Source organism: Coloeus monedula, assembly GCF_965178545.1.
Source record: "Coloeus monedula genome assembly, chromosome: 17".
NCBI classification, from domain to species: Eukaryota; Metazoa; Chordata; class Aves; order Passeriformes; family Corvidae; genus Coloeus; species Coloeus monedula.
In genome coordinates this window covers 15,974,922-16,119,100 of record NC_138797.1, presented here as the reverse complement: position 1 = coordinate 16,119,100, position 144,179 = coordinate 15,974,922, and the positions used below count along the sequence as shown (strand labels likewise).

The 144,179-nt window shown below is 47.5% G+C and overlaps 2 protein-coding genes across 2 annotated transcripts in view; one reads left to right on the top strand and one right to left on the bottom strand.

Moving 5' to 3' along the window:
* The window catches only part of LOC309579379 (somatomedin-B and thrombospondin type-1 domain-containing protein-like), a 5,434-nt gene extending 3,469 nt beyond the window's left edge, over positions 1-1,965 (top strand). Inside the window, exon 5 of the mRNA XM_082292659.1 lies at positions 1,154-1,965. Within this exon, the coding sequence (XP_082148785.1) occupies positions 1,154-1,271 (118 nt within the window). The 3' untranslated portion in view covers positions 1,272-1,965. The remainder of the gene's footprint in view (positions 1-1,153) is intronic.
* A 22,662-nt stretch (positions 1,966-24,627) lies between these two features.
* On the bottom strand, positions 24,628-129,714 carry KCNB1 (potassium voltage-gated channel subfamily B member 1; the record flags this gene model as incomplete). The annotated part of the gene is made up of 2 exons (XM_082292719.1): positions 24,628-26,649; positions 129,148-129,714. 2 exons carry the CDS (start codon positions 129,712-129,714, stop codon positions 24,628-24,630), a joined length of 2,589 nt encoding a protein of 862 aa, XP_082148845.1.
* Between the last annotated feature and the right edge of the window lie 14,465 nt (positions 129,715-144,179).

Here is a 144,179-nt window from a genome sequence, read left to right as displayed (position 1 = left end):
ACCTGCATTCAACATGTAAGTTATTATAAAAGCTTACGGTAATGTTATTTTAATAAAACTCTGGAGCCATCCAGGAGCATCAGATGAAGTGAAATAAAAGATATATTCAGGAATTCATTTCCTCATTGGGCTGCAAAAAGAGGGGATAATGTCATCCACCTGATCTGCTGAAGAGCAATGTATGTGGAATGGAAGCTCCAAAAAAAAGAGCACTGTATCCTGTGGGAATGATCCTCAGATGTTGGCAGGCTGAAGACTGGAGAGAGGCAGCAATAATGGAGTTGGGGTGAGTGGTTCCCTGAAATCAGGACTCAGCCCACATCTCAGCAGATATCTTAAGTCCATCCCAACTGAGCAGAGCCTAGAAATTGTTCCCAGAGTCCTGCTGTAAGATGAGCTGGTGGGTCCATGTTGTTACAGATCTGTGAGAGCCAGCAGGGAAGCCAGCTACTTGAGAGCTCACATGTTTAAGGAGTAAAGGTAAGGCTGCCGCCCAGAGTTTTGGAGGGTGTGGAATTGCTCTGTGCACAGCCAGCTTTGTCTGAATCCTCCCTGTGCAGATTCTGGTATTTTGAAATGACCCCAAGCCAAGAGGAGAATACAGCAAGCCTTTTCCAACCATGTGTGATGCATGAATCCCAGCTCTCAAGCATGACACCTCATTAAGCCAAGGGCAGGCATATCTGGAGCAGAGCAATAATTCCAGTTTCTGCAGAACTATAAACCAAGCAGAAGTTAGGGGTCTTTGGGCTATCTGTGGGCAGCTCTCTGCATAGGACAAGAGTTGATCCAGTTGTGGTAGCTGTGCTTCTCCGACGGTCAGGGCTGGGAGATACCGATGTGAGGAATTCCCTTAAACCACTAAATGGTAAAATCTGGGAAGGGGCACAGTGCTACAGAAAAATGTCTGTTCCTGTCACTGTTAGGTTTTACTTCACATTGGTACAACCTGTGGGCCTCACTGTGGCTGCTGCTGCTGCTGCTTTACAGTGGTAGAGAGGCAGAACCGGGCCCATGGAGTGAAAATGGATGTTCTCAGACTAAATGGGATTTACTGGGTGATTTAAGCCCTATTGTACCTCGTGGTGACTGCCCTGCAGTGGAGGTGCAGCTCATTTTCTCTCACCTTCTCCCTGTAATGACTGTGTTTCAGGAATCAGCTGTTGCACTGGCAGGCAGTGGGGAACCATCGATGCAAGGGAACCTGGAGGAGAATTCGCCAGCTGGACACTTGTTCCTGCCCTTCTGTTCACAGCTTCTTGTTCATCTGACTTCTCCTGGCAGTCCCAGCAAGCCCCAGTGTGCGGCAGCAGCAGGAGCCAAAGCAATGACTTCTCCATGTTGGAGGCTTTGCTTTCACTGCCTTTTCAGAGGTTGCTGGCTGTACAGGGACACCTGGAATCCTCTCTCTCTGTGTGTGCTCCTCAATTTCCAAAGAAATCAGGCTGGCTGGGAAGTGCTGATCTCTTTTTTCCCTGAATCTTGTCTGACCTTGATGACTTCTTGCAAATTCCCTCTTTTTTGAAAGGAGTGAGGATTTACCAAATAACAAATCAGACAAAAAAGGCCATAAGAACTCAGGTTTAATTATTCTTTTTCTACAGTCTCAATGAGGAATCAACAATGCAGAGTAAATTAAGTGCCTTCTTTTTGTGGCAACAGCATTTTGTGGATACTTCCTGCTCATGCTTGTGTATCTGTTCCTTCTATTTTCACCCTCCCTGGTCTCATAATTTCATTTGACCCCCAGTCTTACAGAGGGTTGATCTTGTGCTGCTGAGGTAATGACAGAACTTCGAAATGTGTTTGTCAAATCTGAGGATAGGAGGTACCAGGGACAAACTGGCCCTTGGAATTCAGGTTCAAGGAACATCCCTGAGTTGGTCCAAAATGCAATACAGTCCTTGGGCTCCAAATAGGAAGTCAGCTCAGCTGTGCCAGGAGGGCTGACTATAGCCTTGTGTTTTTGACTGGGAAATACTTGAAATATTTTCCTTATATTCTGCTGATTAGTATTCATACATTTCTATAAATGAAAATAAAGGAGACTGGAGACCTTCTCCCAATGTCTGTCTGTTTGATTAATCTGTGTGGTGCCATCTCTTTAGCTTCTTAACCTGTCTAATTTGTTCCAGACAGGAACTTGCTGCAGGGTGAGGTCAAGGTCATTGCATTTGTCATGCCCAGGTGAGTGGCCAGGGCTGGCTCCAGCAGTGAGTGTTAATGCTCAGCTCCACCTCTAGTCTGGAATCGGATCACAAACCCCTCTAATAACCATGCTGAAGGTCTTGCATGGAGACATCAAGGAGCACTGTGGGTTTGTGCTGCAGATGCTGAGGTGTGTGGTGGGCCATGAGAGCTCTGGAAGCGCCTCATACCTTTGGCCAGTGCAGTAGGGATTTGAGAGCAAGGGTCTGCTTCTCATGGTGTGTTACAAGCTGTCTGTGAATTAAAGACTCACAGGGGTTGATAGCATCCCAGAGTAGGAAAATTTTAAGGAAAAAACCAAAAGGTCTTCACTGTTATGTTACTTCATTGTGTAACATAACCTGTCACTAACTTGTGGCCTGCTCAAGAACACTTGCAGGTGTGTGAGTGAAGGGGTGTGATCCCCAGAGATGGGTTGGGAATAAATCATTGGAGGATGTAATTTTGGTTTTTGCAATGAGGATCTCTGTCAAGCTGAAAGCCAGTTTCGTTTCTTGGTGGTCTTTAATCAGAGTAGCATTTTGTCACTGGAAGGTTTTCTTTGTCCTGCAGAAGACCTTTACTGAGCCACTGGATCCTAAAGAGGCAGGTGGTCATTTCAGGAGCAGAATGGAGGCAGATACTGGAAGAGTTTTTCATTTTCAAAATCTACCCAAACTGTTGATCATGGGAAACCCTGATTTTACCACATTCTTTCAGAATTGAGCACTGAAGCTATAAAGGGTGCAGTTTTTTTGTAGTAGTTTTTAAAAAACTAAAGTCTTCCACAAGGGTTTTTTCTTGCTGCTGCCTCATCCCTGAGAGCTGATAACATTAGGTCTTAACAAGAGCTACTGGTGGTGGCATGGTAGGACTGCCAGGCCTTTCCTTCTGTCTCTGTAACCTGGAGATGCAGCAGTATAAAAGATTTAGCCCCCGAGGGACCCTCATAGCAGCTGTGTTTCTGCACAGGCTGTCACTTGATGACACAAGACATTGCAAATGTCTCTGCATCAGCACATGCTAAAAAGGGTTGTACAGTGTGCTGGCTTCACCTCCACACCATGTGAGACTGTACAAACAAATCCTGTTGGTAAATTCTTGGGGGAAGCATGTGTGTGAGAGGGAGCAAGAGTGAGCCTTTTGAGTAGAAGGTAATGAAGTTGTCAGATCACTTTCCCTACAAGTCAAAATTAGCTCATGGTTTTGACACATACTGGGTCCTGCCTGTTTCCCTTTAGGAGTTGTATCACCATTCATCATTATGATCTCTGTAATTTCTGCTACCTGGGTTTTGGGAAAAGTGAAACTATTGGAAATCCAAGGCAAAATACTCCTGAAAAATTGCTTTGTAGTGTAAACAAGCAAGGCAGCCTTGCATGGAGGAGAGGCTGTTCTCCGAAGATGACAGCCGTTCCCATGACAATGCTAAAAACCTTTCACCACTGGTTATCAACAGGAGAACATCTCCCACAGCAAATAGGCAAAGCCAGGAGCTCACTCCTCATCTTCCATAGATCATCCCGTTGGGCTCTGATAATGCGGCGCTGCCAGTTGTGCACAGGCAGCTCCACCTTGCACACACCTGACTGGCTCCACATGAAAGGAAGAGCAAATAAAGCCAAAGCACCAGTGAGTTGGATTTATGTAAGAGCAAAATTAAGCTCAAGTGATGTTCCTACACTTCCTCCTGCACTCCAGCTGAGGATCTCAATTTTTAATGATGAAAAGTCAAGCAAAAAATCCAGGTTCATTTACAACCTGCTGAAGAGCCCCTGTGATTTTCTTTTGTAGAGAAATCTTTCATTGACATGGGATGGGGAAAAAGAGAGGCCCCTGTAATGTCCAGCCTGGGATTAAGCAGTTTTCTTCTGCATTTGAAACAGAAGGTGTTAAAAGATCATTTTTTACATGGTCTCTTCATAGGCCTATGAGCTCCCTGAGTGTCCTGGTATGTGGGATTGCATTCATCTGAATATATGAGAATCTACTTCCTTCCATAAGGAAAGAGCCCTTGTGCATTTAGAAACAAGAGGTAAAATATGCCCAGAAATGGAGCCAAAGATAAAGAAAAAGAACAACAAAAATGTAATTTTTTTAAATAGCGGTGTTGCTCTAAGAACAAACCATTCCTTTTGCGAGTTGAGCATGTTCTCCTGCAATGGTAGGAGTTAGCAATACTTCTCCATAACTGAGACGATTCTATAATCTCTAGCTTTCTAAACACTTTTTTCCTTTATTCTTAATTTTGAGTTTTTAAATACTAAGATCACTAACTCTCTTTTTTTCTGCCTTTTTTTTTTTTTGGTGAAGTTTACAAGTTCTTTTAAATTATAACATTAGTTCCTTGATGATGGTTCTGATACTGCAAGAGGAGTACAGGTGAGAAAGGATCCTCTCCTCACCTGCTGCCCATGCTGGGGGGATGCACCCAGAAGGGTTTCTGGGCTGCCAGAAGGGCATGTTGAGCTTCTTGTCCACCAGCCCTTCCAAGTCCTTCTCCTTAGGGCTGCTCTCAATCCATTGTGCAAATGTATTTGTAAATATGTTTGTTTTATGGTAAAGCATTTCAGTAAAAATGGCTTAGTGACTGTACTGAAGTGTAGTTTATTGGGAAATGTGGAAGCCATGTAATTAAGCAAATGCATTTTCCAGGATTGTGGTCATCCAGTTTATTATTGATCCCGTGTGCCTGCAATTGATTTGTTCAGTCCTGTGCACCTTTACTAAGAAGTAAGTAGATGTAGCATAAATATGCAGTTTTATTTCCAGCTCATGGACGTGCAAAAGCAGTTTTATCTATCTTCAGTCTGGAAAGTAACCTCACTTTCATGGAATAGTGTGTGGCAGGTTGAGGTTTCTTTAAAATCAATCAAATCCTTTAACCCTCTCCACAAATGCACAGTCTTGGGCTGAACTGCAAGACAATGCATGGCAAGGGCTCCCTCCTTCATCTGTATCTTGGGTTATCTTCTCAATTGCTGTATGCAGGGCTTGATTAAAAACCCTACCACTTCAGTAGAGTCTTGCAGAGCCTGTGATGATCAGGAGAAGCAACCCTGTACTTGAAATTGGGGGAAAATCTTATGTAGAATTGGTGTGACAAGTGGATGTTCAAAGTTCTTATTAGTTGCAATTTTGTAGAGTGGAGAATTTCTTCTTTAATATTAATCTGTATTGTGCTTCATGTTCCACCTTACACTCAACCCCACCATTCTCAGGAGAATCTCAATTGCTTGGACCAGAGCCTTTCCACAAAACAGGGTGGGAGTGAACTTTTCAGAGGTTCTGAGGCAAGTTGGGTGAAGCTGAAGGTTTGAGTGCTGTCCATGCTTTGAGCAACCAGCATTGTGCAGGCAGGAACCCAGTGGAAGGCAGTGATTTCCAGAGGGCCCAGATGGCTACGGGGTGGGGCCAGCAGTGTCCATCCTGGACTCACAAGTGTCTGGAAGGGTGTAAAATGGCCAGATCAACAAAAGTCTCCCAGGATAAAGAGAAACTTCAACTATGGAAGGTTTTTGTCAGCATGACTCCATCACCTGTTGATCAAAGGTGAGAGGGAAGGGGCACCAGAAATTATTTAGGATCCCAAACTACAATCAGACCTGCTTGCTCTCTGTCTTGGAGCACATACAGAGGGAAATCAAAACCAGTTTTCCAATTAGCTCAGGTTTAATGTGCTCTTTGGCTTCTGTCATAGCAGGGAGATGGTAAATCTGAATGTAGAAATTTGTTTTACCCAAGATCCTAGCCCTGCAGATTACTGTGTTATAATTGACTGTTAATTTGTGTGCCTAGTTTGCTCATTTTCTTAATTTTTGCATCTATTAATTATTGCAGAGCAGTTCTTGCTGATAACTCCCTGACAGTTTACGCTGCTGTTCTGAAATTATAAAATGATGTAGTTGGCAGAATGGGTGCAGACATGTGCAGTTAATTGGCTTTTTGCAGAAGGAAATTGCATAGTATAATAATATGCCCAGGGTGCCATGGGAAGTGCAAGTTCTGACTGTTTCAGTAAATAGGATTGGAGAATATGAGCTCTGGATTGTATATTGTCTTGGAATTTATTCCAAAGTTGGGGAGGATTTCAAACCCCTGTCCCTGAGCTCTGGAGTCACAAACTCGTTGCTGGGAGGGCTCCTGTTGGTTTTCCTCAGCTCATTCATGTAGGTAACAGGTTTAACTGGAGAGAACTGGGGTCACTGCTCTGGTTGGGGGCTGTGCCTGGAGTCACAGGAATCGTGTGATGGGAAAACAAGTGGTGGGTTGTAGGGGCTGCTGAGAGGAGAGCTGGGAAACCCAGAGCTTTGCTGGGGGAAACAGAGCACTTCTTTTCTCACCTCTTTCTTTAGGAAGTAGGATTGAAGTAATGGAGGAGATTTTTCTAAGTGAGGAAGGTTGGTGAGAATGAATGTCTTTTGTTTCCTGCTAAATGCAAGTCTCAAAACCAAAGCTTTTTTGTTCTGTTGTTTTTTTTTTTTTTTTTTTTCCTGAATGTGAATGCACAGTCTTGGGTTGACTTGGAAGATGTTACACAAACTGGGCAGTTTTGGTGTCTGCAAAGACCTTCTTGGATAAAAATGTGAACAACTTGAAGGAAATTTGAAGGATAAACATGTTGAAAGTTTATTTCTAGTAAGAAGCCATTTCTTTTGAAAAGAACAGCTCATTCCCCAAAAGGTTTGAGTATCAAATGTTCATTATTGCTACCTGGCCTTATCTGAAAATGTCAATAATTTGATATCAGGCTCAACACTTTGATGTCTCACAAGTGGTGCCAGCTGCAGTGGGGTGGCAAGGCTGGGACCCTGCTGCTGTGTTCAGCTCCTGGCCTCTTACAAACCCCCAAGACTGCAGCTCTTCTCTTTCATCTTCTTATCTGTCAAAGGGGGAGTGTAAACTTCTCCATTTCTGTGAAGGGCTCAGGGTCCCTCAGCAAGATGCTCTGGATGCTCATCCTGTCCTGCATGTATGTACAGCAAGAAGCTCCTCCAGCCTCTCCACTGTTCTCATTAAAGCTCTGGTTTTAACAGTTGGGGATTTGTAATTTTTTTGTTGTTGTTGCTGCTACTGCTGGTTTTCTGCATCACCACTCATTCTTATAATTAAAGTGACAGCTCTTGAACTAGTGTGTCAAAACAGCATGATTTAGTCGGAAAAGTACTGGGAAGATGATCTCTAATCAGACAACAGTGATTCATGTTTAACTTGGTAAAGGTAAACCCTAGATCCTGCTGGCTCCTGGGGAAGCTTCCCCAAGGACAGGGTGTTGGTAGGAGCTCACATGACTGGGCCCCACTGCTTGGGGTTTATGATGTAAACTGTTTAACACATGTTTTGTGTCTGTGTCAGGGCTGCAGCTGGACCACTTTGAACCTTAGCAAAACTTTTCAGACTGATTTTCTAGAAGCTGTAAGGAAAAAAAAAAAAAGAGAAACAAAGGAAATTATTTTGAAAATTTTTGAAAATTAGTTGATATTTCCAGCTTGGCTGGAAATTCATTGTTTCCAGGAGTCCCAACTCTTTGTTCCCTGACATCACAAAGCAGGTATGCCCATCCTGAAGGAATCTCAGTGGAGAAATCCCAAGTGTGGGTGATGATTGCAGCTACAGGAATGTGCATCTCCCCTGTGGTGTGTGGGGCAAGAGGGGCACAGGGCTGGGCAAGCATCCTGAGAGCTTCTGACTCACTTCTTGCTCCCACTCCCAAGCTTAATCTTGGTCAAGTTCTCACCCTTCCTCCTGCTTTTTCTGCTCCATGCTCAGCTGGCGTCAGTCCATGGGGCTGTAGATACCACGGTATAGGTATATGTATCTATGTGTCATTACTGTTTGTGTAAGATGCCTTGTGACTCCACCAAGAGACATAATGACTGCCTGCACATGGGGAGGCCTTTAAATCTGTCCTGCTTACAATGGCTGCTCTCCAGCATCCTGGTCTGTAGTGTACAAGAATCTTGGATTAATGGCAATATTTTTGTATTGCCTTAAATAAACTTCCATTCTTGACTAGAGCATTTTACTTCATTACACAGGAATGTTAAATGCAGCATTTATCCACAGAGCTATGCAATCTTACAATAACAACATTTGATGCTGCTTAAGAATAAAGGGCTCCGGTTTCAATAGCAGAAAGGATTTCTAGCTGGAAGGAACCAGCCCTTCAGTGCTCAGGTACCACATAGTAGGAACCTAAGCTTCCAGTTCATTTTCCAGGAAAGTTTCTAATGTTGAAGTCACTGACCTTTGTGAGAAGATCACTGGAGTGATGGACTGGCACTGGTCCAGCGGGCACCTCCTGTGCTCCTCTTGCTTCTGAGACAATATCCTCTCTACACTATGAATAATATCTTTGATTTCAGCACTTGTGACGTGAGCTGAAAAAGAGGAGTGAGTGGGGGTGTGCAGCTGTTCTTTACACACATGCTGCCCTATGATGGTCACTGAACTGGGAGTTTGGTCCTCAGGTGCAACAGCTGGGATAGTGCAGTGGCTCCAGGAGTGGCTTTGGGCAGTCTAACTGCTGCTAGGATGGAGATGAATATACATGACACACTTATGAATTGCTCAAAGAAATTAGTGGGTGGGAGAGGAAAGAGAAAGGGGAGGTAAGGATGCCTTTTTCTCCTATGCTCTCATACAGTGGAAAGCTGGTGACTGGGAGCTATTGAAATGCTTGTAATTGTCTCATTAGAGACAGAAAATGTAATTAAAAGGGATAGCAATCTCTCTCCAAATTCAAAACATTGCAGTCTATCTTTGAAAGAAATTTTGGCTATTAGCACAGGTGGTAAAGTCCCAACAATTGAACCCAATCTAATTGCTGTGTCAAACCACTAAAGAGGAAAAATGAATTCCTTTCCAGATGCTTCCAGGCGCATCCATGTGTGGAGGGAATGGGAGCGTGGGTTGGGGGGCACAGGCAGCCCAAGCGTGGGAGCCCCTGAGGGTCGGCACCCACCAAGGAGGAGCAGAGGCCACTGTCTCTGCCAGAGGTTCTCCCCTGGCCCTGCGGGGCTGGTGGAACACAGAGCCCCCAAGAGCAGCACCCGGCAGTGCCATCTGCAGATGGCATCGAGAGCATTGACTTTGCTGTGGATGAGCAGTTCAGCCGAGTGCTCTCCAGGACAACAAGCAAATCACTCACATATTTTTCATGTTTTGCTTACATGTTGAGGTTTTAATTCCATGTCCAGGGAAAAAGAGTGTACCTTAAATTTGTCAGCAAAGTTGAGATGTGTATGAGTGAGAGAGCTGGGTGGAAGCTCCCACTCTTGCACCGTCAGCGTGACTCTTACCTCTCTCCCTCTCTCCAAGCCACAGGTGTGGCTTGGACAGCTGGGCCCCTTCTGTGCAGAACAAGGGAGGTTCGTCCAGGGTTGCAGTGAGCAGCCAGAGTATGTGCAGTTAGTTCAGAGCTTTTGGTGCTCTTCAAGACTTTCAGAAAGGCCTTCAATTCTTCAGAACTTTACAGAAATTACAAGAAATTTAGTTTTGCATTTCTCAGACATTGTGAGGTTGACCAAAATATTTGGCACATGAAGTTGACTTCAACCCCTGGTGTATTTTCTTTAAAAGAAAATCTACAAAACTCTCTTCTCTTGCTCTCTCATTCAGTTGCATGTGTTGCTTTTCTTCTGGGACCAAAACCAAAAGCACTGAAGTGCAGGGAAAAAAAGTCTTCCTGGGTCTTCCTCACCCCCTGAAGAATGGAGCTGTTAGAGTTACTGGGGGTAAAAGCAGTCCCTCTCCCTTGGTCCCCCCTGGCTTAGTGCTAGCTGTGTCTCCCCTGGGAGAGACTGGCTGATCCAACCAGTCCTTTTGTATCTCACCATGGAGCTCTGGTGATCACTCTCTGGCAGCCAGAGGTCACCACTGACATGTCCTACTGCTCCTCTGTGAGGTGAGGTCAGGCAGGTCAAGAAACCCTTCCCAGAAAACCATGAGTAAAGTATTAGAGCTGGTGAAATACACCATCTTATGGTACCTGGCCAAGAGTTCACTTGTGTCTCCATGGTCTCTAAGACCTCACATCTCCACTCTGCAGCTTGGTGAGTGCTGAAGGAGATGGAAAGGAAGGAATTAATAAGGAAAGTAAAACAGCTAATTTTTTGTTTCATTTCCTGAGAAATAAGAGAAGATTTTTGCAGCTAATGAATTATTTCTGAAAACACTAGTAATAGCTGCAGGCAACATTAGCTTCAACTTTCCCAAGGAGCAAGAATCACTTATGTATCGTTTTAAAATTCTAATGTATTTTCATTTGCTGTAGCTCAACTCTAACATGACTGGGGGTCTGGAAAGAGGCCAGAAGAAGTAGCCATGTTTCCAACAGATTACTGTCTCCTCAGATGAAGCAGTGGAAAGCAGTTCCTGGATCCTATTGAAGCCTGGGGCTACCAATTATCTCAGCAGAGAGGCTCCGGAGTCCTTCATTAGCGCTGGGGATGGGTAACTTCAACTAAGCAGAAAAATTGGTTTTGTCAGAGGTTAAATAGCTCTGCTGCTGCTTAAAAACAACTTTGCTCTGGACTTCAGAGGCACTGGGGTTTCTGCCTCCTTTTGAAAGAAGCCCTATAGCATATCAGGAGGCAAAACCCAGCCAGGAATGTGGACTGGAATGTAGTGATCCACCAGCACATAATCCCCCTCCCTGTCCCAGGTGGGCAGGTGGTGGTTTGAAGTCCCACCTTCCACCCAGAGCTGAGGCTGGGGCACAGGGAAAAGGGAAGGTGCTGCTCTGGCAGAGTCTCCAGGGTTGGGTTGGCTTGCCATGGCACTGCTCAGTGACTGAAGGATGTGTCATCTGAGAGAAAAAGAGGAACAGATGGTAGAGGGAGTTACAGTGGGAGGAAAACCCAATTAGAAGTCCCAGCATGGTTTGTGTTGGGGATATGGATCTTATACCTTAAGTAACAGCCAGGAAAAGAGAGATACCAGGCTTTGTCACCCATGGTGGAGAAAATTCTTGCTTCAGGCAAAGAATGGTATGAAAAAAACTTCGGTAAAGCTTCTGGGAGACTCTTCTCTGAAGGGAGAGTGAATGAGGGAGATATACAATAGCAGAGACGGACTTCGTATGTCCAGTGTGTGGGCTCAGTATTCCAATAGAAGTTTTTTAGCTTCCCCCTCCTGGAAGAATGTTTAATAGTTAAAACAGCAGCCTGAGAGTTGGAAGTCTGTAATCCCACCCCTGGGAATATCCCCAGCCCCTCCTGGCAGAAGCACCTTTGCATCATTCTTGGGGGGGATCACTCGCACCCATTTTGGCCATTCAGAAGTTAATTTTCAGAAGCAGAGAGCATTACATGAGCTGGACTCAGGCAGTGGCACCTCTCAGCCTCAGCTGCTGTAAAATCCCTTATCTCCAAGACAGAGTTTGCAGCATTTTGCATGCACAGGGATGGGACTGCCTGGGAAACACTCCTCCCTGGGAGGGGTCCAAGCACTGGCTCTTGGAGTCCAGGGACTGTGAAAAGGCCAAAGACAGCACATTTCATGCTCTCAGCAAGAGCTTAGGGGATGCTGGACTCAAATTCAGCTGGGACAGTGGCTGTGGGAGGGGAACTGTTCTGAACAGGGTTCATGGGCAGCTCTCTGTGTCAGAAGGGGGAGAAAACAATGCCCCACCCCTGCTCACCTGGGCAGCTGGGTGTCGTTTCGCTTGCAAATACAAGCCTGAAGTCCAGAAAGCCCCGATGTGTGTTTTGCGGTGCTGTTGTTGCACTGCCCCCGCTGTACTCACGTGTGGTGCCGCAGCCCTGCCCAGCCCTGGCACAGTGGGAGGAGGTTTCACCTTCCCCGGCTGCTGCCAGAGGCATCTCCCCTCCGGCAGCTCTGCCGCAGGTGCAGGTGATGCTTTGCAGGTGAACTGCTCAGGGGTGCTGAGACGAACTGTTTGTAGGAGAGCAAGGAACAGGGTACACGTTCTGGGAGCAGGATGAGGGACTGAGAGATTTCTGGTTTTATTCTCTAACAAAATGGGCTATGGAATGAAATTAAAAAAAAAAAAATCCTGAACAAAATGAGATATGGGAAAATTAATGTCTTTTTGCTCATTCTTTCTCACTCAGCATTTTTGTTCCATTAAATTATATTCCTACCTGGTGCTACACTCTTAATTACCTTGCTGAATACATCATATAGGTCTCAGATCACTGGGTAACATTGATAAATCATTCTTATGAAACAGATTCGTGTTTTCTGAGGGGTGCTCATGAATAAAGGGTCAGAGCTAAATACAGGACCAGCTCAGGCATTCCCAGGCCTCACGGTTGTGTTATGACCATCAAGTCAGTCTAGAAATTCACGGTGGAAAGGACTGCCCATCCTTAAAGCTTTTTGTTCTCTATAAAAAAGTCCAAGAAATGCTCTTTGCTGAGTTTATTCTGGAACTTATGAGAGTATCACTTTCACAAACTTTTCCTGATGTAGGTATATATTAATAACAACACAGTATGGGGTGCTTGGTGTCCTGGAAATTCTAAGTACCTCAGTGTCTATAAAATCTTCCTGCAGCTCAGGGTATGGGCCAGCATATCCCATCTCAGCTTCCACCCATCCACCCTGACACCAGAATAGCAAAAGCATTTAGTTGGGAAACAGGCACTTACTTCGCTCCTTCCTTCACTTTCTCTTCAATTCTGTTACATAAATTCTGTATTTCCTGGAATAGAGGCTCTGAACTGCTGAACTCAGTCTGAACGCAACCCAGATAACGAGCTCATTTACATTAATAAGAAATCAACTGTTCCTTTTTGCTGGATTCCCAGGGGAGCAGCTGGTGGTCTGCTTTTTCCATGGAGCCATTCTCCTCCATACTGAAATGCCTCAGAAATATTTGTTTGCCTGAAAATGTTACTGGAAACCAAAATTGCAGATGTGAAAAACAAATAGAGAAAACTATGGATTGTTCTGGTCAATTAGACCTTCGAAAAGTGGTCAAATATTTTGTATATTATTTGATAGCTGTATTCAAGCCCCATGGCTCTTAATTTACACTTTCTCATGCCTGGATCAGTCTTCATCTCAGTGTCCCCAAGCGTTTGCCTCTTCACGGTTCAGGACAGTGCTAAAAGCTGCATCACTGTGTGGTTCATTTTAAGACTAATTATCATTAAGGCATGAAAACAGCACTTTACATTATGTAATTTTTGTGTTTGCATATAGACCAATTCATTTTAGCTTCAATTATTACTAACCATGTCTGCTGACATTAGAAAAATGCTACTGGGTATAGCAAAGTGTAAACTATTATGGTTTCTTAAAAATCTAAATCTATTTTCTATAGATTTAGATGTATACCTTTTATATATCTATGGCTATATATCTATAAAACAAATAGATAAAAAAGATAAAAATCTTAAAAATTAGATTAACAATGTGGGTTAATTCTTTAATTATATAAGGATTAAACTCAATGATGAAATGTTGCACATATATGCTTTTATTTTTCAAAACTCAGGTTAATGCTCAGTACTTGTGTTTCCAACCAGAAACCACAAATTTTCATTGCTGTGACACATTAGTCTCAGCTTCTGCCTGGATGGTTGAAAATGATACTCGGGCAAAGTTACCTCTAAATGCTCTTACTTGCTGAATAATAATGACGTTGCATCTCTTAGTAGCCCAATTTCCTTACAGAAAGTAGGAAGGAAGGTAAGTAAGTAGAAAGAGGCAGTATGGAAGAATCTAATCCATATTTTATAAATCTCTTGTAAATTATTTATATTATTACTGTCTCTTCTGAAATGATCAAAATATATTGAAAAGCTGACCCTTTCCTCACGTTTATCTGTGCTGAAATGCCTAAACATTCTCTTTGGGTTTGGTGACACAATATGATGTTAGATGGGAGTAGAAATGTCCCTGGAGAGGGCAGTGACATCCCTCTGAGTGAGGGCTGTGCTGCACTTTCAGCCCAACTTCAAGCACTGAATGCCAAGTTAAACTCCGAAAAGCTCCACTGGCTTTATTAAAGAAAGAATTAAAAGTAGCACAGTTCAGTGCCCATGGCTGCTTTTCTGGGATCCCTCTGCCCTGTGGGGTGATGGGATGAGCCCCAGCAGTGCTTGGGGGAGTTGCTGGGATTCCGTACCCTGACTTGGGTGTGCACTCCCTCGCCAGATGGTTTTGTTTGATTAACCCTTGGGATTGTTGGCTGTCTCCTGGCTTGGTGTGAGGCAGACATCACCTTGCTCTGAGTGCTCAAAACCCAGATATTTTGGGTTTGTAGGTGGTTTAGAGGATGGTGTGCAACAAAGAAAAAAAAGCTTCCTATTTCAACCTAAATAAGAACAATCAAAGGAAAATCCATTCAGGTGGGAAAGAGCTGGTGAGCTTATTTCTAACAGAGCCAGAGAGAAGAGATACCTGAGGATGTGGGCTGCAAAAGGAGGAGAGGAGTGAAAAAGCTCCTGCATTTCACTGATCTGTACAAAGCCTGGAAATGCTCTGGTGTCAGTAGAAAATGAAATACAAAGGTGATGGCCCCAGTAACTTCTGGCAGCTGGTGCTGAGCAGGCAGAGACCATGCTGCAGAGATGAGCTGCAACTGGAGACTGGGCTGGGGGCCCCTGCTTTCCACAGGGGATCACTTTAACCTGCTCCAGTCAGTGCCTAGGCTTGGCATAAAGCACACACGAGTTATGAGGCTGAGGGCATGTGGGATAAGGGGCCCAGGCAAGGCAAGGCAAATTTCTGTAGCATATGCTAACATATGGGCAAAAATATTTCCTGTCTATAGATTTGGGACACAGTAATGAACCATGATGCCTCAGGAGATAGGCATTATTTTAATTGACTTGATAAAGTAAATCAGCTCATAGAGAAAACCTCCTTGGACAGTATAATTACAGATACTGGATTATAACTCATGAGCTTGCATGCTCAGGCTGGCAGGTGAATAACAAGAGAAGTCATTAGCAGAAAGTGAAAGAGGAAGACATAGGAATTTCTCCACTTTCTTCATTTGTAAACTTCCCTTCAAGTTCAGTGCCTTAGTCTTCTTAGATGTCACTGTCTGCTTGTGATGAAACAACTGATCATTTAGATTTTTCTTATGAAGACCTAAACTGAAAATGAACACAAGCAAATGCAGAACCCATGCCATTAAATACATGGACTTCTGTGATATTTGTCCACTTGTGCATTTAACTTTATGGTTTTCTTTTGCAACTGTATAAAGTGAGATGTAGAACTGCACTGTGCACTTAGTCTTTTTCCTTGGATTTTTATGTGCAGGAACCTGTAAGGGTACATGGAGTGCAGAACTGCACAAACAGGTGGATGGTCTGGATAGAACATGTGCTTACTTGGATTTTGTTCTTCTCATTTTTTAATGGCCATAAATCAAAGTCTCCATAAATCAGGGCATTCACATTAGAGCTTTGATGACTCTTATAGAAATAGCATTCCAATATAAAACAACATTTGATGTAATAAACTTATAAAATATTCTTGAGCAGTTTGAATTACCCTTGCTCTGATGACTTGTATAATTTAACCAACCCAGTCTAATGGAGCAGAAAACCACAATGACTCTCCAAGAAAGGCCATTTCTGTCTCAAGTAGCAGCCAAAGCAGCCTGTTCATCTAATTTTCACACACAGAGCTCCTTGTCTCCAAACATCAGCTGTTCTCCCATCTGCATCTGGTTTTGCATCTGCACAATTGTGTGATTGAGATGCTGATCTCCTGGTATGGCATGAGTGCCAGGGAACACGTGTGTGCAGGGACCATGGTGTGTGTGCAGGGATTGTGTGTGTGCAGGGACCATGGTGTGTGCCAGGGATCATGGTGTGTGCCAGGGATCATGGTGTGTGTGCCAGGGATTATGGTGTGTGTGCAGGGACCATGGTGTGTGTGCAGGGACCATGGTGTGTGTGCCAGGGGCCCCAAGGGTGCTGCCCCTCCCTGGGCTGTGCACAGAGGAGCTGGGGATGCTCCGGCCCCTGGGCCCAGCTGTGGTGCCCCGAGATGTGGATGGATTTTGTCCATGTAGGGTGAGGACTGAAGGTTTATGCACTGAATCTGTCAGACTTAAAACAGAAGGTGTCAGGCTCGGCACTGCTTTCCTGAATCATAGCCATGAACAAATAACGTATGTCTAAACCTGCTGTCAACTGCAATGAGCTGAAGCAGAAACTCAGTGCCAGCCAATGGGAGTTGTATTTTTGGCCAGTATATGTGACCATGAAACAGAGCAATAAAGGCTTTAGGTTTTTCCATTCCTTTTTATTTATTTCTGTAGGCTGTAGTAAGGGACCATTGCTTTAAAACCCTTAGACATTTGGACATATTTTACAAGACAGTACAGTTTCAGAATGTCACACATTGATCACAGTTTCATACTACTACATGCATATAAAGACGGATTTTTTTTAATAATTTGTTTTACAGAAACAACTGGAGAGGTCAATAAACTTCAACAAAGAATGACTAAATCAAAGTTACAAAAAATGTAAGACTCTAAGTACATTAGTATATGGCTAATGTTGCTGTAATCACCCCAAAGTGCCAGGGCATTGAAACATTTCTTAAAAGGGAAGAAAACTTCTGCTGGTGCACTGGACAGTGAATTCCAATATAACCGAATGAAGAGATTGTGCAAGACATGCAGGATCTGCTGGGCTATCGGGCACAAGCACTGCCCTTCCTTACAGACATGCTGAACTGGGTTCTCCATTGATTCCCCATTGCGCAGGTTAAAAAATAACCCAGTGCAAGGCAATGGAGAAACCGGTCCTAGTCTGCCCTTTCTGGGACATAATCAGTTTCAACTTCCAGCTATAAAAGCAATTTGATCTACATGTACCAGCAGAGCCACAGGAAACACATTTTCCAGTTTTTATTTGTTAAGTATCACTTTCTTTTTTAAAAGGACCCCCACAGCTTTCCTATCCTTCAGTGACTATGGATGCTTATGGCTGCCCTTTGCAGATGTCACTGGGAAGCCTTTGCCTGGGCTCAGGGGCCCTGCACGTCCTGGGCTTCTGGAGGAGGGCCGGGGCTGGCCCCCGCCTGTGAAACGCGGGGCAGCCGCGGTGGCAGCGCAGCCCCGGGGGCATCACTGAGCAGCACTCACAGCACGGCCTCGCTAAGGTTTTCTCCCTTTTCCGAAACTGATTCACTGGCCTGATGAGAGAGCAGGAGTCTGCTGCAGGAAGTGGGGGTGTATTTTTTTAATGCTAATCTAGTTGGAAAGCGAGTTTGGTTGGTAGCTGTGGCTGGCCTTTCTGAGTACAGTACCATGGCTTCAAAATTCAAAGTAAAATGGAGGTGCTGCTCCCCCACCCTCCCTCCAAACACACCAGTGGGGAATGGTTGAATGCAAAAGTAATTTTCTGCATTGACCACCAAAAAGCCAGAGAATGGGGGGAAAAATGTTCATCACAAGCCAACAAAACTGACATAAATAAAACAAATCCCAGGGGTTGCAGGAGCCAACGTGTGGCTAATGGTATGTGGAGGCAGTAAAGCATAACAGGAAGAAGAGTCACAAATGGCAGAGTTCCTAAATGAAAAACACAGAGTAGAGAAGAACAGATGAATGGTCTTAAATGTAGACTACCAACAGGACCAGAGGTTGTGCCACAATTCAAAGTGACCAGTAGCCCATCTGCCGGTAGTGTCCTCCCAGCTTCAGTAAGTCCCAGGACCGAGGGCTGAGAGCACTGAACTGTGGGGCTGAGGTTGGGACCCTGCTATAGGGACAGTCACCTGTGAGTTTGGGATGCTGTTTGTGGCATCAAGTCCACTAAGAGTGAGCTGACATGAAGGGATGCTCAGTCATGTCTGGAATGACTGTCACCCTCTTGCCTGAAGGTTTGCCCCTTTCCCAGGCTTTCACTGACCTGCCTCTGTTTCCCATTCCCTCACCCCACCGGTTTCCAAGTACGTGCTGTGGGCAGACACCTCCAGCCCTGAGGCCATACAATGCTATTAGTTTTCCATTAGCTTTCAGAGATATGGGTCCAAATTCTTTACTGGTCTAAATGGGGCACAGTTCCATTGGCCTCAATGGGCTTTAACTTACAGCAGCAAAGAATTTGGCATTTCATATAAATTCACTCCCTGGCTTTCATGAGGCTCTACTTTTGAGGGGTCTTTGTATAGAGTTCAGCCTTATTATTAATTTTTGAAGGTAGTGTCACTGCAGTCTTGGAAAGACCCCTTTAAAAATAAAGGTTAATCCTTGTTCAGTCCTACACAGCATCAACAGTATTATTTCTAGTTAAAAGAAAAAAGGAAGGTTTTGCTTTTTCTTCTAAGCCCCTAAGACTGAAAACTTCTTGTGCGATGAAGCCAGAATCAAGCAAAGCAAAATTCGGAGTAGTATTTACAGATATGAACACTTGTGGCACCCAACCATTGGTGTCAAAGGACACTTATTGTGGCTTAGGTAACACCAGCAACAAATGGGATACACATTCTGGATGAAGACTTTCAGTTTTCCTAAGGTTTCCTTTGCCTGGCCGAGACAAAGTTTCAGTGCAAGAGCCTAAGTGTGATCAGCATGGGGTGTGAGCTGCATGCTGGAAAATAAACCTCTCTTCTTCAAAGGGCTGGGTGGTATTTGGGCTGTTCCTGTCCTGGTGTGGGAGGGCAAAGTTAAGAGTGGTCTGACTAGAAGCTTTCTATGGTTTTGTTGACTATGGTCTAATAAACCTGCTGACATGGAAGGTGCCTTTTGAAGGGGTTTATGTGATCACTGATGACAGATATGGCAGCCTATTGCATTAATTGCTTCCTAGAAAAGAAAAATCCCACCCAACTTTAATACCTTCATTTGTGAACTGGTCTTGCTGATAATCACATGCAAAACTAGGTCTACTGGTTATTCCTTTCATTTGAGGGATACCTGGACCTTATGAAACGCACACCTTTCCAAACTAAACCTCTTTCAGCTTTATTGGCTATTATGGTGGACATGTAAGAAAATCTCACAAATGAAAGCAAGTGGAACCAAAACTCCATCTTTGGCAAAAGCATGGTCACTTACCAAACTGCTAGGCAGAATCGAAAGGAAATGTCTGTGCAGAGCTAGAGTGGGTCTGAGGCTCTTCATCGTGCTAAACTTCAAGAGGCCATGAGATAGCTTCAGGATGAACATTTATCTCACGGACTTATTATTAAATTTCTGTGAATATAGCTGTGGTACAGCTATAAAGGAGCAAGGAAGATCATTAAGTAAGCAGGTACATGGACAGATTTTACCATAACTAAATCAAAATCTGGCCTCTTTCTGAATGTTTGTTTCTCACTCCTCCATAATTTTTCCTCATTTCCTGATTTTCTCTGGAACCAAAAATAAAAATTCCAAAACCCAGTGGGAAATGAAAGTCTGGACACTTCTGTTTTAATCAAGGAAAAACTTCTCTGAAGGTGCCTGAGCATTGTCAGGTCATTGCCTTGAATAAGAGCCTAAATTTTGATGCTTATCCCAACTCCATCATGTCACCATTAGGACAATTAGATTCAAAACCTGTCTCTTCTTTCTGTTCTCAGCTTAATCGATGTAAATCTGGAGAAACTGCAGCCAGTGGTGTTGGGTGACCTTTCCCCTGCCATCACCGAAGGCAGGGTCTGGCCTGCTCCATGTTTCTCAGCAGGAACATCTCAGTTTCCACAGCCAGTCCCTGGTTAAGTACCACAAACAGGGAAATACGAAAACATGACAACATCAGACAAACCCCATGACCTTTCACAGATGCCCTTCCAGGAGGAATGTTGCAGGTGTTTATCAGAAAAAAAGGAAATAACAACAACAAAAAGGTTGGGGGATCAGCTGTGTAAATGAACACTGAGAGAGCATCTAATATATTATTCTGTAATACAAAAAGAAGAAATCTGACTTGATTGCCCTATTATAAATTTGCTAAAAATACAGATATATATTTATATTTATATATATATATAATTTTTTTTTAAATCTGAACAGAAAAATAGACTACTCTGGAATGCATGAAAGTCACACGACTTTTCCATACATCAGATACTTATAAAGCCAACACAATGGCAAGCAGGAGGTACAGAGGTAACTAGAACATCTGTACTTTATTCAGGAGCTATTTAAAGCCATATTCTCCCCAAATGAACCCAAGGTAGCACTTGTTCTGTCTGATTACCATAAGCAGAAGTGACTGACCAAACATGGAGGAGTTGGGGCTAATTTAGAGCCCCAGGGAAGCCCATCTTGCTCCGGCTGTGCAGGAGGGCACCGGCGCCACATGGCCTCCTTCACTCGACTACTTCACTCAGGAACTGTAGGATTTGCTTTAGAATGAGGTGTTCTGTGGAGCTTACCAACAGAGAGAACGTGGCTTTAGAAACCTTGTCTTTGCAATGAATTTTACATAACCTTGTTATTTACTATAAACTGTTCTGGTCATAATTCTGTCAAGACATAAATATACAATAGGTACAAATATTAACAATACATTACAATTTTACAGAAGAAGAATACTGTTTTCCTTAGAAATGTGTATCTTATTAGCTGCAAGGGAAGAAAAGGCTACAGTTTATCACAGCCACAGTTGCCAAACAACCTGACCGCCTCAGATGTGTTTCTCATGACTCGCACAGGCAGATACTCCCCAGCATTTGACACACGGCATGTTCAGGAAGGGAATGTGCGTTCCATGGATTTATTTTCCTCTCTCTTGGTTTTTTTTTTTCCTTTCTTCTACCTTTTTTTGACGCTCAAACATCTCCGAAAAATGTGGATTTCACAGGAGACTCTTGTTTTGGGTTGGGTTTTTTTTCCATAAGTGTGCTTAGGTGATGTTTTTTAAGAAAAGGCACTGAGAAATCTACTGCAAAGTCACTGCTTTGTTCCTCTGTTCAAGGCCAAAACTCAAAGAATCTTTGCCTCCTGGTTAAGAAAACTGCACCCTCTCCTTTCACATATATATATATATATGTTCTATATATATATTTATAGGTATGTATTAAAAATGATGTTGATGGCATAAGATACAAGCAAGTGCAGACATCACATGTCCAGAGAGAGTTCTTTCAGGTATGATGCCTTCTGCAGCAGCACGTGAGGCTCTGTCAGCTTGCTTGATACTTGGTGCTCAGTACATTTGCAGACCTGAATGCCCAGTATCAGTGATTAAACCACGCTTTAGCTCGATGCAAGAGATATTCCCTGTTTTCCCCAACTGCTATGAACTTTGGGAAACATGTATTAAACAAACAAAAATTAAATTGTCCTTCTCGGATCTATAGGATTTGGTGAGCATTATGTTTTCAAAGCACTGCTTTTCCTTTGCAGTGAGTACAGACTTAGTCTACCATAGCTTTAGGTTAGAGTAGATTTCCCAGTGCTTACATTATATATATGTGTATTATGCACACACACACATATATAGATACATACTTTGTATTCAGACTTTATTTCATTAAAATAAATTCAACATACTTCCTTTTTAATTGGGCACAAAATGAGAGCTACATCTTCGTACACAAATAAGAAAGAAATGCTCTTCAAGCATATTATATGCTTAATTTTAAATTATTTGCTTTCTATAAGAAATCTATAGGACTTTGGCTATTCAGGCTTAAAAGGTAGATTTTTTAATGATACTTTTGAATTTGGCTTTCAAAAGTGACTCAGTAAAATGCTACTTTAAAGGTAGGACTAAATAGATGACATAAGGTGTGTGTCATGAGCGATCACGCAAGGCAGACAGAGGGCCTTTGGTTACAAGGAGAGTTGCACCAGTTGACTATCAGATAAAAAATGATAGAACTGTTGATTTATACATTTTTGTCAGTGCCATCTATAAACCAAATACATCAATTTGGATGAGAGTGTGGTAAATACTACACTATATGGCTATATTTAAATACGTTCACTTTCGTGACATGTAAAATATGACTTTTTTTTCCACATGAAAGCATCAGCTCTAAAAATATTTAACTTGGAAATCACTATTACTTTATTTTAAAAAATTCCCTGATTTTTCTTCTTTTTACATTTGTGCTGATGGCAGACATGACTGATCACTGAAACATAGAGATTATATTAAAACTGTTCTCTTTAAGATTTCTTGTTGCTGCTCTGTGGCCTCAGAAAGCCACAGAATAAATCAGTTTTTAAAGCTTATCTGCTGGAAAGTTACTTTACTTTTTCGTGACGACTCAATCTTAACTAATATCTCAGCAATACGTCGGTTCCTCTAAGTACACTTGTATTTACTATGGCCAAATCCTAAAGTCCTTCACCAGGCAAAGAGCCCACTCGGAGGAGCGGCGGTTTCGGCTGAGGGAAGGCGGAGTAAAAGCGAACAAACCTCAGGAACTGGCCCTGCGTAAATACCCTGGGGAGTTTCGCCTGCGCACGCGGTGCTCTGGGCACCTTCCGCGTCTCTCTTTGCTTGGCACCAGGGCTCTCGCTGCCCTTCGGCTCCTTCCTGAGCTGCTGGCTCAGGTCCCCCCCCGGCCTCGCCCTGCTGGGCCACCGGGGCTGAGCAGAGCAGAGTCACTGCACCGTGGGCACAGCTCTGTGCCAAGGAGACACCTGGCAAAGCCATCCTCACAACCCATGTCAGCTCCTAAAACAGGTATGTGCTTATTGCTTTTGTCCGTACATGCTGCATTCACTATTACGGGTTACAGACAGTGCTGCACGGCCGGGACGGACACACGGCTACATTCAGGACTAACCAACACTTGTTGTTTACAATAGGAAGGAACAAAATGCAGTGGACTCGAGTGGCTTCGGGGGGGTCTTCCTCCCACGTGTGCCCCTCTGCTCCCACGTCCCGTGTCTCAGCTTATCCCCGGACCCGCTGCCTGCAGATTGCTACACACCCCGGCAGGAACTCAGGGACAGGTCAGGAAACGCTCATTGACAGAGTTATTTACAACTGAGTTTTACAGTAGAAACAGAGAACAACATAAAAGGTTACCATCACAGTTATCACAGGACAAGTTGTGACTTGCTACAGGCGTGTAACAAATCACAGTCACAACAAGAGGCACAAATTAAAGTAGTGCTTGGTTAAAGTGCTTGATTGTTACACTCTGCTATCCTACTCCAGCATTGCAACAACGACAACAGAAAGTCAACGTAAAGTGCTTTCCCCCCCCGAGATTAAAAACCAAAGACAAATTATTTCCTACACAATTTGACATAACTTTATTGAAACAATAATATTTTAAAAACCTAGGCTGGTGGCTGCTAGTTCTGTTCACTTAAAATGGTCAGATTTTTTTTTTTCTCCTCTTTTTTTTGTTTCATTTAAAAATGACTGGATGCTATTAAAATGTCAGGCCTGATTCTCCTGCCTCTCGCAGCTGCTTCGTGCCACGGCCCTGCAGGAGCCTCTCCTGCCCGACCTCCTGGCGAGAGGGAGCACAGCCAGGCCTGGGACGGGTCACTAACGAATCCCTCTTTTTGCATATTTATGTAACACTTGCATATCTTTCACTGCGCTGCTTGGGCGCAAAAAGCTTCGCACCAGCCTGCTCCTCTCGTGCGCCACGGGCGAGCCTGGGCTGCGCCTGGAACCGGGCGGGAGGGGAGCCCAGGGCAGCGCCGGAGCCCCGGCACGGGCAGGGCGAGAGCCGCGCTCTCCTTCCAGCCCTGTGCGCCCCGGCACCGGGAGGGGCTCTGGCTGCGATGCCTCGGAGAGTCCTGCTTCTGCACGGCTCCTCCACACCTTCCCAGCGTGGGCCGTGGGCCACCAAGGGCCACGCGCTGGCCCTGGGGCAGGTACCGGCTTTTAGCAGAGGGTAAGTGCAAGTCTCACTATGTCTTAGGGCATGTTTGGAATTAGATACAAGTGGTGCAACTCACCCTGCTGATATTTCAAAAGAAAACGTCAGGTCCTACAGGATATCAGATTGTTAAACACACAAAGAGCATTTTAAAAATTGGTTTCTCTAGACCATTATTTGTTTCAAATGCTTTTCACTTGGATTTTCCAATAATGCAAGTGTTCCCTGTTACCTTTAGACATAATATCCATCAGAAAAAGCTGTAGATGGGGAACAGCTGCCCTGAAGCAGTGAGCATTGTGTTTTTGAAAGCTTTATACCAACCCCAGCAATTTATTCCAGAGTTCAAATCTGGCTGCCTTGGCATCCTTTATGGAACTAATGCAAATCAGATGTTAATATTTCCAAAAGGAGCTCTAGCGTTCAAGGGGAATGGATGGGTATTTGGTCACATTGGCTTCACTGGACAACATGAAAGGAGATCAATGTGTGATCATGATTTGCAATCATTTTTTTGACTGATGTGGGCAATGTCTTTAGAGTTGTTTCAGAGAAGGACATTTTCACAAACCCACACTGGACCTCCCCCAGACTTTTAGAAACAGGTGGCTTGTTTCAGCCAAGTTCATGCCATGCAGAAGCTCTTTTGTTTGTGTTGACTGTGAAGATATTCCTTTAAACTCTCAGTAAATTCTTTCAGACCCCACCTCAGATGCTTTGATCATGTGTGTTAGCATGTCCTCCACTGCCTGGTAATACATGGACTTCTGGGGAAATGTGATTTTCTAGTCTGACAGTCTCCTGATTGCCCTGGGTTCTTCCAGTGATACCTTCCATAGAGTAAATGCAGTTCTGCCCTATCAGCTTAGGGGAGGTGGGTAAAGCAGCAGCTTCTAGATGGTTCTTCTCTGTTCTATAAACATGGTCCTTTTGCTTTAGATAGCCACTGTTTGCAACATTGTACTTGGGACTCACATTTCCAGGCGGACTTGAATCATACATCAGCTGACCTTCATCATCAGTGTCAGCATCTATATATTTGTGTATACCAGCATCATGGAAGTTGAAAGCTATGGCTGCCTGTGGCTCCGGTGACTTTGGGGGGGTTCTTGCACTCGCAGTTGTGTAGATCGAGGTTTCTGGGCTCATGAGAGACCTGTCAGAGAATAAGGAAGTATCTGTGGCAGCAGCAGCAGCTCCCTGGCTCTTGAGAGGGTCTGGATATGTTCTCAGTACATTTGATGCTGGTACTAATGTGCTGGTGTCCTCTTCCATGAAGTTAACTTTCAGAGATCTTAGTTTTAAAGGGTTACTGGCCTTTATGGAGCTTTTGGGACTTTCAATGAAAAAAGCAGAACGGTGGCTGCTTTCGGAGCTTGGGTTCATTTCCACGTACCTGGCACTGCTCCCCTCTGGCCTGCTCTGCTCCTGAATGACGTTAATGCCGCCCTTGCAGGGCAGGGCAGTGAGCGGGCTGTGCGAGAACCGCCCGGAGTCAGGGAACTCGGCTGCGCAGCTTATGAAGCTGTCGATGCTGGACATGCTCCTCATGTCAATGATCCCATCAGTGCGAGTTGCCAGCAGGGGCACCATAGGGCCAGGAAGGGTTTCCATTTCTAGCTCTTCCTTTTGCTTTCCCAATTGACTCGACTCTTTAGTGTTAAGGTTTGGCTGGGACTGAGTCTTTGCCATTTTGTTGTACATGTCCTCAAGCTGTTGGACATTCAGGTGCTGGGGACTTGAAGATGACCTGGCTTTTTCTGGGGACCCTTGTTCCTTAGTTTCAAAAGATTTACTAGAACTAGTTTCAGAGAGTGTTCTCTTGGTCCATTTCCATTTGCTTGGAGATAAATGATTGTCCTGAACTTTATCCTTTTTGGCTATGCTTTCTCCATTCTTTTCAACCACAATGTCCATCAGTTCTATGCTACGGGCAAACGCATCCTTCATGTTCATGGAAACAATACTGCCATTCCTTTTTGCTCTTTCAAGAGCTTCCCTGCGCTTAATGGCTTTCTCCTGCCTCTTCTGCTCTTTGTAAAACTCGGAGAAGTTATTGACAATAATTGGGATGGGAAGAGCTATCACCAGCACACCAGCAATGCAGCACAGTCCTCCTACTATTTTACCCAAAAGAGTTTTGGGGTAAATGTCTCCATAGCCTACTGTTGTCATGGTGATTGTTGCCCACCAGAAAGAAGCTGGGATGCTCTTGAATTTTGTATCATCCTCATCTTTTTCTGCAAAAAACACTAAACTGGAGAAGATCATAATGCCCATAGCCAAAAACAAGATGAGTAATCCAAGTTCATTGTAACTCCTCCTCAATGTAAATCCCAAGGACTGTAAACCTGTTGAGTGCCGGGCGAGCTTTAGAATCCGGAGTATCCTCATAATCCGAAATATTTGGACCACTCTTCGTACATTTTGGAACTGAAGTACACTTTTATTGGATTCTGTGAGGAAGATAGTAACATAGTAGGGTAAGATAGCCAGCAAATCTATAGCATTCAGTGGGCCTTTGAAAAACTTCCATTTCTTAGGCGAGGAGAGGAACCGCAGGAGGTATTCCATTGTAAACCATGCAATGCACACCGCTTCCACATGGGCGAGCTGGGGGTTATCTGTGGTCTGCCCAAATTCATCCACGCCTTGTAGTTCAGGAAGTGTATTAAGGGACAAGGCAATTGTAGATAGTACAATAAACATGATGGAAATGATTGCCAAAATCTGGAAAGGAAAGAGAAACAGTGAGTTAATCTCGGAATACACTACACTGTCTTTCGCTGCTGTTAACACATGGCTGTATTTTCACTCACATGTTGCAAGACCCATTTTGCTCAGTACACAGAAGTTGGATAATCAATGCATCCTGAGCTGAGTTTATTTTGGAAGCTGCTTTAGTTATGGGAGATGCCTAAAGGAGATAAAGCATCTACTTCAACTCCTGTGCTTTCATCTCCCTGCAGTCAAGGAACACATAAGAACAGCTAGGATGCCAGGAGGGCTGTGAAGCAGTTCACAGCAGGAGCTTTTGATTAACTACTAATTAGGTGCCCAACAAGGCCCATCTGGACAACAGGCTCTGAAATTTAAGCACGAAGGAATGCAATTGTGAATACATGATTTGATCATAGCGATGCTCTCCATTTAATGAATGGTTACTGCTGTAGTTTGGGGTGCTGATGGCTAATTACAGGGATGTGTGTACAATTCTACTACATAAGCATACAAATAATTCACTCTTGTTCAGTGACTCAACTCTAATTTGAAACTTGATGGTTGTGAAAAACATGAAAACTTCACCAAGCTTTCTAAGCCATTTTGAGTTTTCCGGAGGAGAGAGCAAGCGTCTGAGCAAACCAAATTGGACAACACTGAGACAGCCAAGGCAGGGCAGGCCCAGCCACTGGAGACCTCACACATTGTGAGAAACCAGCTGAAGAGTGCAATGAGAGGAGGAAACAGTGCTCTGCAGTGAGCAGCCTCTCTAAACCCCAAGTAAATCTGATCAGAGTCTGGGCAACCAACTCTGCAGTGTGCAGTGCTGCATTAGTGTTTGCAGCTTTCCAATGGCATAGGCAGGCTGTCCTTTTGTGCCTGTTTTATATAGACATTAATGCTGTATGTTCCAGTTTTCTCTAATTACATCTCCTTGTAAAGCCATTGTAGGGAGGTTTTGGAGCTGACCAAAAATTTGAACACTATTTTTTTCTACTAGTGAATTATTTTTCTAGTTTATTAATTGGTGGGATTATATCTAGTTTCTTAGGTAACTGCCAAAATGCAATAATGATTTCAAAACACACACACACGTGACTAACATTTAGTCTTCACTTCAGTGTAAGCCAGTCTCTCACATTCACTTTTCTCCTGCTTGATAGAAAAGCAGCCTGAAAGTGATTGCAATGTATGTGCCTGACAACCAGATACACAACATTATGCAATGAATTATAAAATGTATGACAAAAGTTCTGCATCCCAAATTGCAAATCTGATGCACTCCTTCCTTGACAATATAATTAGAATTTAGGTTTCCTCACAGTGACCTTTCTCAGCCAGCTTTACACCACTAGAATATCCAGTTACCACCTGAGGCACTGGAGAAAGAAATTCTTGATGGATTTATTTTCAGCCAAACGCAGCACTGACATCCCAACAGTCAGGAAATACCAGACTTCTGAACATTTATCCCCAAACAGACAGTTGATGCAGTGGAACAACTCTTGTAGGAGAAACATGCAAGTCCAACACTGTGGTCTTCTCAAGAAGGAGCTCACCTCCATAGCTGAAAGGCAAGGCTGGAAGCTTCGCTTGAATTAAGTTCATATAGTAAACTTAGGCTATGGTTTTAGGAGAAAAGCCCATATACCTTAAACCTCCCCAAATGTAAGGCAAGAGTTTCAATTTTTCAAAGTCTGATTTCAACAAGTGTTTTAAAATCCACTTGCTGTTAAGAAAATCCCTTCCAAATCAATTTTATAACATATACATATATAAAACATACATATATATATGTTTACCTTTTAACTCACTAAAATGCACTGTGTAAGTGTGATTTCCGCATGACACTGCAGAACTAGTAATTTAATCTGAAGAATGAGATTTTACTAGAAACAGAAATGAACTCCACCAAACACTGTTTTCATTGTGTAAATTGGATTAAGTGGAAGTGGTGCTTGGTGTAAATAGCCTCCTATGCAATGCTCTAGCACAGGAATTTTAGAATAGCCTCACTTGCAGTTACTAAATTGTTGTTCCAAGGAAAAATGCTGTGAAGACTCCTTTTCCTTTTTAAACAGGCTGAGTAAAAGGTTTGTTATTTGCTCTGCCGTGCACCCTCCCATGAACCTTCTGCCTCCTTGCTATCTTCTTCCCTAAGTTTGCTGCTGAAATACAAACAATCCCGTAAGAACTTGTGCAATGGGGGTTTGCCTCATTGAGAGGCTTCTCAGGTCAATGAGCCAAAGAAGCTCTGGGAAAAACCTGAGTGATGCAAAACTGTAGGAAGAACCATGGGATGAAGAGGAGCAGAGAGGGACACGGGGAAAAGGCTTGAATCTTCAAACTCAAGAGAATAAAATATAAGTCAAGTGCCTCATGGTGAAGTGTGGGGAAATTTGGATGTTAATTACTTCTGCGTGGTAGCTTGTTTCAAAAGACTATCTCCGGGAGACCAGGCACTATCCCTGAGAAGCAGAGAGCCTGATTTGCTTTCCTAGAAGGCTCTTTTGGTGGTTTTGCTGTCATTTCTTTGCTTACAACCCACCATTTCTGAAGGTGTTTGTGATGTTTGCAATGGTAATTTCAATTAGTTTTGCTTGGCTTTATCTCTGCCCACTATACACAGAAGGGCTTATTTGTAGGCTTAGATGTATGTACCTGTTGGGTTTTATCTCCTTCACTTTCAGTGTGAATATTAACACTCCATCTTTATTCAGTGAATGGCATCCAGCAGCAGTAATTGGTGTCAAACCTTCTGTTTCCTTTGATATACCTTCCTGCTTTGAAGATCAAGGCAACGCCAGATGAATATAAATAAATAAACTGGGAGATCTAAGGGTAAGATTTGATTTTGGCTTAGGAGATTTAGCCATGAAGCTAAGCAATAAACAGAGACAGACATTTATCATTTCTCCCACAAGTTGCAGCAAGATGTCACTTGTGTTCCCAAGATACAGATTTTCCCCCTTACTCGTCTACTGCAACCATATCTTTGGGAATCTTCTCAGGCTAAGAAAAACTTCTAAATGTGAGTTGTTTGTCCTCAGGTATTCAAGGCACTTTTTAACTGCAAAGTACATAAAACTGAGATGGAATGTCTCCAGCTGGGTTTAGAAGATCCTTCTCCTTCTGCAAGAGATACCTTGTCCTGGTAGCGTCCACCATCCACTAAAAGCCACCCAAGGAGCAGTTGTGCACAGAAAACTGGATCCAGCTGCTGCTGTCAGGCATTAGCACTGTTCAGTTGCACAGGGCTCTGTCCCAAAGTATTTACAGTCTGGGATTTCAGATTATAGAAATCACCATCTGTCTCTCTAATAAGGTTTCCCATCTTGGCTGTACTGAACCTCTCGCTTGGCAGCTCTTGTATTTTCCACTGTCAGTAATGAGAGACAGAAAGCTGAAGGGAAGACGTTTACACTCCCAGGGAGGCCTCTAGGGAAGCTCTGCATCACAGACAGCCTTTTCATTCCATTCCTTTCCTCCTCCCTTTACTCTTCCAGGTTCACTTCTCTTTAAAAAAAAAGCCAATGGGACCAATTTGGACTTGAGCAGAAACAATCCCTCTGCAGTGCATGAGGTTCCAGCTCTTACAAAACTGGAAATCCTTTTTCCAGTCACTGGAAAAAAGCACCTACAGTCCCTGTTCCAGAGCACCGACCCCAAATCTCGCTGCTTCTCCAGCTTCTCACAGCTGCATGAAATGGAAGGAAGCATGGGAGAGAGCTTCCTCCTGTGGCACTAATCTCCATGATTCCTTAAAAGGTGTGAAACATGGCCTTGTGCTCTTGAGAACTTTGGATGGGCAATCAAAGAGCTGAGGTTGAACAGGCTCAGGGACAGAAATGTCCCTAGAGCTCAGACTTGGACTGGCAGAAGGAACAGGGAAGGGAAAGTTCAGCATCAGAGGCCTATTAGATTTTGTGAGTGCTGCTGAAATGTCCATGTTCCCGCTTGTAGAGCAAGCTGCAGGTCTGGCTGCTGGCCTATCTGGCATATGTGGGCTGGTTATTGGGATCAGGGAAGGCACCTCCAGCATCCCTGCATGAACATCCAGAGCTTCTGGCTTGGATGCCCATGTTTGTGTAGGTCCTATAAAATGCCTAAATAAAACTGGAGAAGCTTGCAGCCTAAAATTCGGAAGCATAGGAAAACATCTGGAGTCATAAATAGCTAAAATGAGTGACGTGAGGACACATTTGTGACACAGGCAGGAGTCCCTGTATTGTGGAGCCACAGCTATGACAACTGTTCTCCACTGTTCTCACGTTGGCTCCATGGGAGCTGAAGACAGGAGCCCTGACAGACCAGGTCGTACTGGGCAGGCATCCTCAGCAGAGCAGCGCAGACACTCCTTCAGCTGCTCGTAAAGCTGACAGTGTTTAAGACTGGTTTTTCCCTGCACAACTTTCAGACCAACTTGCAGACAGCTTGCACGAGAGAAGCTCTGCAGTCCCCTTCCTCCTTCCTTCTGTATTTACTCTTGCATTTCACCTGTAGCAATACATCACAAAGTGTGAAAATCCCCTCAGGTGCTTTACGAGGTTACTTGCAGAATGTAGTGGAAGGGCTCCGAATGATGGCCCTGGCTTGTGGCACAAGTCTCAGTATGTATGGGCAGGATTTCAGGAAAAAACTTCTCCACTAAATCAGCTGTTTCACAAAGATTTTTGTAGAGTGAATCTCTGGATTGCTGCTATGGTTCCTTTGTGGAAGCTAATAACCCAAGGATAGGCAGGGCAGGGTTTTGGATGAATTTAAAGCAGTTGCCTCGAAGTGATTAGAATGATTGTACATACATGCTGGTTATTACACATGCAAATGAGACAAGCAAGCTGATTTTGGGAGCAAGTGTAGCCAGTTTGTGCAACTGCTGTTTCCTGAGGCAAGATGGATGTGCCATGCTTGCCAGCCTTTAATCACTACCTCCTCCAAAATCCCCCCAAAAGTAGGCAGCCCACCTCTGCCTGGCACCTTTCAGGAAATACCACCTGCCCAGGGCCTGATCCTGCTTGCTGGGTGAGACTGGCCCCAGAGATTCATCCTTTGTGATGGCAAGGTCTATGCTCATCCCTGGGGGAAGAGGGCTCCTGCCTGCTCAGAAGTTTCTCATCTCTCTCTTCGGCAGCAGCAGTTTGTGAGTTCACCCCACAGTGGCACAGAGAGGGGTGAATTTTATGTAGCAGGGACTAACCCAGCATTGCGGTTTGGTGATACTTACTGCTTGGTTATTTTCTTTACACTGCTAAAGACCCTAACTGAGATAAAGGCATGAGACAGGAGATTTTCAAGGCCATTAAAATTTATGAGAACTGGCTGTCCCAATCCCATAGATGGCTCTAAAATCTCAGGGTAAGCATCCGAGATCTCTCTGCTCGTGGCAACATGCCCTATACTTTTTCTGTCTTCATACTCAGTAATGAAGCTGATATAGCAAGGAGAAGGGGTGGTGTGTGGGAGAGAGTAGGAGGGTGTTTGAATATAGATTTGATATTCTTGGAAATACGATGAGGAAATTGTTATGTAATCAAGAAGTTCAATAATGGTTTTGTCTAATGCGCTTTTTTAGCTCCATCAAGGCCTGCAGAATAAATCTGGCATCAGGACCAGGTTTCATTCATATGCTCCATTTACTAAGGGTTTTTTCCTGCAGCCCCTCTGCTTTCCCAAGCTACAGTACACTTTGAGTCAGACTGTCCAGCTCCATCCTGCCACGCCTATGCCAGCCTCTGTCTCCCCAGGCTCTGAGAAACAGAGAGCACAGTGTATTTTGAGCGATATCCCACGTGCTGCACAGTGCAGAAACAGATGGAGAGTTCCTTAATCTCCTCCCCACTTGATTCTGCACAGGAATAACATCTCCTGCTCACAGCAGCTATACATGTCTGTGGTATTTATTGACAGGGGCTTGTTTTAGGAAACATCTCTTCACTAAAAAATGCCTATTTATTCATAAACTGAAAGAATTTGCAGAACACAGTCACTTCTGATGTCAAGATTATGACCACTGGGCTTGCAGGATGTTTTTTCTAGAATATGGTGAGGCCATAATGAAAGGCAACGCTTCTTGCATCATGGCAAGTTGAGGCCAAAGTGGGGGATATGGCTGCAAGGGAAGTACAGAGAACCTTTAATCCGCTTTTTTTTACGTGGAAGGATGTTAAGATGTAACGTAAGACCTTGAATCTCCAAAACCCTTAAGTCCCACTGATTCCTGTGGAGCATAAACCTCTGCTTCTCCCTGACCTGGCACTTTACATGTCACTTCTGGGTGCTGCCCCAACGGAGTCCTTGGGAACCCTCTGCTCCAGGAACTCTGTGCTCTGGAGAGGCCCCTGCACGCACCAGCTCACCGCCCTGTGGTGCCCGCACAGTCTGTAAGAAGGCAAACTCCTACACTCCTCTGCAAGCACTACTGCACAGGATAACATTAATAGAAACAAAATCAAGATAAAGCCACTTATATTTTGCTTTGGAAACATGAGAGATCTTAATTTTGACATTTGCCTGGAAAAGCCAAGTTTGAATAATGGTTAATTATTTGATTTCAATTATAGCTGTAGTAAGTTTATCTGTTAAGAAAGTCTATTTAGTTTAAAAGAGGATACAATACTTCTGCTGATTCTATGTCAATGCTTCATTTGCCTACGGGCACCCAGAGAGCTGCAGCTACAACTGCTGCTGACTAAGCTATAGTGGGCAGAAAGTCGCCTTCGGGCATAGCTGGCTGTAAACTCTTTAATACTCTTAAGAACATGTTTAGTTGTCAGAGAGCTATCAAACCCCATTAAATGATAAATGGTGTCAGTCTTCTTTCAGAGCAAAGCCCAGATGCAAATGGTGTGCTGGAGAAGAAAATGATAGATGAATGAAAATACTGAAAAGGCAAACTTGAAAGACATACACTGCCTTTAGACATCAGTGCAGTGACAGTTCTCAGGAGAGGATGAGAGGGAAGCATCTGTCCTATTTCTGCTGCTGCTAGTATGGGGGAAATCAAAAAAGAAAACAAATGAATGGCACATGGAAGCTGAAGTTTCCCATTTTTCTCCTGGCCTTGCCTCGTGCCTGGGATGATGCAATCCCAGCAAGCAGCACTACTGGGAGACACCCAGCTCTGACAGCCCTGGACAGACCCAAACCACCTGTGTGTCCTCCCTGCACATCCACACAGACAAACCTTGCTTCCATCCTCGAGCCTGAGCTGGGATCTCCCCAGAGAGTGCCGTTACCATCAACCCCCTTTTTCACCCTCTTGCTGACTCTCCTGTCTTCATCTTGCTTACACATTCCCACACTTTGTGCCATGCAAAATTCTACTCTTGAGCACAGAGGTTGGGATGGCAGTGTGGTATTGCTCAGCCTGGCCTTTCCGTGTAAGACAACTAAAGACACAGACCCGGACGGTGACTCTCCCACGCACAGAACATCCCACCTGCTCTGCGTCTCCGCACAGCAGCTGTTCCTGGGGCCAGGCTCCAGACCCCTGCCCAGCCAAAACCTTTCCCCCTAGAGTGGGGCTCCCCTCTCGGCTGCATCTCCCATTCCCACCATCTGTCTTGCATTCAAGCAGACAGAGGTTTGGACTCAGAAAAAGCAAAAAAAAATAAAGCAAAAAAAAAAAGACTGCCTTCCACCTCAGCGCTGGTGAGTGCTTGGGAACAGCTCTTCAAGATGCCTACGGGATTTTACCCTGCACGAGGGAGAGACGATGCTCGTGATCGACTCCCACCATGCAAAGCAGTCTGCTCAGCCTCAGACACTATTTATAGGGGATGCTGAGCTCAAAGTGTTGGTGTTTGCAGGAGTAGTTGTGGGAGGTTTTTTTTTTAATGGTTAAATTCAATCAGGAATGTGCCAAGATAGCATGAAATCAACTAAATGTAATTAAGCAAAAACTATTAACTTGATTGCTAAACCAGTCTTCTTCTCATGAATATGCATGAGAATAATTGATATTAATTCTTTTCAAATCTGAGGCACATTAGTCCTGCATATTATAGTGTAGAATTTTTTGGAAGACTAAATCAGTTCTACTGCTGCTTTCTCACCAAAAGGCATAATTAGTCTTGCTGCAGGGAGATTTACCGAGTCATTGATACCATCCTGAGTTGCCACATAGAGAGGAAGTTAGAACAGAGCTCAAGTGATGTTTTGTCTGCAAAAAAACAATGACCTGTTTAACATTTCTTCCAGAAATGCGTTAGGAAAAGTAGCAAATCCATCTACCAGCATCAGCCACAGTAATGACGTTTTGAAGAGGCAGGGAAGCCTGCAGGAACAGTAAATCCCTACAGACAGAAAGGCAGGGGCAATACCCTCTGCCCATTTAATGTGCCTGATAGCAGCATGGTCCTGTTAGCTGGGTGTCCAGCTGTCCCCAGGCTGTTCCCGAGGGCTGACTTCATCTCCCTGGGGCTGCTGCTGCAGCTCGTGGGGGCTTCTCCATTGGGTTTCAGAGGGCATTTTTTTTTTAACCGATGCCTGGAATAAGGGCATAAAATTTAGGCTGAGACATTTCTGCTGCCTCATAAGCTCTCCTTGGGGTGCGGCCTCTGACCAGGGTTTGCCTGGACACTCTCAGCCTGATGTAAGAGGAGCTTTGGTGGCATCTCTTGCACTGATGGGAAAACCTCGGGCTCACAAGGGATTACAGCTGTTAATTGTTTATTCATTGCAAGTACCCTGCAAAGAAATTGAATACTAACATTCTTCTTTTTTTTAAAAGATACTTATGAAGCTCCTGCAGGTGGTGGGAAACAGACTTGCAGGATCACTCCAAGCACTCAGTTCTTAGTTCTTTATTCTGCTAAAACCTTTTGCTTCCCTGTCAGCTTCTCGGCTCTCCATCATGCTGTCTCCATCTCCGTCCTCCTGTCTGGCAGGCAGACCTTGTGTCAGACAGAGGACTTTGATGCAGGGACACATCCACACATGAATCCACCTTCCCAAGCCAGGGTTCCCAAGGCTTTTCTCTACAGAGCATGGAACCCTTGCTGACAGCTTTGGCACAAAGTGAATGAAGGGTTTTAATCTCAAGCACAGATGGTTCTTCCCTTTATAAGCACTAAACACTGGATTAGATGTCACATATTTAATAAATAGCAACAACTGTATATAAACTGTTTACAAAAGCAGCTAAAAGCTAATCCTTGGCCTCTAATCATTCATATTAGCATGGGGCCATAGCAAGTGGTAAGTAGAGCCAGTGGACAGCAAATCTGTGTGAACATAAAAGAAAAGGCAGCTCTACATCAGCAGTTCAGTAAGAGAGTTTGATCTTGCCTCACTATGAAAGTTTTGATGTATTCCAGCTATAAATACAGAGGATGAAACAGAACTGTGAAGGTTCTTTGTTGGGTGCCTTTTCTTTTTCATTCTTTTTTTCTCTTTTTCTGTTTGTTTGTTTATTGTTGTGTTGGTTTTGAGGTTTTTTTAAACTCAATTTGAGCTCAGAAAATGCTCGAATTTGAAGTGATCGCTGGCAGTCTGTGAATATTCACTCCATGCTTGCTAACTTCTGGACATGGCCACGAAAACAAACCTTTCCAAAGCAGAAAGGATAAACACCTGCTTGGACAGCCCTTGGCTTTCCCATAGCCTTGCCAGCCCTCACCACAGCCTTTCCTAGGTCCCTGCATCCCAGCGTGCTCCCAAGAGGCACCACACAGCCTGGGCAGCAGCAGCACCTGCCTCACGCAGAGCAGCCCCCTCCTGCTCTCATTCCCCTGAAAAGTGCATTTACAGAAGAAAAAGAAACACAAAACCCCACTGGCCATTTCGATAGGGAGCAGAGCTGGGGTTTGTTTTGTTTCTTGGTGGGGGTCTGCTGTTTGATTTTTAGTGGTTGGCTTACTGATATTTTGCACTTACCCCTAATAAAAGTCACCTGAAATTGTTTGGAAAATGAAGGTGTGCTGCCTTCCAGTGAAGGTTTATTGAAGAGAGGCGAGGGGAAGAGAAAGGTTTCCTGTAAATGGCAGCTGAACAGTGCCAGGTGGTACATCCTATTTTAATCCAAGTGGAGAATAGTGAAGAGCAGCACTGAAGATTAAGGGAAATGATACACTGCACTGTGTTTCAGTGCATTTTTCAGTTACCTTTTTTTTTTTAAATTTGGGGTTTCTGTGTTAATATAGGATGGTGCCACACTATACACTGGGTGGCAGAAATTAATCTTGTCATGAATGTACTTCTCTGAAGGGCTGAGCCTTCCTGAGCCCTTAATTTGAGCTGATTGGACTGTCTCATTATCATAGCAGCAGATTTTGGAATAGCAAAGTTGAACCTTACTTGAACTTGTTGGCTACATTAGCACTGTTTTTCTTTCTCACCCCCACCTCCATCCATGAATAATAATACCCAGTACCCCCTTTTTAAAAATCCTACCAACTGTCCTAGTAACTGTTGGCCAAACAAACACACACTAACATGGCATGCTGGGGGAGAAGCACATTAAAGAGCCTGAGTTTTGTTTGGCCAGGACAGAAGCTGTCATTCCAGGGAAACGTGCAGTTTTGATGTCCTGGGAAACTTGGGATCTTCTGTCAGGCACATGGTCCTGCTACCTCACACATCGAGCACACCGTGAGTGAAACAGCTTTGGGGTTTGCAAAATACACACGGCGTGTGGCCTGGGGCCAGGTCACTTCTGGTTTGTGTTTCTGGTCTGAAATGTCATTGCAGTTCAGCTGGACACTCCTCGCCTGGACTCATTTTCCTCTCAGAGCAGGGCTCTGCCTGACTCATCCTGCTGTGGTTCCAGGTCACTGCAGGGAAGCAGCTCAAGCATGGTCTGGATGTTTCAATTCAGGCTCTGCTTGGCCAGCAGAAAATACCCCGTTCCCTTGAACACCCCCAGGCTGGGACACGTCCTTGTCCCAGTCACTGCAGAGCTGTCCCATCCACCTGCAGGAGCTGTGGGCACAGAGGCCGTGACCCGGGGGAGACCCTGCCCTGCAGCCCAAGGTCAGGCTCAGCCTCCCCGCATTCCTCCAGCCGCTGCGTAAAGCTCTGTCTCCCATCACGCTGCATTATCCCAAATGAGCTCTGGCAGATGCTTCAGCTCTCTGCTCTGCCATCAAGGCAAACTGGTGAGACCCACCTTCCCGAGGGCAGCTTAACCCTTCCCACGGATGCCTGCTCGCCCACAGGGGGCCCAGACATGAACTGGGTCCGGAACACGGCAGGGGAATGGCTCTCGCTGCTGCGAAGTGCTGATTGCTGAGCTGGGGGAGTCACCTCGCAGCCTCCCTGCTGGAAGCAGCGCTCCCAGGGGCTCCTGATGTTCCACACGTCTGCAGAAACAGGCACCTATTTCTCTGCTGCCATTTGGCCTCATCCTGAGTGCAGCATAAAATGGCAAAATCCCCAACAGAGCAGGATTTGCAAAAGATCCCAGCACCATTGTAGGCATTAAAACATGGCTTTTCAATGCATGCAGTATCCAGCACCTCTCACTGATAGCACTTGTGACAGTCACCTGGTGCCACTTGCTGGACCTGGCCTGATGGGAAGCTGCTCAGCAGGTTTAGAAGTGAGACACAGGGTGAGCCCAGCACAGGGAGAAACCTACTGCTGAGTGGAGAAAACAAGTCCAGTCTAAACTGAGAGTTGCTTAAAGAAGGCAAAATAATAAGGGAAAAACCACTCACCATGCCAGGGAAATAAGTTTATAAGAATTACCAAGAGATCTAGGAATAACCTTTCAATGGTTGCAATCTGGCACAGATGTGAATGAGCATCCCTGGCAGCTGAGGGCTCTCTCTCCATGTGTTACATGGAATGAGCTGGCAATCCCCAAGGCGGTCCCAAACGGCCAGACTCATCAGAGCAGCTAATATTGGCTAATTGTTCTTCTTTATTTCTTGGAAAGAAAAAAGAGTCCTAAGGGCAGTGACACTGGAGTCATGTGTCCCAACTAACCTGCTGCAGGTTGTGTCAATCTGCTCTCTCCTGCATCCCCTCCATGGGGCACAAAGCATGTCTGTTCCCGTGGCCACTCTCCCCTGGGAAAGCAAGAGGAAGGAAAAAATGTGCTGCTCTCTATTTATGATTGCCCTGCCTTTCCCACAGCCGGGCTGAAGGCTCTGATTTTTTTCACTCTCTCTCATTTCTCTGGCAATTGATTGCTCACTGCCAGAGGGTATTATTGGCTTCAAAAGCTTCATTTTCTAGCTCCTGAGCTGCTCATCTTCTCCTGGCTCATTGCTGTTAGTGGAGGTCAGATCCAAGTCCCAGAGTCATTAGGCTGTTTCGGATTTGACCTTGAGAGCTTCTTTTGCTCACCCCGTCACATGAAACAATCCTTTGATCATTGTAGGCATATACTTAAAAAAAAATAAATCCAGCGGGCAGAGATTATTTAATCATATCAGTGGTGAGTGGAAATAAGCTGGAACCAAAACTTTCCCAGCCAGGTATAAAGAATACCAGTGCCTGGGGGCACCCCTGCTCAGTGTGGTGCTGGGGACTGTGGCACACACCAAAAACTTGCTTGAGTTCTGTAACTGAGCAGCAATTGTGCTCTGGCCCCAACTTTTCCTGTGCTTAAATTCAAGGGTTACAAGATGCAGTTGTGTAATTTACATAAAAATTACAGCCTGTTCATGAAGTATTTCCACCTGGAATGAAAATTCCTAAACTGTAACTTCCAGCAGTCACCACTGAAAGCACAAGACAAAAAAAAGATGGGAGCAGTGAACCCTGAACTCCTGTGCCATGCTGTCCAACCTCATCTGGCCTGGCTGGGGAACCACAGAAAAGATGGTGGTAAAAATGCAGTGGTAAAAATGCCTTACAGAAGATATTTGTCTGAACTAAAAGATGCTTATGTACTGTTCCCTGCAGTACTCTAGAGAATTAGCTTGTTTTACAGGGTCTCATGAGATTCAAATCTTTGACATGAGGTTTCTGCTATCCTCTGGGCAAAAACATCTCTATCAGACTATTGAGCAGTCAGTGAATTTGTTTAGGAAGTGGTTCCTTAGATTGGCATTACCAGGAGCAGACACTTTTCCTGGGCAGGCGGCAGGCTGGGCACAGGCCGTCCTTTCCTGGGGTGAATAAGCCAGACAAGGAGCTGCTACTCCAGCAGCTAAGCTTGACTGGCTTTGGACAAGTTGGATGTCAAATCAGACAAACTGGGCCATTCTGGCTGACACCCTGCTCTTGGAGATGTGAAGAGGTACTTGGCTGTATTAAAGCTGCCACATGTTAGAGGTGACACTGTTGGAAAACAAATAAAAACCCCACAAATGCTTTGTCAGCAGGGCAGGAGGGGGAGGGATGGGTCCTGTTTAAAGATGTCTTAATCAAATCCAGCCCCTTCTACACCACTAGGTTTTGCTCCAAAATCCAGTTAAACCATGAAGCTACTAAAGATCCCAATTAGCAAACGGAGAGATAATGAAGATACAAAGGAAGAAAATTAGTGGCAAAGCCATGCTCCTGGATTGTTTCAGTACTCCATGGGAGAGCACTGAGTTCCTGACAATTTACCTTTCAAATCTCTCAAATAAAACAACTCTTGAAAATTGCCAAAATATTATTAACACAAACAGCAACAAACAGCAGGGTGGCTGTGTCAAAGTGACAGCAAAGGCTGCTCTTCCCAGCTGCCAAGAGCAGCGACTGAGGGCCAGGCCGGGCGGGTTGGGCTCCGTGTGCAGGGGGGGCAGGATGTGGGACCCCCTCCCTGTGCACTGCACCCCCACGAGTGGGAGATCGTCAGTCCTGCTCCTTGCACTGGGCCTGCTCCTGCTGCAGCCTGAGCCAAACTAGCTTAAACAGAGGATTTTCAAAGATTGGAATTTGGGATGTAATGGGTCTCCTCTTAGTGCCACCTTCTGCAAAACCTCCTCTCTCTGCACCAAAAAATAATTCCCAAAGAAATGAGCTTGAAACTAGTGTGGGACCATGCTCAGTCCCTGTGAAAGGCAGCCTGGAAGAAGGGGTCTGGAGAGCATTTTACAGGCCTTGCCTTTCTCTTCCAAGACTTTTCCCTCCACGTTTGGATGCTCAGCAGAATCCCACTTGGATCTTGTATCCCCTTCTAAACCTGCTGTTTGCAGAAAAAAATTGCAGCCAATTTCTTTTTAAGTGAAGATGGTGGAAGAAGTAAAAGAAATGGGAAATTTGGAGGGAATTGGACAGTTTCTCAAGGAAAAATGTGTTATTGTTAAAAAAAAATTATTTTGAAGAAAAAAGTATCACCAAGTCTCTCTGTTTGCAGTGCAGTGGCTGTGATACCTAAAGATTTTTTATACATTTTTCATACACTTGTAGCCTTGTAGATTTTTAATCTACCATTGTATGGTTTCTAGTACTTTTCCTGCCTTTTTCTCACAATAAGATAACCCTTACTAACACTTTCTTGAAGATCTGTTTAGTCTTATTCTTAAGAAGAGAATTTTTGATAGGGACATCTTGTTTTCCACCAGAACTTAAGAGACATAACAAGAAATGGGGCAAAGAAACCCCTGGACCAACTGCAAAGGGCTGACCCAAGGGTGGGTTACTGGGGCAACTGGTCTCCTATTGGATTTACCTGCTAGATATACTAATTAATTAACCTTATAAAAATTGTAGAAATCCTTTATCACACATGCACAGAGCCATATTTGTGCACCCGAAAGCTTTCATTAAAGAGTTACTTTTTCTATTAGCACTCTTAATACCATTTGCAAAGTTTTGTGGTTTTATTCCAGGCAACAGCTGCTGCTTTGAAATCAGGCTCTGGCAGATGTTATTTTGGGGTATTTAAGCCAGACTCTTGCTGTCACCATCTCAACGTTCTTGGCTTTGTTACTGTTTCTCTGTTTTATTATTCTGAAGAAAATAACTCTGTTAGCGTTCTTTTTCTGGCAAGGAAGGGCTGCACCAGCACCAAGTGGATTGACTCCAGGTGGTGGTGGCTCAATGTGTGAGTCCCTTCCTCCTGCTGCAGGCAGGTGCAGTGTCCCTGGGATTTCCCTCCTGTGGCACAGGGGTTTTATACCTCTTGTGCTCCCTCATGGAGCTCCTGAGCTGAGCTGCAGTCTTGTGGCCAAATACTGCCAAAGGCTGCCCTGCGTGGGTGCGATGCTGGGCCCAGTGCAAGGGTTGCACACGAGCGTGCACATCCCAGCTGGCCGTGGTCCACCCTGTCCCCACCTTCACAAGGGTCTGTGGCACAAGACCTGGGCTTCACAGAAAGACCCCAGTCCTTGTTATACAGCGGAAGTTGAACTCCTCCATCAGGGGCACGGCGTGCACTGGGTCACTCTGCCCCGTCCCTGGCTCCGCACGCGTGGGGCCCTCCTGCGCTGCCTGCACAGGCCAGGAACCAACCTGGCTTCAACAAACTGTGCTGAACTCACCTGGTAACAGCCTGGCAGGGAGCCAGGCTGATCTCCTCCCATTGCCTTCAAGGGTTTATTAGCTGCCTGCTGTTCCAGTAAAGGTTGGTGCTGTTACAGTCTCTTGCCTCTGAGCGGTCCTTAACTGTTCCCTGAAAACCCCCTACCCAATAGGTACCCAGGTAACATCCCAGCCAAGGCTTCAATGCCTATATTTAAAAGGGTGACCCTAGTGAGGGAAGCATTTTGGAGGGACAATCTGAAACAGTAATTTGAAACAGTTTAAACATATTTTTAAGTAATCCTGTAAAATACTGTGATGCCAAGCAAAAGCTTTGGGTTAAATTATACCCCCACAAAAATCCCAGCGTGCACAGGCAGCTGCTGGAGCTGTGGTCGCAGCAGCCCCGGCGGGTGACACCGCAGCAGTGCAATCAAACCCCGGGAAGGCTGTGCTCTGAGCGGCGGGGCTGCCCCGGCTTCCCTGGGCACCCCCTGCTCCGGAGCTGTGCCCCCACACGGGGCACGAGCCCGAACCACGTTTTCACAGGAAACGGCTTTGGAAGCATGTCTGCTTGCTGGGGGAGCTTTCTGGGCTGCTTCTTTTCCCAGTTCAGGATGCTCCAAAAAATAAACACAGAAACTGCTCTGCACAATGTTTCTTGAGACAAAGCCACTGCTCTGCTGTGTTGCTTGCGACAGTGCCACCATAAAATATATGCTCCTTGTGCTCTCTGACATTCCCAGCTTGAGGCTTAAAAGTTGACTTATTCCCCCTTTCTCAGCCCTCTCTCCTGTGGAGCCAGGAGTATAAAAACACTAAGCCTCGTTGCTAATGACCTAAGCAAATGATTTAATCAATGATGTAAAAGGAGTGATGAGACTGTAGAATGGAAAAAATGCTGGATAGGCAGTAAGACTAATGGGGTAATGTGTAAATTTTCTAACAGATGGGACATGGCAGAGTTGACATGTATATTAAAAGGGACATAAAAACATAGACAAAACAATAGCCCGGGTTGGCCATAGCTTGATTTATGCAGTGGAAACATTTTTTCCTCTGAAGGCAAAGGCAACAAACATAGAAGGCTATGCTTGGTAATAAAGTCACAGTATCGTGACTGGAGATGCAAATGCCTGTATCCAAACACAGCTGGCTCTGCAGCTCTGGGGTGAGGCTGTCTCATGCAACAACCTTGCCAGGGCTCTGCAAGATAAACCAGCATCGCTGAACCCCACAAGGAAAGGGGAACCAGATACCCTGAGACATCTCGGTGGGGCACCTCGGCGTGGCATTGGGAGCAGCAGCCCTGGCTTGCAGGAGCCGGAGCGCAGGGCTCGTGCTGGCCACTCCCTGCAGGGCAGCTCCGAAAGCAAATTCAGCTGCCCTGCAAAGCGAAATCCCTCCGTGCAGAGGGTAACCCCAACTCCCACCTCTGGCTGTAACATCTGTGTGCAGACAAGCTCCCAGGTCACACCATCGGCGATGCCGACGGGCACGGTGCTACTGAGGCTGGGATGAGACATCTGCTCCCCCCCAGGCTGGGCACTGCTCAGCAAGAGAGCCAAGTGACAGCTCCTCGGGCCCCCAAACATGATGGGAGCACTGCGCGCTCCCAAAAAACACCAGCTGCTCAAGGTGAGGTCAGGAACGCTGGGGAGGAGAGGACTCAGGGACAGGAGCAAGGTTTACTATGGGATGGCTAATGAGGCAAGTCTGTATTTTTGCCTGCCTGCTCCTACAGGAGAACCCCTTGGAAATTCCTGGTGGTGAAATGCAGAAAACCGTAAAGCAAAAACCCTGAGTCATCTGTCTCAAACTGTCATAGCAGCTTCCCCTGTCAATCCACATGACCCACTCAATTCTCATCCATTTTCTCCATTTTGGGGGAGTTGTGAAAAATAACTACAACCATTCCAACTGATTGCTTATAACATATGCTCAATCTGCAGTAATTTGGCCGAATTCTCCTAAGGCTGTACCACGTCTTAGGCTTTATATAATCCAGACAATAGCACCAGACACAGTCAGGGGACTTGGTCTGCCCTCAGTGCTGCTGTGCCCTGGGCAGACAGGCCACAGCTCAGTGCTCTGAAGCAACTCAGACAGGGGAAAAAATAATATAAAATAAGAACGTAGTTACTAATGTCATTTTCCATTGAGATAGTCCATGAAATCAATCTATCTTGCTAAATCTACAAGTTCCAAACTGTATACATAAGGTATATTAAAGGATTTGAAAAGATTAAGACTAGCTCCTATGCGTCTGTGTGTGTATAAGCACCGATTGTTTTATCTGTGAATTAACTGCCGCTGGAGAAAAGGCAAAGATAAGAAAAGCAGCCTTGTTGGGAGCAGCATCAGTGGGAATATTTGCTCAGAGCTGAGCTCTGCCTCTGCTCCTCGGGGGATGTAGAAGAGTCCCGGAGGGGTGCTGCCCTCCAGAGCCAGGGCAGCCCGAGAGATCGGTGCGGCCGCAGAGCAGCGGGCACCGGCCCGTGCGCTCGGGGCTCTGCTCCCAGCCCAGCCACACGATGCCCCCGGATAACCAAGGTGCTCCCGACAGCTCTGCCAACTGCCTCCTCCTCTAAAAAAAAGCACAGATCACCTCTGTGTTAAAAAAATACGGTATTGATTAAATACAGCGTGAAAATGCCGCAGTGACTGGAGCCAGTGGGAAGAAGCTCCTTGCTCAGAGCGGGAGCGGATCCCAGCGTGGCCTTGCCAGGCAAAAATTCCTTATGGAGCACTTGGGACAGCCTGAGAGAGCGCTCAGGACTGGGTGCTTTTCAAACTCCCTCTTGTTTGTGGTGCAGCTCGCTCCTCCCTGTGCCCCGACAGCCACCAGGGTTTGTGGCTGTTCCCCGTTAGTGACCAAGGCTCAGCCCGGCTCCGAGGGACCCGGCAGGGCTCTGGCTCTCGTAGGCAGCGCCCAAGACTCCTGTCTGCTGCTCACAAGACGCGCTGATGAACTGCCCGTTCACGGGACACAGCCCTGCTCTCGCCTTGGGACCTGCTGCCTCCCGGAATTCCCAAAAGAAGGCCGGGGGGATAAACCAGCATTGCTGCTGCCGGCTGACCTCAGGTTCACCTGGCCCAACGCACCCGGACTTTAGTCCCAGGATTATGTCAGGGGAAGCGCTTGCAAGGAAAGATGTTCCACGGGACAGCAGATACTGACTGTCGCCGTCAGTGGCAAACCCCAGCCCCCTGGCACAATGGAACATGTGCTGTTCCAAAGGCTCACCTGGGCTGGCTCCTGCAAACCTGCAGAAGGCAGGATTCCTTTCCCCAGCATTCACTGAGTGCGTAACTGCGGGTTATAAAAAGCATCCTCTGAAAAGCTTTTCCTACTGGGTAAAGGCCCATTACGAGGACTTCCTGGCTTAGGCAGCTGTATATAGCAGCAGTAATCCTATTATGCTTATCCTAAACTGTCCTCCACCGAGCAGTGAAATGAACTTTACAGAACACTAGAAGCCTAATTAAGCCTCCAAGCCTGCTGTGAGCGGCTCAATTCTGCCTCTGTGCAGCCGCAGGGTCACGTTATCATAGAAAACACAAACACCTGTGCCACACACCCCCCCAAAGGCTGGTCCCTGTCTTCAGTCAGCTGGTTCAAATAAAGGCAATCAAGTTCTTTGTAGGAAGAGCTGTCCTACTAATTCTTCATCACTGAGAGCCCAAATCCATGCCCACATAGCTACGACAATAATTCTGTGCTCGCAAGTAGTTGCGCTAAGGCTGAAGACTGCTCACACACTTCTGTATTTTTATTGCACAGCTGTGAGGATAAAGAAGCCTGGTACTGCTCGGCGAGGCCCTTAGCCTGGCCTTTCTGGAGAGGGTGTGTAAAGAAGCAATATTACATCTACAGCCAGTGAAAGACAGCTGGGGTGCAGCAGCCCTGGTGCCTGAACAGCTGCCTCAGGCTGTGCCACGGGTGTCAAGGCAGATTTGAATGGCCTAGCTGCTTCATTCCAGCTGCATGAGGTTGGATCATAACATCCATGTTTCTCCCAAACACCTTTTCACACATGACAGTCTTTGAATTGCTCCAGAAAAAGCTGAATATCAAGGAGCTTTCCTGGGCAGCAACCAAAGGGATGACCAAGGGGAGACAAGCTGCAGCTGGAAAAGGCTAAATGGGTGATTATCCTAAAATCTTAACATTGCTAACTAATGTCATTGCTTTGAAAACCCCAACGCAACTCTCAATCCTGCACACAGCACGTCTCCCCTGCTATGGCACTCCGTGTGATGCATGCCCAGGCCTGGACAGGACCAGACCCGACCTGAGGATGTCACAGCACATTTGCAGCACAGCAAGAGGCGCTGGCATCACCCTGTGCATGGCCAGCATGGCTTAACTGCTAACCACCACTAAACACGGATTTCTGTGACTTTTTCAGAGCTTCCTTGTGCCTTTTCCTAATGGAGGGCACCTCTGACATTTAGCTCTAGAAATTAATATCTTCAAACACTTGCTTTTTTGGTGTAACAGACTGAGACAGGCTAAATATTTGTGCTCTTGTCTTGCCTGGCTGGTAACCCAGATACTATTAGTGAAGCACAACTGGGTCATGGGAATTAATATTAGGATCTGCGTTAGCTGCTTTATTTACAGCACTGTAGCTGTCAAAAGTTGTGGTACCTTAAAAGAAACATGGTTTATTCATGCTGACACTAGCAGTGGAATAGCTGGATGAAGGCTGGCTGGCTACTCAGGACCAGGCTGGGCCTGTGGCAAGCACAGACCCAAGCTGGGCAAATGCCCTGGGAACAGTCTGGACAGTGTGGGGTGAGGCCACAGCTTGTCCCAGTTCACATGGGCCAGCAAAAGCATTGGCTGGCAACACAGCCTAACAATATCCACTGGTTTTCTATACTGGGCCGAACCAGAGTAAGAGTTTCTGAAAGAACACAGGATGGAAGGACCCTTAGGTTATGGTTAAGTTATAAAAAGTCTGATCACTGTTTCAATATAATTAAGGAATCAATTAACTTTCCAGCTCAGTAATTATGGAAGCTTCAGCCCCATGAAGTAGTGCCACATCATGTAGGTCCCTGTGGGTCTGACAGCGGTCAGTATGTGGGAATAGCCTGTGGATCCCATTTGGGGCAGAGGGCAGTGCTCAGAGGGGTGTGAGTGCAGTCAGACTGGCAAGAACCTGAGCACACAGAGTCTGAGGAGAACACCATTATTACTGTTTTCAGCCAAAGACCAGAAGATGGAGTGAAGGGTGGGGTCCATGACACCTCTCTCCACAATGCTGCAGCCAGGAGCTCTCCAATGTGCAGGTGCTCAGTCACATCTGTGAACGCACTGCAGAGCCACGCCTTTGCCTCCACCCTGGAGCCTACTGCTGTGAGAAAGTGGGGCTCCCAGCCAGTGCATCCCCTGCTGCTTCACTCCTTTGAGGTGGCCACTACCTTCTCAAGCAGCTGCCACCTCCCCGCCATGTTCTGTCTCCTTTCCAAAATCACCCGTGACCAAGAGCCAACCATCCTGTAAACAAAGCCAGTGCTGGGTTTCAACTTTATATGAACTGAGATAATGCAAATTTCTGAGTAACTGAAGTCTCAGCAAGGAGGTCCTTAAATAACTATTGGCAAGGGGCTTTTTATCAGCAGAGTTACTAGAAATGTTTTATCTTATTAGTAAAAATTGTGTCAGTTTATTGTCCAGTCTGCTCAGAAAAACCTTGAACAAAGAAAACTAGAAAACAGTTTCACAAACTAACTTTACTGGACAACACTGTTAATTCTCTGGGTACCTAAAAGTCATGCTAAACCAGTGTAAAACAGCAGAGCAGACTTTGAGACACAACCATTCCAGGCAGGAAAGGAGCTTGGGCTGGGCTCTGCTGGTGCCCAGTGGAGCTGCCTTTGCCCTGTGTGCAGGCAAGGGATGGAAAGAGCTCAGGAGCTGCAAGGGCAGTGCAACACTGCAACGAACGTCTCCCTGGTTTCCCTGAACCATCATAACTGGATTGCTTGTCCCACCATGTGGGGCAGGTAGATCACCACCTGACCAGCAACCTGCACCAGGAATGCAGCTGCCTGCCCTCTGGAGAGTCCAGGGATCACTGAACTAACCAAAGCAGAAACAACATCCTCCCACATGGGCCACAGAAATTCTTATATTCCTCTTATATTCCTGTCTCAGTTTTTACATGGATAAATTCTTAAGCCATTATATCACAACAGAGGCAACATCTGTTTTTTAAAATGAGGAATCTGGCGGTCCCAGAGCCAGAGGTATTGTTCTCTGTTGGATTTGGATACATCAGCTGCTGAGTTTCTTTTTTCCTTCAGGACACACAATTAGCCATCTGGAAGCTTCATCAACACACCAAAACAGCAGCTATAATTGTGTTTATTAAATAGGAGTCTAAATCTGTCCCAGAGAAAGCAAAACTCTCCCTAGGACCGAGCACACGAAGCCATGGCAAGTCTGACCTCCCAGAACCAGCAGTAAGTGGTGAGAAGAGAAACTGCCTGAAGTATGAACTTCAGAGTAAGAGGGACGAGCCCTCTGCTCTCAGCTTTGCCGGGCGCTGTCTGGCCCACGCACGGACTCACCGAAGCCGCCAGCCTGAGTACAAATATTCCCAAACTACAACCAAACCCAGGGACTTTCTCAGAGTGTATTTTACATGGCAAGGTAATGCCAGTCCTTGGAATTCTACTGGTCTACTTAGGCTGAGGATGAGCAGAGAAGAGGTGGGAGCAATAGGACCTTCCCCCAGCACGTGATTGTGTCTTCAGGAGCACTACAAGGACAGCACAGCACGCTCTGCACTTCGGCAAACACCCAGTCCCAGCCACACCCCGCCTGTTCCACCATCTCATCCCTGCTCATTCCGCAAACCTAGATCCTAAAGATCCCATTGTGCCCATCCAGTGGCAGAAATTTGTCCCTAGAGGTTCTGATCATGTGTGGTATCGGGCAACAGCTCTTTGCATACAATCAAGTGTGATTAACCTTGAGCATACATTACTCCTCAGCTTTCCATAAATCCCACCCTAGCCCCCCCCACCCAATCCTGCTCACGGCAAACTGAATTTCCTTGAACAAGAAGGGCTTCCAGAGACCAAGGTTGTGCTTCACTGTACCCCCTCCCACAAGCACTTGTAAATCCCACCTAATAATTACACACAATTCCTCCCAGCAGTAAAAGCTCCAGGAGTACAAAGAAGTATTTGGAATACTTGAAAATACTAACAAATGCTGCTCCTGGATCTGAGGAATGAGTTGGAGCTGTTTTGTTGCTCTCTGCATTGCTGTTGTGGGGCCAAGAGATTGGTCAAAGGGCTGCTCTCCTCATCCAGAGGTTCATGGGAAGGAAATGCAGGGAGAACAGACAATATATGAAGAAGTGGTAGAAAAAAAGAGTTGCTCTGGCTGGTTATTTCTGACAGAGAGCTCTGAGTTCTGCTGGCTTTAGTTTTGCTAACTGTACTTTGTAATTTTGGCAAGGATGCCTGGAGCCCAGGAAAGGAATGCACTGTATATATAATTATAAATCAAAATATAATACAATAAGTAAAATGAACACTGAAAAATACCACTCACTAGCTGCATATGACATCTACCTAATTGTTCCAGGCTGTGAGTCACCACTTGAATTAAGGAGGTGCAGCGAGGCGGTGGAGGGCCAGCTCTGCAAAAGTAGTTGGGCTCTGACTCCCCTGGCACCTACCTCGTGTTGAAGTTCAATCCAAATCCAACTCAGCTTCCCCCCGGGGCCCTGAGCCCAGCCCTGTCCCACCTCAGTGCCCTCGCACAAACCTCAGCACCAGGCTGTACCTCCTGTGTTAATAGGCAAAGAGTTAAATGCCTGAGAAATGGGATCACAGACCTGAGATCAGCCTAAAGCAGCAAAAGAAATCCCGGGCTGGGGCAGAGCTAAACATCACCGTAAAAGGCAGACACTGGAACTTCCAGGAGATGGACACCTACACCAGGGCAGTCCTTTCCCATAGGAAAAAAGGGAGGAATAGAGGTTGTAGCCATGCCCTGAGGGCTGGAGCGCATATTTGTGACTAGATGAGCCAGTCCAAACTCTAATCCCTGCTCTCACAGGCTGGAACAAACCTTGCAGTGAGGGAAATGATCTGAGTGCTGCTGAGCTTTAGTGCTGGGGCATGGGAGGCTGTGAGGAGCAGAAAAAGCTGGTGCAATCATAGAATATCCTGAGTTGGAAGGCACCCACAAGGATCATTGAAGTGCAGCTCCTGGCCCTGCACAGGACAGCCCCAAGAATCCTACCATGTGTGATTAAGGATTTAGAGAATGGAAATGTGAGAAGGACAAGGATGCAACTTCAAGAGGTTTCTGCTGGTGACCTTAACGCCCTGAATGAAAGATCAAATTTGCATGAAGATGAGGAGGATGGGTGTAAGAAGAAAACATCACCCTGTGTGCAGTCACACACTCCCCAAACACATCTGCACACACAGACCTGTACCCTGAGCTGCAATCCCCAGGCCAACCCACAGGCAGAACCTTCCCTGAGCCCTCTGTTCCTGCTGCTCCTGTGACAGGTGCTTGTGGACTTCCAAAAACCAGCAGTGCAAAATAATTCAGTGCTGCTTCTCTGCAAGATGTCAGGATCCCATAATAATAAGTCATGATGATTTCACAGCAGCTTTAAGCCAGTTTCCATCCTGCTGTCAAAGCCATGTGTCCTTGGCTTTGAACTGCTTTCTCCCCACTGGAATTCAGCCACCTCTGCACTGGGACACACTGGGATTTTAATCCTGTAATTGACAGCATCAATCCTGGCTTCAGGGACTTCCCTGGGAGCGAAGAACATGCTGCAGCATCCTTCAGTTCTGTTTTCAGGCAATAAAATACTTCCAGCAAGCTGTTAAATCTTTGAGAAGTGAGCTGGGCTTTGGTCATCATTACTTAAATGGAGTGGATGGCAGAAGGAAGGTACCTGAAACCTCAATAAAAACCCCAGCCAAAAGGTGTGAATATTCCATTCCTCTGCTAGAGCAGCAGCTACAGCATGTGACGATGCTGATGGCTTGCTGTCTTGCAGCTCTAGCTGGCCAAAACAAGGAAAAAAAGCCTTTATTACACATATTTCTTTACAGGATTCCAGAAAAGCTCTTGGTCTTTTTGAAACATCAGCAAGAACCTGAGAAGATGGAGTATTTCCTTTGCAGCAGTTTTAGTTCCTAACATGCTCCATGTTTGTGACACTTGGGACGGCAATGACAATGATTAAAGCCCATAAATTGAGGCTCCCAAGCACCTTGTGTGTGGTTTCAGTGAAGCAGATTTGTTTACGGCATATTAAGGGCACTGGGAGGTCTGAGCATTTTTACCAGCTGTTCCTTGCGATTTTTTGGCAGCTCTCAGGATGCCATTGTCATTCCCAACATATCACGAGATGGCTCTCAGAAGCCCTGGGAACGGCAGCCAGGCACTTGGGCACCCTCCCAGAGGTTCATTGTGCCCTGCACACTCTGCTGTCTTTGTGAAAGGAAAATCCCCCCATGCTGCTGTGCCTTGAAGCATGAGGTCTGCAGGTCAAGAAGCTCCTCTCATTGAATGCAGGGCACAAAGACAGAAAGGAAGAACACTTTGAAAGTATTATTTTAGTCCTTTCAGAGCTTCTCACTAGAAGCTTTTGAATTGCTGAGAGAAACGAAAAGGTATTAACTGTGATGCTGAAAATAGAGCCCCTTGCTCTCAGGCTGAACCTGGACAGGGACTTTCCAGAAGATCTCACAGCGCACCTGGTTCATGTGATTGTCCTTTACAGTTACTCTTTCTGATCTTTTGATCCACATCTGTTTTCCTCTGCAGGAAATTAACTGCTGTGCTTGGTGGTTGCTGCTGGGGAGGGTTCTCACAAGACCTTCAAGATATACAGGCCGTAATTTGGGTGTTCCCTTTCATGCACATCGAATTCATTTTTGATTTGCTCCTGATTTGGAGTTTTTTTGTGGCTTGTTAACATATTTTCTTTCTTCACTGATAATGCTTCAAATGACTGTGATACACTTACCTGTGAGCTCCAGCAATATAGAGCACACTTTGTCCTGGGACAAGGCTCACCCACTTAATGCAAGGAATCAGCTCAGGTACTGCTGATGACCATGTTGATGCAGTACCTGCTCTTGACACTTTCAAACTTGATTACAGGCAAAGGGGCCCTTTGCAGGGCCATCAGGATAAACAGACTTTGGAGGGCTTTACTGTGTTCACATACCAAGCTTATCACAGCCACAACTTAGGCTGATGAAACAATCAGTCCCACTACTTCACAGAACAAGCTTTTAAAACCCTGTCATTATTAAAGGTTAAAAACAGCTGCAGTCTCTCATCTCTTCCTAATGCAAAACAGAGCACAAATCAGTATAAATCGGTGCCTCAACACAACTGTGTAATTTGCATTTAGACTGCTAAAGAGTTGAATACAAACCTACACTGAGACCGAGAACATCGGTGTGCACAGTGACACTGCTGAGCCAGGAAGGAAGATGTGGTGTAGGAACCAAGTGACAAAGGGACTGGGCATGGCAGGGTAGGAATGATGGAATGCCTGGGGGAGAGTCAGTCACAGAGAGGAGGAATAGCACTTGCTGTTAAAGCACACAAACTGGAATTAGGTAGTCCGGGTCCTTTTCCCAATTATTGCATTTTGGATTTGTTCTATGACCTTGGGTAAATAATTTATTCTCTTTGTGCACAGTTTCCTCATCTGTAAAAGAAGGTTAATAGCTACTGCTCAGAAAGGTTGGCTTTTCCTGGCTTAGGTGAAGGTGTGAGTGAGGGCAGATTTTGGCAGATGTGCTAAGAGACACCACAGAGGTAAAAAGTGCAAATAATTACTATTTCTTTTACCTGAGGTAGGTGTTAATCACAGATGTTTCAATGGTGCAGTGCTGACCAGAGGAGTTGCCTGCCATGGGAGCAGGATGAGCTGCCAGGCCAAGAAGAATAATGGAATATTGTATTTTCTCTAGGTTTTTTCCAACCTAACTGTAATGCACAGTAGATGTACTCACATGGATTCTTGTGAGCTGGCTGAGGGTGATACAAAAACCCCCCACATACTGCAGTTTGGATGTGACCATGTTTTCAATCCCTTTCTACATAGGTTGTCGTTCCTAGTCTTCCTCCGTACAGAGCCTTCCTGTCTGCTTTTGGTACCTAAAATTGATTTTTGGGGTCCATAACCAACCATTTTACTGCACTCCAGAGTAACTGTGAGCATCATGCAGTGGGCTGTGAAATAATCACATCATATTCAGTGACTTGATAAGCACAGCAGCTGATAGCATGGTCTGACCAAAGCACTGAATTTCTGTGAATAGCCAGCATTTGCACCAATACATGTAGAGAATTTATCTCCCCATAATTACAAACCCTGTTAAGTCAAGCTATAATGCTGACGGTCCACATAACTTTATATTTACTTCTTGTTTCCAGTAATATTGATAATGTACAGAGTCTCCCTCATGGTAAGTGCCCAAACTATGAATTCACTGTACTACTCACCCTGCTGTTTCTCAGTGGTGTGAAAATGCAGAGCCCAACTCATTCTCAGTGTATCAGTGCTGACCTGAATCCCTGTGAAGTCGCTTACTTTCATCTCAGTGCACAGCAAAGAGAAAATCCAAGAGCAGTAATGCTGTTGTGGCATCAGCCTCTGGCAGCCTCTGTCTCACCAAAGGGACATGTGGGAACTGGGCACAGGGAGCACAGGGAGCAGAGCTGGGGGGTCTGGCAGGGCAGGGCCCCTCTGCGGTATCACAGCCAGAGCTGCTCTGCTTCCTGAGGGGTGTAGAACAACCACTCTGTGCCCCACCAGGGCACAGGCCATGCACTGCTAAGGTGAAAAATAAACCAGCCTGCGCTGCAGATGATTTCTATGGTGATGTAACAGTGAACAGCACCCATATAATTTTACTGAATTGCTTAGATGTCTATATCTTTTATAAAAAAGAAGCCATGTGCGCATATAAGGGAGCTCACATTTTAGGAGTTTCTTCTTCTAGATGTCATTCCCAATGGTTAACTCATCCAAGTGTGACTTGAGTAGCCCACATCATCAATATTAAATGTGACATTTACTATCAAGAGCAAAGTTTTGGGGCTGCTGCCAGCCCCACTCACTGAGCCGTAAATATTTTGATCACGGAGCAGGCAGAAGAAGGAGCGGCTCAGCCCTCGCTCACGGCCGACACCAGCGGGAGCTAATGGGTGTTCTCACAGAGCCCCGAGTGGCTCAGCACTGGCAGCCTTGGCAGAGCCTCCTCAGCTGGGGGAGCCAAGGCCGTGAGTAACCCTGTGCCCAGGCTGGTCCCTGCGCTGCTGCTGAGCGTGTGACGGGCACGTGGGCAGGATGGAGATGCTCCCGGCTGTTACCTGTGGGAGCACACTGCAGAACAGCTCCACCAGCCCTGCAAATGCCTGCACTAACCTGAGCACTCAGCACAGCCTGGGAACAGAGGAGCCCCGCTGCCCTGGGGGACAATCCCTGGCCCACCACAGCACCCAGTTTCCAACACGTCCCTCCAATAGGATCAGCAATGTCTCACCTTCCCTCCTGGACACCAGCGAAGTCTGGCAAGTGATTTGTACAACGAATGACCCTCTGGTGATGTTTTACAAACAGTTTTCTGGTGGCTGTGGCCAACCTGGAGCTGCAGTTGTCTGGGGTGTTTACACACCAGTTAAATCACACACGTCCATTTACATCTGTATCCATGGAGCACCTACCCGTGCACTGTGCTGGATTTTGCTGCAGCTGCTCTGTGACTGGAGCTGCTGGAGGCAGTGGGATCCCTGCTAAACAGTACACAAAGGTACAAACCTGAGGAGCTGCTGTCTGAAATATGTTAACCACTGTGATTACACCTGACCCACAGCAACGACACTGAGGAACTGAGAAGAAGAAAGGCCCTTGTGAGGGACCTCCACAGTAGAGTTTTTCCTTGTATTTCACCCTTCCAAAGTCACCCTGAGTCACACTTCTCAGTGCTGCAGACTGAACTGTTCCATGGCAGCAAGCTGTGCAATACCTCCTTTCCTCACAAAAAGGAATATTTTGGCAACTATATGATTTGCCAAAAAATATATCACTCAGCTATGGCACTCAGTAAGGAAACACCAAAGAAATACTGGCAAATAGTTGAGAATTTTTTTTCAGAAGTCAGTATTTTAAGGGGAAGACTTTTTGGAAGACTATCAACTGTGTTTTTGAGAATGTGACCCTACAACTACACATGATGAAGAAGTCTGCAAGGTCTCATTACTAAGGAATGGCAAAGTATAATAAAAACTACAAACACCAAACAGCTTCGTTACTCCCATTATCATATTCTATCTTTGTTTAATTGTATGTATCAATTTTTAATAAAGAAACTCCACGTGCCTATGAGTGAGATCTTACTGAGAGAGACTTTCATTGATTGCAGGAACAAAGCCAGGCTAGCTGGGTCATGCAGCCAGAGAAACAAGGTGGAGCAGGATCAAGCACCTTAGTTATTCTGGTCTGCATGAGGAACAGAAAACACTTGTTAAATTTTACTCAGTGTCATTTAATGTTATTAGCCCTCTTGGACCAGAGGGCTTTTACTGCTCTTCCAAATAATGACAAATGGTGCAGCTGGACAGAGATGAGTTATTCACTCCCGTGATAATTGCTGCACAATGATATTAAAGAAGCATTCACCAAAAACTTCCCTGGTTAATGATGTTTAATTCATTATTAAATGCAGCTCATTACTGTTGGAAATAAGGCCATTTAGCAGCCATCAGCTTTGCTAATATTGCCGAATGTCTTACAGTGGCCAGACAGCAGGGGTGAAGGCAAGTTTTAAAAATATATTTTCACTTCAGAATAAAAAATAACTCTGCCAGTGTTTTGTAATGAAATAATACCTAATATAATCTGAATGTCTTGTTTCCCTGTAAAATCAGACTAGTCAGTTCTTTGCTTCTAGAACTAACATCTCCTTTACGTGAGATTTTAAAGGTGAATTTCAGTGCAAGAAAATCTCTGTATTCAGCACTTGTTGTCCTCCTGCTTCCCACGTGCTGTTCCAGGGGCACAAGCATTTAAACCACAGCCTGTCTCTGAGCCATTCCTTGCTGCCACTGAGCCCACAGGTTTCCCCCAGCAGCTATGGATGCTCCTGCTCTTGCAGGTGCTCCCAGCCGAGCTCCAGCCCCGGCAGCGCAGCCCCCACCAGAGGGGCCTCGGGCTGTCACCCAGGGCAGGTCCCACTGCACCCCAACACACTCGGGCTGCTCATGTGCCAGAGGCGCTGGAGGCTGGGCCAGATGGTGCTCTACTTCCAAAGCTCATTAGAGAAAGGTGTTCGGTGACTCATGTCTAATACCATGTAAATGTTTCTCCAAGCCCTAGAGGACAATTCCCAAAGCTTTTCCCAACTGGAGACCTCGCTTTTGATCTACAGATCCTGCACTGCCCAGGGCCAGAGCTGCACTGGCAGGTCAGCCAGACACCTCCAGTATAACACCCCGTAACGTGAGTAGAGCAAAGCTATAAACTCTCTGATGTGTTCTGGGGCCTCTTTTTCTCAAGGCCCTTGTCCATCCTGACACCATAAAATGCCACAGTTCATTGCACTGAGAAGTGACTGGGGTTGAAGGGGCAGGAGACACAAGCCACCCTCCTGCGGTAGTCCGTGGGAGTTCTGTGGGCTGGGTAAATCCAAAGATCTTTCTGACAAACAGATGTGCTAAGGGTACTGCCTCCCTTCTCTCTCCCTCCTCTCTCTTGCTGGGGATGGCTCTCAGCTCTCTCACTCAACTCCTGGGTGCTGCAGCTGCCTAGGCAGACAGCACCTGGTATGTTAGAAATGCAGATAAAACCAACAAATCAACCATCAGCCAGAATAGCGAGCGGAGAGCTGAACAGACTTAAATCAAATTGAATCAAATAAGGAGGTGGATCTAGTGGTTTGCAATATACAATTTCCCAAAGCAGTCACCCAGGAGCACCACAGGCAGTAGGCAGGAACTGGACTGCTGTGGAGAAGACTTGTTTTATCTGGTGAAATGGGGCACATCAGACTGCTCATGTCAGGTTTTCACTCAGCCCCCCTCAGACAACCAGAGTACTGCAAACTGAGGGAGCTGAGGTGCCAATTTCCTCCAAGAAGATATCTCAGCACTAATTCACATCTTTTGAGCTAAAAAAATGTACAGGGTAACGTCAGGTTATAAAACAGGCCCTTGACTTGCCCTGGTTTAATTAAGATAATGAGAAGTGTAGGATGATGAGCTATGGTTCCAGACAGCAGGAAAAAAGGATGAAGAGCAATTACATTTGGAACAGAGAAGAGCCTATGGAGCTAAGAGCTGGGGAACAGGCTGTGACAAAGGGGATGTCTACAGGAGATTTATTGGTACTGAAAATAGAGCAGGGCAGGACTGGGTGACTGGAGAAGTTTGGTGAAGTAGAGTCTTCTGCACCTGGAAGGCAGGTACTGGTGGCAGCCAGTGGTGTCTCAAGGGTGGAGGAAAAAAGAGCTGGAGCTCTCATCTGGTCCCTCAGAGACACAGTCATGGCCCGGTCTGTGCAGCAGGGCTGCTCCCTGACCTTCCCCAGCCCCAGGACAGCGCTGCCAGGCGAGGGAACCCTGTGCACACAGGGTGTGTTGAGCACTCCCAGCAGGGTCTGACAAACAGCCTGATCATGTGTTTAAGTCTCACAGATTTCAGTGGGACTTTTGTGGACCCAAGCTGAAGCATCTGTTCCATCACTTTGCTGAATTGAGCTCAGCCCCTCCCAGCACCCAGGCATACACAAGAACATTTCTTCCTTAATGCAAAATGCTGGGAAATCCTGAATAAAAGTTGGTCTTACAGTGAGACACTATTATCTCTGCTAGCTCTGGATCAAACCCAGAAGAGGTTCAGTACTTTATAGTTTAAATATAGTCAGTCCTCCCCATGGCATACCCCCATGTCTTATTTCTGTCCCAGCTCAGAGCCCACCATGATAGAATTTGGGTGAAGGTGTGAGAGAACCCGGAGTTCTTTGCTGGTTCTTTCCTAACTGCAATAACTGTAATAATGTAGTAACACCACCCCCACCCCGCCAGCACCAGAGCCGGTGTGACTGAATTTACCATTCTGCAGCAAACAGAATGTTTTTTTACCATTTGCTTCTCCCATACCATCATTTCCACTCATCGCCTGGAGAAAGAGACCCCTAAACCACAGATCAACCCCGTCTCTGCTTAACTTGGAAAACAACTGGAAACTGTACTCCAGGAAATCAAGATCACATGCTGCACTGGGACAGAGGGGAAACTCCAAACGGGTCTTTATGTGTATGCTGCATAATTCACCAGCACCATAATTAATCCAGATCACGTAGTTTTACAAGAAGTGCTTCTGCAGAGTAATTAAGCTTTTGAGTGAGCAAACTGGGTTCAACTTCAGCATTAAAGGAGCAGCCAGAGGAACAACTGGGAACAATGGGCACAATGAGGAGAGTTTAGACAAGTGACAGTTGATCAATATTGGGGTGACATGAGACTTATTATATACCTCCTTAATAAATACACATTTAATTTCTGATCTACTGTGTCAAACCCACTTGTCTGACACTGTATTGTATTACATTTCTATGCTGTTTTATAGGTTGACTCTCAAGAACCATAATTTATTGACATTACTTTATAAATCTTCAAAAGGGCAAGACAGACTGACTTAATCAGAACGAATCATTTCCCTTTTGTTTGGACTAGTTTAAAATCAGTTGCTTGCTACTTGATACAATTTCAATGACTAATTATGACTTTATTTTCTCCCCCCCCTATCCTTTTGAATCATAATCAGTGCTTTCAGCTAATGAATTTACCATTCTCAGTGCACTATTAAAGAAAGACTTGGTCTTCTCCATGAACAGTTTTATTTATGCAAGCTCCCCATCGACTTCAGAGAGTCAAGTGATTAATTCACAAATAATTTATCTGACAAATGTTGCTTCCCCTCTCCCCCTCCCCACCCTTGCAAATTGCCTGTGGGCGAATTAGAAATTTATCAATTATTCATTATTCAGAATTCTTGCGAGTTTTTCCTCAGTAAATAATTTTTGCCCTAAACGTTGAGTAGCTGCAATGCATGTGAGCACACTCTGCACTCTCAGGCAGCTTCCGAAGCCACGTGGCCTCATTTCGTCCCACAGCCAGGATGGTTTCCATACCTAACCAGCACAGCAGCAATGGGGAATGTTACTTTCTGACATACAAAATTACAGCTAATTCTGTATTATCCTCAATTATTTATCTATAGGCCCACTTTGAAGTATTTTAGGCAGGAGTTACATAAGAGGAAAGTATTGTTATTCCTTCACGTGCCCTCCTTTTCCCAGGACGGTGCTCCTCGCTCCGGCGTGGGCAGCTCCAAGTGCTGCTGCAGGGGCTCGGGGAGCAGGGCTGTGGGAACAGCCTCCGGATGGGGAAGGGATTCACTGGATCTCAGAGTGCTGCTTCTCCCTATCCCACCAGGATGCCCAGACCAGGGAAATTCCCTGTAGTTCCCTACTCCAACACCCTGACACGACAGACGCTGAGCCACTGAGTGCAGGTTTTAAACAGCAATGGATGGAGCTTGTGGTGGTGTGCGACCCGAGGGACAGGGCTGTGCCCCGGGAACGGTGCCAGGCCAGGGCTGTGGTGCTCAGTGCGTGCTGAGCACCCGGTGCTGTGGGTGGGCTGCAAACAGCGCCCAGCGCTGTGCCAGCACCCGGCGGGGTCCCCCAGAGACCTCCCTGGCACCAGAGTTCCCAGCAAACATGTGCACGCTGGGCTCTGGGACATCTCTGTGACTGCCACCGCTCCTGCCCGGTGTCACCAGCCCTCACAACACCTGGGGGCTGAGCCGGCAAAGCCGAGGCCTTTGTGGGCAGCAGCTGTGAGCCCACTGAGGCAGTGCCAGAGGCTGTGAAGAGAAGCTCCTGATTTGTCAGGAGATCGGATCCTGATCTGACAATGAATTCTGGGCAGCCTCTTACTCCACTCTTTATGGGGAGGATTTTTCCACTCTTTGGACTTAATATTACATGTAAATAGAATTGATTTATGTCTGGAGAAGAAGCTCCTCAGCCAAGGAAAACAACCAAGGTCTGCAGAGGGAGGTATGCAAGGGAACATGTGATGTCTCTCCTCCAGCAAGGGGTTTCTTCTGTAGAAAACCCTTCACTGGAGAAGTGCTCCAGGCTGACAGAGCTTCATCTAATTTAAATGAAATAACTCCCTCTCTTTCTCTCTTTGACCCCTGATCCTTGCTGGTTGTCATGGAAAATGGACAGATGAAACCCAGAAAGAATTTAAAGGAGAACTTAACTAATTTGAAATTGTAGCCCTGGAGCCTTGTTTGTCAGCCTGTTTCTGTGGTGGCCCAGCTGTTAAATAATTGAGCAGCAGCACTTATTAAGCGCATGTTACAAATCGAGCTAAGGGAGGGCAGGAAAGTAAATGCAGCCTGTCAAAGAGCACTTTGGTCCCTGACAGGGTCTGCTCTGCATGCAGACCAGCACGTCTCAGCCAGCATGGAAAGGGAAGTTGGCATGTCTGCTTGTATCTCCACACACCCTTCTGCTGTCACTTGTTCCTGCCAGAGAAAGGGATGGACAGAGGACAGTTACAGGGGCTTGAGCCATGCCAGCCAGGTGGAGAGGAAGGAGGTCTGGAGGGCTTATTAATGTGTATGGGGCTGGGAGTTTCCTGCTCCATTTTATAGCCCTTCTGACCCTATCTTCACTCAGCAGCATCGGGGAGAAGGGGGAAAGAAAAGCAAAGCAGGTATCTATGATGCATAAATAACCTCGTTGCCATGACAGCAGCAGTATCTGCAAGCACTATCAGTGTTGAGAGCTTTTAGGTAAATGAGACCTGACACTCTGCTCACAAAATGAAACTCCTGGGTTAAGCAGGTGAAAAAGAAGTCAAGTCATCTGCCAAAGGGCAAAGGGCTGGATAGAAGTGGTTTGGTTTTTAAAGAGATTTCTGAGCACAATAGATATTCCATCACCACGCCTTTGTAAGCAAACCAGCGTGTGAGTTGCAGGCTGGGCTGTGGCACAGGCAGGACATCATGACCATCATGTCACCCCTTGTGGCCCTGATGGCCTGGGCTCACTGCTGTGTGTCCATCCTGCCCCATGGCTGCTGTGACAGCAGGCACTCATCGAGGAGCTGCTATCTCTGGAAGATTTGACACTTCCCAAGTACCCTTTTTGGCTTTCGTAAATGAACAATGAACAGTGACACACTCACCGCAGCGAGAGCCAAACTGGAAGCATGGACATGGTGGGGGCAGGTTTGGTCCCTGCCAACAGAGAGAGGCACAGTGGATCATCCCAGTGCTCTAATTCATCATCTCTCAGTGCAGTCAAAACCAGATGAGGCCTCTCAATTTCCCTGTTTTGTTTGCAGTGAGCTGCCTCTTGCTTTTCAAGACCCCGTGGAAAAGAGAAAGGAAGTGCAAGGAGAAGATGGAGTCACTAACACTTTGTGACAGGAGACTGGCCTTTTGCAGAATATTCATCTTTCAGAGATAAGGGAAATGCAAGGCGGGTGCTGTGGCTCAGCTTTGTGTGCGTGTGCTTTATCAAACTCTGAATCTCCAGAAATCAAGCCAGACCAGGAGAACACAGAAGTAGTGCTCTCCCTGCTGCACAGCCTGGCTGAATCCCGAGCTCTGGGTGGCCCCTTTGCCTTGGTGATCCTGCCTTTTTAAAGTCTAAGGAGTAACAATCTTGAATGAGGCATTTCCAGCCAGCAGAGGTCCTTTGCCGGCTCAGGTGACCAATCAGCACCCAAACACCTCCGGGGTCAGGTTTCCCCTGCATTCCCTGTCTGCAAACACATGCCTAATAAGCTTAATGTCCCAGGTAATCACTTCAGGAGAGCTGATCTGCTATTCCACACCGGCAGCAACAGGCCTGGTATCAACCAAAACCTGGGAGAAATCTTTCTGATAGATAAAATGCAAGGCAGCAAGGACAAAGCAGACCAGCGGCCCCCCTCACCTTTAAGCACTGTTTCAAGGACTTTTTCCCCAGAACATTTTTTGAAAATGATCTGCACGTATTCAGCACAACTGAGGGGGTTGGTTTTATCCCAAAAATGTATTGCTCTTAGTTTAGGTCTTAGGTTTGTGCTTCTGGGAGATGATGTCTGTATTAAGGGGATCGCTGTGCCATGCCTCCCCTGTGCTCCTGCTCTCCACTCCCACGACTGTTTCCACAGCCATCGTGTCCAGCACGATGGTGAACTGGGCCAGTGCCTGCTTCCAAGTTTATTTTTAAAAACTGTTTTGCCCTGCATGATTACTGGTGCCAATGCAAATCTCTGCTGGTCCCAGATGGAGAAGAGAGGCCAACAGGTCATTCCTGCTGCAGATGTACCCCAGCCCCTTCCTGCACTCCCTGCTGGGGCCCAGAAAAGCCTTTGCCAGGGGGTGCTGTACCCATAAGCTGAGTCCTGAAAGTGACCCCTCTTATGTGAACTAATGACTCCAAATTTTCCATGCAGAGTACTCCAAGAGAAAATTTCCCTCACTGACTGCTTCTGCTCTCCAAGGAACCACGCCAAGAGTGTTCTCTGTATATCCCACTCTGGGAATTACTAGTGTAACTAGTCTATATTTTCCCTTGGGGAAAAACAGAGGCTTTTTTTCTGAAACATTTTTCTCCTTGCAGGAAAAAGCTTCACTACTGGAGTTTCAAACATGAGGTGTAAATCTTTCTTTCAGATAATTAACACTTCCTTGGCTCTTCTTATTTTTCCAACTGTCTCTTAAAGACATGCAGGTGCTGGAGGAGGGAAGATGTGCAAGAGGAAGCCTCTGTAAGGAGCTTGTAGAGAGAACAGAAACGAACCTGTTGGTATGAGGCCCTGATGGCCTTTTTGGCCCCTTTTTTGAAAGGAAGGGGAATCCAGATGTAATGTCTATCTGTGATTCACAGCTTGTATCTTCTCATTTAATTTTACCAAAAATCAGCACTTACCACATACTCCATGCACAGCTCTTTGTCAGTCAGCACGAGCTGGTAATGCTACAGCAACTGGTGGGTGCTGCAGGATTGTCTGGGGAGGACAGAGTGAACAGATTCACCCCGGCTGTACAAGGCACACAGACTCACACAGCCTGTGGGATGTCCTACACATTCCTTCTCCTTTCTGGAGGATGGATACAGACTCATGAACTACTAAGGAAACCATCTACATTCACCTACTTAAGACAGAAATAAGTACACCGACTTAAATGGGAAATATCCAGCATGCTTTTTCCAACATTAATATCTCCTTGTACAGTAACCTTATTACAGGCAGACAAATGACCAGTGCTGGCCTTGTTTAGGTTTCTCAGCAAGCATAAGAAGATTACTATATACATCTTATTTCTGTGGTGATAAGCAGCTTAGACAATATGACTAAGGGTCACTCCACACAATAGGTCCATGGAATTACATATAATTTTCTGGTGGGCAATGAAGTGAGCTGAAGGTTTCCAGCATGCAGCCTCAGGGCTTTGCCATTAACCAAGCAGCTCCATGCTATGACTAGAGCTTGTCAAGAGGCTGATTTTTTTGTTTCCCACAGGAAATAAGGACATTTTGACATTTACTGCATGATAACATTTCTGAAAATACGTTTCAGATAAATAAGAACATTTTGAGAATACTGAAAAAGTTTGTTCCAATTGTGACCTTAAGAAACACTGTGTTACCTGTGTGACAGAAAATAGGATAAACCTTGGAAAGAAAAGTCATTCCAAAACCAAAGCAAAGTTGGACCATCTCAAATTCCATTGAACACAGTATCCCCCTTGCTGTTTTCTGCCACAACACACACCTCTGCTGATATCCCCTCTCCAGGATATGCAGGTAACACACCTTGCCCTGTAGGTAACCAGTGCTCAGGCAGGGAACAGCTCCTCAGGGAGCTGCTCCTTTCCTGGTGGGCAGCAGTGCTGACCAAACCCACCCTGCCCCCAGAACCCCAGCTCAGGGGATCCCACAGAGCTGCTGCCCCAGCACCCGATGCAAACCACGTTTCCTTGGCCTCAGCCTCAGCACAGACCCGAGATCTGCTCCTGTGTGAGCTACATCAGCCCAAACTTGGAACCACAACAGTGCAGAAAAACAGCCAAACCTGCTTTTAGCGTGAACTCCATGGGGGGCTGGAGCTGTTCACAGGAGCCAGCCAGGTCCAGGCAGACAGCAGTCTGCTCCTCCCTGGTTTCCAGCATTATATAATTCCTTCACTCAGAACAGCTGGAGCCACATTTCATCTGCACTCCTCAGGTGTGTTGTTATTCTGCAGATTTAGCAGCACTTCAGAGCTATGCTGTACCATCCAGTAACATTTTGAGGCTGCAGTACAGTGCATTAGGAAACAGGTCAAAATGCCATTGACTGAATTTGTCAAGGGAAAAAGCAGTGCATCATTAAGGAATTCAATAGATAACGTGGCTCCATGTCCAGGCAAAGCCAACTGACCCATGGTCTGACTCTGAACACTTGCAAATGTCAAGTTATGGGTTGCAAAAGGAGAATCTGGGGTGTTTTAACTGTATCAGGACATCTTGACACTTAAAATGCCATTGTTTGCCTCAAATTCCTCCATCCTGTTTCTACTGATCATTGGGCCTCCGTGGGCTGAGAAATAGGGCAGGTTCACCTCCAGCTCCCACTGGTCTGGCTCCTGTGGTATCTGCACAGCCTCCAGCCCTGTGTGACATCAGGGACACCTGGCTTCCTCTGGTATGGCAGAGAACCCTGTATTTATGGAGCAGCTCCCCTCTCCCCATCCACACGGCCCCGGTGAAAGCCCCAGCTCCGTGTCTGGCTCCACGAGTGACCCCAGACCTCACTGCATCCCCTTATGCTGAGGTGCTGGAGGGATGGAGGGAGTGAGCAGCCTGTGCCTCAGCTGGAGGGCAGAGAGGGCTGGGCAGGATGGAAGGGGGAGGTGGCGTGGGGTCAGAATGTGCCTGGGTTGGGAGGGAGAGAGCCCAGTGCAGGTGGTGGGTTTGGATCTACAGACAGCACATTCCCCCTGGGAAGGGGACGGTGTCTTTGAGAGGGAGCAAGAAAGGGGAAAGGAGATCATGTTTTCTCAATGCTCTTATCTGAAGCAAACCCTTAATAAGGATTGGGATGAGCCTGGATAGAAGGGAGGGTTAACTGTGATATGGTGAAAAGCTGGTGGCAAGTGGGGGCTGAGTGTGGGGCTCAGCTGTCCTGGGGAGGTGCTGACAGACATCGTCCCCCAGGCCAGAGGAGCACAAGGGCACACTGCCATGCCAGGCTGCCTGGACTGACAGCGCTGGGCACTGCCTCTCAGCCTTGCAGAAAGGGTTGGAATGCTCACTTGGCTAATAATGACAAATATTGCCTTGGGCAAGAGGAGTAAGGGGTCCAAATGAACCCAAATCCTGAAGACAAGGACATGGTGTAGTAGCACTCGTCTGGCACCTCCCTTCTCTCCTCACCAGGACCCCCAGTTCTCACCCCTGCTGGTCCTCCAGTGTTTGAGTTCTTGTGGCTCTTAAGGTTGTGGGGCAAAAGGTGAAAATTCAGTCTTTTTTGATGAAAAGAAGTTCTCTCTCCCTTCTCTAAAGAAAGTAAAGCCAGAAGTCTACAGGCTTTGTAGTACTTGATGGACTATAAAGAGAGGCCAAGAAATACAAGAGGCCTGGAAAACACCTCCCTCAACAAAGTGCTTTCCTTACAAACCCAGCATGGATGAGTGGGGATATGGGAAATTTGCAGGCTACCCTGCACAGTACCAGCCTGCAAACACAACCCTGAGCTCTGGTACCAGGGGTGTCAGGGGGACACTCTGGGATGGGTTTTGTGCCCAGCACCATCCTGAGTTATTCCTGACCTCAGCAAAGGCAGAGCCAGCTCTTTCCAAGCGTCCCAGGAAAAGCCACGCTGTGTCTGACTCATGGAAGAGAGGTTCAGCAGCAGTGTTAGTGGGGAACAAGTGGGAACTGTCCCTTGTTCATTTGTGGCTGCTCTCGAAAAAGAATGAAAATGGGGATTAAAGGGTTGAAAACTCATTGGGTGTTAGTGCTACAAAAATACCTGTGGTGTGTGCAGGTGTGTGTAGGTGTGTGCAGGTGTGTGCAGGTGTGTGTAGGTGTGTGCAGGTGTGTGCAGGTGTGTGCAGGTGTGTGCAGGTGTGTGCAGGTGTGTGTAGGTGTGTGCAGGTGTGTGTTGGTGTGTGTAGGTGTGTGCTGTGTGCAGGTGTGTGTAGGTGTGTGCAGGTGTGTGCAGGTGTGTGCAGGTGTGTGTAGGTGTGTGCAGGTGTGTGCAGGTGTGTGCAGGTGTGTGCTGTGTGCAGGTGTGTGCAGGTGTGTGTTGGTGCACGTTGGGGTGTGTTGGGGTGTGCTGGGGTGTGCTGGTTTGCCATGGGCTGGTGAGGGGCAGTGGCAGAGCACAGAGTGGGCCTCCATGCCCTGTGCTCAATTCCAGCCCGCCCTGTCTTTCCATCCATCCTGAGGGAGCTTCTATACTGACTGGAGGCTAAATACAGCAGGAAACATCAGTTGTGACAGAAGTTCCTCTCTGAGGGCTTGGAGAACTCAGAAGTGCCATTATTTCCTGCATTTAAAATGACTGGTAATCAAAAGCCTTGTTTGGGAAGCCCCATTTGTGCCTCACACAACTCCAGGCTCTGATGTATACTAAAATCTCACATTAATTATGCATGAAATGTACGTCTTTGGCTTTTAGGGACAGAGGAAACAGTTTTGTCTTGGGAATAATCGAGAATTATTTTGGCCTGGAGTCAAGAACACACAGCCCAGTTTTTGTTCATTTCAGTTGGTTTTGGGTTCCTTTCTAAGTGCAGGCAGCTATTTGAAAAGGGCCTGTTTCCTATAGAAAAAAAAGTTACTGTGTTTTCTGCACATTCTTTCAATGCACAATTTCAAAATCTGAGCTTGTTTCCCTGGCTCCAGGACTGGCACTGATCTCAGGTGACTCCAGAGGACACATAACTCTGTTCTGGGTTGTATTCCACCCCTTTACATCTGAAAATCCAACTGGGAATCCTCCAACACTCTTAGGCAGCTACTAAGTAGTTTATAAGCAGTGGGCTAAGGAGCCTGAAAAAGGATTGCAAATCACGTAAGTGATCCCATTTCGGATGGGGGAAATGGAGCTGGGAGGGGCGGTGCGGGAAGGGGAAGCTCCCCACGGTGTGCACAGCCAGACATCCTGGCTCTGCTTCTGAGGGGTGGCAGCCTGGTTTCCTGGCTGGCACCAAGTGGTAAGGGGGACTGAACGCCACACAGGGGACAGACAGGGCCCTCTCAGGCACCAGGCTCCCCACAGGTTTTGCTTTTCCCCCGACTATACAGAACAGTCTCTCAAGAGGCGAATGTGAAAAATCGTAACAGTTGTTACAATCCAGGGCCTTCACAGCCACATGGCTGGACTGTGTTCCCTCACCCACTCGTTCCAGGCACCGGCTTGGCCATTCCCGTGGGTTTTGGTGGGATGTGGCACAGAGTGGAGCATTTCTCCCTTAGAACTGGCCCTGAGCAAGAGGCCAGGTGTGGCTGCAGGACCCTTTCCTGCTCCCAGCATGGGCACCCTGCCACTGCACCCTGCTCACCACCTCGCCCTCAGCTCCAGGAGCATCCCAAGAGCTGCCCATCTCCACATTATGCTTCCAAGGAAGAACAAACAATGCAGAGCTGCCATGATATATTTAACGATGAATCATTCTCTTAAAAATTATCAGCTGTGAAAGGCTTTCACCACTCTGGGAATAATGCAATGATGTATTTCGTGTGAATCAGTGCGGAGCGTATCCATGGCAACCTCATCCTTGCAGTTTGCCAACAGTTGGGGTAACCGGCCTGGAAGAGTTGCAGAAAATAAACCCGCATATTATGGGTTTTTAAAGGAAAAATCAGGCTTGTTTTGAATTACAAGTGGCTTGTCTGTATGCTCAGCTTAGGCCGGCTTGTTTGGCAAATTGTGGGACCTCTGGTGGTCCCTCCTGGCTCCTGTCCCTGCCGTGCCACCTGTCCCAGCCACGGCCCACCCGGGCCCCAGCCTGGGCATGGGGCATGGCCCGGTGCCGAGCCGGGCGTGGGGCTGGACTCAGCCAGGCAGAGCCAGACAGAGCCTAAGCCACCCCCAGAGCACTGAGGAAGGGGTCAGGTCCAGCCACCGGTGCAGCATTCCTGCCTGTTGGGAGTTTCAAAGCAGCTGAAATGCTTGTGATGTGCTCAGAACCCTGTGTCCTGGAACAGTGCCTTGGCTTGTTTGACACTTGCTGGGTCAGTTTGGGGTCTGTGTCTGCCCCGAGGAAAGAAAAAGCAGAGAAGGGCAAGTTCCTCTAGGGAATGAAATGGCTGGTTTGGTGCAGATCACTGGGCATTAACAGGCTGCCCCTGGTGTGCCTCCCTGCAAACTCAGATCAGGAATGCTCAGGAATGGGGAGACGAGCAGAGCTGGACCATCCCTCTGGAGTGCTCATCCCTCCTGAGCCTCAGTCCACTCCTGGTGCTCTGGAGTCCTGGGAACATGTAAGCTCTGCTGAGCTCTGCTTAGATACCTAACGGGTTTTATGCCTGGAATGTGGAGCTTGAAAGCCCAGCCTGAGGCAGCATAAAACATGATTCTCTCTTCATTGTTAGGAGGTGAGTGACTCCAGCCCATCTTTATTTTCTCTGAAACATTATGAAAGACTAAACACTCCAAGAAAATGGCACCCATTCACAGCATGCCAAGGCCACTGGCATGCTAATAAAATTCTAATTTCAAGAGGGTAACTATCAATCTCTCTGACTCATGCTACAGAAGATGCTGAAATGGCACTCTTGTTTTCATCTCTCAGGCATTCTGTCGCAACAGTCATCTCTTAATGATAACATCCATAAAGCACATGCAGTTCTTGATAGGTTTTCTAATTTCACTGAACACATCCCTTATATTTCCCTATTAAAAATAAGGAAAAAACAAACAGGGAAAAGATGAGAAATAGTTGGGAGAAGAAAAGAGAGAGAAAACCGGGTAAAGGAGGGCCAGGAAGAGAAACAGTTTGGCTTCCACCAACCTAAGATTTTTTGGTGTTCTAAAAAGTTAGAACCAAATATTTATCCATTTCTCCATGTTCCACCTCTCCAAAACTTCACCATCCTCTGTGCCACCAGGTCATCCCGGCTGCCACGCCCCATCCCCTGTCCTGGGGACCATCTCCTCTCCCACATGGTGGACACAGGCCAGTTGTCTGCAAGCACTGTTCAAGAGATCCAGTCCTTCTGCCATGGGGAGAATTTCCAGGATGGTGGGATATATCCCAAAAACCAGCAAACCTAGCTCAGGAAATAAATTTATGGATGAATCCATTATCATATTAATCCCCTGACTAACTCCCAGACAGCAGAACTGTGTCTTGGCACAGTCCAGAGCTCCTGAGCCCATCCATGCTGTCAGCAGCACTACCTTGGCCTCAGCCAGGACTAGACGGTACAGCCTCAGGGAACAAACGTGAGCAAAATCTAATTTTCTGCTGGATCAACCTGAATTGTAAATCAGTAGTTGAGTTTCTTATTGTTTTGTAGGGTGTGTTGGCACTGACCAGGACACAAGTTCTGTACAAGTCCTGGTTCTGAGCCTGTCACAGGTGGCAGGACCTGCTGGGTTACGGAGGAGGGATGGGCACAGGTACTCAGAGTTAGGAAACTCCTCCATGGGCAGTTCCTAACACTCGTGCTGCATCACGAGCACAGACATGATTAATGACCCCACAGCACCACAGAGAGGCTGGCTGCGACTCAAGTACGTGAAATAACAGAAACTGGTATTCTGAGAAGTACTGGGAGGTGCAGATGCATCGATCCCCAGGGCCTCCTGCCTGCCCACAGAAGCTCAGCTGCTGAATGGCTCCTGCTCAGCTTCCAGCAGTGCCCAGAGTAGTGGTGTGTGTCTGGAGAAGGGAGAGAATGAAAATATTCAGATCCTCAGACTAACCTGGGTGATGGTTGGTAATATGTAACACCAGATGACTGCAATATTTCATGTTCCTGTATCATACAAGGAGTTGCAAAAGCCCACCTTTGAGGAAAGGTGAGAGCTATTTAAATACACATGTGCAGGTATATTCTGCTTTCGGAACAATGCAAACCCAACCACCCAGGGCACCAGGGAGTTACAGCTGCTCTGTCCACGCTCTCAATTTGGACAATGGCAGAACCAGGACACATGACTTAGTCTAACTGTAACTAAATTGCAGTGGCAATGCCAGGGCCAGAGCCCAGATATGCTGTCTGTCAACATTGTGCCTTCAGACAAGACCATTCTGGTTGAAATTGTCCATGCAAGACATCTCCTCTTCCTGAAGCAAGTGGTGATAGAGCGGAGTGGCCACAGTCCATGTATGGAATGCCTTGTGCTTTCCGTACCTAGGAAACCATGGTGTCTGCCCATCTCAGCCTGTGCCTTACTCCAGACCCCATGCTGGACCCAGCCACACCTGGCTGTGCAAGAACAGCAGTAAGGGACCGAGCTGACCTGTCTGTCCCCCTGCTGCTGCCCACGTTTTATTGATAAAACTTCATCACTCCCTTTGGTAGCTGACTCAAGAAGTCTGACTTACAAAGAAGGGTCTCACCCTTCTCTATTTCATTTCTGCTTGGTTTCTGTCCATGTCTGCTCTAGGCAGGCCCGTTGCACGCAGGGCTGGACAGTGCCTGCCAGCTGGGCTGGGTTGTGCTAATGACCACCAGAAACGCTGAAATCCTTCAAATTACCAGGCTCTGCAAAGCACTGCAGGCCTCTAGCACCCTGCAAACGTGCAGTGCCAGTCATGTCCAAAAGGATGCATTTTCCTTATCCACATGTGCCAGGAACCATTTCACAGACTTCTCTGAAGTAAAAATAAACCCTGGTGGATAAGGCAGGCCTGGACACAAACTCATATGGAGCAATAAAATTTCCCTGTCCTCTTCTGCAGAGGCACTGTCCTTCTGCTGGCAGTAGAGATGTGCATAACAGGAATAAGATCTACAAATTTTTACCATGGCAGAATGAACAGACACTTCTTTTAGATGGAAAGACGGATGTATGCTTTCTGAGCCTCAGTCTGTCATGAGGTTGGCCAGCACAATTGATATCAGCAACAAAATAGGATCTAACTGGTTTTAGGGAGCCAGCAAAGCACACTGCGGTGCAGGATTGGGACCCGCAATGCTATTTTCAGGGCTGTGTTCTCCTCATATTCATACCATTGGTGAATCTGCAGCAGGCAAGCAGGCAAGCCACAGAGGGGAGGTTAAAAATACTTTCTCTGAACACATAGCCCTAAACAGTGGAGACTGAGTTTCAGCCTATTGAGATAAGCAAATTGAATGTGCCATTCTGATAACACTATTTTCAAAAGGTGAGTTTTCCTCTGGAAGTTGCCACCCTATTAATATCTTATGTTGAGGTCTTACCTTTCACTGCCTGTATTTTGCATCACCAAGTGGCATCTCTGGTGGAGATAAATTAACCATTGATGACACCATGTCATCCAGAGGGCAAATGACTTTATCAATTTCTATTAATAAAGACTCTATTACTCTTGATTGCCTGCTTCCTTCTAGGTACCCTGAAATCTGGATTTCCACCTTGGCTGAGAGCAGAGTCCTCATGTTCTCCACTCTCAGCTGCCTGCTCAAGCCCTGAGGACCCCCAGCCTCCCATCAAAGAAGGTGCAATGTAATTTTACAGGAAAGCTCAACAATGTGCTTTTACTGTGTTGCCATAGGGCTGCAAAAGACAGTCATGGCTTAATTCCAAATGCTCACTTTTTAAAATCCCTCTGATTTTGTTTGTTTCCTGGACTGCGTAGGCAGCAGCATGTACTTGTGGGGTTTTAAAGATGGGTTTTCCAATCATTCTTTGCAACCAGTTTCTCCTATAGACCAGCTGAGAATGGCTGACCAGAGCCTGAGGATGCCCTGGAGGAAAACAGCCTGGGCATCCTCTCCCTGGTCCTCACTGTCCCCGAAAGTCAAAGCTCTCACAATGTCTCTAACCCCTTCTACTGCTGAAGGTCTGGCAGCTAAAGAACCATCAATTTCCTCAAAAACTAACCTATGAAATGAATCATTTTGATAGGTGCCAGGATAACATTGTCCTATTTTGCAGGAATTCATGTTCTGAAACAAGTTGAGCTACAAACAAAGTAAGCAGGAAAGCAGAAAGATATGCGAACACAAATTTACATAGTTGGTATGACAACAGGGATGTTTTGTTTAGATAAGACTGAAAGGCCTTGAGGGAAGAATTAAAGTATATGTACACTCAAAAAATTTGCAAATCTGGAATGGCTTCCCCAAGATAGACAAGAATTTATTAATAATTTCCTTCAGAGAGAAGATAAGGTTGGCACACAGGAGAATTAACCTGAGACTCGTCAGTTCTCAATGAGCTGAAGCCAAGCGGTGAACAAACCTCTAGGTTACATCAGAGCTGCAGCTGGGAGGGATGGTTAGTTATTAATTGTTAATTGTATGAACATTTCCTCTGCCTTTCCTAACAATGTGTTTGAGAGATAAAGATCTACAGCCCTTCCAAACCATTTACGCTCAGCCTTAAAAGTTCCCCCAAGGTTCAGCTTTGAGTGTATATGCCAGGAACCTCCAGAATCCCCATTTTTGTGGGTGAAGCCCTGGAGGTCTCCTGTTCCTCACAGAGAGGCACAAGCTGGGGAAACACTGCAGTCAAGAGTCCCACTCTGGTAGTGTAAGACAAAAACTGGCCCCTGGTTTTGTCACTTACAGTGATTTTTGTTTCTGAGCTCCTACAGAAACAAGAGCACCAGGACTGCCTGGAGCAGCTGCTGCTTCCCAACATGGTACTTGCATGATGGAGAAAACCCTATTCCCTCCCCAGGAAACTTGTGCTGGGGGCTGTGGGGATGGTGGGTGGTGGAAAACGCCACCAGAGCAAGTCTGTGCTATTCCCAGCTGCAGTAAAACAGACATGGAATCAAATACTGCTTTTCCTTCCCAAACTGCAGTGCTTTCCAGCTGATTCCTTTCTCTAACAGCCAGCATGGTTATAAGGTCACTTTACACTCTCCCTTTAATGCCTGACAGGAACTGCTTGGAGGCAGTGTCAGGGTTGTTCTCCCCTCTTTTCACTGCAGGGATACAGTGGGATGGAGCAGAGGCTGTCCCCGAGCAGCCCAGCTGGGAGCTGGGAACCTGCACATCCCACGGGGCTCTACAGAGGAGGCAGCGGATGGGGAAGGTTACTGGAGAAATGTGGAGCATGGGAAGTGGAAATAATAGCACAGATGGGTTCAACTTGAACCATGAGCCAGCCACTGGCAGCATTGGAAATACTTCTCCAAGGTAATTCAGTTTTTCTATGCACAGTAAAGGAAAAAACCACAGGTAGATTCTGATAAGCCCCAAAGTGCTCCTCCCAAAGGCACTTCTGATGGGGGGAAGACGGACAAACTGCAATGGAGAGCCTGAACATTTCTCACTCTGCTATTCCCTGATTTTATGCACAACAAGCAGCTTTTAACTCTCCAAACTTAACAGGTATGACTGTTTTTATCTTTAATTTAGCAATGTTAATCATAAAAATCTGTTTTTTGGAAATTTGTGATAGTTTGGAGAGGTGTAATTTTTGTGTTTTCTTTGGAGGAACAGAGAGCATGAGATAATGGGCTTTGATAATGTTGAATTGTTTCAGTTTGATGAACTATGATGTTTTGTGCTAAAACTACTAAGTCATAATCCACTATAAAAATGAAACATCTTATGTACCTTATACTCTTATGCATTCCCATTTTTAGAGCTTGTATTTTCATCTGCCTCAGAAGCCAAAATGACACAAAGTGAAATGATCAAATCAAAGGGAAACATTTTTACCTCAACAAAATGAAACACCTTTGATGTTATTGAAACTAAACAAGAAAGCCAAAATGATTTGACATTTCCCATCAAAACTTAGTACTGACAGACTTCTGTGAAACGTTTCTAATGTGAGGATTCAGGAGGCCCCGTGCCCTCGCAGCCGAAGCCTCCCTGTCCCTCTTGCCCCGGCTCCCACCTCCTGCTCCCTGCCCATGCTCTGCCTCTGTGCCCGTGCAAAACGGCTCCGCTTTTCCAGCCAGGGCTGCCTCTGGAGGCCGTGAAGGGCTGCGTGTCCTTCCCCCACACGTGCTTTAGCTCCCACAGCCTCCCCTGTGCCCTGCAGAGGAGCAGGGTGGGTGGCAGTGCTGCTGGGGACCAGGATGTCATCGTGCACCCCGGCATTCTGAGCAGCCCTTCCTGAGGAGTGAGAGTCTCCTGCTTCCCATTCCATGGGAGCCAGTTCCTTCCATCCTCTGCCCCATCATCTCCTCTACAAAAGTCTCTTCGATTCTTGTAGGGACAAAGTGGTCAGAAATTAGCTCCATTGCTACAAGCATTACCTTAAGAACTGCAGGCATTAATAAAAAGAAATTGGAGAAATTTATGCAGCAGCTTATGTGATTCAACTGAGAATTATACTTCATCTATATCATCTTATACTTGTTTAAGAAAGAATTTACAAACTCTTGTTTAAGAAAGAATGTTATCCTTTGTAAAATCCTATAGAAATTTTTGTGAGAGACTTAAGAAAGGAAACAAGAACTGCAAATTCCATCTGATACATTCGGTATCCAAGAAGTATCTTAATAAAGTCAGAAAACAAGATAATGTAGTCCAAAAATACTAAAAGCCTTTCAGTCCAGGCCTCCCCAGTACAGGCAGTACAGGTGGAATAAAAAGAGGAATTGTAAAAGTCATTAGTATGTGATTTTCTTCCAAAATGCTCAATATATCTAGGTCCGCCCTTCAATATTCCAGGGAGGAGAAATCTTAAACCCTGATTTTTGTATTTTGACTTCAGGGAACTCCTATTTACAGAGCAGTGTCTGAGTCAGCCGATTATTTAACTATCACAACAGAGACATCAGCTGTGACTCAGTTAAGCTGTTTCTCTACCTTCGCAATCCGAGAGTCTCCCTCTTGCTCTGGGGCTTTTCTCTATCTGTCTGCTAAAGAAACAGCCTGGTCAAAAATACTGCACTGTGCTCGTTCCAGCCAATTCCCTCGCCGAGGGGAGAGGAAGACTCATTTACACACGATTCTTCCCCAGAGGCGCCTGTCCGGAGCCCGGGGGACAGCAGCGCTGTCGGGCACGGCGGTGCCAGCCGGGCACGGCCCCTGCGTCCCCCGGGAGCAGCCGGCTCCGAGCGCCCGTCCCGCCCGGCCAGCGCCGCTGCTCGCCTGACAGCAGCTCCCGGGCCCTCCCGGACAGCGTGCAGCATTACGGATGGACCCGGTCCCATACACAGCAGCAGAGAGACCCAGAACTGTCACGGGCTTGGCCGGCAGCTCCCGGCGTTATCAGAGCTTCCTTCTCCCTGAGCTCAGCAGCTGCAGAGGCTCAAAGCACGGCGTGAGGGCTGCGAGACCCCGGGGTGGTGTGCACAGCTGGGGACAGCGGGGAAGGGGAAGGGGAAGGGGAAGGGGAAGGGGAAGGGGAAGGGAAAGGGAAAGGGAAAGGGAAAGGGAAAGGGAAAGGGAAAGGGAAAGGGAAAGGGAAAGGGAAAGGGAAAGGAAGGTGGATCCAAGGCCCTGAGTCCAGAGGTGCTGGTGTCTCACACCAGGTGCCTGGAGGAGCCTCTTCCTGCCTGAAGCACCCTCAATGCTGAGGTGGGGTTTTGCACTCATAGAAGAATAAATTTTGGAAAGTTGCATACAGAAATGAGTTCCTGACGAGAACAGGCAAATAGGTCTGACCTGTGCTCTTGTGTCATGGGCTTCATGGGGCAGATGTGGAGAAGAGGTAAGGAGGAGGCTCCCAGTTTCCCTCTTCTTCCAGCAGTTTCAAAGAGGTCTAATGAAACCTTGGACAACTTGGAAGCAGCTGGGATAAGGTTAAATAAGTACCTGTCCCACTGTTCACTAAAAAATGAGTTTTCAGAGTACTGTGTTGACATGGCAATGACACATCAATTTTACAACCCTGTTTGTCTGATGATGCACGTGAGACAATGTGATCTCTGGAGCTCACTGGCTTGTAATAGCCGCTAACCTGAAGCCCTGAAAACATATGACAAAACAATGCCTTAAAATAAAATAGAAAACCTTTATGAGAACAAAGTTTGTTTTCATAACAGTCACCATATGACACCATTAGACAAACTGTGGGAAGGAGGCCTGACCCAAGAGTACCGAATATTTATGACACATCTATTCAGCATTCAGACTCAAATGAACAACCTTCCGCTCAGTACCTCCTGTGCACTCATTTTTAGCACATTTGTTCAGATTGTTTCCTCACTGCCAAATTTTTGCCAGTCAGGCCCAAATCTCACTATTTAGCAAACCATATTTACTTCTCTTTACTGCCACCAAAACCAAATCCTCTATATTAGCAGTTTCCTGTCATCTCTTGTTACAAGAGGTGCATCTCAGCCTGTGAGACTTTCAGGTTTGCCTTGGTTTGCAAGTACTTCAATGGGTCGCAGCTCAGTTTTATCTAAATGTGCTGCTCGGAGGAAAGCAGAGCACTTTGTGCCTGACAGATTCATTGGAGCTTTTACTTCAAACACTTTTCAGGATAAACTCACAGCAAAGGGTTGAGTTAGACAACTGGAAACACACTCACAGAAAGATACTACAAACATAAAATACCTCTGGAGCTAATCCCTTCCTTAGGGTGTGATCTTGGTCTTTGAGAGAGACCTTTGAAGGACCTGAAGAGGGTCCCATCCTTCCCCATGTCTGTCTTTGTGTCCCCCTTGCTCCAGTTACCCTTGGGGGCTGGCACACACTGAACAGCTCAGGAAAACTCATCCCCTTTGTGACCTTACCCTGCACAGGTGTGTGAGACCGACAGCGTTTGGTGTCTCTGGGGCCTCCTCGGTTCATTGGCTTCTCCCATCAGACCTGCTCTCCTGCCAGGGAAGTTGACTGAACTGTGGTTTTGTTTTGATTTCTCCAAATCATATTCCTAATTTGAAGAGATAGTTTTGGACAAATTTACTAAAAAATGTGGTTATCTATGGGACAGCTTTCTAATAGGAACTGTTAGATGCTGGCTCCAAACTATTCACAGGAGCTGAAAGCAAATTCCTTCCACAACTTGGGATAAGGTCTGAAGAGATTCTCTTACCATTTTCATGAGACCAAGAGGGACTGACTGTGCTGCAGTCAACAGAAACAGGGTAGAGCAAATAGATGTAAGAGTGAGGTCAGAGCCACCCTTTAAATTGTTAAATAGCAAACCATGCTGGCTTCATTATTTCATTATTTCATTTAATGACACATGAACTATGGAGGTGTGGGAGTAGAAAATTAATATCTGAAAAAGCAAAGACTCAAATGAAAACATTTTATCAGATAAATATTCTTTTCCTTTCTTTAAAAAGGTTAAAAAAAGAAGAGGGAAATATCCAGAATAATTAGCCCAAATAACACCATTAATCCTAAGCAGAAAAAGACACTTGTTCTTCCTGGATCCCTGGAGTGGGATGAGAACATTTTATCCTATGCAGTGTAGTGATTTTCCTTGTTTACTTGTTGCACATTGTATGCTCCTCTTCCAACAAGCAGCAACCATTGCCAGTCCTTCAGCAGAGCGCAGCCCCAGTGTTCAGCTCATATTCATCACTGTTTCAGAGCCAAAATGCTGAAAATAATCTACCACTCAAACTTACTATTATCTGGACTGCCAAGGCCAGCTGCTCTTGCTGCCTAGCATCCCCTTTCAAAGGAAACACACTATTTCTCCCAGCCTTGGGTCTCATCTCACACACTGGTGGAAGCAGGATAGTTCTTCTGAAGCCAGTGGAGCTGTAGAGGTGTGAGCTTGGGGCATGTGAGAAGGCATTTATTGCTGTTGTGTTGTCTCTGTTGCCATAACTCCCCCAGCCCCTCAACCAAATACGTGCTCCAGTTGTACTGGGAGCTGTACAACATGTAATCCTTGTAGCACTTGGACTCAAAACAAGCCTGTTTTGTTTTCTCTCTGGTGAGGAACCACCTCGGCTGATGCACCTCAGAAGCAGCAGCAGTGCTGAGACAGAGCCTGGAGCCTCAGGGGTCAGATCACCTGTGAAGGCCAGCGCAGCATCAGCACTGGAGTCACCTCGCTCCCCGCTGACCTTCTGCCACTGCTGTCTATTCACTGCATCCTTCAGATGATGTTCCTTCCACTAGCTGGTGGCTGTGCCAGCCCTCCTGGGGTTTGGACACATAGCCTCAGAGTGTACTGCCAAGGATCCCTTTCCAGCTCCAGATCTGTCCTTCACATCAGCAACAGCAGCAGGGAGGGAAACAGCCCTGGCCTGGTGCTTCCCCCAGGGCACAGGTTGGGAGTCTGCTCTGCAGCATCTTCAGTGCTTTTATTATCCACATTAACCACAGTGAAGACAAGCCTAAGCCATGCTGCAGTCCCCATGGAAACAGGTCCAAAGAGCTCTAGTTGACTATTAATCAAGGTATATAAATGCCCTTTCTCTTTCAAAGGTCCTGAGGAAATGTCTTCTGTTAGAAGCCCCAGGAGCAGATGGACATGCAGCAGGACACACACCTGGGACAGTGTAGCCGGGGCTGGCATGGGATTTCACCTGCTTTACCTGTAAGAGAATGGAAAGGAGGAAACCTGTTCGAATCTTTAGCAAGTTTCCACCCTTTCTATCCCACAATATACCACAATGAAATTGTTTAGAGCCATGAAGTCACACTCTGTGTCCTTGGTCTCCGTGCTTGAAGGCCAGTGGTGGCATTTTCGGGGATGGTATTTAGGATGACAAAGTGTTTGCAAGCAGGGGTGAATCATTTCCCTAAGGACACCATCACACTTTTATTCAGGAGAAGAAAATGTCTGCCTTTGGCCCTGACAGTCTTTTAGCATCTCAGAAGTCCACCTGTCAGACACATCAGTCACACACAGTGAGGTCCCTGCTCAGCTGCACCGGTGCTGATGCTCCCAGTCCAGAACAAACACAAGCCAAGCTACCACAAGTCAGGAGTTCTGGGGTGAGACATACAAGCAGCACAGTCAAGAAGGGCCTTTAGAAAGCTCAGACCCCTTTTCCTTTGGAGTAGATGACAGTCACTAAGGAACTGTGCTGGCAGGAAACACGTGCCCCCTTCTGCACCCCTGCCTGGTTCCTAGACTAAATTTGCACTGGAGAGTGATGGAAAATTTATGTCCATATCAGAAAATAGGAAAAAAAAATTCATATAAGCAGAGTAATATAAATTACTGATTTCTATACTTTAAAAATATTTTTGTAATACAAAAAGGTTAATTTTTAATATTAATTTTTAGCATAACTTAGCTGAAGTTTTATTGTAAAAGCTGTTTTGAATCACACATCAGAAAATCATTTCAAAGCTTCTCTTAAACTCCTGTTTTAAGTTTGTTTCAAAGAAGGGAGCCCTGCAAACTGTGACTTTCCTGTACCAGCTTCAGCTTCAACAGCCATCTTCTAACAAAAATATTTAGCCAGAAAGTTCCCAAACAGCATTTCTACAGCATCACATTGTTCCCAGATCTTAAAATAGGAGACTTAGGGTTATCAATCCCTTTCTTGGTCGTAAACACTTTTTTTCTTGAAGGGAAAGCAGAGTCATTAGCTCTTCTCTCCTGTGTTGACGCAGCCCTGAACCCATGGTCAGCAGTGGAAATCCTTCTCCCTTCTGGGAGTTTTAGCATTGGGCTTTGTTTCATGGGAATAGAGTAAAGGGTCTGGAGGAACATTTCCTTCCAGGATCCACCTGCTGCAGCCCAGCCCAGCCCAGCCCAGCCCAGCCTGGCCAGATGGTCCCTGCCAGCCCCAGGGCAGCTGGACACACCACGCCACAGCCTTGCTGTTCCTGCCCAGGGTCACAGCAGGAGCCCAGCACTGCCGGCCTCTCCAGCACAGTGTTGTGGGCGGCCACTTCCAGAGTCCCCAGACAAATGCTGTGCTCTTGGGAAGCCTCCACCTTCACCAGCAGGCTTGGCTTCCCAGCTGGTCCTGATGGCCACTTCGTGCCTGCTCCTGCCTACAGGAGGTTCTCCAGGATGGGAACTGGCAGTGGCAGGACCCAACACCAGTAGAGGCAGAACTGGAAGCCCTTGGCCATTTCCACCCACTTAAAACTGGTGCCTTGGCAGGGCTGATCTTCCTCTCCAGGCATTGTCTGTGCCTGGGAACCCTGATTCCCGGAGCAGAGCACTCCTTGTGTGCTCCATGCTGTGAGCCAGGGACCTATGGGATCCCTCTAAACTGCTCTTCAAAAAATGAAAGTGGTAAATTTGCCTTCTCCATTGCCCCCTGTTCTTTCTCCCTTAACATAAAGGGTGCCCTGAGGAGTGAAAAGATAAATTCCTTCTTCCCTCTGCCTCTTTCATGACAAGCTACAATCAGCTTTGCTCATGAGATGCCGCACACCATATCCACAAGCTGCCACAGAAATAGGCCACTAGAGCAGTACTGTACGTGGTTACGAGCGCAGGAGTGATGGACAGGGAAGGTTTAGTGCTCAGCTCAGCACAGGACAAGGGCCAGAGGAGCAGGGACCAGCTGGGCAGCACTGAGGCACCGAGTGCTCTACCCAAGGCTCTGCATGTTCCCTGCTGTGGCAGCAGATCAGGGCACTGAATTGCCTGGAAACTCAGTGGGATCTCAGTGTTAGCTCAGCCCAGCTCCTTTGTGGCTCTTGGCTCCTCATCATGAGCCAAAATGGTGCAAGATGACAAAGTCACTGATCACGTTCCCCTCCCAGGAGTTTCACAAGCTTTAAACGTCTAAAGCAAACAATACAAATAGAGCAGCAATTATGAACTGGAAGTTTCCTTTTCTGTCTTGCATTAAACAAAAACCTTTTTTCTTTCCATCTGTGTTGGAAGATTCGGGATCTCCAGGCTGCACTGGAGAGAGCTGCATCCCTCCACCCACAGCCAGGCCGTGGCACTGAGTGATGTGACCACGGTGTCACAGGGCCTGTGAGCCAGCACTGGGGAGCTGCACAAACAACGAGATTGGAACTTGATCCAAAAAAAAATTCTCTCAAGTCTTCCCAGAGACAAGACTGTCTTCACTGAGTCATTACACATTCTTTAAGCAATGACACTGAAAATAAAACCACGACAAATGAAAATGAAAATCAGCCAATTTTACAGAGTTACACGTTCTCTCACTCGAGTTCAGAAGTGGCTGCTCAGAAGACACACAGATCCTGTATCTATCCTCCAGGCAAACTCAAACAGGAATTGCTTGCCCTCTGACAAGTGACTCTGTTTTGCACAGTTTCCAGGTCAAGTCTGAGTTAGAGGCATTTTTACAAAGAAAAGAAAAGGCCCATCATCTTCTGTGCCACAGATGGAAACCTGAGTGGTTTTGTGAGCACAAAATCAGGGTCAGAACAGGTCTATCTGAGTTTTCTATTTCTAGTCAAAAGCTTTACAAAATAACTCTGTGCCAGCAAGTCCCACAACCTTCTTTGCATGGAAAGGCAGTGACCTCCTGGCCAGCTAAAAAATGAAAATATCCAGGGTCCTTCTGACCTCTTTCCTTTTTGCAGAAGAAGAAAGGGTTGGAGAGGAGACGGAACCCACAGTGACTGGGGAGCATTCAGGATACCCTGTTACCCTCCTTCCAAATGACTCCTGAATTCAGCCAGGCTCCAGCTTTTCACAGCAGCTTCAGCACAAAGCAAAACACAGGAGCTAATCCTCAGAGGCAGCAGCTAAAATAACTGGAGGTCAGACAGCCAGATCCTGCCGGGTATGTTTGAGTCTTTCAGAGGATTATGAAGTTTTTCATAGAAAGAAAAGGTTATGTTTGAGCTGCTGTCCTTGCCCAGAGTTAAGGTGTCCTGGTCCCTCCTCGCCATCCTTTGCTCTGCCCTGGAGGGAGCCACAGTTAAGTTCATATGCCAAGAAACAACAAAATATTTAGATACTTATTTCCTAGTTGGACTAATAAATATGGGCTGTTGGGCATTTGCATAGGAAGTAGGGCCATTAGACCCTCTCAAAACTGGACTTAAAATTTGTTTATCCTTACTGAACCAGAAAGCCTCAGGCATCATCATGAGAACAAATCACACAGGGGCTGGCTATTTTCCACATCGCTGCCTTATCCCTTGGGCATTAACAATTTTGAAAATTCATGGGAAACACACACATGAGACTGCTTTGGGCAAAAATCCCTGGACTTACAGAAAATACAGTGGTGAATGATGATCTCAACATAAAATTAATGACTTGATAATATTTTTCTACTTTTCGTGCAATAATGATGAATTTGTTGAACTAATAAAGACAGTGGATAAATGGTTAATGTTCCCCTGCAGATGGGCACAGTTTATTACTATTATTACTATATTATTATCATAATGATTCAGAGACCGGCAGGGAGAACCTGACTAGCAGTGCAAAATGTCTTGGAGGTGAATGTCACTTTTAGCTCCTCCAGAACTGTTGCTTCTTTAGAGTTCTCTAACAGTAACTGCTGCACAAGAGCCTCTCCAAAAATTTATCCCTATCATTTGCCTGTGTTTCCTCAAGGAAAAAAAAATAGGAATTTCTGCAAACAACTTCCTTTCTGAACAGGCACAGGCCCACAGGCTCTTGCCAGGGCACACTGGCAAAGTGTGGTGGTGCTTTTCAATCTTATACAACTATCAGGATTTTAAATGGGAAGCAGAACCAAAATGTTTCATAGCAGCAAACTTGACTTCTAGCTGAGCAGCCTTCCTGAGCACAGCTCAGTTGTCCTTCCCAAAATACAACGTGTACTGAGCACTCTCTGTTGTGTCTGAACAGCTTTACTGCTCTACTTTTCTCTTCAAAAACATGCATATTCTATGGTTGTTTCTCTTTAAATAGTCTGGTCCAGCCTGGCAGGAATGAAAGGCACAGAGGAACAGGCCATTTCTCTGCTCGTCTTTTTGCAGTGCATAATTATGGATGTGGTCCAATCTCCCTTTGAGCAAGTGGGAATCTTTCAGGTTAGGAAAAACCAGGGCCAGGATCTGAGTTTCACACCTGAGGGAATTGATGCACAGAGAAACTTTTTTTTTTTTTAATCAAGCCTTGATCTTGAGTCTCTTATATCAATGCCCTGGCTGATGGCATCTCCTTCCCTGATTTGTCTTGTTCCTCCATGAGCTTTGCTTACTCAACTTTGGGCAAAGTGAAAGACTAATTCAGCCAAAAGAGATGCACTGGGAAGGCTCTGTATATTCCCAACCAGGGCAGACATGAGTGGTTTCCATCGCTGCTGACAGCCAGAAGAGCACAAGGGAGCTGAGAGCTGCCAACAGCCGAAAGCAGCAGGGCCCAGGAGAGCCACGAGCTGCCAGTGATGGGAGGGACCTGATCTCCTGATCTCAAACCAACACAGGAAGCACATCCAAGTAAAGGCTCTTTGACACTGCAGCCCTCAAGTCCCCTGCTCCATCACCGTCCCAGTAAACCCAAATGGAGTGTGATACCTCTCTCTGCTGGAGATGTGCTGCCTATGTCCCCAGCAGATGCCCACAGCAGCAGATGGACTTGCACTGCACGACCTATCTGGTGACAGTGGATGTGTTGGCTGTATGGTCCCCAGGACACGGTTTGTTATACAAAGCAAGAAATAAAATTCAAACCAAAATAAAACAAAGCTGATTTTTACTACTCCAGAGATTTTAATTTGGTGGGACTGCCTCCTACTACTGACCATAAAATGTTACATTAAAATCAAATGATATTACAAGAGCATATTACAGAGTAAGAGCATGAGATTAAAAGCCAGCTGTAATTTTAGCAGTCTTGTCTGTAACACCAGTGATCCTTGGACTCTGGATGAGGATGATGCATGTTTTACAGACATGCTTTTACTGACTATAATTTATAGCCTGAAGCACTATTGTCTTTGTGTGAAAAGAACAATTCTGTTTTCCAGTGAGCAAACAGCTCTCCAGAAGGCACCCAAGTCCTCCAGAGAGAGGCAAAGGCAACAAAATGTTTAAGGCAGAATAACGAATTTACTGCTGGACCAACAGAGACTATATATAACCTCTTTTGCCAGTGACCTTCCCTGAACAATGCACACGAGAGATTCCTGCCTAACAGTGAGACACAGCAATCTGGCAATCTGCTGCTTGACTGTGCAGTGTCTGAGGGGACAGCAAACTCACTTTTCCTGTAAAAAGGGATGTGTTCTCTGCAAAACACCAGCTCTGAGCTGCCCTGCAGGGCAGCAGCCCTGTGGGCAGTCACATTCACTGTCCTTGCCCAGCTGAAAAAGCCCCTGGCACAGCAGCAGTGCTGCTCCCTTCCTCTTCCTCCCCCTTTCCCCCAGGACATCCTTCAGCCCACGGAGAGCTTGCTCTCCACACTATTTCCTACAAGAGTCTTGGGGGACATGGTGGAGGCGAATCTCTCATGCATGTCATGGGGTGGGGTGACAGAACACCCCTAAGGGGATTGTCACCATGGTTCTAAGTGATAACACTGATCAGCAGCACTGAAAGAAAAATGAATTTTGCAGAATCAAACCCAACCTTTTTTGCTCCCTAGCAAAAATGGATTTGTTGCACATCAGCTATCCAACACTAATAAGGCATCTGAGCTCTAACTAATACAGAGGTGAGAAACGTTCATTTTTAACATCCCTGTTTCCCAAAAATGTACCCAATTTATGCACATTTAATTACTGCAGTTGCAGAATAAAATAGCCTTTGCCTGTATGTTCCCAGTAATTGCACATGGTCATTAGCATAGTCTATGCATTAAAGAACATCTTAATATTCAGTGGTAAAAATAGTATCAGCTCTGTAGATGGTATAAATGAATGGCTATAAAGTTCTCACAGTTTACTTCCAGTAAGGTTTGCTCTGTAATTTTTAACCAATCAACATATTTTCAGTTGACAAATGTGAGCTGATATGGATCACGTTGCCTTGTGAGGCTGAAAATAGATTTTGCAAATATGTTTCAGGGTGCGGAGGTGGTTCATGCAAGTGAAGCAAAAGACAAGGAGAGAAAAGATGGACACGTTTTGGTTCCTGGAGCTGGATTTGAGTATGTCTCATCTGTCTGTGCTCATTAATCAGTCCAGAAAGGAAACACTGATCCTATTCACAGAGTGCAGGACTCGTACTCAGAGCAGACAGTGCCACTGGGAGTGACAGTGCTTCACTTTCCTACAAAAGGATACAGCAGAAACACCACCTCGTGTGTCCTACCGTGTCACACCATCACGTAAAAGAGTAGGCACTGGTGCTCAGGTTCCAATTTCTAATGGAGCCTGCAGGATTTTCCAAGTTGCATTGACTCGGGGGAAAAAAAAAAATCTAGAGACTTGTAGGGTGAAATAGAAAAAGATTTGACAGAAGTGTTTTTTCCTTTCCACTCCTATTCTGCACATATGAAAAAGGCAGAGAAGGGCATTGCTTAGGTTACACACACACACACACACACACACAAAACCAGGTTTAGTCAGACTTTCTGCAGTCGGGGTCAGCACAATCCTTCCCCCCAGTCTGGCTGGGGGCATTGGGTGTGGAGAGCCAGGGGCTGGGATGTCTGTGTGCACAAAGAGGGTGAGCATGGAGAGCCCAAATGCAGCCCCCCAATACACAGCTCAGCTGAACCCCACATGCTCAGAAAATCGGGTGTTTAAGGCACCCATATCTCAAACCTCCTGCTCTTAAAACTTAAGATCCAAGGTAGCCCTAATATTCACCCACATGGAAACTGGAAGTTTGATTGGGTTTTAGTTGGAAGACAATTTTATGATGTAAAACAAATCTCTACTACTGGTTAATATTTTGTCACACTCCAACTTTTTGTCTCTTCTAAAGAAAAAGAGACACTTCATTTACTTGCTCATTCATTTCAGGAAGAACAATATTTGAGAGCTCCGAAAAATGTTCAAGAGCAACTTATATGAAGAGCTGTAACAGCTGGAGTGGAACCATTACTTGTTCAAAAACTAAAATTTGCTACAACTGTATGATTTTATGCCTGGCAAAATATAGTAAAATCATCACATAATAAATTACTTACAACTGACCTATTTTTATTTAGAGCGAGCAGAGAAAAAATATCTGCAAATGAGCTGGAGGAGGAGGAGGGGCTCAGAGAGTGTCTACAGGAGCTACAGGGAGCTAAGCCCATTGAAGAAGAGATACGAGGAAAAGTCAGTCTGTGTCTCTGGGATGGAGACAGCTTTCACTGTCAGGAGAAAGAGGATGGGTACCCGAGGATCCAGTTGCACAGCATGTGCATGAAAAGTACCTAACTGAGTCAAATTTGCATGGCTGTCTTTCCCCCAGCTTTGATGTGGTAAAATTCCAGTGGATGGCTTCCAGCTCCTGGTCCATGGAGCTGTAAGGGAAAAGGCAATTTCATGGGGCTGCAAGACCATGCACAAAGAACTCCCAAAAGGGCCTGGCCCCTTGGCAGGAAGCAGGATGAAGAAGGCAGGGAGCTGTTGGTGACACCAGTGCAGCTCAATGCCTTGTGTCAGTCTCCAGGCTGCCCAGGGAAGAGCTGGGGAGTGCCTGGGGCAGCCACCCTCAGAGCTGCTCCTCTCTGGCCTGGGAGCTGCCTCCTGTACCAAAACTGGGAATTTATAGAGGTGTCAGCTTTGAAGAAAGCATGACCAAGAGAGCAGACAGCTTGCACTGAAGTCCTCATTCCATTTGTACACAGCTACTGCAGAGCAATGTGTTTATTATCCTATAGTCTGATAGATTATTTCTTACTCATAAAGTACCCACCTAATTTGCCACTGAAATTATGCAGAGGGAAGTGAGCTGAAACAGGTTCTGGTGTTGTCTGCTGGTGACATCCATGCACGTTTCTAAGTTTTATGATCTTAACCAACACATACTGCTCTGTGCCTAAAGGACATTGACACAGTGAATCACATTCTCAAAGAAAGCAGCAATTTTCTGCCTTTCTCCTGTTACTCAAACTAATGTAGACACTAAACGAACTTCTGTCAAGTACTTTAAAAGATCTGTTACATACCCATGGCTGCCTTTTAGCTTGGCTTTTCTCAAAAATCAAAGCTGTAGTCTTAATTCCATTAAAGCTGAGGCAAAATACCCAGTTCAAAGACTGGTGTTACATCCTTTGTACTTAGTCTGCCAATGTGATAGGAACAGATACGATAGGAGCAGAAGAAATAAATTCTGATGGGAAATGCCCTTTTTCAGATACTGAAATTCTCCAAGTTAAATTTTATCCAAACACTGTCCATTGAAAAAACCCCTCTGTTATATGGTTGCAGCTGGTTCCTCCCATGCCCTCAATTCTATTTATGAATGCTTTTTAGAAAACCCTTTTCCCATTAAAGCAGAGTAGTGCTGAATTTTTTTCTGAGTGACAATGGAAATGCATAAAGGGGGAAGAGGGAGAGTAGGGAAAGGCATTTCCATTTCCACACTGCCCTGTGCTCCCGTGCACTGGGGCTGCTGGGCGGTCACGCCGTGGCAGAGCAAGCAGTGAACTTGCACAACAAAAGCACGGGCACGATGCAAGCTGTTGTATCTGACATGAGATGACACAGGGTGTCACAAAAGTGCTGTATCAGACAGGGAAAGGAAATAGCAAGAGACACTTCACAGCTGTCCGGACTGAGGTTTGCAGGCGCAGCCGTTTGAGCATTGCAGGGGCAGAAACTTTTCCTCAGGTCTTGTACAGAGCACATATCCTTCTATTAATGGCAAAAATGCACCAGAATTAGACATATTCTTCTCTGGAGCTTCTTTCTGCTCCTGTGTATTTATAGCCTCTTTCAATCCAGATAACGTGGCTGACAAAGTAGGATTGATTTGATTAGCATGTAAATAAAGCCTCATTGCTGCTCCTAGCTTGTCTGTCATGGTTATGTTTTGATGGGATTTCTGTCTGCCTTTTCTATTTACATCTGCTTCTTAGAATCTTAGAACCTTTTAGGGTGGAAAAGACCTATAAGACCATCAAGTCAAATTACTAACCCAGCACTGTCAAGTCCACCACTAACCCATGTCCCCAGTCACATCTACACAGCTTTCAAATCCCTCCAGGGATGGGGACTCCACCACTGCTCTGGGCAGCATTTACAGAGTTCCTGAGCCTGTGTTTTGGGAAGGGCTCAGGTCTCTGGGAACAAAGGTCCTATCCTGAGCATATGGCACTTGCTCCTGACCCAGCTGCAGGAGCGGGATCCCATCAAGGCCATCCTGCAACTCTCTGCGTGAGGGAGGAGCCAATACTGGTACACCCATATCTCATTTTTCAAGCGGAACAGTTCTGAACAGCTTATGGGGGAAAGAAAGAATTCAAGCACATTCCACTGAATGCTGGGAACAGAGCAAAAGGAGCCTCAGATGGAGAGGTTCCAGGCTGCACGGTTCAAGTAATGGTTAAATACATGCTCCCCAGAATTAAACAAACAAATCCCCTTTCCAAATAAATTCTACCACACCCCTGTCACTTCCAGAGCTGGGGCTGTTTTGAGTCACTACAGTGAGGAAGGATACATCTGCACAATTTTCGAACAGTAAGAGCTCCAGGACGGACTCCTGACAGTGAAAGATGGTCCACAATAACCTTTTAACAGGAGACAGAATCCCAATAAATGGAAGTGGCAGAAATCCACAATACAAAGCAGCAGACTGAGAGCTAAAACTGATCATCAGATGAACTGCTATTACCAACACAGGACTTAAACACAGAAATTGTCTTGCAAAACTATCAGAAGAGATGCTAAGCAAAGGATGGGGTCTGTCTACGTGGGCACATATGAGCACACTCACATGCTCCCAAGGATGGGCTCCCTGGAATCAGATGTGCAGTCAGCCATTAGAGCAACGGGGCAGATGAGGAAAAACAGAACTTCTGATTCAAACTGAAAGGAAGAAACCACGTTTTTGAGGTTTACCCAGAACAGCATTGCAGAAAGGTTTTGTTAAAGCAATGCCACATCAGTTTGTTTCCCAGTGTTGGAGCAGCCAAGGGAATAAAAACACTGAACCTACACACTGCTCGCTCTGGAAACACAGTGGAAAGGGTTCATCTGATGTGAGGAAGAAAGAGAAGGACAAAAAATATATTTAACCAGTGTCTCTCTAAAACAAATTCAACAAAGCTGTGCTTTCAGATGGAATATTTTTCTTTATTTAAAAACCACTCCTTTACAATCCCTGAGGAAGTTCAGGGGAGGACCCAGCACCTGGGACACTCCTGGCCCTTCCATGCATTGCCAGGCTCCTCTGGTGGCCTTGGCAAGGCTATCATTGGGTGCCTGATCCTGCTTCCTGAGATGGGATAATGGCATTTCTGCAGGTGAACTGGGCCCACCACACACTGCAGGCAGCCACCACACCAATGGCAGGGACCAGGGACAGGAGCCAGCCCAGCTCTTCCGTGCGGGCACTTGCTTAATAACCTCCCACATAACGTTGAGGGGGGCAGTTATTATTATTAGCCCAGCAAAGAAACCACCTCAGAAGCACTCACTCACTTTTGTGCCCACTCTGGACTGTGGAAATTAATGGGATATTAATTTGTGACCAGAGGCAGAGCGTTCCCAGTGGGACTGCTCCCTGTCCAGGTGCAGGATCCAGGAGCTGTGCCTTGGCTCCTGCTGTGGGGTTAGTGCTCCAGCCATGGCAGGATTCAGCATGGAGGCTCTGCAGCACAAGCCCTTAGAAACTCTGCATGTTGACAAATTTTATTATGAGATAAATCACAATATATCCGATTAATCTCCCTGTTTATGGCAGTAGGGTTAGACTGCAGGCTGACAGCCTGCATGCTTGGATTATATTATCCAAAGGAAGCACCAGCCAAAGACTGCCTAATGTCATTTTCCCTCATTAGAAGGTTATTAGTGATTGCACTTGCAGTGCTGCGCTGCATCCCGACGCTCAGCAGTACTTCAGGGGATGGCGTTTTCTGCTCTCATTTAGAGGGAAAGGGAAGCAATAAAGTTCACCATCATGAATGTCCAGGCAGGGAAGTGTTCATCCCTGCCTTGTTCACGTGGTCCTTGAATCAAGGTTTCATGGCCATCAGGTGGCAGGACATCATCAACAGGAATGTCCCTGGACTGGGGTGAGGGACCGAACCCACCACACCCCTGCTGCAAGGACAGCCCTGACAGCGCACGCTGGGCACTTCTGCTGTGACCAGGTGTGAGCCCAGCGAGCCCCCCACCTCCACTGGTCACACAGGCCTGTGTCCAGCTGTGTCCTGCTGTGCCCGGCTGTGTCCAGCTGTGTCCAGCTGTGCCCTGCTGTGGCCGGCTGTGGCCGGCTGTGGCCGGTTGTGTCCGGCTGTGCCCGGCTGTGCCCGGCTGTGTCCAGCTGTGTCCAGCTGTGCCCTGCTGTGGCCGGCTGTGCCCGGCTGTGGCCGGTTGTGTCCGGCTGTGCCCGGCTGTGCCCTGCTGTGGCCGGCTGTGCCCGGCTGTGGCCGGCTGTGCCCTGCTGTGGCCGGTTGTGTCCGGCTGTGTCTGGCTGTGTCCGGCTGTGCCTGGCTGTACCCAGCTGTGCCCGGCTGTACCCAGCTGTGCCCGGCTGTGTCCCTCTGTGCCTCGCTCTGTCTGGCTGTGTCCTGCTGTGCCCAGTTGTGTCCTGCTGTGCCCGGCTGTGTCCAGCTGTGCCCAGCTGTGCCCGGCTGTGCCCGGCTGTGTCCAGCTGTGCCCGGTTGTGCCCGGCTGTGTCCAGCTGTGCCCGGTTGTGCCCGGTTGTGTCCGGCTGTGCCCGGTTGTGTCCAGCTGTGTCCAGCTGTGTCCTGCTGTATCCGGCTGTACCCAGCTGTGCCCGGCTGTACCCAGCTGTGTCCGGCTGTACCCAGCTGTGCCCGGCTGTGTCCGGCTGTGCCCAGCTGTGTCCAGCTGTGTCCAGCTGTGCCCGGCTGTGCCCGGCTGTGTCCGGCTGTGCCCAGCTGTGCCCGGTTGTGTCCGGCTGTGCCCGGCTGTGCCTGGCTGTGTCCAGCTGTGTCCAGCTGTGCCCGGTTGTGCCCGGCTGTGTCCAGCTCCCACCCCGCTCTGCCTGGCGCAGCCCCAGCACAGCAGCAGGAGCGTGGCTGCAGTCGAGCCTGATGGAGCTGTGTGGGCAGGAACCACAATTGCCAGCCTCAGGAAATCCAGGTTCTTACAGGTTTAGATAATAAAATCCTTCTGCCTTGGAGAGAAAAAGCTCCAGTTCTTGAAATTTCCTACAGAATGAAGTTCAAGGAAAAGTTGACTCACTGAAACGCTGTGCTTTAACCAGACTGGTATGCATGATATGAATATTAACTATAATACGGAAATTACAGTTAAATACAATATCCGTATTTAACAGAAAATTAAACAAAACAAGACCATCAGTTCATTTGGGCTATTCCAGTGGGGAATTCAGACTAAAGTAACACAGCCCACAAAGCATCTTAATTTGAAGATGTGACTGAAATGTTGTGGTTCTGTTGGCAGATTTCTGAACAAAACCAAAGTTTTTAGCTAAGTTACATGGCTTCACCAGTAAAACCCTTTTTCCTGGGGCACAGTCCTACCCTAACAAAACCCTGGGCAAGGTCTGAGCATCTCCAAAACCCAGGACTGTTCCCAGTTGGTGGGACCACAGTCCCTGCTCCCATTTTGCTCTCCCACAGCCTCCTGCTTACTTGAAAACATGGAGCAAAACACCATATTTAAGCAGACGTTATCTAAATTTCTGTTCAGAATAATTTCTGCTCTCTTCTCAAGGGACAGGCACCTCTAATCACTTTGGTGTTTTGAATCCCTCCTTCTAAAAGCCAGCTCCTCCCTCAGCAGCCATCTGCCAGGGCTGCTGCAATCAGACATCGCGGGACACGAACCAGGACAGCCATCCTTGGGGCAGGCACGCCTCTGCCTTGCTTATAACATATTAGCTATTTTTATCCATTACAGAGAGCTAAAAAAAAAGATTTTTTTTGGTAAGAAGTACTTCAGGGAAAAAGAGACTGCACTGAAACCTTCAGTAATTTCTGAGCAGCTCATCCCCCCCACGCACTCAGTACCCCCAGACCCTTCCCCCTGGCTGCTGCCTCCCACTCTTAGCAGGGACAGGATGGGAAGGGCCGGGGGCTTCTGGCTGCCTGTCCCCTTCTGGGGCTGCTCCAGCCACTGCACCACCAGTGTGCCCCAGTGCTGCTTGCCATTTTTGGCAGTCAGGCCCAGAAATATGCGGAGACATAAATAATTCCTTTTTCGCATTCGGTCAAGAGGACGGAGCGCTGGCTCTGGCAGCAGCGGGGCTGGGCAGGCAGGGCACCACTGGCACACCAAACACAGCAGAGCTCCCTGAGCCCTCAACTGCCCACCCTTCCTCGGATGAAGGAGAGGAGAGGAGCCCAGAGATCTGACAGCAGCCCTGAGACAGAACGTGTTTTTAACAGAAATTATTGCAGGAGCGCTGGGGCAGGCCAGCAGAGGCTGATCCAAGGGCACCAAACTGCAGACAGTCTGCCCTGAAGTGCTCCCAGCCCAGGATTTGGGGTAGCAGTGCTCTTTGGGTTGCCCTGTGAGGCAGGACCTCACTGTAGCTCAGGCAGGAGAGGTTTTTGGTGGAGACAGGAGCTGCTGGCATCTTGCCCATCTCCCACACTCTGCCCAGACTGCCCCATCTCACCACAGCTGCTCAAGGGGTTCTGTGCTGGAGAAGTGCCCTTGGAGAGTCAATTCCTCTTGCCTTGATCCAACATGTATCATGTACCTGGATGCTGCCATCCACCTGGGGCTTGGCTTCTGCTGCCTGCCAGGAGGCTGAAGATCACAGGCAGAGGGAGACTCACTTGTTAGGGAAACCACCACTCCTCCTACATGTTACAGCACGGCTGAGTCTCACTGTGACATGAGAAAGTGTCGTTGGGCTCTGAGCCTCTGCAAGGTGCATTCTCCCTGTCTAAGGCTGCTGACACTCTCCCCAAAACAGCTCCTAAGCCTGTGAGCTCAGTCTTCCTGGCCCCTTCCTTACACCTCCCCATGCCCATCAGAAAATGCCAAGGCAGGAAGAAGATCCCGTCCCCCAGAGCTCTCATCCAGAGCATCCTGACTCAGCAGCACAGCACCAACACCTGGTGGTAACGAGGTGCTGGCACTGCATTTTATAACTCATAACAGTGCTCAGGCGACAACTTATTGCCCAGCATCTGACTACTCTGCCTTCCCTCAGCACGTCTCAGCCGCACTGACTTGGCTCTGACCATGACCTACACACCCTTGTCCAACAGTGGGAATTCCAAACCAGTTCAAGCTCTGAAAAGTTCATGTTGTCTGTCTGGTATCAAAATCCATGGTGACATCTCTGCTCTTGCCAGCTAGACCAGCTTGGTGTGAGAGCAGCTGCTCGTGCAGACAGAAGGCAACACTGACTGACACAGATCTGATTCTTAACTCATGACCTGTTGCACCCAGGCTGCACAGAGGAATCACAAAAATAGGAAGAAAGGCAGGAGAGGTGCTTTCAGAACAGGATGGCTGTTCTCATCGTCAGTGGTCACAGCCCCACTTGGCACACCAGGGCACCAGTGGGAGGAAGAAGGCGGTGTGGATAAGAAAACAGACCAGTGCTGGTCCTTGGTCAGTTATGGACCACGCTTAAATTTGATCAGGTCTTCCCTCTCTGCTCACTGTTCACTCACTCCTCTAGACTCCTGCAAATGGGGTCACCTCACCAGCTCTGCAGTTCCTCCCCACCCCATTTCAGATCCACCAGCACTGCTCCTGTCCAGACTGTGACCAGCTGTCCATGCAAACAAGCACCTCCTGTGGCAGAGGAAAAGGATGGAAGTACTCAAAGCCCATTGCAATTTCCTTCCAAATTAAACAGATCTCTGTGACAAACAAGGTGTCTTCATGCCCCACATCTGCTTCCCCTTGCCTGCATAGCAAAATCAAGCACAGGGGAATTGAGTGAGGAAAACCACAGGCTGGGGAGACCTACTGATCTACAGGCAGGGATGAGGAAACTATTAACGACATGAGGCACTCTGCCTTCCCAGCTGGGAGGACAGGGACCTGGAAGCTTTGGCTCCCCTCCCCACTGCTGGGGTCCCTCAGCCCAGAAAGTCTGTGATCACCATTACAGGAGCCTGCAGTGGTGAACAGAGGGAAAGTCTCAACCTGAATATCTGAACAGGGTCTCTGAATCTGGCCTGTGACCAAGTCTCATGTGCAGAAATAACCTACCCCCTTGAAACACCCTGTGACTTCATTAGCTGCTGAAGAGCCTGGCCAGCAGAGTCCTTAGCACCGAGACAGCTGCTTCACGCCGCTATTTACTTCAGCTCTCCAAATGCAAGAAGAAAAAAACCAACCCTGAAATATTTTCCTGGTGCCCTGAAAACAAAACACTCCAGAGTTTTGGCACCACATGCTGATCCTTAGTAGGTGGAGATTTGCATTGACTCCAGCTGAGCTCTGCTCTTTGACATCAGCACAACAACTCGCCTGCGTCTGCAAATACCCTGCTTATGCAATGCCACTAAGTACATTCCCTTGCTGCTACTCCACCAGCTCATAAATCCAGCCTGCTCCAGCCCTGCACAGCCCGGGCCTGCGGAGCACCAGGGGCTGCGGCTGCTCCAGGGGAACCGGGATGTGCTGGGGAAACAGCGCTCGTTTCGTTTGGTCCCTCGGCACTGGGGGTGTTGACAGGTGGGAATCCTGAAAGGTTGCACCAGGCATGAAAACGTGACTTTTCTCTAGGAGAGGACTTGGGAGGGTTTTCTGCGTCCCACCCTGCAGCCCCTGGAGAGCTGCTCCTCTGCCTGCCGAGACACTGAGCTCCCCTGAACCCGTCGCCCACAGCCCTTCAAGCTGCAAAGAGGGAAAAACCTCATGCTTATTCACTGTGGGTGAAAAAATATTTGCTGAAGGGCCCAGTTTAAGGAATAATGAGGGGATAAAAGGGCTGCAGCAGCCCCAGCAAATCTGTTTCATGCTCAGTGCTTCCTTTTTCCATTGTGCTCTGCTGGCGCTGGGTGTCCGTGGCACCGGCAGCGGCTCCGGGTGACACCAGCGCTGCCGCGCAGCCATCGGGGACAGCTCGGAGGCGCCGCAGGGGAGGGATGCTCACAGCCCCCCTCCACCTCCACACACACTGGGGTTCTCCTCCGTGGCTCCAGCCCAGCCCTTCTCCGAAGGGAGACGCGTCCCCAGCCCTTCCAAGCTTCTGAGCTGGAAAAAGCCTGGAAAAGCTGAGCCTGGCAGATCACCACCAACAAAATAAGGTCCAATAATGGCCCTGCAGGCTTTGCAGGCTCCAAATGAGTGGGGTGTATGGATTTCCCTTCTTGTGCTTTTAAAGTGTCCCCAGTTGCAGCCTGTGGCTCCAGCAGTGGGAATGAGCTGCCATGGAAACCTCCAAATGCCCTTTTCTGACAGCGGCTGCCTAACACACAGCTGAACAGCATTCCCTCCCCAAGACACACAACTAGGAAATTACCCTTGCTATCGCTTGTGGGATCTTCTGTGTGCCTGCAATGTTAAGATAAACGGTTTAGAAACCTGTAGAGCAAATTCACTGCAAATGAGGTTGGGCACAAAAGCATCATAAGCCAGAAATGCAAAGAAATCCAGATATTCACCACTGTATTTCAGTCTTGTCCTGGGCTAATGAGTTTCCTTCAATGACGTTTGCTGCCACAAAGGCATTTCCTGGTGCTATGAGACTTCCAAGGGAAAAAAAGAAGTATTTCCATTTCTTGCAGGTAGACCATGGTTCAAATAATCTCTCATCCATATCTCTCTTTGATCAGGACATTGCAGAGCACTGTCAATAAGCCACGAGTCCTCAGCTGAATGAGGCTGATGGGCAAACAGAGGCATGAGAGTGTGCTAAGAAAGTGCTGAGCTGTAGCACAGCAGTGGGAAGCAGGAGCACTCAAAGCCTAAAGCTTCTCTGGTGCTGCTGACAGTGTGGGCCTGAAAGAGTTTGGTGAGCATCCCGAAACATGAGTGCAACAGAAACCCCACATGCTGCCCAGACTCGCCAAAAGTTCAGCTGTTATGGATGCAGCTCAAAATCCACTGGCCCAGAGATGTTATTTAAGAAAAAAGAGCAGATACTGAAACTACCTGAGGCCCTGTGCAGAACCACCATCAGTGTGCATCTCTTGGTACCCAGAAGCCTTTCAGAGTCTGGCCCAGGCTTAGGGACTCGGGTTGGCAGGAGGCTGCTGACAGCAGAGGTGCCCTCCTGGCTCCTCAACTCCTGCTCTGGACACACAGCAGCTCCCTGGAGATGCGGGAAAGGGATCCAGAAAGGCAAACACCCAAACTTTCCTGTGAGTCCTGGAAGAGCCTCCCAACAAGAGTCTCTGCTGTGAGAGCCATGCTCTCATACCAACCACCCCAACCTTTACACTGAATTTCCCAGCATATTTGTTGTTTTTGTAAGTTTTGCGGGGGCCTGAAGCAAGAACAGTGGGTTTACTGAAGCAGCCATCAAGGGAAATTTTGACAGATTGATAAGCAACCAAATGTAATTCTTGCGACAAGAGTTATCAGACAGTTTAAAGATTAATGAATAGTAGCAGCCCCTGTGAACAAGGCCTCCGGAGCTGTCTGACTCTTCCTGAAGACAGCGTGCCACATCCAAGACATGCCCAGACAGCAAAATCAGGGACAGAGGTGGGCTGGAAGTACTGGCTACAAAAGTACTGTACAAGACATTCATCACACGGCTTGGCTTTGGGTTTCTTCTGCTTAGTATTTGGGTCATTTGACGTGCCTTGATGAGAGGAGGGAGGATTTCACAAGCAAGCTAGAAATTATTTTAACCAAACAATGCGTGAGTGTTGCCAGAGCACATTGCAGGCAAAGCTGAGAGGGGTGGAAGGGAGAGGAGAGGGCCACTATTCATTTGAGCACAGGATATCATTCTGGATTTCAGCATTTAACTATGTGGCCACTGGCACCCTCAGCCTTCTCCATTCCCCTACAACCCAGCATGCCAAGAGGGCTCCAGTCTGCTCTTCAAACACCACTTCACTCCTGACCATCAAAAGGAAGGGTCCTGCAGCAGCAACGCCTCAGCGTGGGGCACGCCCCTGCCATCTATTCCTTTGTTCACTTGTTGTGCCTGGCTAATCTGTCTTTAATCACTTTAAATTATCCAGCATTCAAAGGAGATGCCATTTATAGGCTCTAATTGCCAAGCTCCTACCAGTTCTTGTTGCTGCAAAGCTCTTGTGCTGTCAGTCAGAGGTGGTCCCTTGTTGCAAGATAACAACACGAAATTTCACTACACAGAAAGAGAGACCTTGTACAAGATTGGCATCTAATTACCAGGAAAAATCTAGAAGTTGCTAATATCTTTATCAAAATATAGTATATGTTGGACATAGAGAATAACCAAGGCTTAGGGCCCAGGTTTGTCCCAGTGCTCCCTGCATTTAATTGAGTGTGCAAGTCCTGGAAACCCACTCAGCTACAAGGATTTGTTCCCCATCCCCAAGACCTGAGGAAAGCAATGAGCAGCATCTTCCTTCCCACCACCTGCAACCAGCACTCAACCCAAAAGCTCCTGATGGGCTCTCAGAGCAGAGCAGGGCCACACGTACCCCAGCTTTCTGTCCTTTCCCATGCAGGACTGCAGCAGAACAGAGGGTGGAGCAGAGGGGCAGTGCCCTCCCTCCCCACCTCCTGAAGCACTGAAGGCTGGCTCAGGGCTGAGGTCCCCACCACCAGGAGAGGGATGTCCCTGCTCCACTGCAGATCCCTCATGTTCCTGGGTTGCTTTGGCCTCCTGACTTAGAGGTCAAACCCAACAAATATGCTCTGGGCTGATCAAAGGCCAGGTCACTTGGGAAGCCCCTGTGGGCACCTGGAAATATCAGGAATTCAGGTGGGCTTGCTTTTCTAACTCCCCAGCTGTGGTTCCATGGGTGTCTCTCCAGCTCTGCAGCACCAGCAGAGCTGGAGCACGGCTGCTGGCGGCTGGGAGTGGTCTCGGTGCTCTGTGCTCTCGAGCTGAGCAAGTAAGTCCCCTCAGGAATTTTTTTCCCTCAAAGACTGCTTGCATGGAGATAGATAAGTCTGACCTCTCCTCAAGGCCTCTATGGACAGGCAGTAAAGAAAATTGCAACAAATTCCTGGCCTGGAGTTAGAGCTCTTCAGGGCTCGTTTCAGCCAGGATCTGATTGCTCTTTGCCTGTTTTCCTTTTCTTTTGTAGGTGCTTTTTCAGCCCCTTCCCTTCCTGCTGCAGCTCCCCTTGGTTAGCAAGCTCTGCCATGGCCAAAGGTCCTGTGACTCTCCAGTTCCCAGGGAGGGCTGCACGACTGCACCCATGTTCAGCTCCCCTCCCCAGCACAAACTCAGCTCTGCCTGCAAGACTTCTTACAGCCTCTCTGGGAATCTTCCAGATGCTCCTTTAACTTTTTTTTTTTTTTTTTTTTTTTGAAGCCTACAGCTCTTTATTAGAATTTGCTCTAATCTTATTTTAATTCCTTCTGCAAAGTCTCTTGCTGACTTAGATCTACTTTAATTCCTTTTGCAAGATCTCCACCTCTTGTTTTATGTTTCCATTTAAAGTCTTTTGGCCTAAGGTCCTGGGCTCTGTGCACAGCTCGGGTTTGCTCCATCAGATTCAGCAGCAATTCCAGCTCACAACTTGTTCCTTTGAAAGCAGCTCCTGCTTCTGATAGCCAGACTTATCCCTGTTTGATCTGGATCAAAGTTTGGGGCCCCACCAAGATGACCCAAATAATAGGAAAAACTGACAAAACACTTAGGCATTTCTCTGATGAAATCCTACTTATTTATGCAGATTGAACAGCCCTGGTTCCCTGAAAAGAAACAGGAGTGAAGTTTCCTTTCTCACGGCTCCAGGCATGCATCAAACAAGACTCAGTCTCCCTAACTGCTCCTTTTAAACTTTTCTGGGATAACCCCCCAGGATGCCCCTCCTGATTTATTCCCCTCCCTGTCTCTGTTTCTCCAGTCTTCATTCTCCTCTTGACTAGACTGATGAAAATTCATCAAACAGCTGCCTGGAGGTCTTTTCCTCAAGCTGTACCAGCGAGCAGACAGAAGGAAAAGGACATATTTTAGAGGCAGAAAACCAAGGGGTCAGCTCCTACTGACCCTGCAGCTCCCACCAGTGCAGGCTGGGGTGAGTCACTTCTTCCCTTTGAATTACATTCTCCCGTTTCAAAAACGAGGACATGACAAAGCCTTCAAGAAATTTTTGCTCCGGTTTGGACAGAAACTACAGATTTTGTAAAGAAACAACCACCTCAGTGTGTGCAGCCAGCTGTGCCAGAGCAGGTACTGTCCCTGCCCTGCACACACATGACCATTCCCAGATCCTCTGAGGCTCCTGGCATCTCCCTCTAAAAGCAGGATCTCCAAATAACATCTCAGGTTGCCTTAACCCCCCTGGAAGCAACAGCAGAGGGAATTCAGCCATCCTGCAACTGCCTGGACTTACAGAGGGGAAAGAGGGAAGGGAGAAGGGAACTTGTTTTTCTGCTTGTCAGCTTTTGGAAGTGAAACTAGCAGCATTAAGAATTGCACTGTCAGACAGAAAGACAAGTTTTCACTGGTGGTAAGACCTTAAAAGACAATTGTTTATTTAAAGTAACTCAAGGTCACAGAGATGTCCAGTTTGAGAGAAGCCATTTTTTTCCCTTTGAAATTCTGCATCTGAAGTTGCTCAAAAGATGAAGCAGGACGGTATGTGCATGTGGCTCCCGCTGATAGTGGGAAGGCAAAGGAGGGCTGGGAAAGATGCTGGAGCCTGAAGAAAAGCAGAAGCTTTCTGTGAAAGAGTACAAATTGGGCAGCACAGAAAGGTCAGCCCTCCCTCCCAGCAAGAGCAAAGCTCAGAGGCAGCTGGAGGATTTCATGATCTCATTTCTAGTTTTGGAAAAAAATTTCAATCTCTACCCTTTGAGTAGTGAGGATTTAAATGCTGGGTTTTCCTAAATACCACAGTGTATTTCCTTCCAGTGGCAGGTGGCTGGGCATGGCTAGGGTAAAATGGGAACACAGAACAGTCCTTGGCAGAGCCTCTGAGCAGCCCTGGACACATCATTCTTGTGAGCCCAGAGCTGGAGAAGGGCACCGTGTCCCTGCAGGGTGCATCCTTCTGCAGCCCCTGCACGTGAACCAGGGCTCTCTGAGGAGCCACGTCACTGGACCTGGCCAGCTGGGTCATGGGCACGTTACTGACCTCTGAGTGCTGGATAAAAGGAAAAACAACCAGCCCAACCTCATCCTAGTTCATTAAGACCACGACTGAAACAAACTGGTGGTGGCCATTTGCATCTGGGACATGACTGCCCAGGTGGATTCCTCGTGCAGCTCCACTAACCTTTCATCACTTGATGCTCTTTTGGAAGACGCAAACCTTTACCACATCTTCGAATCTGGCATCTCCATGGCCAAAGGGAGGAAGTTTGGAGGAGTCATGTGGCAGAAAAGAGGTTTGAGCCTTTTTTTGGGGAAGAGACTGCCTGAAGTGTTGGAATGAGAAGGTGCCTGGAGAGAGCTTGGAAATTCAGATCTTGATTGTAAGCATAACCAAAGTGAAGTCTCATTTTGTAATTGAAAAGACAAAACTGTCCAAGCTCTTTGGATTTATGGCTACTGGAAACCACCTTCCAACTATTTTCTAAATTGGTTCTCTCCAAAATCGAAAGAAAGGTCTAAAGCCCTGTCTCTGCAGAGATTTTGCAAAAGAAGAAAAGCACAGTTCTTGGGATTTAAATTTGATTTGTTTTCTCAGGGATGGGGTGATTTTTTTTCCAGTACAACAGAAATTGACTGATGTCAGTAGCATGGGAAATGGAAAATGGTTTATAAGAGTTAACTCACCGTTTCCCTAAGCTTTCCTTCATGGAGTTATATGCTTGGGACCATGTGCTGAACAGACCCATGACTTAAGTTACTTCTTAGAGTCTTTGCAGGTAAAATAACTTTTCAATTTGGCCCTTCCTTGATGCAGAATAAAAAAGTCTTGAAAATTGTCATAAACCAAGCAGCCTGAGCAGTGACCAGATGGGAGCCCCAGACCCCCTGGACACCTCTGTCCAGGCGCAGCGGGTGCTGCCCGTGGTGCTCTGCGAGCACAGAACTGCCTTGGAGAACTTCTGCCTCTGCCCTTTTGAGTCTGCAGTTCCCATCTCACAACCTCTGTTGGTTTTCATTGGGAAAGAGGTGATCAATCCTCCTAGCACCAGGCTATTGCTCCAAGCACACCAGTCAAAGGCAGAAAAGATCCAATGACAGATTCCCAGCCATTGGATGGTGATTGAGAGTGTTAATTAAAACTTATGGAGCAATACAATGCCAGAGATATTGCATATGCTTTCCGGAGGAAGCTGAATGGCTCCAAACTGGAAACTGTGCTGTTTTCTCTTGCCAGAAAACGTCTGCAATTTTGAACCCACCTTTTATCCTGACTGTATCCACGTAAACCTGCACTTGCAGCCCCAAACAGCTCTGCGACCTGCAGTCTGTAACTACCAGGTAGTGGGTGAACACAGCCCATAGGTAGGAGACAGCCAGCAGGTTTTTGATGTCTATAAATACAGGTATTGTATACATACCTGCTCAGTAAATATATATATGCAGTCTTTAGGTCCTACATAATGAACCACCTCAAAACAATCCCCTATCCAGTGCAGTCTGGAGACACTAAAGCCTTCTAGGTGCCACATCCCAACCTGGAAACCACAACTGTTTCATTTTCCAGCTCTAACAGTCCTGACCTCTCCCAGCCTTTCGTACACTCCTGAGACTCATACTTTTCTCAGGATCACAGAGAGCTTGTGTTTTTCATTCTCTTGTGATTAATAAATTATGCTCTACAGATATTTAAGCAGCTCATGTTTATTTTTCTGTCAATAGAAAGAGAATGTTTATTTGATCTGGGAGCACTATTTTCCATTGTCTGAATTTAAACTTCAAAACAAAAACTTGAGATATTAGGTGATTTATGAGCCTCTGCTAAAAATAGCTCAGCCCATTCTCATCACTGAATCTCCCATTTTGCTCTTAGCAGTATCCCAGAAAAGTGATGGGGAAAGAGGAATGGAAGTCCATGGCTGCTGGCAAACTCTCAGACCTGTGAGCACAGAGCTGTGACCCTGCACCCAGCGCTGCTCTGAGCAGGCCCTGCAAACACAGTGGGACCTCCATGCACTGAGAAAGGCTCCAGCACTGACTCCCCAGGAAACATGAACAATTTTTTGTTCTGGTTATAATAACTCACAGCTTTAGTTCTTGGATTCTTATTCTCTCAGCTGTGGCATCTAATGTATGCATACCTCTTAATTTAATCTTCACCTCTGGACAACAACTCCTGAACTTCACTTACTACATGGCTCCCTCCCGTCATGAACCTATGTGGCACACCAAGGAAATGATGTTCTATCCTGGGATCTCAGAGCAGAGGGAGGAACAGGCATACAAGGCACTGGACCACAATGCCCATGAATCCCTGCAAAAGTACTTCCAAGTAATTTCAGTTTTTTTGAATGGAAAAAAAAATTCCAAATTATCTATAGAGGAAAAAACCCCAATCCTGTTGTTTTGCTGAAATACAGTTTTCAGTTAGAAAACAGCGTTGCTGGCTAATTTCCCAGCACCTGTAGCTGTAACAACCGTGCTTCCAGGGGCCTGGGAAGGGCTGGGAGGGCGATGAGCTGCTCTGGGCCACCAGGAGGGGCCCCTTTGCTGTGCGGGGCAGGTCCCGCTCCGCGCTGGGCAGCACCTGCCGAGGGCCACCTGGCCGGGCACTCCAGGAGCCACAGCCCGGGCTTCCTCCTCCTCCTCCTGGAAGGTGCTGGGAGCCATGTGCGAGGCAACCCCCCGGCGCCGGGGCGGCTGGGGAGTGTGGTTCCCACCTCTATATAAAGTCTCATTTCCTGTGATGCCGGGCGTGTGGGTGTGAGCGAAATGGATGTTTTCTGTCAGGGATGACAGTACTGGGGTGAGCGTGTGCTTCCCGCAGCCAGGCAGCGCCGGGAAGGCAGGCACGAGCCGGGATGCAGCAGCTGCCTGCGTGTGGAGAGGAGCATCCCTCGGGAGACGATTTGCTCTCCTCTGCCCTCCCCCTGCTCCGATCCCCTCCTTCCCCCCGAGTGTGTCCCCAGCGCGAGGAAATGACCAAACCTCGTTCTGCCCTTGGCAGGGCAGGGCCGTGTCCGAGCTCCGCTGAAGAGCAACATCCGCCCGGCACCCCCGGACCGCTTCTCTGGATAAAGAGCGAAAGACAACTGGTATTTACAGGGCGAGGAAGGACTCTGAGGTTGCAGCTTATGGGATAAATCATGAAAAGCAACCAAGCCAGTCTGTTGGCAGAGCCAAAAGCTGGGAGAACAAACCTCAGCCATGCTGCACAACAGGCTCAAATTCAACAGCAGGTTCCCCAAAAAAATCAATCCATTTGCTTGGGTGCCTAGCAGGGGCAAACAGGCCACTGTTTCCTGCTGCAGGGATGCTCATCCATGGATGACCTGTCTCAGGAGGGGCAGTTAATGGCTCCCACACTGCTCCCTCCAAAAATCCACCAACACCACCTCCATTTGCCTGCTCAAGGCCAGCTGTGCCGGTGACAGGGTTTCCATCCCATGGAGATGGGACAGGACTGTTCTCACCCCACTGTGCTGTGGCATGGCAAGTCAGATCCTATATGGAGAGGGGGCTACAGGTCAGGGCTGCCTGGATCATTCCCCCACCAGTAACTCACTGGGATGGGCAACCCAAGCTCATGGTCTCTTTCAATCCCTAATTTCCGGAATACGTCAGAAAACTATAATTAAGGAGCCCTCCCCTTCTGGTGGAAGTCTGCTTGTGTCAACAGAGAGACGGGAGTATTTAGCAGACTTCTTTTTCCATCCTGCTAATTTTAGCCCCTTATATAACATTTCTTTCAATACAACCCAGTTTCTGTAGCCCACTGAAGGAACAGCACTTCTCATTTGTCTTACACCAGTGCCTAAAATATTCCCCAGAGCCTGAGGGCTGGCTCTGTGCTCCCCACCATGCATGGGGCCACCTCTGCCCACCACACCACAGTGTTTAAATAGCCCAATATGTAGAGAGACACACACACACAGAGCCAAAGGAGGGGCTGTCCTAGTGCAGCAGCAGCGGGGGATGGAATAAAAGCCAGTTACACCTGTCCCACAGGACCCCAACTCCAGGTATCCTCTGGCAAACACCAGCAGAGAAAAGGGCTGAGAAGGTGACATCTCCTCAACCTCCACACACTGATGCCTGAACCTCTGGTGAGCACTGAAGCTCCACATGATGATGCTTCAGCTTTCAGCCCTCACTGCAAATTCCATCAGCCCCTTCCTGCGCTGTCATCTTTGATGAGAAGCGGTTCTTACCTTCCTAAGTAAACCTCAAAGTTTGTGACGCTCCAGAGCACATCAAAAATACATCAAAATAACTCAAACTCCCTTTGACAGACCACATAAAGTTTGCAATTTGCATTTCAAAGCCACGGTAAGGCATGGAAGGCAAAAGCAAACAAGGCAGCAGCAGACACCCAGATCTGTCAATTATCCCACTGATTTTTTTGCACAAGGCTGGGAGAGCTGCAGAAGTAACTGCCTGGGGCCAGGCTCATCCCTGCCCTGGCACTGCTGAACTCAGTGGCTCCACACGTGTAGACAAGATTTGACTTTTCTATGCACTTTTCCACGCGAAAAGGCTGCTTATCAGCATCACACTGCGGGGCAGCCTCGGAGCACATTGGCGTAGCACAGCCGCCAGGTCAGGGGGATCCAGCCAGCTAACTCGTTAAAAAGGAAGGAGTTTTCACTACTAGTAAGGGGAAAAAAAGGAGTTGGAGTTGCCTGAAAGCACAGAGAATGCTGTGGAGATGCCACTGAAATGATATGTGTGAACAAGTGTCAGCAGTGGGAGCAAGGTGTGGTGGTTCCCTGCTGCTCTTCCCACGCTGCGGGTGTGGATCCGTCCCGCGGCCGACCTGCTCTGCTCTCCATGCGGGGCAGCCGCTCCCTCCCTTCCCTCAGCTCCTGGCTAAGGCAGAGCTCAGCGTGGGTATCCAGACCCTGCTGCCACCACGTCCTTCCCTCTGCACCACCTCCCAGCCTGGTATCCGCCGAGGATTTCTAGCCAAGCTTTGAATAAATAATGAGCACCTGATTCCACTTTACAGTAATTAATCTAGGGGATAATGCACTAATTTGCCAATGCTGGGAGCATTTATCTTTTCCTCAGAAAGAATTTTTTGCTATGAAAGAGTTACTGTAAGTCAATAAAACCTAAACCTCTGTATCCATCTTACACTAGTAACTGGTTTTAGCACCAGTATGGAAAGGGAATATTTTCTCCGCAGCGCAGTGGTGTGGTCCTCTCCCCTATCAGAAAAGTAAAAGCCTTCTCTCTGTCCCAGCATCTCCTGTGAAGATATGCCAAGAAGACAAATGGTATTCCCCAGTCTTCGTGAGTGACTCCTGCCTTTCCCTGCCCTTCTCTTTCCTCTTAGAAGCAACAGGCAAGCCTTTGGGCCAGGATGCTGTGCAGCACCTAACTAACACAGCGGGCTCCTGGCCCAGGACTAGACCTCCCAAGCACTACCCTAATATAAATAAATATGATTCATAAAGTCTAACTTTGAATTTGGCAACTGATCCTCTGAACAAAGCTGGTGAGTCAAGCTCTGAAGAGGTGGAACCAGCCACAGCGTTCATGATCGTGTTAGTCAGCACGAAGGAAATCATTGCAGCCGCTCTGACGTGTGAACTCAGCACAGCTGATGTAAGCGTTGGCAGAAAAGTATTTGCATCATAACCTTGAACTGCTGGACTGTCTCACTGAAAATGATACCAGAGAATGTATTTTTTTCCAGCTACCCAAGCACTGGCACTGCGGTGCCAGACCCTGAGCTGGCATCAATCAGCACAAACGGTGCACACAGCGGGGCTGGAAGCGCTCACAGCTGGGACACTGCACAACAGGTGAGCAAGGAAAAGGAAAGAGGGTTTGCATGGTAATGGCCCTAACACCTCCCAGGCCAGAATTAGAGGAAATGCTAAAGGGGCCTTTCTTTCATGGCAGCCTACAGTTTTGGATTAAAATCATGGATAGCATGTTGCCTGTGGCTGTTGATAGCTAGAACAGAACCATGTAAAGATGCCCCTGCAGCACCCCGGGGATGGGCAGCATCAGGGTCAGCACTGATGGGGCAGCTCAGACTTTGAGGAGAGAGGAGCAAAAAATGGGGAGAAGTGAAAACCAGGACAGAAAGCTCAACTCACAGCAAGAAGAAGAAACAACTCTTGCCTTGCAGCCTGGACAGTGCGAAGGATTTTGTTCAGATGTTTCTCACATCTGATTAGACTGATCCACCTCAACCTTGAACACAATCCAGCTATATTTATATCCCAAAAAGAATATCCCCAAAGCCCCCAAGCTGCTCAACACAAGACAATAGGACTCCCCCTTACCAGGACTTGCAGCTGGAAGAGGGGAGGGAACCTCTATGTGCATTTGCAATGCCTGCATTTTATACAGCAATAAAGAAAGTAAAGAAATAGAAAATAACAGGAACTTTATATATTAATAGGAAAGGAAAATGGAGTTCTAGGAGCACAGATTGGGGAAACAGCACAATCCAGTGATGCCATTTCAAACAGCCCTGTGAGGGTGGTACCGAAAGGAGGTGGGACCAGACAGGGGCTGAGTTGGTGAAGTGAGAAGGTTCAAACATGGAGTGAGCAGCCCTGCCTGGCAAGAGCCCCTCTGCTGCAGGGGGGGGAACACTGGGCTGGGCTGGGCAGGCAGAAATAAAGGAGATGCAGGTGGGGGAGAATGGAGACAAAAAGGGGGAAATAAATGTGAGAGCACAGACAGAAGTGCTGTCAGTGCAACCACAAGGGAGGCACCAGAGCTGTCACCATAAGCTATCACATAATTTAATGCCTTGAACCCCCCTGGGTAACTGGCACTTAAATCTTCCACTTGTGTGGGGCCAGTGGAGCTGTTGCTGCACAGAGAGCATTTCTCTGCTAAGGGCAATTACCCCTCGCTGCCCTGGGCAGCAGCACGCTCACTCAGGTGTTGGAGGGGACAGCAAACAGCGTCAGGCTGAGCAGTGTCACTCCCCACTGCAGAGCTGGAATTCAGGTGTGCTCCAAGAGCTGTCCCAAGTGGATGAGCTTTGTGGTGAGGAGTCGCAGAGGCGCCGGGAGCCAGGACACCCTGCCACGCTCCCGGCCGTGCTGGACGCCGTCCCGGACCCGCCGGCGCAGGAGCTGCCGTGCTTTGTTTCTCAGCTGAGGTTCTTATTGTGACAAGTGAATCACCAGGAATGAATCTAACAGAGATAGTGTGGTAAACTTAACAGAAAAATTATATCCCTCTGGATGTGTGTTATATTTTGAGAAGAAACTAAAGAATTCCTCAGTTTAATCCATCTCCTGGGTTTGCCTGGAGTAAAAATACAAACCCTACAAACCAGCCTTGTTTCTTCATTTCCATTAAACCTGTCTTTGAGAAAGTTGAGACTGAGACAGTCCTTGTTAACCTTAGAAATTTTTAGAAGTACAGACTGTCAGTGGGTTTTTGGTTCTCTGCCTTTTCAGATTGTTCTGTTGGGAAGGATGAAAGGCTGGATGATGCCAGCAAGCTGATAGTGCCCCTATTACCCCCTCATCTGCAGCTCACTTGCCAAGCAGTGAGCCGTGCACTTGGTTTGCAGATCCTGAATTTTTCAGTGAGGATGTTACAAGGTGGACCCCATATCTGTTAGTGTTGCTGAAGGATGGAGCACTAAGGTCCTCCTCTGTTCAGCTCTGAGGGGATATCTGGGGCTCAGCAAGTCTGCTGACACCTTTCTGATGCTGCACGTACCTGTGTCAACTGAAGGCAGCAGCTGTGCCTTACAGGAAAAGCCTGCTGAAATCCAAATCGCACATGAGGAAGTTTGAGATGCTGTGGAAACTTAGACACCTGTTCTGAAACTAAAACTCCAGACTGGCAAGGACACTGCTCAACAAGGCTGTCCTATCCACAATTATGCTCATTTCTAACCAAAACTTCCAAAAACTATAACGACTGAGGTGAACCATTTACCCAAAATGTCTGCTTAAGCTGTTTTCTAACACAAATTCACCTGGGACTCAGCCTCCCCTGGTCAGTGCACACAGGGAACCAAATCCACTGAGGAACCAGGTTTAAACTCAGCCTGAGCTGGTAGGAAAGCAAACCCACCCACCCTCAGTTTGGAGTGAACATTGCCATGTTCTCCCTCTCCCACTGATGAGGAGCTATGAAACCCAAAGCTTTGTATGCTGGGATCCCACATGTTCCTAATGGGAAAACAGCACATTAATGGGAAAAGGCTGAAAAAAGGACTGCAGGGGAGCAGAACAAAAAAAGGCCAATTTCATGGGGAATATTTCTGATTTCAGGTCGTGGCTGCAGAGTTTGGGGGGTGTGGATGGGTGTGTGGGGGGTGTGCCTGTATGGGATGTGCCAGATGGACGTCCCTTGCGCTTCCTTGCACTGAGGGAGATAAATGCACCCCCAGACGCAGCATTTCAGTATTACAGGAGCTCTATGGGAGCTGACTTCCAGCTTCACTGCACCTTCATCTTCTCAGTTAATATTTATAAAGCTCAATATTTGTGCAGCGTTGTGCAAGGAGAGGAATATTAACCAGAATGTCCGTGGGGCATCCAGGAAAGCAGCTCTTACTGCGGGCCAGGCACCGGCCACCTCCCTGCCATGGGGCACCTCTGTACCACAGAGATGGAGAGAATCATCAGAGGCAGAGTTTTAGCCCCGGGCATTTAATTCAGGTTCAAGTGTGGCTGCAGAGATAGAGGGCAGCCAGGATAAATCCCGGAGCACAGCGGCTGAACTGCCAAAATAGAGTTAAAACACTGCCACGTTCTCAGTACTGAAATACCTGGAAATCCGGCCAAGAAACCAGACTTTAGGGATAGATCAAAGGATAAGTACATCTCACCAACATGCTTCCTTTTATTTATTTTGTAACTGTGATCAAATTTGCAGGAGTAGAAATGGGTTTTAAAGAGGCGAGACCAGGCTGCCCCTCCCGAGGACTCTCCCCTGCTCCGCGGGAGCCGCATTAACTCTGGCTGAAAGAAGTGGCCATGCCATGACTCATACTTTCCACTCCCCATAATCCCTCTCAGTAGGGTACAGACTTAAGAGTTTTCCTCTGACTTCTATTTTGTTTTAATTTATGCACCTGATTTGGAAAAGCCTTTGAAAAATCTGACAGTGGAGAAAAAAGGAGCCTGTTTTATCTGTCTGACGGACAGGCTGAAAAAATGCCCCAGCACAGTGAAATTCTGCACTACCAGGAAAATAACGTCTGTGTCTACAGCTTTCTACAGGCTGTTAGTAAAAAACCCTAAACTACTAGAAATCCTTTGTCAGAACAAGGACAGAGCTTAAGTGAAAGAATAAGCAGTTCCACTGAGTCAGAAGTGTGTGGCTGACACAAGACAGAGCAAATGTCTTTTTAAAAAAACACACCAATGAATTATGTACAAAGCCATGCTCAAGGGCCCAGATCCCATGTCTGGCTTCCAGCGATAGCAGCAGCAGCCATGCTGGGTCCCACATGCTTCCCGAACCTCCAGAGCCAGGCACGAGGCAGTGGCTACTTCTGTAAAAGGACTTCTTTTTTATGGGTTTTGGAAAGGTCAGTAAATAAAATCTAGGTTTTGACATGCCAGCTATTTTAGGAAAAGTGACTTTTTTCCATTGTCCCTGTGTCTGAAACAGGGAACACCACTGCTTCAAAGCCACTCTGCAGCTGCAGCTTTATACACAATGCCAGACTATGTCACCACTGCAACTCACAGCCGCCAGGTGACACAGGACTGTCCCCAGAGGGCCCCTAGGTCCACAATCCCTGTGGTTCATGCCTCACAGCCTCTCTGCAGCCTGTCCTCAACACAACCCATGCACCTGGTCCCCAGCCAGCCCCACTTCCAGCCACAGACTCCCGTGGCTGCCTCTCCCTGGCGCCGGCCTCCGCAGCTCCCCAAGGCACAGAGCCGGTCCTGGGCTCCCGTGCTCCGTTCCCAGCTCTCTGCCCTGCACCCTACTGCAGAGGGGAAAATACCAGCTGCACCTTCTCTCTGGCTCCCCTGAAAGCAGAGTTCATCTCAAAGGACAGATTTCATTGTTCACATCCTGCACCAAAGAGCTCCCAAGGGCAGCTGTCCTGGTATGTCCCCCCGCCGGCTGTGTCCTCACCGCTAAGGGACATCCCCAGAGCACTGCCCAGCGTCCCCCCTCAAATGAAATTCTGCCCTATAACCTTTTCTGCCTCACCCAGAAGATAAAATTGTAATGGGGAAGATTTCTTTGAGTTACTGTTTATTTAGCATCATTTTACAGCTCTGTTGGTCTAAGGTGTGTATTTTTAGTGTCTCAGATTGCTTCTTCCCATCTAGAGAAATAACAGCAAGTGCACAACATGTGCTGGAAAAACAAACAGTTTTACTGCTGGCTTTCTGGAAGCTTTTGGTAAATAGCTGCACCTGGTTCCAAGTGTACTTTGTTCTAAGGTGCTGGTAGTACCTGCCTGGTGTCATGCTCTCTGAGGCTGTTAATTAGGAACATGTTGTGTTTTATTGGTGTTTGCATTTGGGGCTCTGTTTTGAACATATGAATGAATAGTGTCCCCAGAGAATATTATTATTTCTCCTGGAATACAAATTGGAGAAATATATGAATAATAGAGACAGACACTCTTAAAACAGCTCAGTTTATCCGATCAATTTCTAGAAAGTCATATTACCCAGCTGAGAGTACATCAATGATGCAAAATTGCCGAAGTGGTGAGCTATTTCAGGATATTCCAAACCCAAGTAATAACATCTTGGTACTCCTGTGATGGATTTATTGAGTACTAATCCTTCTGCACACTGTTGTCCTGCAGTCAATGAGCAGCTCTCCTCTGAAAAGCTCGGGAGCCTTTAGCATCCATCATCTTGATGACTGCAAATCTCTCTTTAATGGTGCAAGCCCCAGGAATGGTTTGCACCTATATGAGAGTGTAAAATTTTAAGAGTACTCCTTTCTGTGGAACTTCCTTGAATGTTAATAATGGGAAGGAGGCAAGAGGGCAGTGGGAAGAGATTTAGAAGTCTGCTGGTACATTAAAGATGGATCCCATAGGTAACATCTCCAGGTTACCTATGACCTTCACGATTGTTAGTGCTGCTAATATAAACACCTTACTCCACACAAACCTCCTTATATCATTCAACAAATCTAAAAAGAGCAAATTTGACAGATTCAGCACTTTTATAGCCTTCCCCCAGCAGTGGGGGAAGCATTTGCTCAGAAATCTCAACCATAACCCTGCTGTTATCTCTATAATTAGACCAGTTTGGTCATTTTGAATGTAGTGTGTGTTGCTCACCTCAAATAGCAAATAACCTGCCATGCCACCCACACTCTGTGCACCTTTCCAAAGGCTTAGAAGCCTTGCTGCCTGTGTGGTGCCATGCAATGACCCTGAACTGCCCTGGGAATCTGGTGAGGAGCCTTCGCTGTGGGCTCCGCTTGGACAGCAGCCGCTGCCACAGGGAAAGGAGAGAACTGGGTGCTTTTCCTGCAGCTCAGAGCTCAGGCTGAAGACTCAGTTCAAGCACTGCAGAAAGGCTGGAACTGCCAGGAGGCTCTGTGGGGATGAAGACATGAAGGCACCATCAGTGCAGAGCTTCCTCAGGCCTTTACCAGCACGTGGAATGCCGTTCATTGGCACGGCACTCCGGAGCACACCAGTGCCCGCTCTCCTCTTACCACCTCACCTGGAATCTCACAAACCACCAGAGAGCTCTGTAAGTGGCAGGGGAATACAAACCAGACCAAACCATAAGCCCTAGCATTGATGCTGCTACACCATTGACTGCTGAACCCAAAGAAACTATTTTTATTTCCTTTTTTTTCCCCTGAAGGTATCAGACAATCCCATGGCAACCAGCCTTTCAGAGTGGCTGTCATCTGGTCAATACAGCTTAAGTCATCAATCAGAAAACCAGGTCTTTTACCTAATCTGTTTCTTTACAAAGAAGTAATTTGGCCTGTACAGATGCTGTAAAACTGCCCCATGACTGAGTTATTTTGGGATAAAATGCAGTGGGGTCACAGAGCACAGAATCTTTTGCTGCATAAGAATTTCATCCAGCCCTAGTGAGTGCCTCAGTCACAGACATGAGATAGCCTTTGCAGTCCAGTCTCCATGGCTTCAAAGACACAATCGAGGATTAAACTGTCCCACACCACACAGAGAAACATCACTCCAGGGAGTCTGTGAGAGCTGCTGGAAGGTGAAGCCAAGCCCTGGCTCCCCCCAGCCCCACATCCCCCCAGGAAGCCTCAGCAAGTGCCCACTGAGCCCTTCTCCTCGCCCCAGCCGGTGCAGCCACTTGCTGTTGAGAAAATAACATAATTGCACACCGAGCAGTGAGCCTAATGAAGCCGCGTCGATTTTGTTGTTAAGGCCTATGTTTCTAGGATTGCTGGCCTACCAGCACTGTGTTTTCCAAACAGAGACAGAAAAGGGCAGAGAAATCTCATTAATGACAGGACAAACAACCCAGCAATGCAACAGGGCTTGCTTCAAACTCAGATCCTGACAGAGACAGATTTCAGTGTGCTGGCATCTTGTGCTCCTCACTTGCCAGATAGTTTTGAATGGCCCGAGGTCACTGGTCATTAATTAGAGACAAATTTTATATTGTGACCCTACCAACAGAGGGTGAGGGCTCACAATGCCTAAACTCCCCCATACACAAGCACTGTGAGAAAAGGGAGGGATTTACTCCAAAGGTGATCATGAGAATGGATTTCATATGTGAGTGACTGCCCAAGTGGAAAATCTGTGCCCAAATCCAGTGCTGGGATCATAGCCCCTGGAATGAAATGGGTCCGTTTCTCTCCCCTCTCTGCATTTTCCTTTAATTCCTTCATTACTTTTCCATGTTTTGGAAGTGCAGAGTGCAAATGAATGCCCAAGAGATGACCTGAGAGTAAAGTCTGAAAAATGACAAGTCTGGGCAGCTTAGAGGGGTGATAACTCTGGCGGTCACCTCTGGGTGTGAACACCTGGAAGAGGAGGAAACCAAAGGACACCAATGCTGCTCCAAGAAAAGCCATCAGGAGAAGAAAATAAAATCGTGGCTTCACCCAGCATTTCAGGACAGGAGGCAAATACTGAGGCAGCATGATCTATCCTCATCTGGTCTCCTGCCACTTTGGGGCAGGGCCAAATGGGACCCCACTGCCACCAGTGCTACTAGGAGGGTTTATTGGTGATACATGTCTCTGACACCTTTGTGTCTCTGTGTCATCGCAGAGCTCCAGGCAGTCTCAGTAGACACCCAGCTCTTCCATGGCACAGATTCCCTTCAGCAGAGCCCAAGCACACCTTTAATCAGCTTTGGGGGGATGTACAGACCTCATGGAAGCACACACTGAGTGAAGCCTATGTGGATATGCTTGCCTGAATTAGACTGCAATAAATAAGCAGCAGGGAAATTGTGTTCAAAGCTTTGGTGTAGGTATTTGCAGCTAAAAACGACCACTGCCTCCCATAAACATGGCACAGACCGGGCAGAGAGCTGGAGATCACTGCTCAGTGTCAGGAGATGTGGTTTCTCCAGCAACCTCCTCGTCTCAATGTAGGCAGAAACTGTGGCAAACATTGACTGTCTTTATGATAATCACTGCACAAAGACTCAGTGCCAGCTACCTGGAGGCTTTACATGTGCTGGGGAAGTGCTGCTCTCCCAAATTTGGCTATTCACTCTCCCTAATTCCACACAATCTGCAGGGCAATAGCTTTCCAGCACGGCCTCCCCAGGAAAGTCTCTCTCAGTAGACAGCAGACTCTCATGCTTATAGTCTAACACACAAGCATGCAGAAGGACACTGTCCAGAAGGAAAACAGAGCCCAGGATGCATATTAATTACTGGTGGCACAAAGCCCAGGCAAGGTTGCTGCTCCATGGTCAGGCTATAAATCTGTCCAAATAGGATTCTCACCACGTCTGCCTTGTTTACATCACAAAATTTTATGGCCATGTGGTTCTTCACCTGGAGAGGAAGAGTATCCTTGCACAGCCAGTGAAGAGCTGGGATTTATTACCTGGTGAGAAAGGCCTGGCTGTGCCCCGGGCTGGGCAGTGCCCGTGGCCGCAGCGCTCCCGGAGCTCCCGCCCAGCGCCTGGCTGCAAGGCTGGGAGAAGTTTTATCCTTTTGTTTTCCCAGCAAAAAAAGCTTCAGAATGACAGAAAGCTTCAAGCCCCTCTACCCAGCTACTGAGCTAACCCAGCTCCTGCAAGGGCATCCCACCCTCCGTCCTGGGAGAAGCCTGGCCCAGGGACCTGCTGTCACGTGGATTTCTGCTTGCAGAGGGGCCTTGCTATGCAGTGTGGGAGGATACTTCCCAGGGGGGTCAAAAAGAAGTTCTCCCCACTCTCCTGCAATGAGACTGGCTCTGCAATGCCAGTAGGAGAGAGAATCAAGTGTTGCTTTCACCAGAGAGGGGAAAGGACTTGAGCTGAATGTGGCAGACTGTTGAATTAGAGAAAAAACCAGGTTTCCTTCCCTGCATTGGCCATTTCTGACAGCTCCTGAGCCCAGCACTGTCACAGTTACAGGCACAAAAAGCAGATGACAAGAAAGTGTCCAGACAGACAAAAACATAAAATAAAATCTGGATTGTTAAACATCTGTTCCACAGAAACAAATCTCTGTAGGCTTCTTGGATGTTGCAGATGTCACATTAACCTGAAGCACTTAAGAATTTTAACTAGAGGAGGAAAATGTCCCTATTTTTATAGAAAATTCCTCAGCACACACTCCTGGCCTCCTCAGTGAAATGGGTCCTTTAATTGCACCCTAACGTGCTCCTTCTTTGCTCCACGCTTAATGTTAAGAAGATGCTTGAGACTTGTTGACTCCCAGGAGATCACTCAAGTACTGAGTTATGTGTGTGCTGAAGTTTCCCACTCTTAGCAAGGGTTTCACTTCACCTCCAGGCAGGCCCAGCTGGAGGGATCAGCTGGATCAGAGCCCTGTGTGTGCCCAGAGGCAGAGAGGGAGGATCAGCTCTGTCTGACACTTGCTCTGAAGAGGTAACTTTGAAAAAGGGTGGGGGAAGGCATCTTCCATCCCTTGTTACTACATGAACATATAGCTCCAAAAATCTTCATTCTGTACAGTGTCCCAAAGGAAAACATTTGAAATAATCCATATTCATTGGAGTTTTTAATCCCTCACAAACCAGAATTCAGCAGGCAGCTAATGAAGAAGACAATTATGCAGCACTTCACACAAAGAGCAAACCAGAACAGGTGCAAAGGCTGGAGCATTGCCACACTTGCTCTGTTCCTTGGCACAGGGATTGGGGCTTTACTTAAAATGTATTCACACATCCCAACAGTTTAAAGACTCAGTCTGAAAGGAAAAGAGGTGACATTTAAGACTGATCATTAGCTGTTGACCACCTAAGATACTAAATCAGAAAGGAGACAGCTGGCCAAACTCAGCTTTATTTGTGTTCGTTCTGAAGAACACAAGCAGAAATGGTGCTGCACCAGCAGGGCAGTGAAAACACAGACTGTGTTTGGTTTGCCCCTCGAATTAGAGCTCCGATGTACAAGAACAGGGCAAAGGAGTGGTGCCCAAAGGATTCACGTCCAACCAGACAAGCATGGGAAAAGCAAAGAGAGATTTTCAGTCTCTCAGAAGCAAAGAGATATTTCTCCAGATGTTGGTTAGAGGCGCAAGAGAGTAAAAATTCCCTTTTGGAGTTTGTGCAGGAAACTCGGAGCAAAGCCATGACCCAGATGTGCCAACAGCAGCCGTGGCACTGCCCAGCACTTTGGGGAGGGTGTGGAGGGAAGACAAACCATGGAGCTGAGTTCCAAGGACACAGAGCTACTGGACTCACCAGAAAGACCCTGGGAAAGACAGAAGCAAGGAGGTCAATGGTGAAGGACTTCAACTGAAACAGCCAGCCTTTTTTAAGAGGGGGTTTCAATGCACTTTTAATGAAAAAGATCATTTTTGTGAGCAGGAAGAAGGAGCCTTCTGCCAGTGTTATGGCTTATTCCCCTGGAAAATGCTAAGGAAAAGAACTATTCCAACAGGTAGGTGATAATAGAGGGAACAAGTGATGATAAGATAGCAAAGATATGAACTGCTTAAGGACCTGGTGGAAAAAGAAAAAAGAATGAATTTAGGAAGAGACATAATTTCTCTCAGGATGATGAATTACAAATAGAAAGGTTCTGTATTGCTGACCATTTCAACACACAACTGCACCTCACGCAACTCACACAATTATCCTGGTTTTACACGCACAGATTAAGTAATTGCTTGTATAAACTTCAAGACACCTTGGTGTATTCCAGCTGCCTGATTTGCATGTGAAATCACAGCAATTACAGGTACAACCCTCCTTCCCTTGCACACCTCCCCTCAAACAAGGCCAGGAAAGCACCAGCAGTGCCTGGGCTGCCCCTGGCACGGAGCACCCGGGAGCATCCCACGGCTGCTCTGGGGTTCGTTCACAGCAGCAAAACCTGGGACACAAGAGGCTGGGTGAGGGAAGCAGGGACAGCCAGAGCAGTGGGTTCCTGTATTTGCCCCACTCGCTGTTCTGGAGATCACTGCCCCAGTGGTCCCTCAGTGCTGCGCTGCTCCCCACAGCTCCGAGCCCTGCTGGACCCCGGGATCCCAGCCCAGGGGCTGAGCAGCCATAGGCACGTCCTCCTCCTGCCACTCTTGCTGGGGAAGCAGGCCAGTCTGCTAATGGGATCAGCAATTAGGGAGACTGATCCCATACCTTTCTACAGCAGTTTTTGCTTTCTCTGTAAAACATATTTATTACTCGTTTTGGGGTAGCATACACGAGCGGTGAGTCAAGACCCTGTTGCACTTAGTGCTATATAAACACAGAACAAAAAGACAGAACTTCCTATAAAGAGTTTATAAATTAAATTAATTACATCTATAACTCCTGGAATTGGCATTGCCATGCCCAAGTTATCTGGACCATGAAGCAAATTTTCCAGAAGACAGTGCAAACTAAGAAGTATTTCAGTGCCACTTTACAGAAGCTCTTAAGAGCATCTTTAAAAATAACTATTAAGTCAAGTGGGTTTCGTTCATGGCCATTCATTCATAGCCAGAAACTTCAGCAAATGTGTTCTCAAGCTTAATAAACATGCAAAAATAATGGAATTGCACCTGCCCCAGTGACCAGCAGAGAGGAAAGAGAGGCCAAAGACCCCTCTGGTGAGACCTGGTGCATTTGCCTAGCATGGTGAAAATCTGGTATTTCAGCAGGCATGTGCTGCAGGGCTGCAGCTGTTAAATGAGACCATTCCCTGGGATTGCAGGAAGTCTAAAGTTACACCTATAGAATAACATTGTGTGTAAGCACAGACAGAGAGAGCACAAACACGTCAATTAGCAAAATGCACTCTGATACCTGATGTGCTCTAGAATGCAGCACATCTTATGTTTGGTGGAAATATCTCTTAATCAGGACAGCCCAGAAGGGTCCTGTCCTGCTGAGCCACATGCAGGAACTTGGAGTCAGGAAAGGTCAGAACATATACAAGGAGTGTTGGGTCTGTCAGCACCTTGGGTGGCACGAAGAATGCATGAGGTTCTTGCTCCTGAAAAACTCCCTTTGATGACATCAGCTTTGGCCAAGGCAGGGCTAGCAAGGCTCTGACCAGTAGGAATTAATCATAATTCCTAGACTACACTTCATCTGCTTCAAATTTACTTTAAAGGATCAAAATAACAGTAAGTGGGATCCAATATACCTGGAGTTACCAAACCCACCACTTTATCAAAATAAACCAAAAGTAAATGCCAGTCACATCATTTGACATCTCCTTCACGAACAGAAATTAGAGGTTGAGATGTCTGAGAGCTCTCGTGGTACCACAGAGTCTTCAGCACTCCTGGGAAACTGGGCCCAGCCACCACCTGGGAGTCCCTCCCAACACTGACATCAGCTCTCCAAGAGCACCACAAAACCTGGCAGGTCCTTCCCAGTGCAATCCCAGCCTGCTGCTGTGTGAGCCCACCTGCCTCACAGTAACAGGCAACACCTCCCAAAGACACGGCTTCTCTCAGCTGAGCACTGCAAAACCTGCTGAGATCAATCAGGCTCTTACCTGGGGACGATTAGAGGCAAAAAATAGCTGTGTGGTGACTGCCCTGAGTTTAATTCAGCACCCTGGCAATAGGTGTGAGCTACAGCTGCAAACTGAGGAGGCATTTGCTGACAGAACATTGGTGTTTCTTTACTTTTCATCTCCGTTCTACCTTAACTAAAGCTATCCCTAAGGAACGCCAGCCAAGGTGATGAGACAGAGGTGCTCAAGAAGTTCAGTCCAAGGACTGAGAGGAAAGAACTAAGGTGAGCTTTGCAGCCCACCTGTGCAGGACTCCCTAAAGCTTTGTGAGCAGAAGAGAGGGAGCAGCATTTTGTGGGGACACCACAAACACTGTGAAGGTCCCCTGGGTGGTCAGCTGAGGGTTAAAGAGACTCTTTGTGGGACGCTGCAAGCAAGGGACTTGCTGGGCTGCCCCTTGAGGACCCCTCCTGCCCAGGGTAACAAACAGAGGCTCTCTTGGAGCAAGGATCAGTAAATCCCATTGCTGAGGCTGCTTCAGAGAGAGCTGCTGCTGCCAGCTCTGCTGCTCTGACCCAGGATGCAGGGTCTGCTGCCAATCACAACTTTCTTCTTGCCAGCAGAGAAAATACTGCACTGGTCAAGAAAATCTCCTATCTGCTGCATCCAGCCTGTGTCCAACACCCCTGAGCCCCAGAGGGAACGGCACCGATGCACTGGCAGGGAAACCGCTGGATTCACACAAAGTCCAGCCACGGAACGATGGCAGCTTTGTAGACCAGCTTTGCTCTTGCCTGTATCTGGGAGATTTTCTTATTTACTGTTTCTTCTGCACTGTCATGTTTCAGTGCAGATTGATAGCAATAGTTACTGCACCAGGCAGGCGTGAGGATTACTTAATTAATGTTTGTGAAGCGCTTTTAGATCCTCACATGAAAGCAGCTAAGAAACACAACGTATAATTATTATGTATTATTAATAAACTTCTGGCACATTGACAGGAGGGAAGACAACGCTTTTTTTTTTAATCTTTTTATTTTCTAAAAAGATTAAACTTTTATGCTATGAAGGACAGACTTACCAAAAATTCATGAGTAAGTAAACAAGGAGTGAAAGCTCCTCATTCCACCAGGAAGACAGACAGCAAGCACTGCCTGAGGAAGTGAGTTCCACTCCTTGTCTATCCAGACACTTGAGCAATCCATAGTTTATGAGAGTGGCCAGATATGGAGAAGAGCAGGGATGTTACAGACATTGCTAATAGTGGAAGTGGTCAAATGCACCAATTACAAGGAGTAGAGAGTTTGTTTAATGTGTGGTCACTATGGTTGACAAAAGCATGCACTGCAGAAGCAATGAAGTGTGCAGAGCAAGAGATGGACATTTTCAAACAAACAGAAAAATCACAGCTGTGTGAACCAAGTTTTTTAGAGCTGAGAACGTGCCAGACACAAACCCCATTCCCAGAAATATGAAGAAACCCAATCTCATGGATTCCTAGGCAGTTCCACAGAAGTGGCCAGCTCTCGTGTACTGCAGCTGCCGCTTGAACACCTACGGCTGAGATCCAGCTGCACCAGAGAAAAAGGGGCCCAGAGGTTAGGGGTGAATTACAACTCTGCCTCCTTCTCCATCACAGACCCTGAGATGCCTCTGCGCCCTCTCCAAATAAACCAGGACAATCACACTGCTCTACTTGACAAGGCAACTGGGAGGACAAACACGATGCACTCAGATGGCAGGACAGAGAAAGCCAGGGACAGACAGACACCAAAGCACTGCAGAGAAGGACAGGAAGAGAGTGGACACAGTGATACAAATCTACCAGTGATAGATCTCAGCTGCTGCTCGTGGTGCCTCGTGCCATTATGCATTTCCATTCCCTGTTTACACTGCCACTGGATAGTACTGAACCACCCAAGCAAAGCACAGCTGGCACAAGGAGATTCCTTGCCATGGGAAGGGTGCTGACTACAGTTCCTGCCCCTACAGAAGATTTTATGTGGTGACACTGCAACAGACCTCTTTGCTCACACCTTCAATTTATTCTTTTAGCAAAATGAGGGGGTTTTTTAAGAGATACGCACAAGGAATCTTGACTCTGAACATTTAGTAAGCATAATCATGCTTTAGAAACATTTTGCCTGTCAGTACCAATGAGAGAGCATTTCTGGTGTTTATGCTGTTTATGTACTGCAAATGAGATTTACAGCTCCATTTTGTTCAAAAATGAGCAAGAGCAAATGGACTTAAATAAAATAAAACAAAACTAATCTGTGCTTTTGGCTAGAGACTCTGCACAAATCCTAGTCCAAACAGCATTGAGTAAGTTCAGCTCATAATAACAGGAACTGATTATGTACAGCAGAAAAAAAAAGAACTTTCAAATAAGTTGCTCCTTCAACTTGCTTTGACTGTTCACCAGCTTTTGTTAGTGACGTAGGTTTCTTATCAGATTAGACAGATACCTGATGGATGTTATCAATACTAGTTGAGTACCAACAAGTGCTTTGGTTTTGGCTTTGCTGTTCATTTTTCTTGCCCAAACACACAGCCAAGAGCCCAGTGCTGAGCTAAGGCCACCTTCCCCCACTGCAGTGCCAGCAGCTCAGGGAAGGGTCACAAATCATCCGCAGCCCTTGGACCAATGGTCCACATCACTGGACCAGAATAACTGCAAACCTCAGCAAAACCTCACAGGAATCACAGGGGGAACTGGGAGAGACTTGTGAACAGAGAAAGGGGGAACACGCCAAAAAACGTGGATCCATCTTTGAGGCCAGGCTGAAGGGAGCTCCCAAGCTACCCACAGCCCATGCTCTGGCCCTCTCCTTCACCCCAGTACTTTTTCTACCAAAGGTGGCAGGTGGGGTATCTGAAGAGACACTGCTCCTGTAACACTGGAGTCATTCATTACATTTGTTGTGCTCAAAGTGGAGCTAGTTGCACAGATTAGCTCTTAATTGAAAATAAATACCTTCCTTACACAGATTAACTTTGGTAAAAAGGAATCCCCACATGGACAGACAGGTTTAATATGTGTTCATACATATCAATATATACTAGCAGATATGTATTCTGATTTATTGAATCATTTCACAACACAGGTTTTTCTATATGTTACTCTGTTTTGAGCAAAGGAGTGCAGATGTCACTTTAGCAGCATCCCCTCCCTGGAGCCAGAGTTGCATCAAAGCATGCTGAAAACACCCCAGTCCAGACCTTCTGCTTTTAGATCTACCAGAGGAAAACCTGCTATTTTTCTGTAACCACTCATCCCTCAAACCTGACAAAGGTTGCCAGCACTCTCCCATGCAGGCTGGGCTCATTTCAGTAGGAACACCTGTGCCTAAACAAGGAGTGGGTTGTTTTCTCTCTCCATCCCCTTGAATAAACTGCCAGAGGGCTGCCAGCACCTTTCCCTCTGTAAGATCTCACCGTGGGCAGTGCCCAGGGACCACGGGAAGCTCATCTATCCCATGAAAATGCCCTGGTGACATAGGAGAGTGGGAAGCCAGGGTCCCCCCCCACCCAGTCTTCCTCACTGACCTTGGGCAATGGTCACCTCCTCACTTTAAGATGGGGATAATACATATATCACAGGTTTGTCCTGGCCTCAACTAATCCATCTTTTCAAAGCACTTTGAGAGCTTTGCTTGATGAGCACAGACATTATAATACTCATCTGTTCCAAATACATTCAATGGGAGTTTTAACCCTCCACAGAAGCAGGACTGGGGCTGCTGGCGTTACCAGGGTCCTAGAAAATAAATCTGCTTGGGAAGAGCCATAGCCAGGCACAAAGGCACAGTGCTTACCTCAGCCCTCTTCCAGGCTATCCCTACAATAAAGAGTAGAATTTCTCATTAGAAATCAGAACGAGACCTCACCAAGGCCTGCTGGTGAACACGTTCAGCTGGTGCCAGGCTGTACAGGGGACAGGAGAGGCCAGAAGAGAAGCTAGGACAGGGGGGAGAAAGCAGAGACCAGGCCAGCTCAGGGGGAAGCTTACCACAAGGTTTAGTGTTGCTGTACTGAGTAACCAGGAACACCGGGAGGTGAACATGAGGCTGTTGCCCCAAGGACTGAATTTAGGGCAAGGTCAGCCTAAGGATAAAGAGCACCAAGGCTAAAGCAGCTTGGGCAGGCCAGTTAGGCAGTGGGGTGTGGGGCAGGGAGCCCTGTGCTGTCAGCAGGTCCTCAGTGCTTGGCACAGAGCAGCGTGGAGCCCATTCACCCCCAGCCCCAGAGCTCTGCCCCGTTAGGGCAGCGACCACCCAGCCCTGGGGCAGCCCCTGGGAAACCAACCAGCCCAGGAGGGAGCTGAGCCTCCCCATGATCTAGGAATTGACCCAACTCTTCTCATCACAGCCAGGGTCTGATCCTTGTCTGCCTTAACATGACAACATAGGTGTAGAGCTTCTCGAGAGAAGGCTCATATTAATGCCTTGCTCGAGTGCAGAGGCCCCATCGTGCTTCTGCTGGGTCTCTCCATAGAGTAAATCACAGTGACTGTGTTTATTGTAAGAACTAAGTGAGCAGCTGTGAACTTTCTTTGACATAAATATTTTGCCATTAGCAATGACAAATAGCAATGCTCATGTTGTAAAAGTAACATTGGATTATTCCTCTCCATGAGGGCATTCACATCATGAGAAATCAGAAGGACATTGTGATTGGAAAAATGGGTAAAAAGAAGAATGTGATGGCAAGGATATTTATCCCACTGTGTAAGAAGAGTTAAGAGAATAATGGATTTTTCCACGGAGCTCTGGAGTGTCTATGCAGAGCCAGCTCTGGACACTGTCATGGTCAGCACAGGGCAGAGCCTGGCCACATGTGCAGGTGCTTCACACAGGTACCTGCCAAAGCTACACCTGCACATTGTGCACATTACACCACACTGGCATATCCTGGGGGCATTGGGCCCAGAACTTTTCTTCTGAATCCCATTATTACTAAACCTCTGCAGTTACAGCTGAACAAAACAGGAATTTTCCATTGTTGCAAGATTTTCTACTTTTTGACTGGTGATGTTGGCACCTCAAACCCTGTCTGCTCTCAGGCTGAACAGGATGGGAGAACACTGAGCAGTGAGGGGAATTAATTTCCCAGAGATTTTTTTCAAAGGTACAAATGAGAGCTGGTGCTTTAAAAATAACATTGACTGTACTTCTATAGCACACGTCCTCCAAGGAATTCAGCACAAGCATGTAAGCTTGTCACTTCCCTCCAGAGGCAGGCGGGCTCTCATGGATGTGGATGCTCAGGCTCTCCAAGCGGGAAGTTACGGAGAAGTTAAAAATCCAGGAGCGTGCCAACACACACGTGTTTGTGCATACTGGTGCTTCATGGACTGGATGGCAAGCACATCAAAAAAGAAATACAAGGCCTAACAATTAACTTTCCTTTTCTACATTCTCTATAGACTGCAGAGCTGCAGGCTTGGATTGGAAACAGCTGAACCCAAACCATCTTCAGGCAGGAGCACCAGGCAAGTGCCTGCTGGATCCAAGGGCTGAAATAGCAGCTCTGGGGAAAGGCTCACCTTTGAAGGAGGATCCCACCTGGAGAGCTTAGAACAAGCTCATTGTTGGCAAATGCATCCCATGCAGGCTGCAATGCCATCGGCCAGGCCATGTTACAGGGACTCCTTTAGAGCCAGGAAAGAATCACAGGACACAGCTACCAAGCTGGCAGTTTCACCAGGGTGCAGGTTTTCTCCCCCAGCTGGGAATCTGTGGAGGCTATAATGAGAGGAGTTCTGGGAACTGGCCACACAGCAATACATTGTGGGCAGGTCCACTGGTGTGACAGACACAGAGGACATTGCAGGGAACTAAACACAGGAATTAGAGCTCCCCAGACAAAAGATTTAAGTCCACTGGAAGGACAAGACCCAGAAAGCAGCTGCAGGATGAAAAGAGATTGATCCAGAACAGCAGTCATTTGTGTGTCCACAGGACAGTGCTGTGCTAGAAGCCCAGGGATAAGCTACAGACCAAACTGGCAAAACCCTGAACCCAGGGGAGAGGCTTTGGAATGAGGCTCTGCTTTTGAGGATCTCTGAAGATAGGAGTTCACTTTGGATGAAGGGAAAAAGTCTCCTATATATAGCAAAAAAGCCAAGGCAGTAGCTGCATCACACTGGAAAAAAGTTACAGATGGAGGCAAAATATGGGCAATCTGGGTTTAATAGTCAAAGTCAACATCTACCCTGTGATGGGACCCTTGGAGACAGACAAGGCATGGCTAAGATGTGACCCCTGCAATTCAGGAGAGGGGTTTCCTCTGCCAAATGCTAAATTCAGGCAGGTTTAGAGATGAATGAAAACTGCACACCATAAGGGAGGACCAGGAATAGAAAGCCCATGTGGGGGAAGAACGCTCTAGATGTAGCAAATGCATCTCCAAGAGGCTTTTATCATTCTTATTTTGTCACTACTATCAACAATAATATGAAAAGAGCTTACAGAGCATCCTCCCCAGTCCCTAAGCAATGCATCTAGAGATTAGCAGCAGAGAGCAGTGGGCAGCAGAGAAAAGCTGTTCAAGGAATGTAGAGGCATGCATAATGAGATTACCGAACTGGAGTTGCATGTTTTCAAGGATAAATGTGATATTATTGCACTGGCAAAGGCATAGCAGGAGCAGGGGAAAAGATGAGAAATAGCCTGTCAGAAGGGAGGGATCACTGCAGCTGAGCTCCCAACAGGACAGGGACAAGTGGGAAGTGGAGGCAGCGAGGAGGAAAGGAAGTGCACATCCTACTTGACATGCAGAGAAGCTTTTTGCAAAGTGGGTGATGTCATCGTGTTTTTCTCAGCCTTCAGGACAGTAAGAGAAAAATAGATGAAACCAGCACATGCAGAGGAGTCTGTAAGACGAGCAGACTTCCCCCTCCCCACCCCATGCAACACTAATTGCTCAAATATTGATCGGGGAAATAATTTGTAAGGACTAAAGGCTCAAGAAGCAAAAAGGGCAATGTTCTTGCAGGGTTGCTGGAAGGGTCCTGGTGATCAGAGAATTTCCAGAACCATGGAAGTTAATCTCAGATGTTGAGTTGGTCTGATTTGTTATTTGTTTATACTGGAGAGCATGAACAGCTGCAGTTTTTTATTTTTCAGGATACCACACAAATTGTTGGAATTACAGCTAGGCTGGTTCTCCCAAGGGCCAGACAGGTGAGAGACCCATGGATCCAACTAGCCTTGGTTAGTGGAAAGCAACACCTTCCAAAGGGACTTTGGCAAGCCAGGACTGGTAGCTGGGCTGAGGGTGACAGGAACCAGCTGCCCAGGCTTAGCCTTGGCAAGGGAAGGAGCAATTAGGATTAAAAGCCCAAACCAGAATGCTGGAGCAGTGCTAACCACTACTGCCCTGGCATGGACACTAAGCCCCGAGGACAAGCAGCAGTTCTGCTTGGCTTCTGGAGAGCTGCTCTTCTTTCCTGACTAAAGGAAAACTACCATGCAACAAAATGTAAGAGCTTCTCCAGAAAATATCTGCACCTCGTCAGTTTCTAGAGTAAACCATGACAGAAGCGAGCACCAGAGTCCTCTGTGGTTAAAAATGGATGTTGTGAGTACACCAAAGTACACGAAGAATACTATTTAAAAAAAAAAACAAAAAAAAAAACCAAGAAACAGCCATCAAACTATTAAGACAGACTGGGAGAATGATAAAAATAAGCATGAACATGCAAAAACAGTGATTGCAGGAAGAGGAGAAAGCATCCACAAAGCCTGCAGTGAGTATTTCTCAGGGATATGCAGGCAAATAACCACAGGAAATGGGAGAATCAGATCCTTTAAAATATATTCGAAGGTTAGAGGGAGATGAACAGTTTTATTTAATAACTGCCTGATAAATATTTTTTCATTTGATAGAGGGCAGGTCCCTCAAGTGCTCCATTCTGCACACGGGGGTTTTCCCTCTGGGCGAGGGGAGTGCAGGGCAGCCCGACACACTGGGGGGTGAACTGAAACCAGTTCGGGCACGGGATGCCCTGGCTGCCCCTGGGGCCGAGCTGGAGCGGTGCCGTGGGTCTGACACCTCCCAGAGGGACGGTGCTGTGGGCACAGCCTGAGGGAGAGCAGCACTCACCCCTCTGCTGCTGCGGGGTGGCAGCAGGGCTGCGGCCCCAGCGCCCGCCCAGCGCCTCCTCTGCAAACCTGGAGCCTCTCAAGGAGTGGGAATTATAAAATCCAAGAGTGTTCTCTCCAGTCACGTACAGGGTGAAGCCTCACAAATAAGTAAGAGCCTGCTTGCCATGAGGTGGTTAGTTTCAAAGCCAGACAGAGCAGTCAGAAGATATGGGTAAATCTCCAGTGGATAAGAAAGAAACAAAAACTAAGGTCTGGGGGATTCTTCTTCCTCTTACATGAATGCTATTTTCCACCCTGGGGTACACCACATATTGTCCCCTTTAAATAAATAATAAAAATAAAATCCATAGAAAACAAAACCAACAAAAACCACCCAAGAATAAAAAAAAAAGGCAAACCCAAATCCCTGAAAACCAAACAAATAAAAACCAGCTCTGTTTAACTGGTCCCAGTATAAACCTGGAGTAAGCTGGTATGGAGGGGACAGGTGAGGTGCTATGCAGAAAATGTTAAAATACGGCCAATGCTGGCAGCCACAGTCCCTGGGTTGGCTTGGGGGGAGAACCTGCACTTGTAGCCATTTTCCTGACTTCTTAAAGAGAACATGAAGGTATCTTGTATTTGTTGCATGGAAAACCCTTTGCACTGAGTGGCACAAGTCTGAAGAGAAAAAATAAACAAGAGCAGTTCAGATTTCCCCAGCGGTGGTTTTAGGACCTTGCGTGACGTTAAACCTCACAACAGTTTACTCTGTTCCCTTTCCATAGGAACAGTTTGAGCTCCCAGACCTGGCAAAGCAGAGGGAGTCTGGCTTTAGGAGAGGTGACAGAAGTTCCCGGAGGCCCGCGGCCTCCGCAGAAGTGCTCCACTGAGCAGCCAGCTGAGGAAAGCTGGCCAGAAACCGTCAGGCAGAGGCTCAGATTCAGCACACACAGCCTAAAAGGGAGCCTGGGCACAGCTGGATAGGTCAGATAACGGGTCAGGCTGCCAAGTTCCTCTCCCCTTGTCCTTCCATCAGAAGTTGAAGAGTGAGTTCAACCTATCCAATATGTGGATTGAATTCTCAGGAAGGTGATCAAAGCAAAGGGCACACTCTGGCACGAGGGAAAAGCTATCCACCAGCAGGGAGCAAATTGGATAAAGAATAGGCCTAGCAGCACTTCTGTCCCCGCCTGCTAAGCTAATTGTTCATCAGGCCTGTTTGCCCTGCTACACATGAAAGGAGTGGGAATCGGTGTTTGGGAACTGCTGGAATATTTGAGGTTTGGGAACACACAGCATCACTTTCATTGCAGTAATGAAGGCACAGAATGGCAGCTTTAAATGCTAAGGGTAATGATGCATTACCATCCCCTCTCAATTAATCCAGAGCCTGCAATGCCGAGTGCACTTACTCTGAGAATTTTCTCAGAAAATGAAGCTAGAGTATTTAATTTATAAATCACAAAAGACACTTATTTGGCAAGAATGACCCTTGCTCATATACAATAAATCATGAACATCAACAGTCTCTAATGGATTTTGAGTCAGTGCCACAGACAGCAAAGCCTGGGGCCTGTGTTTCAGGATTCCAAGACTGTGCCAAAGGAGCCTTATAAATTATTAATGCGTTCATCACAGTGTCATCTGTGCCACTGGAGAGATAGAGACACTATGGGGCTCTGTTTGTCATTAAAAAAGTGATAATGGGTTCAGCAGGCAGACCATGCCTCCCCTTCCCCTGCCGGGATAAGCCAGTCCACACCTCATAAAATCTCTTCCCCAAGTTTCATACATGTTCTTGGTTCATGATATGCAGCATTTTGGGAAGAGAAAAAAAAAAAAAAGGTAAAGAAGTCTGTTTTCCCAAGTAGCCCACCCAAGCCAGACTCCCTAAGGGATGGATGGAGCCAAGGTCTGCGTTTGCAGATGTTTGTACGGAGAGAGGTGCATTACAGAGGGAAGCCAGGGATTCTTGCAGCTTCTCTGCCATACAGTGAGGATGTGGGTATATAGAAAATTCAAGTTTTGGTCCCTACTGCTCAGTCTCTCATGCTTTTCAGTTATTCATCCCACAGTTTTCAACCTCTCCCCCTTCACTTTTGTCCCCATGGTTACTGAATCACTGTGTTCGCAGAGATTTTCCTCACTAAAGAAAATGTGACTAACATGAGGCAGCTAAATTATCAGAGCCAACTCTGACATTGGTTTCTCCCAACATGGATTTTATCTTCAAAACACCTTCAAGGAGATCTGTTCACTGGAACCAACTTCAGAGTAAGCAGCACTTCAGCTATTGACAGAGCTGCATCACTTGCCCAGGGAAGACTTGAAAAAGGATGGAATTCAAACACCAGCTTTAGCAGACATGCAGCCTAGGAGTGCATGATACAAGTAAGTAGGAGATGCATTTCACTACAAAAAACGAAATTAAATTAAGCCCTGGAATTGAAGGCATTATTTCCTCACTGCACCTGGGTCTAAGAGTTCAAGCAGAACTGGCTGCTTGAAAGCCAGTTTGATTAACCAGCAGAAGACATGCATGTTTTAGGCCCAAAGAAATCTCTATTACAAACTGCACCAACACAGGCCACTGGGTAACAAGTCTAAAATGTCCAGCCACAGCAGTCTTTGTGTGCTGACCCACTGCTCAGAGAAGCTTCTTCCACACTGAGCAGCCCAGGCTGCCCCAGGGACGCTCAAACCAGATCCCTTCCAAACTACCAAAAACCCCCAGAAAACATTAAAATTCATTTGCATATGAGAGGCCTTTCTCTCCTTCACTCACAGCATCCATCCATCCAGCCACAAGTGCCCAGACATTTAAGCAATGGCAGCAGGACAACACCTCAGGTAAGCATCACCAGTCAGGAGCCAGTAGACAACAGAGACATAGAACACTTACCTTGGCTGCTACGGAGGAGTTGGGCTTCTCCAGGAGGTCCCAGAGTTTTTTCCTTTTCTCAGCACAGCAAGTGTTATCGAATTCCTCCCCTTCCCTTTCCCTCAGGGTCTCTGCTTCTCTCTTCAGCTCCTCATTCATCTGCTCTTTCTTCTGGTGGTAGCGGGCCTGGCAGCAGGACTCCAGGTAGATCTCATCCACCCCCCAGTAGTCCAGCTCCTGGCTGAAGGACAAGGCGCACATCTCCTCCATCATGTGCAGCTTACCAGTACGATAGAAGTTCAAGATAGAGGTGAATGCCCCGGGATGCCTGTCAAAGAAGTACTCGTTCTCCTCCAGGTTGTAGTCATCACAGATCTCCATGAGGGAGTCGTGCGTGTTGCAGTCTCTGAGCTTACCCAGCCTGGTCCGTGGCAACCTGTCCAAGGTCCGCCAGAGAACCTCGTGGGCCAGCCCCCCCACGTTGAGCTTGACCCTTCGGGAGCAGGCCTTGCTCCTGACGATCTCGGTGGGGTCTGGAGGCAAAGAGGTAGTAGAGCGAGATCCATGCTTATTCATCCCCAGAGGCATCGCTGGTCCCCCTCAGGCTGGACGCTGCACGGTGCGGCGCGGGCAGGGCGCGGGGGCCGGCTCTCCTCACCTCTCCTTCCCCTCCATGCCCCAGAGCTGCAAGAGAGGCCGCGCGTGGGTCCCCGCCCGCCGCCCCCGCCGATGTGCGGGGGGGCGGCGGCGCTGTCCGCCCGCCGGTGCTGAACCGCGCCCGGCGCCGCCGGCCCGAGCCCAGCCCCGCGTCCAGCCCCGCTCCACGTGCGGCGGGCGCTGCCGCCGAGCTCCCCCGGGCGGCGGCCGGGGGGTCTCCTCCGCCCCGGCGGGCCCCCGCCTCCGCCCGGGAGGGTCCCCGCACGCCCCGTCCGGGAGGGCTGCGGAGGCCGGGCACGGCCCCGGGAGCCTCTCCGGGTCGGGCGCGGGGCTGCCCCGAGCAGCGCTCGGGGATGCGCCCCGAGAGGCGCTGGGCCGCCGGCCGGGGATGCGCTGGCACCGGGCTCCCATCCCGGAGAGCGCGGCCCCGCCGGACCCCGCGCGTCCCCACGACCCAGCCGGAGCGGCCCCCGGCGGTGCCCCCCGCCCTGCCCGGCCGTGTAGGCTGCGGGGAGATGCGGAGGCTTTTAGTAACTCCAGCCGTAGAGATTTCCCGAGGAAAGAGCTGGGGCAGGGGAAAAGGGAGGATTTAAAGCCACTCTAAGGACGCGCTCTGCCTCTCTGGGCTGCCCAGGGACGCCCCCCAAGCCCCCCACGCCGGCCTCTGCATAACCGGGAAAGCAACAAAAACGGGAATAAGAAAAAAAACACCGAGCCCGCCTTAGGGCGCCGGGTGGCTCCTGACAGCCCCGAGCACTGTTGCTTACACAAAATGGCACGAAGAGAAGCCCCGGCGCAGGCAGGAGCGGCTTCCCCGTGCACAGCTGGCACAGCTCGGGGCTCGGCCCCGTCCCCGCCGACCCAGGTCCCCCCCAGACCCAAAAATCGGACCCCGCCGCTGCCTCCTGGCAGCCGCCGCCGCACACGGGGAGATGCTCCCGTGGCTCGGCCCGAGCCCAGCCCTCACCTACCTCCTCCTGCGGGCTCCCGGCGAGGCGGCGCGGGGCGTGCGGGGCCGAGGGCGGCTACATCCTGCGGCGGGGCGGGCGGCAGGGGCGGCCCCGCTCGCATCCCCCCGCGGGCAGCCTCAAGGCGGAGGGATGGCGGCGGCGCTCCCGGCTGTCCACGGAGCCCAGGGGGAGGGGAAGGGAAACGAGGTAAATCGGATCCTTCGGCAGGAAGCTTTCCAAGGCCTTCCCTCGGCTGCGGCTCCTCACTCCTACCTACAGCCAGCGCCGGAGCCGCGTCTGCGCCCGCCCCCCAGCCCTCTCTCCGGGCAGACACAAAGGGAAGCTCCGGGGCTTCCTCCCGCTGCCTCGGCACGGGGATCAACAAGTGCAGCCCGTGGCTCCGGCGCGGCCGTGCGCGGCTGTCCCGGCGCGGGGCGGGGGGGCGGAAGGGTCGGGGCTGGGGCCGGGCAGCTCCACCGTGAGCGGGAGCGCAGCATTGCAGCGCCCGGAGCCGCTCCGCGCCGCGCCCGCCGCCCCGGCCGCCAGCCCCCTCCCTAAGGCGGCGGGGCTGCTCCGGCAGCTCCCGGGGCCATCAGCCGTGACAACAGGAGCGGCGGTGTGTGCCACCGAAAAGCGAGGAGCGGAGAGCGCCAGGCAGCTCGGCAGGGCCCCCGCCGCCTCCCAGGCGATTCCTCGCCGAGCCGGGAGCAGCGGAGCTCAGGGAGGTTGCTCATCACCCCGCGTGTGAGGGCGATCCAGGCCCTCGCCCCCACCCCGACTGCCCCTCGTCGAAGGAACGAGCCCACAGCGACGGTTGCAGATATTTGCAGAAACAGATAAGAGGAACAGTAGTGGATCTCTGCTGCCGATTAGGACTATGAATATAATGTAAACTAGCATTTACTAACCTGAAAACACACCAGAAATGGAGAAAACTGTGACTTTCCAAGTAAGAGCACAGCAATCAAAGTATTGCTCTGCCAAGCTGTCCCTCTTGTGTCTTTCCCTTACTCCCACCAAGGGAAATGGCCCTACCCAGAAGCCTGGAGCTCCATTAGCACCAATTAGTATCACTTAATGCAGTTCACCTGTTCAGGCTGATGTATCAGGGGTACACAGCTGTGCCCTTCTCTTGCCTTGATTGCTCGTGGCTCTTGGACTCTAGTGTCAGTTCCTACTACAACGTTTCTGAAACAGGAGCCTGGTGTCTGATTTTTTGTGATTAACTAGGAAAAAAGACTCCCCGTGCTGCTTTTCCCCATTTTCTATGCTTCTCTCACGCATGCCTGGCTCCTGATGCCCAGCGTTCTCAATGGCAGTGCTAGACTATTATATTTGGTGTTTGAATGTTGACATCTTCCTTAGAGGTCGCCTTCTGAAATCCCAAACAGTGGTTTTTGTCCAGTACTTCACACAACTGTGTATCAGCTGTACATTTAGGAACTTCTTACAAGAAGCTGGTCACTACCTTCCTTTTGGAGATGAGGAAATGAAGATATAGAAAAGCAAGATCACCCAGAAAGGGGTGGAAGGAAGAACTGGGAATGAAACCTGTTGACCAGCCTAATCCCAGCCCAGTGCCCCTCCAGTGAAGGAGCTCCTCCTACCCCATGAATACTTCTAATTCAGGATGGACATTAGGGCAATGTTCAGAGCACTTCAATTCTCCTGTTGCTTTCTCATAATTTCACCTCCAGACTGTACTTTACTCCTCTTATAACAGAGACAAAACCTCGGATCAGGGCTAGGAAGCTAAATCTGTTAATGATTACAAAATGCTTTGAAACTTCCAGCTGGCAGGTGCCGTAGGAGAGCAAGGCTTTGTCAGCCCTGACCTCCCAGGCTCATTATCTCCCCTCGTGATGCAGGGAGGGAAAATGACAAGCAGCCTAATGCAGGGAGATGCATCAGATTCACCAGTTAAATCACTGGAGAGAGGCACCTTGGCTTTATTAGCAGGGCATTTGTATCTTCCTGCATCACTCAGGCTTCCCTGCCACTGCCACGTGTTCTGCCAAGAGGCTGGAGAAGCAGCCCTGGAGGGGAGCACGAGGAGGGGCAGCACAGGCTCCTCCAGCGCTGGGAGCTCCCCCTTCCCCACGGCTCTTCTAGCCAGTGCTGAAAATGCTACTGAAGAGGCTGGGAGAGGGAGCCTTGCCCAGGGCAGTCCCTCCAGCTGGCTCTGCCTGGGGTGATCCATGAGTCTGGGGAGAGGAAAGGATGTTTCCACCCCCAGGACATCTGTTCCCTGCAGCATTTCTGTCCCACACGAAGAGTTTGTCAGCAAGGGGCAGTGCAGGCCTGAAGATGCAGAAATGTGCATCCTGCTCACTCTTCTCCAAGGTTATTTCACCCACTCTTGGTTTGGATACACATTTCAGTTGATATTTTTGTACTCTGAGCTTTGCAAATTTAACTTATGGTTTGTTATTTCCCCAGTCTATGGAGCCAGTCAAATGTTTGGATGCAGTTTGTGCAAACCCTGTTTCTTTCCAGGTATTACAGCAATTATTGACAAGGAAACACCTTAAACCCCAAGTACGTCAGAGGAAATATGCAGAGCACAGCAAAGGTATGTTCTCCTGGGCTTGCATTCAGTGGCATAGACATATCTGGATTTCACTGCCAGGCAGAACAGGTCTGTAAGGCAGTGTTTGTTGAGCTACAACACGAGAGGGAAATAGGCTGAGCCTAAATGTGGAAATAAATATCCCTCTGCTGATCTGCAGTGACTCCTCTGCCTGCATAAGGAAAAGTATCACATCTTCCCAAACACCTGCCCTGTATGACAGTCTGGCATCTTCCTGTCCATCCTGTGAAGCAAGAGGGGAGGCTGGTTTACACCATTTTACTGCTCACAGGAAAACAAAGGGCTGTGAGAAAAGGAAGGCTCCCGGCCCGCCTGCAAACCAGCGCTCAGCCCTGTCACAGCGATGGCATGTGGGACAGAGGGTCTCCCACAGAGAGGGGAGCAGCAGCTTTGGTGGCCCCTGAGTTTTGGCTGATTCCCCATTGCTGAGTTTCACATTCTGAAATGAGCTCTAAGATGTAACAATAACCCGTATTGTTCTTGCAGCCCAAGGGCCTTGTACTTGTCCTTGGGAGTGGGAAAGGCAATCATGCACAATAAGCTGCCTCTGTTGCCGAGTGTTTCCTATTATGTCCCTTTAAGACTTCCCTCAGTTTCCAGAGATTTTCTTTCCAGACTGGAAACACTTTAGGTACAATGGAGATTTTCTTTTATAGCCCAAAATTCTTTCCCTTAAATGGGGAAAAAAATTATCAGGTTTCTTGGCAGAGATCCATAACAAGTGTTGAAAAGTGCAAAAAGAACTGAGATAGTGCTTGTGCTACTGAGAGCCCAGGAGCATGGAAATACTGGAATACCAGGGGGAAATACTGGAAGCAGACAGCAAAATATGATCGAAAAATGAACCTTAAAGAAAAAGAAAGGGTTGAAGTTTTCAGCTTGCCTAAACTTTTTGGATGCATTTTGAGGTCCCAGGAGTGCCCAAAACGCCCTCGTTCCAGGCTGGCTTCCCTCCCTGCTGCTGCCTCGAGGTGGGGCTGGCAGAGCTGCTCCCCTGCTCACCTGGCACCACCCTGCCAACAGCTCCTGCTGCCTCCTCACTCTTGGGTTCCTCTGGCCTTTGGGAAGAGGGCAGGAAACATGCCACTGCATATTGGTTATCAGAGAAGCTTCTGGTTCAGGTTCCCACAGAGAACATTCAGAGCCATCCCCCACGGCTTCAGCTCTCTGCCTTTCTCAGGATGTGCATTTCCTCCCATGCATCTGTTCAGTCTCTGTCTGGGCTCACTGGCCACAAGCATTGGCCCCATGGCTCCTCTTGCCAAGGATGGCTCCATCAGACCCACCTTTCCTCTTTTCTTGATGAGGATGATTCTGGGGGGTGCTGGAAGCTATGGAAGCACCAGCCTATTCCCTAAGGTGTGTAAAGCATCACCTCCTAGCTGTGTCTGTCTTGTTCACATCAGGTTTGAGACCAAATATAATTGCTTCAGGAAGGGAAAATACACAGACCTTTCTGCTGGTTGAGGAGTGAAAAGCCCCTGGTGGGCCAATTTGTCCCTGTCACCCATCTGCTCGGGAACTTGCAAAAGGATCTGAGAAATATTCTCCTACCTATCAACACTCTAGACCAAATTCTTGGGGCCCCAGGTCTCTGTCCTTCCCTGGAGGGACCAATGGTAGCAGGACTCCCCCAGCCCCTGTATCCATGGAAGGGCTGGGGGATGTTTCCTCCTCTCAGCTTTCAGTGTTTGGGCAGGGCTGGCTCTGAGGGAGAAGCAGTGCCTATAATCTGTAATCTAACATTTAGCTGTAAGCACCGAGCCCTGGGAAGCAATTGAGCTTGCCATGTTATTGAACAACTGTGGATTTATTAGCCCCTGAAAGGCTGAGGGCCTGCATTCGTCATCACTCGGGAGGGAGGCCAGCAGAGCTAGAGGGGTCAGCCAGTCTTTGCAGCTATGGATGTGTGGCCTCATCCATCCAGCCCCTTTCCAGCTGCTGGGGATTGCAGCCCTGCAGTCGTCCAAACCCTTTAGGGCTGTGGCCCATCATCCCCACGTGACTGCAGGCAGACTGGGCAGTCTTTGGGGAGAGCCAGGTCCAGGACCTGGGGGCAGTAGCATTCCCAGGAGTTCACAGGAGGGGGCCCTGCCTGCTCTCACTAAGCTCCCTACATGGTCAGCATCCCTTTGCAGCCCCCCCCAGCTGCCAGAGGGATGCAGCCATGGGGGCAGTTGCATGTAGGGAAAATCCCTTGCCCAGCCAGGTGTGGCAGTGAAGTGAAGCCCCAGCTCTGAACAGAATGCAGAGAGGGAGCTGGGTAAGCCTCGTGAGCCTGCCCTGTTTGCCGGCAGCCCTGTGTGTTGCACACAAGCCGGATTCAGAGACCATGGGTGCTGTTTCTCTCCCTGGTTGGAGGAAGCCTGACTGCTTTAAGCAGCATTTGGAGAACCAGCCTGCTTAGAGCACATCTCCACAGGTGGTGAGGCCTGTTCAGAGGGCAGGAGTGCTGAGAAAGAGCAGCAAGGGAACAACAACTTCACCTTCCCCTATCAGAGAATGTGCTGCTCCAGGTAAGGCTTTTGCAAGAAGACTCCAAGCAGTAGAGCTTAGCAGCCAGGTCTCCTAAAGAGCTCCCAGGCAGCATCTTCCTTGTGCAGTTGAAGCAAACACAAGTGATGTTGCAAAGGAGTGATATGATGTGTCATCACTCCTTTGCAACAGGAGCTCCAGGATGCAGCTGCTCAGTCTTCACAGCAGGGCAAGAGAAGTCAGGTTTCCTCGCTAAACAGCTCCACCTGAGCTTGGAAACAGAGCTCCCCGAGGTGGGAGGTGGCAATAAGGTAGCTGTGACCTGAACATGTTCCTGCTGGGATTGATTCCTGCCCCACACACCCCTGATTTCCACCCCTGGCCTATCTTGTGCCCCGCTCCTCTTTAACAAACACAGGCTGAGGGCTCAGCCTTAAAGGCAAAGCAAACACTGAACTCAGCCACAGACAAAATCTGCTTCATGGTCTAGTGCTGGAAAAATGCCATCAATTGAATGTCCCGAAGCGCAGAGAGTTTCCTGAGGATAATGAGAACAAGAATTGCTCTGCTCTTGCATATGTGGATCCTAAAAGTGGATATGCAGTCAGAGAGCAATCTCACATGGTTCCTGGGAAAAAAGTACCATAATACTGCCTTTCAGACTGAGGGAAACTGAGACTGAGAAGGTTTGAAGCAAGCTGCCAAAGGCGCCATGGGATGGGGGATGAATGAGCAGCTAAATGTACTTTAAATCTGAAGAGATGTCCATTAGTGATTCCTACCAAGATTGTTTGCCTTGTCCCTGTTACTGCTGACAGAGGCTGTTGCCATCAGTGGCAGGAGCCTTCATGAGAACTGCACATCGAGGTGAGAATCAAGCTGATGGGAGTATCCAACAGGTTAAGCTTTTTATGGCTCACCTTTTTTGAGAAACTAGCAGAAAATAAGCAGGCATTGAAAAAATTCCAGAAGTGCAGCCCTTCTTGGCCACTTCCTGATCTCAATTGCCCTGAGCCTTGAATAAACACTCTCTTCCTCTCCTTTGTGCCATTCCAACAGTAAAAGCTGGAGCTGCTTTGGGGTCAGGAAGCCTCATACCAATGGCTGTGAAAGGACATGGCGAGGAGAGGGTCAAATTTAATTTCAAGTGACTACTTAATGTTACTTCCAGTGCTGAGGAAGGCCAGCTTCCCTGGGGACGAGGCACGGGGGAAAGGCTGGGCATCTCGTGCCACCCGTGGGGCTGGCTCCTTGCGGGGGACAGCTTTGATCTCAGTGACATCCAGTCACAGCGCAGGAATAGCACAAATTGTCCCTGGGAAGGGTCACTTCCAGCCTTTTTTTGGTTGTTTTGCATCTGTAACTTGTCTTTAATAAACTACATTTTAATTTGGAGGATTATGGAGATCATTTCAAAGCAGCTTATCTAACACTCTGTTCTCCTTCCCTGTTTTTCCCCAAAGTGCTTGTGGGTGATGCAGAAGGCTGCAATAAGCCTTTCTTGAAGGCTGTCTCGGATTAAACTTCTTCACATGGGACAGCACTACTCTCCATAAATTTTAATGAGCTGTTCCGAAATGCCCTTTTCGCTGTACGCTGAGTTCTGCAGGGGAACAGGATCCAGCACCAGCAAACCAGAAAGGACAAATGAGATGTAGACACAGACTGAGAACCTTGCAACAACCTACCGAAAACGCAGCTCCGCTTCCTCGGTCCGGGCAGGAGTGGGGGATGCTGAGGGCGGAGCCGCAGCCCCAGCTCGGAGGGGGGAAGGACCAGCAACGGAGCAAGGAGCTGCCTGAAGCTGACCAGGAGGAAAGCTGGGGAATGGAGCCATCTGAAGACCACATGTTTTGGATGCTTGTCTGGCCCTTCTTTAGGGTGCCAGTGACATTTTTCTTTCCCCTTGGGATTTGCAGCCTGAGACCCCTCCTAAAGGCAGTTCGGTTTACTGCTTCTTCCATGGCATTTCTTAGTTGTCACTTTGTTTTTCAAAGGTACAGCTGGGAAAATGGTTCACCGCAACATCCAAGGTGGGAACACAGCAGACTTTTTTGGTGTTTAGAGCACTTGTCCAGAGAGCAGAGACCCCTGCTCAAGTCTTTCAGCTCAGTGCCCTCCCCATCCTCAGCTGCTTTAGATTTAGGCACCAAAATTCTCAACAGCCTTGCAGCAAAACCTTTACCCCAACATCTGACCCAGTCATCACCTACCCTGCTGGGACTAATTTTCTACCATGACTAAACATCTAAAAAGCTAAGAAACCTCCATCCTCTCTGAATTCCAGCATTGGAGTCCTCTAAAAAGCATTTTTCTGTCCAAACTCCTCATTACGACACAGAATTCTGGTGAACGTGTTGTTTTCTGCAAAAAGCAGTTGCAATGCAGCTCTTCAGTAAAGCACATGAGCCTCCTTCTGTACAGAGGGCAAAGGATGTGGCAGGGCAGCCCTTGAAATCCTGGCCTGTGCTCCTGCCAGCTCTTGGAGGGGTTCAGCAGAACCCAGATCCACTGTGGAGGACAGAAATTCCTGTTGCCTGGCTTTAAGCAGATGAAAAGATGGGCTCTGGCCAAGCTCCCACGGCTCTGCAGGGGTGAGGGCCTCGGGGAGCAGCTCCCACCCACCTGCTCTTCAAATCTCTGCTGGCTGGGGAGGAGAAAGGTCCCAAGGGAAGGGGAGAAAAGAGCCCAGGTTAAGCAGCAGCACTGTGAGCCCAAGCTCAGGAAGCCTTCCTGGCCCATGCAGCGGTCACAGGGATGTGGCACCCACAGGACAGGGGCACCCAGCACAGCCAGGGCTCTGAGTCCTCAGGCCAGCAGGCCACAGCACAGTGGATGGTTCAAGTGAGACAGGGTGAGACGTGGGCACAGCCTTCACTAACTGGGGACCTCCTGTCCCCATGTCCTCCCTGTCTTTCAGACTGCAAGCTTCTGACCACCCCCCATCCCGGTGGTGCCTGGCACAGCGAGGTTTCTCTCCCCTCTCCCAGCCTTTATGTTCTGTCCTTCCAGTAACCGAAGTAACACCAATACAAAGATTCCTCAGGATTGTCATAATGGAGATTTTTATTTTAAAAGAGTTATCAGCTATCTACCTTTGTCTTTTTCCATTCATTAAATATTAACAATATCATTAACAACAGCCAACGTAATGCAGAATTTAAAAGGCCCTCAATTCAAGATGTTAAGCCCCATTAAATCAGGAAATCCCAGCAAACTCCCAAACTTGTCAATAACCATCGTGTTTGAAAAGCAAGCAGCCATTTCAGTATTTCACAGTTGTTCTTCAAAATACTTTGATGGCCTTTCAAGTTCGATCTTAGCCTGCATTTTTAACCGACCTCCCTGCCTCTGTTGGTCTGCAGAACTAGGCAGGGCCCCCAGCCACGGCCCCGGGCAGCCCCTGGCCCTGGGGGCTGTGTAACGCTGCTGAGGGGTGCCCCACTCCCAGCTCCACCCCGGGCATCACCGCAGCCCGAAGCGCCGATGTCCCCTGCCCTGGCAGCTGGTGCTGGGGGTATCAGCTCCCTCTTCCCTCTGATCCCCCCCTGCATGTGCTGTCTCTGCCCAGAGGCCACAGCTCACCTGCTGGAAGGAGGGAGGTGTTTGCCCACCCTCACACATCCTCACCCCACCTGTGGGAGGCACATATGGAGATGTTCTCTCCAGTTTTCTTCAACTCCCTCCCCCTGCCTCTATTTTATGGCACATTCACAAAGGTCAACCACAGTCTTGCACCAAAAAAACAAGAGGTGAAGAACTGAGCCGATCTCAGCACTCACTTGGCCATCCTCCACATGGCTGCTCTTCAATCTCTTTTTCCCTTGCACATAAAGAGTGAAGGTGGTTCTTCATCAAAATCAATAAAGAGGTTAATTAAATATCTCTACTCAGCAGCACATCAAAGCCTCCTCTTCGGCCCCAGTGTGTGTGCGGGTGGTCTTTGCCTGCCTTGCCCAGACCAATCCCTTTGATTCGGGAAGGGCTGTGCAGGGGGGCTGAGGAAGCCAAGCAGCAATCCTGCTCTTCTGATTAGCAAGGACAACACAAGTTTAATTCCAGGAGATCTTAGGCTCCATGAAGCAGCTACAGTTTATTCCTAGCCTAAAGCTATTGGTCCTGCAGGCGTGTTTTTCAACTTTCTGCAGTAAAAGTCCTGATAAAATGTGAATTGACTTTTGGGGTGCTACAGTGGCTGCACAAACCCTTCCTGTTTCCGAAGCAAAGGAGGAAGGGAGATGGATGCAGCAGTCTGGAGGCTGATGTGGGCTGAGTGAATCTCACGGGCTGCAGCTTTAGGGAATGTGTCACCTCTGGGAATGAATGCCCATGGTCCCAGCAGCTGCTTTTCAATTTAAAGCAGCTAATAGCCCCCAGAATCCCTGCAGACAAGGGAATTCAATGAAGATGCATTGTAAAAAGTCAGAATCAACAATGTGAACAACAGGTCTCGGAGTTCTTAAAGCATCTGTATTTGTGGATTTCAATATAGTAAACTAAGAAAGGACAGTTCAATTTTGCAAAAAAAAAAAAAAAAAAAAAAATTACTAAAACAAGAGTTTCCCTGTGGAAAAAGTTTAATTAGAATAGGGAAAAGCACAAACAAGCAGCATTGTCTGGGGAACCACCCAGGAACTTCAGCGGTTTGCTTTACAAGTCTTTGCAGTGCAATTTGAAACCAAACCTTCCAATCGTTTGCTTAATCAGGAGAAATGTGATGCTCCAGCCCTAATATGGACTAAAGCACCTTTAGGGGGGTGACTTTGTAGATACAACAAATTCTTTAGCCTACTCACAGTTTCAAGGTTTAAATTCAGTGTTCTCCGATCCTGAAGGAGCACCCCTGAAAAGAGCAAGAGGCTGTCTCAGCACTGAGCGGCTGGAAAGCTGCAGCCTAAGAGGAGATGGACCTTCCATCAGTGCCTTGCAGGAGGACACCTGTAAACATCCATAATCAGCCCAAGCAAGCCCTAGTCCTTCAGTGTCTCTGTGGCACTGAAATGGAGGAATGTGCAAAGTTAATTGCAAGTTGCAACCTATAGATTCTGACAGTTGTTTTCTCTTGAAACACATCTCCAGGATGAGCTCTCCAGTGTTTAGCTACTGGGGATGACTGCAGAGCACACACAGCCCCTAAGCACCCTCAGACACAGCCTCAAAGCTGCAGTCCCCCAGGTACGAAACTGATATAAACAAGGCTAGGCTTGAGTGCAACTTTTTCTACCAATTCATCATCCCAATGCACTGGTCAATTCATTGGTTGGGTTAAAAAGTAAGAATTCTCAAGAAACAGAGAAGTGGAAGATGACAGCCAGGTGATGGAAAGCAAGTCCTTGCTGTTCTACTCAATGTTCAATTGATATTGAACCCTGGTGTCCTTTCTCTGGCTGTGATATCCCAAAGCAGTATCTTTCCTTGTTAAACCCCAAGATTTATGACCTAATGTCTTTCAAGACTAGTTCAGAAGAGGTCAACAGAAGGAAAATGCATCTGAAAGGATAAAGGAGTCAGTGTGGAAGAACTGCCTCCTATTGCTGCGTTTGGGAGGTACCTGCCTGACCTGCCCAAGTTGTTCTGTATTCAGTTACTTGTAACTTTGCCAAAATTAAAAATGCTCAGGTTGGAATTTTCCACCATTTGTTTGTCTCTAGTTGGAATGAAAGGCCATTTCAGGAAAGTTAGCTACTGTCAATGACTCCATCAGGAGAAAATCACACAATATTAAGAGGGGTAAGACTGTTATTGGAGATGGTAAAGAAAAAGGGATTCATCTGACATTTGCAGGTTGCACTTCCCTGTAGATTAACAAGGGAGAGGAATTATGATTTTATGAGAAAACCTTAATTTCAGCATTTCATACCAATCAGCAGCTTTATTTTGCAACCCAAGTATCCTTCTAACAAACTAACAGAATGAAATTACTTCAGCTACACCACCACAATGAAACCAACACTGTAGAGCCAGGATCCTGTGAGATCTCCCACTGTATTGCACCAGTAAATAATTCCTGCTGTTTAGGGCTCTTCCTGATCTATGGTATAAAACCCAATATTTAATTAAATAGATAAACAAGAACTTCTAAAAGAATCTACACAATTTGCTGAGGAATAAACATAAATGTAACAGATGGTTTTGCAGTGTAATCATGCTCTGGAGATACCAAAGGCACACAGTAAATTTTCCATGTGATGACCTTTCTCTCAGGCTAAGGGACTTCAGCTGGATTCGGTACCCTCCCTGCCAGGAGAGCTGTACTGTGCCCAGCTGGATTTGGGACCATCCCTGCCAGGAGAGCTGCACTGTGCCTGGCTGGATTCGGTACCCTCCCACCCCACAGCCACAGCTGCTCCAGCAGTTAAATGTTTTCCACTCCTCCAGGGGATCTCTTCTTTCAGTCCAGCCTCCCTGAGGATTTTCACTGGGCCAAACCAGAATTTGGGGCCCACACACCAGAGCTGTGAATGGAGCAGAACCTCCAAAGTCATGATCAGTGGGTCTCCTGACCCCACACACCACACACTGCTGTAGAGGCGTCCCCATTTCTGACCTTTGGGATTCTACAGGTGGCAGCAAGGAGGGAGCAAGGCCCACTTGCTCTGTGTTACAGAAGGAAGGACAGAGCGGGGCTATGGGGTAAAACCGGTTCTATATTTAAGGGCTGCATTGGGTTGTTATGGCAACAGGAATTCCAGCCACCACCACGGGCTCCTCCGACGCCTCCCTGCCATCCTCTGCAGAGCCCAACTTTGCATCACGCAGCAGCCTCCTGCCTAACGCTTGGGCTGAAGGGGAGGGGAAAAAATGTGCAACTCATCTTCCCACAGAGAGCTTTTTCCTTCAGGAGTGGAAAGCAAATGAGAACGGCTTTAATAACTTGCCTGTGGATACAGGCACCAGAAACCAGCTCCAGCAGTAGAAAGGTTCAGACCCTCTCAGCTCGTGGGGCCCACAGGGACTGGAAGCCCCCAGCAGGGCAAACCCAGCTGCTGTGTCCCCAGGAGGGCAACCACAGGGCTTCTGATGTGTCCTGGGGTGTGTCCCAGAGGGATGGGAATGACCCTGCTCCCACACCTCAGCAGGACAGAGCCGGGGCTCACAAACACCAGCAGCCACCACGCCGCCACTTTCCCAAGCTCGGTTTCTTTTGTCTGACTGGTGAAAGTCTGCATTTCATCCACACATCCATCTATGTACTTATATGGTCCTCATCTCTACCATGTCCAAATCTCAAGGGCTACCAAGACATTGTTTGCTTTTTTTTTGCAGCTATCATGCTGGAATTCATAAACAGAAAAGCTGTATGTGAGACACATGCCCTGCTACTACAGCCTCGGCTGGAGTCCTGCATCCAAGTTTGGGCACTGCTCATCAAGAAGGTCAGGCCCCAACTGGCGACAGCCCAGAGGGCAGCAAAAGGAGTGACCAGAAGAAAGAGACACAGAAAACAGCCTCTGAGGAGAGGTGGAGGAAAATGGGTAAACTCATGGAAACAGAAAGCAGAGCAGAGATGGGGTAACAGTTTTCCATTCATAAAAGGTTTCTGTAGAAGATAGCAATGGTTTGTGTTCCTTGTCTGCTGGGAATTGGACAAAATAGAGTAGGATGGGAGAATTAGGATGACTGTTGGGGAAAAAGGTGTAAAGCCCTGGGGTAGTTTGCCCAAGGAGAATAGGGAATGGAGACATCATTAAGGCTTTCAAGAAAAAGATCCTTAAGCATTTGTCAGGATGGTCTAGACATATTGATCTCGGCTTGGTACAGGAGGAGGGATTAGGGTACATCTCCATGTCCCTTCCTGCCCCACTGTGATTGTTCTGTGAGAACTTCACACGTGCATTACAATTACACACCCCAGCAGCCACCTAGAGCAGTAGGAGTCATTTTGGTTGAAGTGGGCAGAATTAGGGCTGCTATTTCAGAAGGCACCCAAGGTTTTCAGTGTCCCCTGGACTCACCTCACGTTGCACACTCAGCAGTTCTCAGCCTGCCTTTCCATGGCCACACCAGCCTGGGAGCTCTGTGTCCCAGGAACAGCACTCAAGGGGTGTCTGCTCCACTTCCTCTCCTTTACCTTAAACCAGCAAATCCTGTTATGAATCTATCGGGCCCCCTCGTAGAAATGGCTGTAATGCAACAACACCTTCCTGCAGCCCGTCAGTTCCTAGTTTCCAAAGCTGCTTTTGCTAGACAGTCTTGCCTGTTCTGGAATTAACAACATATTAACACCAACATGTCAATCCCAATGGGGTGGCTGCTGAGCAACAGGGCAGCTTGAATCCCAACTGATTTGAATGGCAAATATTTAAAGAAAAAATTATGGTTAAAAAAAAAGAGAAAATGAAGAGTTTCTGGTAACCAAAACAGGCAGAAGAGGAGCACCC